The sequence below is a fragment of the Bufo bufo genome, chromosome 1 (genome assembly GCF_905171765.1).
Source record: "Bufo bufo chromosome 1, aBufBuf1.1, whole genome shotgun sequence".
Classification (NCBI taxonomy): domain Eukaryota; kingdom Metazoa; phylum Chordata; class Amphibia; order Anura; family Bufonidae; genus Bufo; species Bufo bufo.
Window position 1 is genome coordinate 824610020 of NC_053389.1, and position 144179 is coordinate 824754198.

The 144179-nt window shown below is 47.3% G+C and overlaps 2 protein-coding genes across 2 annotated transcripts; both read left to right on the forward strand.

The window, feature by feature from the left end:
* The first annotated feature begins 21584 nt into the window (after positions 1 to 21584).
* LOC120989628 (olfactory receptor 1J2-like) lies at positions 21585 to 22505 on the forward strand. Its single transcript, XM_040417852.1, has one exon. The coding sequence runs from the start codon at positions 21585 to 21587 to the stop codon at positions 22503 to 22505; it is 921 nt and encodes a 306-aa protein (XP_040273786.1).
* Positions 22506 to 66498: 43993 nt separating this feature from the next.
* LOC120989633 (olfactory receptor 1J2-like) lies at positions 66499 to 115055 on the forward strand. Its single transcript, XM_040417863.1, has 3 exons — positions 66499 to 66528; positions 68233 to 69208; positions 114793 to 115055. The coding sequence occupies exons 1-3, from the start codon at positions 66499 to 66501 to the stop codon at positions 115053 to 115055; spliced, it is 1269 nt and encodes a 422-aa protein (XP_040273797.1).
* Positions 115056 to 144179: the final 29124 nt, after the last annotated feature.

A 144179-nucleotide genomic window follows, 5' to 3' on the forward strand; every position in this document is an offset into this window, starting at 1 on the left:
CAAAAAGAAGTAAAAAATAAAAAGGAAAAAGTGAAAAATTTTAAAAAGTGACAGTGTCCCCCAAGGTCTTTTTATAACCTCTTGGGGGACATATTATGTAGCAGAAATGTATTAAGTTAAAAAAATATATTATACATAAAAGAAAAAATACCCACACTAATCAAAACGGTCACCATTACTGCCCTATTCACGTGAAACTTTTCATATTATATAGCAAAACGGCCTACACAAAATAGGGAACTAATTCTAATAATTTATTTTGGTGTCAGTTTGCATATTTAAAGAATAAGGAGCTATAGTTTGAAAAAATATATACTTTTTAAAAACATTTTGTACAGTTTCCCCCAAATAAAAATTGTTGCTAAAATTATTTTAGTAGTCCAACAAATAAGATAGTTACAACCATTTGAACCACCACGCACGCTAAATCACAAAAAAGTGTCTGGTCATTAAGGCCTTTTTGGGCCTGGTCATTCAAGAGTTAACCAATAGGCGCCTTCTCCACTAGCAAGGTAAATCGCTTACTAGTTACTGCAGGGCGCATATAACTGGATTGGCATGAGATGGTAATAACCAGTGAGCTCCGTCCTCTGCAGTGAAGGAAAACGCTGATTTATAAATAGGAGCAGGATGGAAGGAAATGTCGCCACTTTTCTGGTAAAAATGATTTTTAACAAGTTCCTGCAGCATGGCCTCGGAAAAAGAAGATTCATACTTACCTGCTCCACAATGCTCCGGTCCTCTGCCCTGCCCCCGCTGCCTCCTTCCTCCAGTTCCTGCTCTGTTTACACCTGACATAGTGGTGTATGACCATGTCCATGCACTGCCAGGTGTAAACAGCGGGGGCAGTTCGAAGGACCGGAGCGGCGAGAGCAGGTAAGTATAACTCTTCGGTTTCAAGGGCTATGCTGCAGCACGATATTTGGGACAATTACTGGGAACAAGTGTTCATAGGAGCGCTCATATCTTATATCTGGCCGGTATAATCGTGCAGCTGATCAGTCGATAAACAAGGAATTGCTCATTTGTCGGCTGATTTGCATATTTTATCAGGGTGAAAGATGTCTGATTATCTGCAGCACGACTGTGGCAGTGATCACTCCTCCCCAGTCACTTTGCACTGGCTTGTGTAATAGGCAGATGAGCGCCGATCAACATTTTTTTATTTGCAGCCCCTTGAAATAGACCGATGTGACAATGCGCCCCCAGACCAAAAAAGGTTGTGCACCCCTGCTTTAGACAATGTGTAGAGAGAGATATACATAAAATGAAAGAACATCCAAATAAAAGGAACAATCTATCTAAAAAAGAAACTGAGGCCATTAAACAACTGCTGAAAGAAAAAGAGATAATAATACATCCAGCGGACAAAGGAGGAGCTATCGTTATTCAAAATGTTACTGATTATAATAGTGAATGCATTAGACAACTATCGGATACAAGTACATATAAAAAATTGAAGAATAACCCAACAGAACAATACTACTCAGAGTTAGTACAATACTGTAAAATAGGTAAGGAAAGAGGGATTCTATCGGAAATAGAGTACAACTTTATACTAAATACGCCTAAAAGACTACCGGTACTTTACTGCCTTCCCAATATACACAAAAATAGAGACAACCCACCTGGTCGCCCTATTATTTCAGGCATAGAATCATTAACCAGTAATCTTTCACAATATATAGATACTCTTCTACAGCCAAAAGTCAAAAATATTATATCCTACATCAAAGACAATACACAAATTATTAAGATAGTAGAAAATGTAAAATTTGAATCACATTGGCATATGGGTACGTTAGACGTACAATCACTTTACACTAGTATTAATCACCAACAAGGGAGCAGTCCATAACCAACTAACCAAAGAAGCTAAACTACTGCCAGAACTAATTGAATTTATAACAGAAGGCATAAAATTTATACTTCATCACAATTACTTCTATTGGAATTCCGACTTTTACCTGCAAATCCAAGGGACCGCCATGGGCACCAGATTCGCCCCCAGTTATGCCAACCTATTCATGGCGCAGTGGGAGGAAGACAGCATAGCGCCAAAACTGGGGACGAGTCTGGTGCTCTGGCAACGCTATATCGACGACATCATTTTTATATGGCAAGACAGTATAGAAAACTTGGATACCTTTTTGAGAGAGATCAATGAAAACCCATATGGTCTAAAATTCATGCCAAATATTAGTACATCTAAAATAGAATTTCTAGATCTGCAAATATTAGTAGAAAAGGACAGACTCACATGCACCACGTTTCAGAAACCAACAGCTAGGAACAGTTTCATCCAGTATGATAAATGCCATTTACCATCATGGCTTACAAACATACCACAGGGACAGTTCCGTAGAGTCAAAAGAAACTTTACATCAGAACCCCACTTTAAAGAAGAATCTGAGAAGATGAAAAAACAATTCATCGATAAAAAATACCCCATTCAATTGATAGAGACATCATTAAATAAAGATAAGGGGATGGAAAGAAAATAATTCTTCACCAAGACAAATATGATACAAAAACAAGAAGATATACCATCCAGGATCATATTACCTTATAACCCACAATACAAAAAAAAATAAAAAAATCATAAACAATCATTGGTACCATATAAAACAAGATAAAATAATAGGGCCCATTATCACAGATACTCCACAAATCACATTTACTAAAGCTCCGAATCTAGGCCTAAAAATTGCTCCAACTACTAAACAAAATATAGGACATTCCACAACAATTCAAGAATGGGCAGACATCACAGGCTTTTTTAGATGCGGAAAATGTAAGAATTGTCAGAGAACATCATTCCCAAAGAAAACTACTTGTGTTACATCCAAAACAAATTCCCATAAACTGGAAATCAGAGAATTCCTAACATGCAGCTCTACTGAGGTCATATATGCCCTAGAATGTCCATGCCAAAAATTATACATTGGCCGCACCAAAAGAACACTACAGAAACGTGTATCTGAACACATCGCAAATATAAGAAAAGGCTACGAAAAACACACTCTATCAAACCACTTCAGAATAATCCACAACAAAGACCCCAGTGGACTAAAATATACAGCACTGGAAAAAGTGAAGAAAGACTGGAGGGGTGGAAACCATATACACAAGATATCCAGAATAGAGTCCAGGAGGATCTTTGAATTTAACTCTGTCCTGCCAAATGGACTGAATGCAGAGATGGAAATTTTCAGTTTTCTTTGACCAGGGGGCTCCCTCTCTCCGACGAGAGACCAGCTTTTTTTTTTTTCTTACTCACTCTGGTCTCTCCTTGGCAAGCGGTCGCCCCCTAAACCGCTCCATCTACTTGCAATTGACCAAAGATACAAGAAACAGTATCTAAAAATAGGGTAACTGTACAGAACTTGAACTGGGAGTTATGATAGCCACTGGGTCTTTTGTCTACGGACCAGTGCGTCACATTATGACTCCCTTATTATATTTCTACAATTCCCTTATTGCTAGGAATATGATCTAAAACCATAATAAATTCAAAGCCAGCGATACTAGGAGGACATCTTCCCATTATGCATTATGGAATTACAAAATAATATATCTACCAGTAGCAAAATATTGTAAATACAGGAAGACCCATAGAATTATAGGAGACACAAACCATCATAGCCACTTATGTTCAATCATACTCTATATATTCATTATCATTCTTATTCACTATCTATCTTTCAGAGACGAGTCTGTAGATATAATTGCAACCATTTTCCTAGGTCAGTGGTCGGCAAGCCGCGGCTCGCGAGCCACATGCGGCTCTTTACACACTTTAATGCGGCTCTTCTGCAGGGCTCCAGATGCCATTTGCGACTGGACCCGCCGCCGCAGCTCTGCTCAATACAGCGGCGGGCACAGGAGATGATCGTTCTCAGCAGCGCAGGAGGAGTCTCTCCCTCCCCCCTGTGCTGCTGCTGTCCCCGCCGCTGCCAATAAGAAGAGACGGGAGGAGGAGGGGAGGTGCTGTGGCCACTGCGCCACCAATGAAGAAAACTGACCTGTTAATACAAATACAGGAGGCGGGTGCCGGAATCAAATAGCCGGCACCCGACCTCTATGACAGGGAGCTGCGATCCGCTGCAGTTGAGTTAACCCTTCAGGTGCGGTACCTGAGGGGTTAACTGCCGCTGATCGCAGCTCCCTGTCACAAAGGTCGGGTGCCGGCTATTTGATTGGCACCCGCCTCCTGTATTTGTATAAGAAACGTTGGTGGCACAGTGCGCCCCCCCCCAGTATAATAAACGTTGGTGGCACAGTGCGCCCCCCCCCCCCAGTATAATAAGTGCGCCCCCCCCCCAGTATAATAAACGTTGGTGGCACAGTGCGCCCCCCCCAGTATAATAAGTGCGCCCCCCCCCCCCCAGTATAATAAACGTTGGTGGCACAGTGCGCCCCCCCCCCAGTATAATAAGTGCGCCCCCCCCAGTATAATAAACGTTGGTGGCACAGTGCGCCCCCCCCCCAGTATAATAAGTGCGCCCCCCCCCCCAGTATAATAAACGTTGGTGGCACAGTGCGCCCCCCCCCCCCAGTATAATAAACGTTGGTGGCACAGCGCGGTTCCCCCCCCCCCCCAGTATAATAAACGTTGGTGGCACAGTGGGAAGTGCCAATGAGGGTTAAAAATAATAAAAGAAAATTAACTCACCTCCTCCAGTTGATCAGGTAGCTGCCGGTCTCCTGTTCTTACTTCTTTCTAGTTTCTTCAGGACCTGTGGTGACGTCACTGAGCTCATCACATGGCCCATTACCATGGTGATGGATCATGTGATGAGCACAGTGATGTCACCACAGGTCCTGCGTCCTGAAGAAACTAGAAAGAAGTAAGAACAGGAGACGATCAATTGGAGGAGGTGAGTTAATAATTTTTTTATTTTTTAACCCTCATTGGCACTGCCCACTGCGCCACCAATGTTTATTATATTGAGGGGGGGCCGCACTGCGCCACCAATGTTTATTATATTGGGGTGATGGGGGGGCGCACTGCGCCACCAATGTTTATTATACTGGGGTGTTGGGGGGGCGCACTGCGCCACCAATGTTTATTATATTGGGGTGATGGGGGGGGCGCACTGCGCCACCAATGTTTATTATATTGGGGTGATGGGGGGGCGCACTGCGCCACCAATGTTTATTATATTGGGGTGATGGGGGGGCGCACTGCGCCACCAATGTTTATTATTTTGAGGGGGGGCGCACTGCGCCACCAATGTTTATTATATTGAGGGGGGGCGCACTGCGCCACCAATGTTTATTATATTGGGGGGGGGGGCGCACTGCGCCACCAATGTTTATTATATTGGGGTGATGGGGGGGCGCACTGCGCCACCAATGTTTTTTATATTGACCTTCTACTATGCATTCTGTATTCAGAATGCTATTATTTTCCCTTATAACCATGTTATAAGGGAAAATAATACAGTGAATAGACTTTCATCCTAGGAACCATGCGTGAAAATCGTACTTGCTTGCGATTTTCACACAACCCCATTAACTTCTATGGGGCCTGCGTTGCGCGAAAAACGCACAACAGAGCATGCTGCGATTTTCACGCAACGCACAAGTGATGTGTGAAAATCACCGCTCATGTGCACAGCCCCATAGAAGTGAATGGGTCCGGATTTAGTGCGGGTGCATTCCAGTATTTTGAATGCCGGATCCAGCACTAATACATTCCTATGGGGAAAAATGCCGGAGCCGGCATTCAGGCAAATCTTCATTTTTTTTCGCCGGAGATAAAACCGTAGCATGCTACGGTTTTATCTTTTGCCTGATCAGTCAAAATGACTGAACTGAAGACATCCTGATGCATCCTGAACGGATTACTCTCCATTCAGAATGCATGGGGATAACACTGATCAGTTCTTTTCCGGTATAGAGCCCCTGTGACGGAACTCAGTGCCGGAAATGAAAAACGCTAATGTGAAAGTACTTTAAAATATTAAGTTTAAATCCCCCCTTTCCCAATTTTACATATAAAATATATAAACAATAAATAAATAAACATATTACATAGCCTTTTTAGTCACCTTGTCACCCCAAAAAATAGGATAGGACTGTTCTATTATGGGCCGAATGTTTCATAAAATGCGAAATGCACGCAGCTTTTTTTTTTTTGCACGGTATTGAGTATCACAATACTTTTTTATGGTGACGAAAGTGAATCAAAATTTTGGTTTCAAAACAACCCTACGCCGATCTGATCGACGTAGCGTTGTCACGATACCAAAATTTTGATTCAGTTTCGATTTGGCGACTAAAAATTTGATTTGGCTCCTAAATTTTTCAGTTCAGGAGCCAATGGCTACTAGGAATTTTTTTTAGTCTGGAGCACTGTTCTGTGTGCCGGGCGCCCGCTCCCCTCCCTCCTCTCGGGGGCGGCAGCCTGCGGCTGTCCTGCCTACATGTGTGCCGTGCGGCGCTCAGGCCAAAGGAGGCGTCACTGACTGTATTTTCGGTTTTAAAAATGTGGCTCTCAAAATAAATTTCAATCGTGGTTTTGGCGAGATTTGGCTCAGTTGAAAAAAAAGGTTGCCCACCACTGTCCTAGGTTATATATATATATCTAGTATACACAATATGCCGAGTCCCACTCAAGTTTAAATAACCTTAATTATTATTATTTTTTATTCTATCACCTTTTAAGCCACGTACGAACTAATCATTGGAATGATTTTTGCCACATATGGACTTAATGACTGGAATTATACTTGATTTTTTTTCATGCCACATATGAATTCAATAATAGGACCACTGTGTCCTACTTCATTTGAATAATTAACCTCATTGAATAGGTTAATGGGATCATAAATGAAATAATGACTATCACCCTGGAATGACTGGAATTATCCTTGATTTCTTTATGCCACATATGAATTCAATAATGAATTCAATTATAGGACCACTGCGTCCTACATCATTTGAATAATTAACCTCATTGAATAGAGATCACAAATGAAATAATGACTATCACCCTATAAATAATACATTGGTCAGTACAATCCTCTACTTACTGATGGAGGGAGAGTCTCCCGAAACGCGTCTAAGCAGAAGCCTATAGAGGATTGTCAAGGACTAACCTAGGTGCATCATTTTTCTACATCACAATGAGTGCTCCGAAACAATTGCAAAGATCGGCATCACGTGATTATCCGCGTCATACTACAGATGCGCGAACCACGCCCCGGGCACCACGAGGAACGCTGAAGATCTTACCATCAGATTGCGTAAGACATCGCAAATTCTCCCAGGAACAGCTGACCGCCATAGGAGGACCTATTCCAACAACACCGGTGGGTGGGTAAGTGATCTCTGTAGCCGCAGACAGCGTGGGACGCCACGCTTAGGCACAGAGCACCTATCTCTTTTTTTCCCACAGCACCGTGCAGCATCACAATAATTGACTGTATTGCATCCATACATACAGCCTTAGGCCTCTTTCACACGACCGTTTTTTTTTCCGTTTTGCGGGCCGTTTTTTGCGCTCCGTATACGGTCCGTATACGGAACCTTTCATTTCAATGGTTCCGCAAAAAAAACGGAATGTACTCCGTATGCATTCCGTTTCTGTATTTCCGTTTTTCCGTTCCGTTGAAAGATAGAACATGTCCTATATTTGGCCGCAAATAACGTTCCGTGGCTCCATTAAAGTCTATGGGTCCGCAAAAAAACGGAATACATACGGAAATACATCCGTATGTCCTCCGTATCCGTTCCGTTTTTTGCGGAACCATCTATTGAAAATGTTATGCCCAGCCCAATTTTTTCTATGAAATTACTGTATACTGTATTTGCCATACGGAAAAACGGAACGGAAAAACGGAACGGAAACACAACAGAAACAAAAAACGGAACAACGGATCCGTTTAAAACGGACCGCAAAACACTGAAAAAGCCATACTGTCGTGTGAAAGAGGCCTTAGGCTAAGAAAGATCGTTCCTGAATTTATCACTGCACATTTTCACTTGTGAAGGACTATCCCACGGAGGATTAGTATTTTTATCTTATTTTTATCTTATTTTTATCATATTTATATTCATATGTGGCAATTTTATCTTATTGTATTTTATTTTTATTCCTCATTTTGATTTTTGTTTTTTGATCTTTTATTCCAAGGCTCATTTTATTGACTTATATTTTGAAATATTTATTGAATCAATTTCATTACCAGGAAATTCCACATATACCATATACTCATATTATTCCCATTAATAAATTAGCTATAATACTACCCTTATGTGAGTGTGCCTGCTTACCTTCTTACCTTCTATTTATTACTGTCCTGACCGGGTGAGTCAGACTTAGCAGTTCTGCACCTCTACCATTTGCTTGAACAGTAGAGCCGTCTATATCATTCACTTTTTACAATCCTCACCATGATGGCACAGTGAATGTTGTGGAGGCCGGAGCAAGTTGGCTGCTGGCACCAGACTTGCCCTCCAATAGATCCTCGTTAACGGAAAGTGTATTCATTCCAATAACAGGGCTGCTTAGGAGTGCTGTATTGTTATATACCATCACTACCTCCCCGAGTCGGCATTGATTGTTCTTTATTTCTAATGCACTGTAAAAAAAAAAAAACATTGACAACTAATATGTTATGTTTATTTCACTATAATAATAAAATGAAAGAAAAATATGAATAATGATAACAATAATAATATTATTATTATTATTATTATTAGTAGTAGTAGTAGTAGTAATAGTAATAGTAGTAGTATATTTATTTTTATTTTTATAATTATTGTTCTTTAATATATATATATATACAGGTGAAACTCAAAAAATTAGAATATCGTGCAAAAGTCCATTTATTTCATTAATGCTAATTAAAAGGAATTGCATTAATGCAGCTTAAAATTAGAATTTTGTGAAAAGGTTCAATATTCTAGGTTCACACTCTAGTCAGCAAATTAATCCATACCCCCTGAGCAAAGGGTACTTCAAAATTGTGACTTTGGGGTTTCATAAGCTGTAAGCCATAATCAACCAAATTATAACAAATAAAGGCTTGAAATATCTCGCTTTGCATGTAATGAGTCTCATGTGTTAGTTTCACCTTTAAAGTTGCATTACTGAAATAAATGAACTTTGCACAATATTCAAATTTTTCGCGTTTAACCTGTATATACTATTTATATATAATATTAATTATGTGAATATATTATTCATATTTATATTGATATATTATTACATTTTCAGTAAACAGTTAATCCCAATCTTTCTCTGTTTCTGACTTCTATGAATATCCTCTGTGGTTTTACTACAAACTTCTAATTAGGAGATGATTTCATCAGTTGATTAGCTGCAGCTTCCAGACGAGAGGTGTCTGGTAATTCAGCCTCAGACGTCCGGATGGAATTCTATTTTCACATTGGTAATGATGTAACGCTGTCCCTCAGTTACACTATTACATGGTATCTGACATTATCTCCATCTATTTCATTATCTGCCGTGTAATTAAAGCTTTGGGAATTTTCTAGCCTCACGTTCGTTATTTCTCTCTAACCTGTAACTTTTCATTCCCCATAAGGGAAATAAGGCGCAGAGGCTTTGTTATACGTATCCCAGAAAATGATAGAATCAATTACCCGTCCCTCAGCGGATCATTAGCTGCTGGGTCTGTTCTATTCCTGTACAGATCAAGCAGCTCAGTTCTGTATGAGACAAACTTTCTGTTATCGATGTCAGTGAATGTAAATACAGTATACAAGTGTCCAAACAGCATCTAAATGTAATAAAAATATATACTGACTGTATACAAGTGTTCAACCAGCATCTAAATGTAATAAAAATATATACTGACTGTATACAAGTGTTCAACCAGCATATAGATGTAAAAGACATTAGACAAACAATATACAAGTGTACAAATACCATGTAAATATAAAAGACACGAAGATGATGGTCTTCAGGCCGTAGCAGTGACATGATTGTGGCGGTTGCACAATGAAGGCAGCAGCAGCCGTACACAACGTAATGGTTGCCATATTGCAGCAGTGGAATGACTGCGGCGCTGGCATGGAGGCATGATGGCAGGCAGTAACAGTGGCAAGATGTGTCACCACTAGCAAGGCCAGATCTATTCATTGGCCCCAGCGGGTGGAGTGTGAATTTTTTTTCCCAATCCAGACTTGGTTCATTTAGACAAAAGCAATGGTGGAGGTCAACACGATCTCTTTGGGTGTCATCACGCCCCCTGCGGTGCTGAAAACCCTCTCCAAGATGACACTGGAGGCTGAGCAAGAGAGAAGATAGAAAGCATGCTGTGCCAGTTCAGGCCACTGTTCCAGAAATCCATGAGGTCAAGGAACAGGGTAAGAGACACAGACTGGCCACAGTTTAGGTAGGCCTGAACCTAAGCATTGAGTTGGGAGTTGTTAGCTTGCTGACTGGCCTCAGCCGAGCGCAGCACATGGTAAAACTGCTCCATCATTTTGAGGAGACAGAAATGTCTGCTGCTGCTGCAGCTTCTGCTGCTCGTGGCAGTGGATGACTCTTTGAAGGGGGATAGGGGCCTCCCTTTCAAACACACTGGCGACAGGCGACTGCTCACTGTAATCTATGGCAAGCGGCGAACACAGTGGTTCCTGGTAATGATGTAATTTTTCCTCCCTTTCTGCGAGAGGAAAACATTCTACCATTTTGCCTTGATAGCGAGGGTCTAAAGGTATGACTATCCAGTAATCATCAGACTGCTTGATATCAACGATACCCCCATCACTGCGTAAGTAAATGAGCATACAGGTCACCATTATGGCCAGCGTGCCAGAGGAGCCAAATCTTTCTCCCCCCCCTATTTAGATGATTGGGTGTGGTGGCTGTTGCTATGCTCATCGTCGTCTTCTTGCTTATCCACTTCCGACTACTCCTCCTCATTATGCAGTAGCATCTCCTTATCCTACTCATCCACATCCTTCATGACAGATTCTTTGTTTGTTCCTGAAAGCTATAGTGCGGACAACAATATACTTTAGCGGTTCTTCTTTGTCACGGAACCATGAACCAGACGTACAACAAGAGATAAGTGAAAATAAGAAGGCTTTATTGAAAATAAAGCTGTAAAGCAAAAGTCCAAACGAATGGTGAAACCGAAGCAGAGTCTTTGAGAGGCCAGGGATCAGGAACCAGAAGGGTATTCAGACGAAGCCAGGATCAGGAACCAGCAGGGTAGTCAGACGAAGCCAGGATCAGGAACCAGCAGGGTAGTCAGACGAAGCCAGGATCAGGAACCAGCAGGGTAGTCAGACGAAACCAGGATCAGGAACCAGAAGCAGCAGCAGTCTAAGAAGCATGTGAACACAGGAGGACCAAGCAAGGAACTGAAGCCACAGACCTCCTATATATATGAGCTAGGCATCCAGCTCCTCCCAGTGGGAAGGAGGAGCTGCAGGGTGGAAGGCTACAAGAAACCCAGAAACCAAGATGGCCGCCAGCACATGTCAAACGAAGGAGACAGCAAGAAGGTAAGACCATGACAGTACCTCCCCCTCAAGGGCCCCTCCTCCGCGGAGCAAAAAAACGGTTTCTGAGGGAAGCGTGCGTGGAAGGCTCGGAGCAAGGCAGGAGCATGGACATCTGCGGAGGGAACCCAGGAACGCTCCTCTGGACCATAACCACGCCAATGGACCAAAAACTGCACCCGACCGCGGACCAGGCGTGAGTCCAGGATATTGCTCACCTCATACTCCTCATGATTGCCCACTCGGACCGGACGAGGCCGAGGAACCGAGGAAGTGAAACGATTACACACCAGTGGCTTCAACAGGGAGACATGAAACACGTTAGAGATCCGCATGCCAGGAGGAAGCGCAAGGGCATAGGCTACCGGGTTTACCCTGCGAAGCACTCCGAAGAGACCAACAAAGCGAGGCGCCAGCTTGGGAGTGGGCACTCGAAGGTTGAGGTTGCGGGTGGACAACCATACACGGTCTCCGACCTGGTAGGAAGGAGCAGGCGCTCGTCTGCGATCAGCCTGGAGTCTCTGGCGCTGCGCAGAGGCCTCAAGGGACTTCTGGATCTGTACCCAAGAAGCACGTAGGACGGAAAGGTGATCCTCCACCGCCGGAATATCCTGGGGAGAGAATACCTCCGGTAACACGGCAGGTTGGAATCCATAATTGGCCATGAAGGGAGACGTCCCAGAGGAAGAGTTCACCGCCGTGTTCCTGGCAAACTCAGCCCAAGGCAGAAGGTCAACCCAATTGTCTTGGTGATCGGAGACATAGCAACGAAGAAATTGCTCCAAGGCCTGATTGGATCGTTCTGCGGCCCCATTGGACTGAGGGTGGTAGGCCGAGGAGAAGGAGAGATGAATCCCCAACTGGGAGCAAAAGGCGCGCCAGAACCTGGACACAAACTGACTCCCCCGATCCGACACAATCTCCTTGGGCAAACTGTGCAACCGGAAGACCTCCCTGGCAAAAATCGTGGCCAACTCTTGTGCAGAGGGTAACTTCTTGAGAGGAACACAGTGGCACATTTTGGAAAACCGATCCACAATCATGAGAATGACCATATGGCCTCTGGAAATCCATATGGCCACAATGAAATCCATCCCCAGGTGTGACCATGGGCGCTCCCCGGTGGCTATGGGTTGCAGAAGGCCCAACGGAAGGTGCCGAGGGGACTTACTCTGGGCACAAACGGAGCATGCCGCTACATATGCGGCGATGTCGGAACGTAGGGAAGGCCACCAGAACAGACGTGAAACAGCCCAGGACAGCTGATTCTTTCCAGGATGCCCCGCGGTCTTCGAGTTATGGTAGGTTCGCAACAACCGAGTGCGCAACTCCTCAGGCACAAAACATCTGCCGTTGGGTCTCCCAGAGGGAGCACCAGATTGAGCCGCCAAAATCTGCTCACCCAGGGGAGAGGTCAGGCTGGTGCGAATGGCGGCCAGGATCTGATTCGGAGGTATGACCGAAGTCGGAATCGACTCCTCCCTGGACAGCTCGGAGTACTGCCGTGATAGGGCATCCGCCCTGATGTTCTTGGAACCGGGTAGGTAGGAGACCACGTAATTAAAACGTGACAAGAACAGAGCCCATCTGGCCTGACGTGGTGTCAATCTCTTGGCCTCAGAAAGGTAGGTCAGATTCTTATGGTCCGTCAGGATGAGAGCCGGAACCACCGAACCCTCGAGCAAGTGCCTCCATTCTTTTAGGGCCTGCACGATGGCCAATAACTCCCTGTCACCAATCTGATAGTTGCACTCCGCGGAAGACAGTTTCCGGGAGTAAAACCCACAAGGAAGCAGAGGACCCTCTGGTGTTCTACGCTGAGACAGAAGGGCGCCTACTCCCGTCTCAGACGCGTCCACCTCGAGGACAAAGGGCAACCCAGGGTTGGGATGCGACAGAATCGGAGCCGACACAAAAGCGGACTTTAGGGCCTCAAAAGCTCGGATGGCCTCGAGCGGCCAGACCTGGGAATTACTGCCCTTCCTGGTCAGATCCGTGAGAGGCTTGGCCAGCATGGAAAAGTCCCTGATGAACTTCCGATAATAATTGGCGAAGCCCAAAAAGCACTGCAGGGAACGAAGACCACTGGGCTGGGGCCACTGTAAGACAGCCGAAACCTTCTCAGGATCCATGGAGAACCCCTCAGCGGAAATGATGTAACCTAAGAAGGTTACCTGGGATCGGTGAAATTCGCATTTCTCAAGCTTACCGAACAGCTTGTTCTCTCGTAACCGTTGCAACACTCGTCTGACATCCAGAATGTGGGCCTCCATGGATTCAGAATATACCAAGATGTCATCCAAATAGACCACCACACACTGCTGCAACAGATCACGGAAAACATCGTTGATGAATTCCTGAAAGACTGCGGGCGCATTGCACAACCCAAAGGGCATAACCAAGGATTCATAATGACCGGTCCTGGTGTTAAACACGGTCTTCCACTCATCGCCCGCCTTGATCCTTACCAGGTTATATGCCGCCTTCAGGTCGAGTTTGGTAAAGACCGTGGCCCCTTTAAGGCGATCGAACAGCTCGGAAATCAAGGGTATCGGGTAAGCGTTCTTGATCGTGATGCGATTGAGACCCCTGTAATCGATGCAAGGCCTCAACTCACCGCCCTTCTTTTTCACAAAGAAAAATCCAGCCCCTGCCGGGGACGAGGATTTGCGAATGTGTCCGCGTGAAAGCGCCTCCCTCACGTACTCCTCCATGGCCTCATTCTCCGCTACCGACAGTGGATAGACTTTGCCACGAGGAGGAACGGCACCAGGTTGTAACTCTATGGCACAATCGTATGGGCGGTGCGAAGGTAGGGCAACCGCGCGCACCTTATCGAATACATCCCGGTACTCCTCGTATTCAGGAGGCAACAGAGAGTCCGAGGAAGTACACAGCAACTTGACAGACCCATGGATGCAACTAGCCCCACACTGCGGTGACCACGAGAGGATCTCGGCCGATCTCCAATCGAAAGTCGGATTATGCTTCTGGAGCCAGGGGTACCCCAAGACCACCGAGTAGTGTGGAGACGAAATAACCTGGAGACAGACCGACTCTCTGTGAACGGCACCAATGGCTATCCCCACTGGAAGGGTCTCATGAGTCACGTGTGACGACAGAAGGGGTCTGCCGTCTATCGCCTCGAGAGCCAGTGGGGAACCTCGAGCCTGCAGAGGAATGGAATTGGCGGCAGCGAACACACTATCAATGAACAAACCACCGAGCCCCCGACCCAGGAAAGGACAACAGTGATCAGTGGTTTGTCAACACGGGAAACCGGGGACGAGGAGACTCCACCCAAGATCTGCCCCCGACAGGATCTCAGGTACGAGCGTTTCCCGGACGGTTCGGACATGTCAACCGAAAATGCCCACCGAGACCACAGTACATGCATCGACCCTCGCGTCTCCGGAGTACCCTCTCCCCCTCGGACAGGCGAGCAAACCCCAGCTGCATGGGTTCACCCCCAGACAAGTCATCCCCAGGAGGCGTGGGAGGAGAGGGAGGTACGGGTGGGACAGCAAACGTAGGCGCCAATCTGTTAGAAGACCTCCGCAGGCTCTCCTTAAAGGAAGGTCTCTCCCTGAGTCTGGTGTCAATCAAAATCAGGAAAGAAATAAGAGACTCGAGCTCCACTGGTAGGTCCTTAGCTGCAACCTCATCCTTCAAGGCATCCGAGAGACCATGAGAGAAAGCAGCGACCAGAGCCTCATTATTCCAGCCCACCTCTGCTGCCAGGGTACGAAACTCAATGGCGTATTCAGCTACGGATCGTGGACCCTGTCTGATGGACATAAGGAGCTTCGCAGCAGAGGCAGCACGAGCCGGCACATCGAATACCTTCCGAAGAGAAGCAACAAAACCGGAAAACTCGGCAACCACCGGATTGTTGTTCTCCCATAAAGGGCTGGCCCAGGCCAAGGCCTTGTCCGAGAGCAGCGAGATCAAGAAGCCCACCTTTGATCTCTCAGTAGGAAAGGCATGTGGCAGCAACTCGAAATAAATGCCCACCTGGTTAAGGAAACCTCGGCACTGAGTTGGCTCTCCCCCAAAGCGCTGTGGAAGAGGGGCAGAACCGGTCATACCCCGAAGCACCGCAGGCGCAACAACAGGTGTCGGGGTAGACTCTGGCGCAACAACCGGAGCGGCAGTAGGAGCGACAACCGACCCATCGGCAACGGGAGCGAAATGAGCCGTGCGTTCAAGCAGGGTTTGCAACGCCACAGCGAACCGACCCAACAGGTGATCCTGCTGATCAAGTCTGGCAACCAGCATGGGTAGCGAGGATGGCCCTGTACCGTCAGAACTCATGGCTTGGTCCTAATGTCACGGAACCATGAACCAGACGTACAACAAGAGATAAGTGAAAATAAGAAGGCTTTATTGAAAATAAAGCTGTAAAGCAAAAGTCCAAACGAATGGTGAAACCGAAGCAGAGTCTTTGAGAGGCCAGGGATCAGGAACCAGAAGGGTAGTCAGACGAAGCCAGGATCAGGAACCAGCAGGGTAGTCAGACGAAGCCAGGATCAGGAACCAGCAGGGTAGTCAGACGAAACCAGGATCAGGAACCAGAAGCAGCAGCAGTCTAAGAAGCATGTGAACACAGGAGGACCAAGCAAGGAACTGAAGCCACAGACCTCCTATATATATGAGCTAGGCATCCAGCTCCTCCCAGTGGGAAGGAGGAGCCGCAGGGTGGAAGGCTACAAGAAACCCAGAAACCAAGATGGCCGCCAGCACATGTCAAACGAAGGAGACAGCAAGAAGTTAGTTGTAGTGCCATGCAGGGAGTACCTTATTTCCCCCAGGTTCACGGTGGCTAGAATGTTGTGCCTGTTGTCTCTGACCACGTTGTCTAGTTGGAATCTTCAAGGTAACAGAGGGTGAGATGATTAGCTGCTTGATGTTCTTTCGCAACTGCTTGCTGGTATGGATACTCTCGCCCAGGCAAATCAGCTCCAACATGGCGGGGCAACGCTTGAATTGACACAAGATAGAAAGGAGGCATAATGCAAGCAACAGTGTGTGCTGCTGCTGTTAGACATGTGGGCGTCCTTGGAGGAGGTAGATAAGGTGTGGGATACTGGCAGACACAATATTTAGGGGGATGTCTAAAGGACCTGGCCTCATTGCCAGGATGCTGCCTTCCCGCAACAAACATTGACCCAATGGGCCATAAAAGACATGTATTGTTCCTGTCCGTAAGAGTTGCCCCAGTTAACCCAGCACAATGTTGGCTTTTTGGGAGAAATCCAGTAGTGCCGGCTAGGTATCTTCCAAGGAGTCTGAGCACACACCATCAGTTCCGTGAAGGCAACAGAGGCGACTAAATGGTACTGCAGTGCCAGCAATGTGGCTAGGTGGGAATTAGGCTTGCGTACCAGCGGATTGCTGAATGTGTAGAGCTGTTTCCTGGCCACACATTCCATTATTGATAGTTAACGATGGAGCAGAGGAGGAGAAGTCTAAGCGGTAGAAGCCGAAAGAGATGAGAACAATGTGAAATACACTGTACTGTGTGTGGATGTGACCTGGCTTACTCAAGGAGGACCGGGAGAAGGAGTGAGCTCTTGTTGTGGTGGCTGGCTGCCACCTATGCTTGCCCACGGGATCAGGGCCGTCTTTAATATTGATTGGACCCTGGGCAAGAATTTACTTGGGCCCCCTGGATCCCGCTTTCACACACCCTAGCATGCAATCACGCCCTCCACCACAACACACAGTGAATGGGTCCACATCCGAGCCGCCAAAATGGCGGCTCGGATGCGGACCCAAATAACGGCCGTGTGCATGAGGCCTAAGCACATGCAGTCTCAGGAGTGGTCCACACCACACCTCTGCCTTGCAGCCTCACAGTAGTACAGGACCAGTATCTGCACACCTTTGTATGGCATAATTGGGATGCACATCACACATGACATGACGCAGGTCTTTACCAGGCTGCAGGCCAGCAGACACATTATTATTGCCACATGTGTCACATGCCACTACTGACTGTTCAGCCGTTCAGACAGTTCACAGTTCCACTTCCTTCAGAAAAGCGAGCCTGCCGTGCACTCCAGCCACATACAGATAGAGGCAGTGGCGTTGCTATGGCTGGTGTCACCCTTTGCTCAGGGGGGCCCTCATGGTATTGGTGTGGACTGGTCATTTTTACTAAGGAGTATAGTTTAACCGTTTATGTGCAAAAGAGAAAAAAATAAGTCACTAAGTCAGCTCCAAGACTCTTGGTCTATGTGCAGATATCTGATTGGAGCTGACTTCTTATTTTCTCTTTTGCACATAAATGGTTAAACTATATTCCTTAGTAAAAATGACCAGTCCACACCACACCATGAGGGCCCCCCTGAGCAAAGATTAGTAAATGTGGCCGGTGGTGGCCCCAGGCCACAGTTCAGCAGCAGACAGAGAGAACCCAACCCCTTATGTCTCCTAGGGCCGTCTGTCTCTATAATAATCCCCCACTAATTTATGAATGGATCTGGGGTTAATTATTAATTCGGTGAACTGACCGGTCTAAATTTCTAATATAAAATAAAGTCAATATGCGTGCTTTTTGCTTTACCTACCGAGTCCTCCCCTCCTGGCGTGGCAGTGGCAGGTCTGGTCTGGCTGTGTAAGGTAAGGTGAGTGAGTCACTGGTGGTCTGGTCACGTGAGACCGTGACTCACCACCCAATCCCTTAGCTCCGGACCGGAGGCGGAGACTTAGTCCCTGCTGCTGGCTGCTCTGCCTTGGCGCCACTCAACAGGCTGCGGTGAGTCACACACACCCTTTTACCACGTGACGGCAGGGCGCCGACTTGCTTGCTAACTAAGCAGCGCAGCTGTAAGTTGTTCTGAAGACTGCTGCGCTGCTGCATAGTGAATGGGAGTCTGGACTCGGGAAACGGAGCTCCCTTGTGACCCTAGGAGCAACTGGGCACGGGGCAGATGCCCCTTTTGCCCTACGGCAAAGACGGCCCTGCCCCTTACATATGTATCCTTAGTTATTAGATCTCCCCTCAGGTATAAAAAAAAGTTTGTTTCATGTATTTTTACAAATGAAAGAATTGACTCTTAATCTGTAAATGATTTATTTTTATATTTCTCCAAAGACTGTGACACTAGAGACTTATTAGACATTAGCACATCTCCAGGTTGATAATTTTCTTGGCACCTCGCCTTCATCTTCTACATAAATATCCTTAATGCTACATGTGGTCTCAGTCACGGAAGGTGACAACGAAGCTGTTTTACAGAGATCTGAGAGCAACGAGAAAAAAATATGAATCTGGAAATGAATGCCAAGAGCACAGGAACACCTAACGTGAGTAGTTAGGAAAATTATGTGTAAGGCCTCATGCACACGACCGTATGTATTTTGCGGTCCACAAAAAAAACATCTGCAAAAAATAAGATTGACGTCCATGTGCATACCATATTTTGCGGAACGGAACAGCTGGCCCCTAATAGAACAGTACTATCCCTGTCCGTAATGCGGACAATAATAGGACATATTCAATTTTTTTGCGGAACGGAAATACGGACATACGGAAACGTAATGCACACCGAGTAACTTCCATTTTTTTGCGGACACATTGAAATTAATAATTCCCCATACGGTCCGCAAAAAAAACGGAACGGACACGGAAAGAAAATACGTTCGTGTGCATGAGTCATAACTTGTAGTATTCTACAGATTTTTTTAAAGTGTCCTAAATACTGTAAATTCAGGTCTAAATAGATAAAAGTGTTTTCTTTTCTAACATAATTAAAACTTTAAAAAATTGTTATCGTCGATATTTAATTTACAACTTGCGTTGAATGATTTTAGTAATTTTAGACAGATCTGGTATTTTATGTTACAAATAGGGATGAGTGAACTTGTGTTTTTCAAGTTCGGGCATTAGTGCAATTCGGTTATGTATTCGGTTTTACGGAATATAATCCCGGAATGCTATGACGGAATGCACCACAAAAGCCTTCAAGAGGCATACCGTTTTGCATTCCCTCATAATAGAAGTCAATGGGCAGCATAACGGATCTGTCTGGTTTCAGGACAGGAGACATAGCATTCCGTTATATACCATGATACGGAATCTATAACGGATTGCACTAATACCCGAACGCTGAACCCAAACTTGAAAAAGTTCACTCATCCACAGTTACAAAGTATACAACATAATATAAATATATTGTAAAAGCAATGCATATATACGGTATAACAAATACTGTGGATAGATAGGTTACATGGCTGCTTCCTCTTCAAGATTACACTGCGCGTTGTCTCGCTTGCAGCAGCGGAGCAGTGTCATTGCAAGTACTTAACCCATTCAAGTCAATGGAATTATACTGCGCCACCGAATCTACTGACACGATGTGTGGAGTAATCTGGAAGAAGAAGTAGCACTCGTACGAGTGCTGCCTCCTCTTCAAACAGCAAATTGGCAGAGGTTCCGGAAGTTGGACCCCATCGATCAGATATTGATGACCTTTCCTGTAAACATGTGAGGGGGTCACAGTCTGGGGCCCACAAGATGAAACCTATGATACTCCAATTGGATACATCTGTGACTACATTGAATAAGCTATAGTGATATAACATGCAGTTTGTGTGACTGGCCACTAGAGGCCCTTAGTCGGACAACCCCCTTAGAACTAATGGAGTGAGATGTTGACAATTAATATATAAAAAGAAAAGTAATCTTATAGCTTCACCTGATTGGCTTTCTTATTGAAATAGACTGTAAAAAATAGCTTCTTATTTATTTTGTGCATTTTGTTATTTTGTTGCCATGTCCTAACTTCCTGGGAAAAGCTACAGGGGCTGGAGAAAGGAAGTGGCAGGAGGACAGAGAGTCGGCAGTTGGAGAGCAACGTATTCAGACGTGTCTGCTAAATTGTTTACCTGAGGTGTCCTGTGATCAGCCAGAGATTGAAGGCTTTATCCACAGCAAGCAAGGGATGATTGGTGAATATCTGCTGCCTGCTAAAGAGGATCTGTAGTCTTCATTTATAATCAGGAGCTGAAGAGACCAGAGGCCTGCCTGCCCTGAGGCCAGCGGTGAATCATCATCAAGAAAACCAAGCTGCCATTCAAGCCTGCACTGGAGATCTCAGCCTGAAGCATTTTATACTCGGTTAGTGCGCACTTTTAATGGGACTTAAATCCTGAGCTCAGGTCCCTCCCTGCAATCAGGTTGAGGACAAGTTTTGGCACCGCTGCAGCAATTAAAGCTTTACTGCGACAGCAAGTGGATCCACATCCCAGCTCTAGAGTTACAAATAGCCACGTGGAAGTTCAAGGGGGTCTAGCTGAGGTGGGGGAGTGGGCATTACAGGCATTTGGGGGGATAGTGTGGGATTTTTCTGTATTTGGCCTCTGTGAGCCACAGTGCCCCTCAGCCGAGATCCCAGGTACACAGACCCCAAATTTAGTGTTGATTCCTAGTGGCTTCGGTTCGCTGTGTTTGGTTAGGAGATCCTGCCATATTTAGTGGCATTTAGGCAAAATATGAATATTTAAAGGTACAGTACCTAAATTAGGGAATTCCCGGCTGGGGTCCCACTGTGGACAATCTTGGGTTGCTAACAACCCAGAGAGGTTGTATCACCACTTCAGTACACCAGAGCATACCTCACTCCATGTGGTCCGGCTGGATCACGGTGTACATTATATTGTATATAGTTTTCTCTTCTAAAGTCAGTAAAATTATTTTGGTTCACACAGCTCACTGTCCGTGCATTCATTCTTGTGTGGTTCACTGTATCCCAACGGACTCCCTCGGGTCCACCTCTTACAAACACATAACAGTAAAAGAACAAATTGAGTAAGTGTGACAATCCCTGAGCACCTAGTGTCAAAGTAACCCTGACTGCATCTATACTAATACTAAGACTCATGACAGGTACATGCTATCCAGCAACTTTTTTTTTTTACAAATAACATAATTAGGGGTTCAAAAAAGTTCTGTAAGTATGGTATATCATGTAATATATACTGTACATTGTATAGCACGTGAATTTGCTCTAGATTATTATGATACATTCAATGAATCATTTTGGATTATTGAAGCTTAGGTACCATTCTTCTACACACAGGAGAACAATATGACGGTAGTCTCTGAGTTTCTTCTTTTAGGATTTCAAATCAGTCAAAGTTTAAAAATATTCTTGTTCTGTATCCTCCTGGTGGCTTACTGTGGGACAATGTGTGGGAATCTCCTGATCATCACCCTGGTGTCCACCTGCAAGAATCTCCACTCTCCAATGTACTTCTTCATCTCGCAGCTGTCCATCAGCGACATCTTGTTACCCACTGATATTGTCCCCAACTTGCTCCACATCTTACTGAATAATGGCCAGACCATTACTTTTAACAACTGCATCTTTCAGCTTTATGTCTTCTGTGCCTCAGAAACTTTAGAATGTCTTCTTCTCACTGTGATGTCTTATGACAGATATGTGGCCATCTGTAATCCCCTCCGTTATACTTCAATCATGACAAGTGCCCATTGGGTGATATTGTCCTTCTTCTCTTGGATATTTGGATGCTTTTTTATTTTGACTTACATCATAACTGTGGCAAAACTACATTTTTGTGGACCAAATATCATTGACCATTTATTCTGTGACATTGTCCCATTACTAAAACTTTCTTGTTCTGATACCTTTATTCTCCAACTAGAGATTTATTTACTAAGTATTCCAGTTGTAATAATACCAACCACAATCATTATCATTTCTTATGCTTACATTGGTTTAGAAATTTTGAGAATCCCATCCAGTGCTGGTAGACAGAAAGCCTTCTCCACCTGTAGCTCCCACCTCATTGTGGTCTCCATATTTTATGGGACTATATTCAGTGTTTATGTTGTCCCAACAAAAGGGAAAACACTAACAATAAGCAAAATCCTCTCCCTGCTGTATACTGTATTTACTCCTTTGATCAACCCCATTATATACAGCCTGAGAAATAAAGACATTAGAAAAGCCATACAAGAAATAATTAGTAAACATGAGATATGGTAAATAATCCAAAATAAGACTACTTTCACATAGTAGTTTTTGCTGTTCGGTTTTGAGATCCGACATGGGATCGCAAAACCACAGCAAAACATATCCGTTTGAATAATACAACCGGCTGCCTCCATTCAGGACAGATCCAGTTGAATTATATTGAAAATGAACATGCCAGATCCAGCACTAAAACCATTGTAAGTGGTCTAGTTTTTACATGTCCAACAGTTTTGTGTCCAGCATGGGAATGCAACAAACCGGAAAGGAATGTATTCTGGTGCACTCCGTTCCTGTTTGTTAAGTTTTGTCCCTACTGGACCAGGCCATTTTACACCTTAAGGACCAGGCCATTTTTAGAAAATCTGACATGTGTAACTTTATGTGGTAATAACTTTAAAACACTTTTACTTATCCATTCCATTCTGAGATTGTTTTTTCGTCACATATTGTACTTCATGACAGTGGTAAATTTGAGTCAAAATATATTTCATTTTTATTTATAAAAAAATACCAAATTTACAAGCAGTTTTCTAAATTTTAATTTCTCTGCTTTTAAAACAGATAGTGATACCTCCTCAAATAGTTATTACTTTACATTTACCATATGTCTGCTTCATGTTTGGATAATTCAGTAAATTACATTTTCTTTTTTTGGGATGTTAAAAGGTTTAGAAGTTCAGAAGCAAATCTTGAAATTTTTCAGAAAATTTCCCAAACCCACTTTTTAACCCTATATGGACCGGGTTCATTTTCACCTTAAGGACTAGGCAATTTTTTGCATATCTGACCAGTGTCACTATAAGTGGTGATAACTTTAAAACGCTTTGACTTATCCAGGCCATACTGAGATTGTTGATTCGGCACATATTGTACTTCATGACACTGGTAAAATGGAGTAAAAAAAATATTTTTTATTTATAAAAATAAAATTGCCAAAAATGTGCAAATTTTCAAGTTTCAATTTCTCTACTTCTATAATACATAGTAATACCTACAAAAATAGTTATTACTTTACATTCCCCATATGTCTACTTCATGTTTGGATCATTTTGGGAATTACATTTTATTTTTTGGGGATGTTACAATGCTTAGAAGTTTAGAAGCAAAATTTTCAAAAACCCAATTTTAAAGGACCAGTTCAGGTCTGAAGTCACTTTGCGTGGCTTACATAATAGAAACCACCCAAAAATGACCCCATTCTAGAAACTAAACCCCTCAAGGTATTCAAAACTGAATTTACAAACTTTGTTAACCCTTTAGGTGTTCTAAAAGAATTAATGGAAAATAGAGATACAATTTCAAATTTTCACTTTTTTGGCAGATTTTCCATTTTAATAATTTTTTTCCAGTTACAAAGCAAGAGTTAACAGCCAAACAAAACTCAACATTTATGGCTCTGATTCTGTAGTTTACAGAAACACCCATATGTGGTCGTAAACCACTGTACGGGCGCATGGCAAGAAAAGGAATGCCATATGGTATTTGGAAGGCAGATTTTGCTGTACTGTTTTTTTGACACCATGTCCCATTTGAAGCCCCCCTGATGCACCCCTAGAGTAGAAACTCCAAAAAAGTGACCCCATTTTAGAAACTACAGGATAAGGTGGCAGTTTTGTTCGTACTATTTTAGGGTACATATGACTTTTGTTTGATCTATATTAAATTTTTTGTGAGGAAAGTTAACAAAAGAAATAGTTGTTTTGGCAACGTTTTTATTTTTTGTTATTTACAACATTCATCTGAAATGGTTAGATCATGTGGTATTTTTATAGACCAGGTTGTCACGGACGCGGCGATACCTAATATGTATACTTCTTTTTTTATTTATGTAAGTTTTACACAATGATTTCATTTAAAAAAATAATAATAATCATGTTTTAATGTTTCCATAGTCTGAGAGCAATAGTTTTTTCCTTTTTTTGGCGATTATCTTGGGTAGGGTATGATTTTTGCATGATAAGATGACGGTTTGATTGGCTCTATTTTGGGGTGCGTATGACTTTTTGATCGCTTGCTATTACACTATTTGTGATGTAAGGTGACAAGAAATGGCTTTTTTTACACCATTTTTCTGTTGTTCATCTGAGGGGTTAGGTCATGTGATATTTTTATAGAGCCGGTCGATAAGGATGCGGTGATACCTAATATGTATACTTTTTATTTATTTATGTAAGTTTTACACAATAACAGCTATTTTAAAACAAAAAAAAATATGTTTTAGTGTCTCCATATTCTGAGCCATATTTTCTTTTAATTTTTGGGCGATTGTCTCAAGTAGGGGCTCATTTTTTGCGGGATGAGGTGACGGTTAGATTGGTACTATTTTGGGGGGCATACACCTTTTTTATCGCTTGGTGTTGCATTTTTAGTGATGTAAGGTGACAAAAAAAAATTTTTAAGCACAGTTTCTATTTAAGTTTTTTGACGGTGTTCACCTGAGGGGTTAGGCCATGTAATATTTTTATAGAGCCGGTCGATATGGCTACTTTTCTTTTTTTCCCTATTTTTTACAAAAAAAAATGTAACTTTATTTTGGGAAAGGATGTATTTTTTGTCCCACTGGGATTTCAACTTTTGGGGGTCTGATCCCCTTTACAATGCATTACAATACTACTGTATTGTAATGCTTTGGCTGTAAGTGTATTACACAGTGTAATACAGGGGGCTGGATCTCACAGACTGTCACAGAAGACAGCCATGATGCCTAAGGAAGGCATTGGCCTGCCTTCCCTGCCATCAGGACCCCGTCACAGCAGCGCACCTTGCACTATCCCGCACGTGCCGCTGTCAACACTGGCCGTGCAAGGGTTAATGCGCTGGCATCGGTGTTTTCACCAATGCCGGCGCATACAGCAGGGGACCAGCTATCAGTGACTGCCGGACCCCTGCCACTGATCTGGCGGGCGCAGCTCCTGCACCAGCCCGATCAGCGCGCCGTACATATCAGGGGAGGACTGACAACTCATGGGGCCCCCGGACAATAGGAGACTATGGAGCTTTTGTGTCCTCGCCCACCCTCAAGCCACACCCACACACAGCCCCACACACATATCGACGCGGGAAAGTGAAATACGCAGTGATAAATCGTTAATTTCTATATCGAAATCGATAATTTGTTTTCCCTTAGTCCTAACAGTGGCACAAATGGGGTATTCTGCCCCTGTGGACTGGTTAGGACAGGTGGAAGTTTTAATGAAATAAAAAAACTAAACGTATGCACGCCCTCCCTGCCCCCAATAAAGAGGGGCGTAACCCTCAGAACATTGTGTAATTACAAGTAGACAAAAATAACCACAATGCGATAAAAAAAAAGGGGGGGGGAATTTGTGTGCCACTGTTAGGACTAAGGGAAAACAAATTATCGTTAGAAATTAACGATTCCCTTACGTCCTAACCAGTGGCACAAATGGGGATTTAGCAAGTAGAAACCCCCATGGGAGGGTCCTCATGCCTGGCGGAAGATAACACTGTCCGGCCAAATAATGAATAACTATGTATTCTAGCATCCACTCTATAGTGTGAGATAAAAGTGGAGTGTGAACTCCAAGAAGCTGACTTACAGATCACGTCCAATGGGATCGAGCTTCTCTCTGCAAAAGAAGTGCCCACTGCTCGAGTAGAGTGGGCCCTTACAAATTCAGGGGGCTCCGAGCCCTGAGACACATAAGACTCCCGAATTGCCTCTTTAATCCAACGACTGATGGAGGGCTTAGAGGCTTTCCTCCCCTTATGGGTACCGGAAAAAATGATAAGGAGGTTTTCATCCTTCCTAAATACCTTGGAGCGTTCCCTGTAAATCCTAAGACATCTCGAAATGTCGAGGGTATGGAGCCCTCTTTCCTCAGCGGAGGGGGGTGGAGCCAAAGTTGGCAGGGAGATCACCTGGTTGATATTGTCAAAGGAAGGGACATTTGGAATGAAAGTAGGCACAAAATCTGAGAAGTACCCGATCCTGTAGGAACTTTGTATAAGGTTCAAAGGCAGAAAGAGCCTGGAGTTCCCCAACTCGCTTTGCAGAGGTAACAGCCAACAAGAAGGTGATCTTCCAGGTCAGGAACTTGAATCCCGCCTCCTCTAGGGGCTCAAAGGGGGGAGACGATAACCCCCTGAGCACGACCGATAAATCCCAAACAGGGATAGGTCTGATTACTGTAGGCTTTAATCTTGAGGCTCCCTTCAGGAATCTCTTGATAAGGAGGTCTTGAGAAACAGCTCTGTTGAGACAAGCAGAGATTGCTGAAATCTGCACTTTAAGGGTAGCTGGTGATAGCCCCCTGTCCAGACCGTCTTGAAGAAATTGGAGAATTATTGGGATGGAAGCTTCAGCGGATGTTTGCTGATGCCTTGTACACCAGGATGAAAAAATCTTCCAGATTCTGGAGTAGGCCTTATTGGTAGCTTCTGATCTGGAGTGCTCTAAGGTTCTCAAGACAGACCCTGATAGCCCTTCTCTCCTTGGAAGGGACTGGTCAACCTCCAGGCCGTCAAGTTGAACATTTGAAGATTTGAGGAGATCTGGGTGCCCCCCGACACCAGTACTCTCTCTGGGGGAAGCCTCAGAAATTGACCCCGACTCATCTGTAAAAGTTGGGTAAACCAAGCTCTTTTCGGCCAGTATTCGATAACTGACGTTTGGTCCTGCCTGATTTTCATCAAGACCCTTGGTATCAAGGAAATTGGAGGGAAGATGTAGGCCAGCCTGAACCTCCATGGGATTGACAAAGCATCTATAGCCACCGGGTTGTTCTCCCTGTAAAGGGAGCAATACCTCTCCACCTTGGTGTTGAACCTCGTTGCCATGAGATCGATCTCTGGCATGCCCCACCTGAGCGTTATCTCCTTGAAGACCTCTGGATGAAGTGACCATTCTCCGGTTGGAAGACCTCGGCTCAGGCGAATATGAACGGCTGATAAGTGGGTGAGGTTCAGATCTGCCCAATCCAATATCACCCCTATCTCTCTCAGGAGACTTTGTGATCTCGTGCCTCCCTGCTTGTTGATATACAGCACGGCGGTCATGCTGTATGACTGTACCTTCACTGCCTTCCCTTGAATGAAGGGAGCAAAATGAAAAGGAGCTAGTCTGATTGCTCTGATCTCCAGGAGATTCGATGACAATAACCTCTCCTGAGGTGTCCAAGTTCCCTGGACTGTCACGTCCTGAAGATGCGCACCCCAGCCTACTAGGGATGCGTCTGAAGTAAGTATGATCCAAGAGGGCTGGATCAGGGACTTGTCGTCCTCGAGGTGGGACCACCACCTTAGAGAGGATCGGACTTTGTAAGGCAGGGAGAGCACGGAATTGAGTCCCACTGGACTGTGATTCCACTTGGCTAGTACTTCCGACTGGAGCGGACGTAGATGCCATAATGCCCAAGGTACCGCCTGAGCGGTTGAAGACATTAGTCCCAACATCTTCATCCATGTTCGAATCGTTACCTGTTTTGGTACAGAGAGAGAACGGGCTGTCTGTTGCATGGATTGCCTTCTTTCGGGAGTGAGATGAATCGTCATCCTGATTGAATCCACCCTGAACCCCATGAACCTTACCGAGGTGGCTGGTTGAAGTTGGGATTTGTCCCAATTGACTATCCATCCCAACTGATGCAGGAATGTGACAGCCTGTTGGATGTGTTGGGACAGGATCGCTTGGGAAGGAGCTCTGAGGAGCCAGTCGTCCAGGTATGGAACTATACTCAGGCCCTGAAGCCTTAGCGCGGCCACCACAGAGACCACAACTTTGGTGAAAGTGTGTGGGGCTGAAGAAATCCCAAATGTGAGGGCCACAAACTGAAAATGTTTTAGGACCCCCCCGATGTTTACCGCGATCCTTAAGAATCTTCTGGACCCAGGATGGATGGGAATATGGAGATAAGCATCCTTGAGGTCTAAGATTGCCAAGAAATCTCCCGGCAAAAGAAGATTGGTCACCGACTAGATAGTTTCAATACGGAACTTCTTTTGTTTTATGATACGGTTGAAGAACCTCAAATCTATAATCATCCTCCAACCTCCGGTATTCTTGGGTACCAGGAAAACTGGGGAGTAGATACCTGTTCCCCTCTTTTGGAGAGGAACCTCTTCTAAGGCCCCCTTCTGGAAGTATTCTAGCACGTAGTTCTCTAGAATCTTTTGCTTGTTGCTGGGAAGAAGCCTTGTTTGGACGAACTTGTCCGGAGGCGGACTGCTCAAGTCCACAAGGTAGCCCTGAGAAATTATACGCAGGACCCAACTGTCCTGGATATGATCCTGCCAATAAAGTAGAAAGTGCTGTAGGCGACCGCCTACGGGAATGTGGGGAGAAGGGAGCCTGGGATTTCCAGTCAGACCGGCTAAATACCGGCAAACCCCTTGCCCCGACCACGAAAGGACTGCTGGGGAAGGGACTTGCCCTTCTTGTCCGACAGCCCTTCCATTATTTGGTCAAGCTCTGCACCAAAGAGTTTGCCGGGTTCATATGCCATGGCACAAAGATTGTGCTTCGAGGTCGTATCGGCCTTCCAAGGTTTTAACCAAAGCGGACGCCTGCCCGCGGTTGAGAGAGCCATGGACTTAGATGCCAGCTTCAACTGTTGTGGAGCTGCGTCACACAGGAAGTCTATAGCAAGGTTGGCCATCTTACATGAGGCCAGAGTGTCGTCCCTAGAGACCCCCTGGTCTAGGTCAGACTGAATCTGGGTGAATCTTGTCTTCAGAAAATTCGCCACTTCAGACGAAGAAATCGCAACCGAGGCGGAGGCCGAGGCTGAGGAATAAGCGCGCCTAAGGGCGCAATCCGCCTTCCGATCTATTGGGTCTTACAAACTTGACCCGTCGTCTGATGGGATTAGGGTCCTTCTCGATAGTTTTGCAATCGCCATGTCCACTTTGGGGACAGGCCCCCAGGAAGATACTTGATCTTCTTTGACCGGAAATACTGCCTTGAATCTTTTGGTCAACACTGGACCCTTCTCCGGCTTTCTCCATTCCGTCTTCATCAGAGATAGGAGAGAACTATCTGCTTTAAAGGCCCTAGGCCCCTTAGAGGCAGAAGATGAGGCTTCCCCCGGATCAACGTCCTGGTCCCCCGACCGGATGGATCTTATTAGCCGCTGGGCTTTCTCCAGCGGAAAAAAATATGAAAACCCGTCCTCCTCATCCGAGGAGGAAGAGGCTGAACCATCTCTCGCCTCCTGAAACCCCGATACCTCCATCGCCCGATGGGGGGAGGAGGGACGACGGCGTTTAGAAACCAGGGTATTCTTCAACTCTTGTATGGAAGCGTTCACCTGGTTCATATTAGTCTCCATATAGCCCTTTACCCAATCGACAACGTCGTGGACCGATGGCTCCAGCTGGGGGAGTGTCTTGGCCCTACAGGATGGGCACCGGGAAAAGTCGTAGGAGTCCTCCAACACGATCTGGCAGTCATGGCACTGCAGGTGGCGTCTCTTGCCAGAGGACTTCCTGCTGGGCTCTCGCTCACCGTCCCCGGTAGAAGACATGGCTGAAAAATAGAGATATGAATAAAGCATAAATTCAAGAAAAAAAGACCTTTAACCGCAAGCTTCAGGATCTTTACCCAGAAGATCCTAGCAAGATCTATTATAAAGAAAAAAGTTTTTTCAGCAATACAGAGGTTTACAAGCAAACAGCTCTAGCACCAACACACACGGACTCAAGGTTAACAGAAAACTGCGCTCCAGGAGACTGAACCTGGAGCCTCACCACGTTTAAATAGGGTGTTTGGGCGCCAAAACAAAAAGCCCCGCCCACAAAAGGGGCGGGGTAAACCTCTCAAAGCCTACTCCTTAGATCTATGTAAAAAACCCCATCCTCTGGAACCCAGAGAGGGACCCCTGAATCATATAAAGGCACCCAACAGCCCTAAACAGAGAAATACTCCCTGGCCGACGCTGCTGCGATCGCCCGGAGATGGTGGCGCGCGGCAGAACATGCGGGACGCCGCTACCGCCGCTTCGGTCCACCACACACGGACTCAATGGAATGAGGTAAGACCGAACTCCAGAGGGCTAAGGAGTCTTAGACCTCAAGCGGCATAGGAGGAGCAAAAAAACCGCTCCCAAAGGGAAAAAATAAAAAACACTCTCTCCACCGAAAGGGATGGAGGAGTGGACCACCCGTCCTGTCTTGTCCGCAGGACAGAAAAAAACACGATGTTCTGAGGGTTACGCCCCTCTTTATTGGGGGCAGGGAGGGCGTGCATATGTTTAGTTTTTTTATTTCATTAAAACTTCCACCTGTCCTAACCAGTCCACAGGGGCAGAATACCCCATTTGTGCCACTGGTTAGGACGTAAGGGAATAGCTCTTTAGCACGGCTGCAGCGGGCCCCATCCCGGCCGGGCCCTCAGACCACGTCCGAAGTTCCCGACCGTTCATTCCGCCCCTGTTACATATACGGCGCTGGTCCTTAAGTCACGTCCAGTTGCGCCGTACATGTATGGAGCATGTCCTTATGGGGTTAATGTACAGAAGGCCATTTATATACATTTTTATCATTGTGCATAAGCCCACTCAGCACATCAAGGTGGCTTCTTTCAAGAGAGACCTACTCTAATTTGGCGCAGCACCATGTGGCAACCACTGCCGTCAAAACAAAGCACCCACATGGGGTGAGACCCAGCAGCCCAACGCCACCTCTGCTGTCAGACTGAGCCTCCTTGGTAATGGGCCTCACCAACCCACAGACACAGCATTAAAGCCTTAACAGCAACCATGCAGTACTGCACCATGTGAACAGGTATCTAGGACTCACCTGTCCATGGGGTCTCAGAACTTAAACTGAGACCAAGTAGCCTTCAACCTATATGCAGTCTCCTGCTAACTAAAACACCTGGTCCGAATAGGAGTGCTGATACCAAAAAGGTAGGCAAGGCACTAATAAAATTACTAGTATACAATGCCTTAGTCCACTTAATGTAGCAACTAGTGATGAGCGAGCATGCTCGGCCAAATATCTGTTCGGCTCGAGCATTGCTATGCTCGGCACATGGCGGTACTCGCGCAATGCTCGAGTCTCCTTCCCGCACGTTTCACAGGTTTTAAGCAGCCAATAAAGGTGCAGGTAAGTACTGCCCTCACTGTAATGCCAGTAGCCATGCTGGTTGCTGGCATTACAGTGATTGTCTGTCCTGAACGCGTCATCGGGTGCTATATGGCACCTGATGATGCATGCTCGGCACAAATATAGACAGGGAGAGCAGAGCGTAGGAAGGGAAAGACAGAGTAGGGAGCGAATTTCACAGTTTTTATTCGGAGAAAGCTTTTCCAAGACCCAAAAGTCCTATTAAGGACTACTGTGTGAGTTTGACAGCAGCAAGATATTTTTCTTTTATACCTATTAGTGACATATACTGTACATCATCCGCAGACTGTGTCTTTAATAATCTGGGCCACATCTAGTGTCCATAGTGTGTGGCTTTGTGAAATAAATACTCAACTACATCTGCAAGCAGTGTCTGTATTACAAATTCCAATAATCTGGGCCTAATATAGTGTCCATAATCTGTGGTGTTCTGTGACATATACTGTCCTGCATCCGTAAACTGTGTCTTTAGCAGACAGTAAAACAATCTGCGCCACATCTAGTGACAAAACCATTAATATGAAGAAGGTAACAGTAGCGTAGCGTGGGGGAGGCCGGGGGGGGCTGTTGCCCCGGGTGCCACACTGCAGGGGGGCGCTGTCCGCTGGGCTGGCACAAGTTTAATAGCCAACGCTGCGTTGTTGTTTTTTCTCACACAGCGCCCGGCTGCAGAGCAGAGTGAGGAGGCGAGGCGGGGCGCGCACCGCAGTTCCTGATAGGCTCTGCCCACCTTCCAGGCGGGAAAGACAGTGCAGAGCCAGGAGCCAGAGCAAGAAGAAGCAGAAGATGGCTGCCGCACTGTCGCTGAATCAGTAGTAGACTGTAGTCCAGCCTAGAGACTCAAGCGACCCTGAGACAGAGGGAGTGACAGTCAGTGTCACTGTCACAGAGTCCAAATGTCCCACCCTGAGTGTGTAATTTGGTCAGTAGTGACTAGTGTACTGTGTTGGCATGGGCTGAGGGCAGGCAGGCATTAGGGGTAATATATGATAATATGAGTGAAGTGCCACTGTGCCAGTCAGTGCCATGAGAGCCAGGCCAAGGCTGCCAAAAGATGGCACCATGCCACTGCAGTCGGAGTGCTGGTGAAGGATGACCAGGGACACTGAGACAGTATGCCTGTCTGGGATGCCATCTACCCATCTCTGCTGTCCATATACCAGGCCTACCCTGGTATATGGACAGCAGAGATGGGCAGATGGCATCCTCTGGGCAGTATTGTCTCTCTGATCATCCTTCACTAGCTCCCTGACTGCCACGGTCCTGCTTGGCTAGGCTCTCATGGCACTTCACTGCCTGGTGCTCGACTATCAGCACTGAGTGACTCAGTCACACTGCTACACTGACTGTCACTCAGCGCTGATAGCCGAGCACCAGGCAGTGAAGTTCCATGAGATCCAGGCCAAGCAGGACCGTGGCAGTCAGGGAGCTAGTGAAGGATGATCAGAGAGACAGTACTGCTCAGAGGATGCCATCTGCCCATCTCTGCTGTCCATATACCAGGCCAGGCCTACCAGCATTACCCCTTGATATACCACCTCCCCGACTGATCACCCCACCAAACACTAGGGAGACAAGTGACTCAGACTGTTAGGTGTGGGGTGACCAGGCAGTATATGAAGGGATAATACTGGTAGGCATAGTATATGGACAGCAGAGATGGGCAGATGGTTGTATCTTACATGGGACTATATGCTGGAGGAGCTGAAGGGAGAGTGATGTATTTTACATGGGACTGTATGCTGGAGGGGCTGAAGGCAGGGCAGTGATGTATCTTACATGGGACTGTATGCTGGAGGAGCGGAAGGCAGGGGGAGTGATGTATTTTACATGGACTGTTTGCAAGAAGGACTGAAGGCAGGGGGAGTGATGTATCTTACACGGAAACTGTATGCTGGAGGAGCTGAAGGGGGCCATAATTATTACTATAATACTACAGAGAGGGTCATTATATATTATAATTATACAGAGAGCATTATACTTATGGGAACTATGGGGCAAGGGGAGGTCTGTTATCTGAGGATGATAGTAAAGTGAGGAATCTAAAACATTTTCTGCGAAACTTTGCAGAGCCGAGATGCGGCTGAAAGAAGGTGTCATGACGGTCCTATCTCCGAATGAAGACGTTGAGGAAAGTCTATATCACAGGAGATGTCACTGGATGTAACAGGTATGGTGCTGTATTCCCTGTATATTTCATAGCAATGTATGTTATGTCTATCCAAATATCTGTTTCACGGTAGGGTAGGGGGTATATAGAATTTGACCCACACTGCCTCAGCCCGGCCCCAGACTTCAGGTCACACTGTGTGTGTTCTGAGTTCTGGGGCCTCACACCCATCTACTACATTATCTGTACTCAAAGAGTTATCACTGTGTTTTCTGTGGTGTTACATAGGACTGCAGGTGACATCTACTACATTACTTGTAAAAAAAATGGGTGTGGTCACAGGTTGGGGGGGCACAATACTTGGCTTGCCCCGGGTGCTGGCTACCCACGCTACGCCACTGGAAGGCAAGCACTAAGGGACGGGAAAGTGGGCGTGATGCTGATGGCCCTGGCTGCAATGAAACTGCCAGTGCACCAGAAAAAAAAAACATCCACCGTACCCAGCTTCATGTCCAACTTAGCTAGGCGGTGCTGGACAACACTGTCCAAGTCAGACAAGTGTGAACAGTTGATCGGTAGGATTGCTGAAGATAATGCTTCCAGTCGGTTAAGCACCACCCTCTCTTCCACCAAGTCCAGTCTCTGTAGCCAAGAGTCTGGTCAACCGAATCCTCACTCTGATCATACTTCTTCCCACCATGGAGAGGCTTGCCAAACGAGTGATCCCAGACTCAGATATTCCAAGAAGCTCTTTCCAGCGCCACTATTACATTTGGTCCTCGCGCCCAGCACTCTTGAAGAGAAACCTGAGATAATGTACCTTAATTCCCAACCTATTGAGCCTTCACAGTTAGTGTTGATCGCGAATATTCTAAGTGCAAATTTTCGTATCGCGAATATTGCCACTTCGAGAATTCGCAAATATATAGAATATAGTGCTATTTCTTCGTAATGGCGAATATTCTAGATTTTTTTTCATCAGTACCCATGATCCCTCACTGTTTCTTGCTTGTGGGCCAATGAAAAGGCTACAATATCTTTGACTTAGGAGTAGCGTTGATCGCAAATTTTCGTATCGTGAATTTTATCGCAAATTTTCCGATTGCCGATTTTCGCAATCAAGAAAATAATGACTGGAGATCACAAATTCGCAAATATATGATGAATATTCACGAAATATTGCGAATTCAAATATTGCCCCTGGTGCTCATCACTGTTCACATTTTCAAGAAGATGACGATGGTGAACGGCAATCATTCGTTCACGAGGTGGATGATGATGAGACATAGTTGACAATCACTGAGGTTGTGGTTAGGTCAAGTCAGGAGGATGAGCAGAGTAAGGAAGTGGAAGAGATGGTGGTGGACGATGAGGTCTTTGACCAAACATGGGAAGGTGAAAAGCCGAGCGAGGACAGCAGTACAGACCCGGAGGGATCTACAGCACCGCAACAGGCTGAAACAGGCAGTGGGGTTGCAAAAGGGAGAATTCGGCCCACATCAAACAGGCCCGCAACCGTTCCACCAAGCACCCCCATGCATAAATCTACCTTGCCAAGGGGTAGGTGTTCCGCAGTATGGCGCTTTTTTGAGGAAAGTACAGACGACAAAATAGTGGTAGTTTGCCACCTACGCCGTACCAAAATGAGCTGGGGCGTGAACACTAGCAACCTTACCACCACTAGCAAGATCCACCACATGGTATCCAAGCACCCTAATAAGTGGGCCGAACGCCTGGGTCCAAAATCTGGGTCTGCAGCTCCCACCACTTCCTCCTCTTTCCCTGTGCTACTGTCACGGGTGAAGTTTGCAGATAGCTGGAACTTATGAATAAACGAGTGACTGGCTTGATCCCAAACTAAGGAGCTTATAGGTGAGCCCTATAAAACCCTAAGAGCTCTCCCTGACTGCTATGCACATGCAAGGGTCTCGATGGAAGACGATTGCATGCCCACGTACCTAAGTCTGTGTGACACCTGAAAACCCTATAATAGTGAGGGGACACGACCACCGGCTCCCTGCACTTAATACGGACGGAGTCAGGGTCACCTAGAATCAAGCCAGCAAGGACACACAATAAAGTAAAGGACTTATCTGAGCAAACAGCAGAAGCATCCTCCAGCAGTGAACACTTCATCCAGGAAGTAGTATAAACCGCAAAGTGAGGCAGTATGGGAGGGAATATAAAGGAAGACGATAAGTCTAAATAAGTGACACCTCGCAGAAGGAAAGGAGATGAGAAAGTGAAACCAAAACAAAGAACATCATACAAGAGGTAGAGAAGAACGTCTGCCCAACCTTCTCACAGAAATGGCGGTGACAGCTACGCACTGCTGGCCAATCCCCTGTCGAAGGCGCAGGCTCAAATGCCCCTCGTCCTGCACCTGGACCTTCGCATGAACCATCAGCAACAACATCCACTTCCCTGTCCCAGCGCAGCATTCAAATGTCCATAACACAGTCATTTGAATGCAAGTGCAAATACCAAACCACCCACCCACAAGCCATAGCACTAAATGCGCAATTTTCGAAATTACTGGCCCCTGAAATGTTGCCATTAAGGCTTGTGGACACTGAGGCCTTCCGCAGCCTGATGTCGGTGGCTGTCCCTCAGTGTGCAGTCCCGAGCAGCCACCGTGTCCGCCTTACACCAGCATGTATACAAGAACATTACCCATGCAATGACCAACGCAGTTACTGGGAAGGTCCACTTCACCACAGACACATGGACAAGTGCTGGTGGCCAGAGACGCTATATTTCCCTGACCGCACACTGGGTGAATGTTGTGGAGGCCAGGAGTGAGTCGTACCCTGGGATGGCACACGTTCTGCCCACACCCAGGATTGTGGGCCCTAGTCCATCAGGGTCTCCGCCAGCAGCTATGTTACTGGCCACAACCCCCATTTCTCCTCATTTTCCACGTCCACCTCCATCAGTCGCTAGCTGGAAGCAGTGTAGCATTGCTGTGGGTAAGAGTCAGCAGGCCATGCTGAAGTTGATCTGTTTAGGGGGACAAACAGCACACCGCCGCAGAGCTGTGGCAGGGTATAAGGGACCAGACCGAGCTGTGGCTCTTGCCACTCAACCTACAACCAAGCATGGTTGTGTCTGACAATGGCCGTAACTTGGTGGCGGCTTTGGAGCTCGGCAACCTGACACACATCCCATGCCTAGCCCACGTCTTAAACTTAGTGGTTCAGCAGTTTATCAAAACCTACCCCAATTTTCCAGAGCTACTAGTAAAGGTGCGCCGCATGTGTGCATATTTCCGCAAGTCATCAACAGCTTTAGCCGGTCTGTCAACGCTGCAGCAGCGCTTGAAATTGCCAGATCACCAGCTCTTGTGCGACGTGAGTATGCACTGGAATTCTTTGTTCTACATGTTGGCCAAACTTTGTGAGCAGCAGAGGGCAGTTGTGGAATACCAGCTTCAACATGGTCGTCGCCTTTCGAGTCAACTGCCACTATTCACAAGCGAGAAATGGGCATTAATGGCAGACCTCTGTGAGGTTTTAAAACACTGTTGAATCCACACAGATGGTTAGTGGCGATAATGCTATTATCAGCGTAACCATCCCACTGCTGTGTCTACTCAAATGATCGCTGCTCACAATTAAGGACGACGCTCTGAATTTGGCAGACGAGGAAATGGGGGAGGATATTACACAGGGTGATAGCCAGACCACCCACAGTTCGTCTTCTCAGCTCGAATTGGACCATGAAGAGGAGGAGGAGCTGGAGACTACAGAGGGTAGTACCCATGGAACTTTAATTCCATCTGTTCATCATGGATTGGCAGAAGAGGAGGAGGAGGATGAGGAGATGGAGAGTGACCCTGATGTCGACATTGACGTCTTGCCTGTTGGTACTCTGGCCCACATGGCTGACTTCATGTTAGGCTGCCTTTCCCACGACCCTTGCGTTAAATGCATTTTAGATAACATGGATTACTGGGTGTTCACCCTTCTTGACCCCCGCTACAAAGAGAACTTCTCATCTCTCATTCCTGTGGTGGAGAGGACGAGTAGAACGGTGCAATACCAGAAGGTACTTGTTGAGAGATTGCTCCAAAATTTTCCATCTGACAACGCGGCCGGCAGAGTTCGTACTTCCTTAGGCAACCGAGGAAGGGAGACAAGGGGAACACACAGCAGTTCCAACAAAGGCAGGGCAACACTCTCCAAGGCATGGGACACTTTCATGACACACCGCCAGCAACCTCACAATGAAGTGCAGCCTAGTGGTACAAGGAGGGAAAAGTTTTGGAAGATGGTGAAGGAGTACATAGCAGACCGTGTCAGCGTCCTCAATGATCCCTCAGTGCCTTAAATATACTGGATGTCCAAGCTGGACACATGGCACGAACTTGCGCTCTACGACTTGGAGGTGTTGGCCTGCCCTGCCACCAGCGTTTTGTCTGAGTGTGTATTTAGTGCTGCTGGTGGCATTATAACAGGTAAGCGTATCCGCATGTCCACTGTCAATGCTGATAGGTTGCCTCAGATAAAAATGAGCGAGGCCTGGATTGCCCCTGACTTCTCAACTCCACCAGAGGAGAGCGGAGCTGATGATGAACCTAAAGGCAATTTAAATCTATCATTTATAATGTACTCAATCTACTGTAGTGTATTCCCATGCACCTTTTCCACCACAAAAAAAGAGTGTATATGGTTGAATCTTGTTTTCTCCTCCTCCTCCTCATCCAGATTGTATATATTCCTCACACTCAATTTTTTTTAATAGGGTCAGCTCAACTGCAGGCCCTCAACTCAATTTTTTTTATAGGGTCAGTTGAACTTCATGCACTCACATATATTGTTTTAGAGCGTCATTTGAACAACATTCACTCGCATATAATGTTTTAGAGCTCCAGCTGTACAGCATGCACTCGTATATAATGTTTTAGAGCATCAGCTGAACAACATGCACTTGAAAATAATGTTTTAGAGCGTTAGCTGAGCAGCATGCACTCGCATATAATGTTTTAGAGCAGTGATGCCCAACCTACGGCCCGCGGGCCACATCCGGCCTGCGAGGCTGAGTCATGTGGCCCGCACAGTGACGGAGCTTGCGCATTGTGGAAGATGAAGGGACACGATCACCTACGTCTGCCTGTACCCAGACGCACAGCAGTGAGGGTTTACTGCCTTCAGTGGGAAGAAATCTGGCAGACTCAGGCCACGACTCACGCTCCCAACCCCCTCCCCACGGGGAACACTGCACACGCGGGAGCCATCAGATCCTGACCGCGCTTTGTGTGAGGAAGCGACCCCAGCGCAGTACAGAGTAAGTGAAAAAAAGCCTCGGCCAGCAGAGCGCATCCACTGTGTGTGCGAGTGGGACGAGGCTCCATTGGCCACACAGCCCTACACTGGAGCAGGCCTGGCTTCCGCTAACGGCACGATAGCCTCCGTCCCATATCCGCACTGCACCTTGCCATGTACATACAGGTTTTTGGGAGGGTTACACTCTGATCTGCCCCAAAATAACCTCCATATATCCCAGTGACTGGCTTGTAACCCTGATGACACCCATAAGGGGATAGCAGGTCCTCTCCTTACAGGCTGGATATCAGGACCCAAATCTGTGCCCCTTGTGAAACCTGTCACTGATCTGCAGCTGGAGAAAATAGTGTGCAGCAGGCAGATGAGTTGCCCACAGCATAAACTAAGGCTGGGCAGCACACAATGTCCTATCTATACCCCATGGTTTCATGCCAAATTAGGTCCAATTAGAGTGGTGTTCATTAGTCTTGGTTAGAATTGTGACACTGGTAGCGGTGGTCTGCGCTGTGGCTGGCAGTAGAAAGAGTGGCCCCTTCACAGTAGTAAGGCTCACATGTGCCCCCTTCACAGTAGTAAGGCTCACATGTGCCCCCTTCATAGTAGTAATGCTCACATGTGCCCCCTTCACAGTAATAATGCTCACATGTGCCCTCTTCACAGTAGTAAGGCTCACATGTGCCCCCTTCACAGTAGTAATGCTCACATGTGCCCCTTCACAGTAGTAAGGATCACATGTGCCCCCTTCACAGTAGTAATGCTCACATGTGCCCCCTTCACAGTAATAATGCTCACATGTGCCCCCTTCACAGTAGTAAGGCTCACATGTGCCCCTTCACAGTAGTAAGGCTCACATGTGCCCCCTTCACAGAAGTAATGCTCACATGTGCCCCTTCACAGTAGTAATGCTCACATGTGCCCCTTTACAGTAGTAATGCTCATATGTGCCCCTTCACAGTACTAAGGCTCTCTTGTGCCCCTTCACAGTAGTAAGGCTCACATGTGCCCCCTTCACAGAAGTAATGCTCACATGTGCCCCTTCACAGTAGTAATGCTCACATGTGCCCCTTTACAGTAGTAATGCTCACATGTGCCCCTTCATAGTAGTAAGGCTCACATGTGCCCCTTCACAGTAGTAATGCTCACATGTGCCCCTTCACAGTAGTAAGGCTCACATGTGCCCCCTTCACAGAAGTAATGCTCACATGTGCCCATTCACAGTAGTAATGCTCACATGTGCCCCTTCACAGTAATCATGCTCACAAGTGCCCCCTTCACAGTAATAATGCTCACATGTGCCCCTTCACAGTAGTAAGGCCCACATGTGCCCCCTTCACAGTAGTAAGCCCACATGTGCCCCCTTCACAGTAGTAAGGCTCACATGTGCCCCCTTCACAGTAGTAATGCTCACATGTGCCCCCTTCACAGTAATAATGCTCACATGTGCCCCCTTCACAGTAGTAAGGCTCACATGTGCCCCCTTCACAGTAGTAATGCTCACATGTGCCCCTTCACAGTAGTAAGGCTCACATGTGCCCCTTTCACAGTAGTAATGCTCACATGTGCCACTTCACAGAAGTAATGCTCACATGTGCCCCTTCACAGTAGTAATGCTCACATGTGCCCCTTCACAGTAATCATGCTCACAAGTGCTCCCTTCACAGTAATAATGCTCACATGTGCCCCCTTCACAGTAGTAAGGCTCACATGTGCCCCCTTCACAGTAATAAGGCTCACATGTGCCCCCGTTCACAGTAGTAATGCTCACATGTGCCCCTTCACAGTAGTAAGGCTCACATGTGCCCCTTTCACAGTAGTAATGCTCACATGTGCCCCTTCACAGTAGTAATGCTCACATGTGCCCCTTCACAGTAATCATGCTCACAAGTGCCCCCTTCACAGTAATAATGCTCACATGTGCCTCCTTCACAGTAGTAATGCTCACATGTGCCCCCTTCACAGTAGTAAGGCTTACATGTGCCCCCGTTCACAGAAGAAAGGCCCACATGTGCCCCCTTCACAGTAGAAAAGCTCACATGTGCCCCCTTCACAATAGAAAGGCTCACATGTGCCCCCTTCACAGTAGTAAGGCTCACATGTGCCCCCTTCACAGAAGTAATGCTCACATGTGCCCCTTCACAGTAGTAATGCTCACATGTGCCCCTTTACAGTAGTAAGGCTCACATGTGCCCCTTCACAGTAGTAAGGTTCACATGTGCCCCCTTCACAGTAGTAAGGCTCATATGTGCCCCCTTCACAATAATAAGGCTCACATGTGCCCCCTTCACAGTAGAAAGGCTCACATGTGCCCCCTTCAAAGTAGTATGGCTCAAATGTGCCCCCTTCAAAGTAGTAAGGCTCACATGTGCCCCCTTCACAGTAGTAAGGCTCACATGTGCCCCCTTCACAGTAGTAAGGCTCACATGTGCCGCCCTTCACAGTAGAAAGGCTCACATGTGCTCCCTTCACAGTAGAAAGGCTCACATGTGCCCCCTTCACAGTAATAAGGCTCACATGTGCCCCCTTCACAGTAGTAAGGCTCATATGTGCCCCCTTCACAATAATAAGGCTCATATGTGCCCCCTTCACAGTAGTAAGGCTCACATGTGCCCCCATCACAGTAGTACGGCTCAAATGTGCCCGTTCACAGTAGTAAGGCTCACATGTCCCCCCTTCACAGTAGTAAGGCTCACATGTGCCCCCTTCACAGTAGTAAGGCTCACATGTGCCCCCTTCACAGTAGCAAGGCTCACATGTGCCCCCTTCACAGTAGTAAGGCTCACATGTGCCCCCTTTCACAGTAGTAAGGCTCACACGTACCCCCTTCACAGTAGTAATGCTCACATGTGCCCCCTTCACAGTAGTAAGGCTCACATGTGCCCCTTCACAGTAGTAAGGCTCACATGTGCCCCCTTCACAGTAGTAAGGCTCCCATGTGCCCCCTTCACAGTAGTAAGGCTCACACGTGCCCCCTTCACAGTAGTAAGGCTCACATGTGCCCCCTTCACAGTAGTAAGGCTCACATGTGCCCCCTTCACAGTAGTAAGGCTCACATGTGCCCCCTTCACAGTAGTTAGGCTCACATGTGCCCCCTTCACAGTAGTAAGGCTCACATGTGCCCCCTTCACAGTAGTAAGGCTCACATGTGCCCCCTTCACAGTAGCAAGGCTCACATGTGCCCCCTTCACAGTAGTAAGGCTCACATGTGCCCCCTTTCACAGTAGTAAGGCTCACACGTACCCCCTTCACAGTAGTAATGCTCACATGTGCCCCCTTCACAGTAGTAAGGCTCACATGTGCCCCTTCACAGTAGTAAGGCTCACATGTGCCCCCTTCACAGTAGTAAGGCTCCCATGTGCCCCCTTCACAGTAGTAAGGCTCACACGTGCCCCCTTCACAGTAGTAAGGCTCACATGTGCCCCCTTCACAGTAGTAAGGCTCACATGTGCCCCCTTCACAGTAGTAAGGCTCACATGTGCCCCCTTCACAGTAGTTAGGCTCACATGTGCCCCCTTCACAGTAGTAAGGCTCACATGTGCCCCCTTCACAGTAGTAAGGCTCACATGTGCCCCCTTCACAGTAGTAAGGCTCACATGTGTCCCCTTCACAGTAATAATGCTCACATGTGCCCCCTTCACAGTAGTAATGCTCACATGTGCCCCCTTCACAGTAGTAAGGCTCACACGTGCCCCCTTCACAGTAGTAAGGCTCACATGTGCCAGCTTCACAGTAGTAATGCTCACATGTGCCCCCTTCACAATAATAAGGCTCACATGTGCCCCCTTCACAGTAGTAGGGCTCACATGTGCCCCCTTCACAGTAGTAAGGCTCAAATGTGCCCCCCTTCACAGTCATTCGGCCTGTGCAGTGACCAGAGGCAGAGCTTGCACTCAGATGAAGAAGGGACACGCCTGGGCCGCTGCAGTGTCGCAGTACAGTTTTTCATCTGCACACTCAGCCAGGCATTAGAGAACGTCAGAGAAGGTGAGGACAAGTCAGAAGCGAGCAGGAGTTCTATGGAGGATGTGACTGGTGAGGTGTGGTAGTGGTGGGAAGTGTCTTTTACTAAGTCTGGTGCCCGTGTGGGCTGTCTGGGTTGCTCCTCAGGAAGTGCTCCTCGCTAGCTTAGTAATATTAATGAGGGAGAGAGAACTCATAATGCTGCACCAAAAGGCATTTGTGGAGAGTTTCCTGCATTTCACTCCTTAGTCTTGCTATGTGAAGATATGTGCCCCCTTCACAGTAATCATGCTCACAAGTGCCCCCTTCACAGTAGTAATACTCACAAGTGCCCCCTTCATGGTAAAAATGCCCAGATGCGCCCCCTATACAGTCAAAATGCCCAGATGAGCCCCCTTTACAGTCAAAATGCCCAGATGCGCCCCCTTCACAGAAAAAAATGCCCAGATATTTGCCCCTTCTCAGTAGTAATGCTCACACGTGCCCTCTCACAATGTTTGCATTTCTTTCTGGCAAAGCTACCTGGTTCCGGCCCGCAAACTTTATACCATGTCTAGTGCGGCCCTCAGATGGAAAATGGTTGGGCACCACTGTTTTAGAGCATCAGCTCACCTGCAGGCACAAGCATATAATGTTTTTCAGGGTTAGCTCAACTGCAGGCCCTCGCATATAATGTTTTTCAGGGTTAGCTCAACTGCAGGCCCTCGCATATAATGTTTTACAGAGTGAGCTCACCTGCAGGCCCTCGCACATAATGTTTTTCAGGGTCAGCTCACCTTCTGATGACGACAGCGAAGTCTTGCCTGTTGGTACTTTGGCACACTTGGTTGACTTCATGTTAGGCTGCCTTTCCCATGACCCGCGCGTTATACGCATTTTAGACAGCATGGATTACTGGTTGTTCACCCTTCTCGACCCCTGCTACAAAGAGAAATTCTCATCTCTCATTCCTATGGTGGAGAGGACAAGCAAAACGGTGCTATACCAGAAGGTCCTTGTTGATAAATGGCTCCAAAGTTGATAGGGCAGACATCCAAATGGATTGTCGCCGTCACGGGGACGTGCGATTGCCTAGAAGTTATCTAGAGTCAAAAAACCGGCAGCAGGCCCCTTACCTACAAGTCCAGTCTCAGTAGCCAAGAGTCTGGTCAACACAATCCTCACCATGATGGCACACTGAGTGAATGTTGTGGAGGCCAGAGCAAGTTGGCTGCTGGCACCAGACTTGCCCTCCAATAGATCCTCGTTAACGGAAAGTGTATTCATTCCAATAACAGGGCCGCTTAGGAGTGCTGTATTGTTATATACCGTCACTACCTCCCCGAGTCGGCAGTGGGTAATTGCCGCGCACCTGCTGCCTTCCTTGGATTCTCGTGCTTTAATAACTTGACCCACCCTGCTTTACTTTCTGTCATTTTTGGTGTTAAAATGGCCTCCATTATATCCAAGGAATGCATGTCCAAGGAATGTACCTGCATTCCTTGGATATAATGGAGGCCATTTTGGCACCAAAAATGACAGAAAGTAAAGCAGGCCCAGCATTTATGTGGAACCTACACTCGCTGAATTGTATGGTAGCCGTCATGGCACATACCAGGTAGAATTTAGTGTTAGGAACCCGTCTTACAGAGATCGCCTTGACGTGCGGCAGACGGGCTCAAATAATTTTGTACAAAATGATTTGCCAAGCATCTCTAACTTATTAGTATAGCACTTGCAATTATTATGCAATTTTGCACTTTATTTGGTTTTCAGAGAGCTGTTGCATTGCATGTTTTGTTTTACAGTGTTGTTTTCAGCCATAGCAACGTGCCTCTGCGCTTTGGGATGTGCTGACTGACCCCCTTTTTATTTGCAATATATATAATCACAATCTTTCTCTGTTTCTGACTTCTATGAATATCCTTTGTGGTTTTACTACAAACTTCTAATAAGGAAATTATTTCATCAGTTCATTAGCTACAGCTTCCAGACGGATGGAATTCTATTTTTACATTGGTAATGATGTAACGCTGTCCCTCTGTTACACTATTACATTGTATCTGACATTATTTCCATCAATTTCATTATCTGCTGTGTAATTGAAGCTTTGGGAATTTTCCAGCTTCACGTTCGTTATTTCCCTCTAACCTAGGCATCCTCAAACTGCGGCCCTCCAGCTGTTGCAAAACTATAACTCCCAGCATGCCCGAACAGCCTACAGGTATCAGCCTACAGCAGGGCATTGTGGGAGTTGTAGTTTTACAACAGCTGGAGGGCCGCAGCTTGAGGATGCCTGCTCTAACCTGTAACTTTTCATTCCCCATAAGGGAAATAAGGCGCGGAGGCTTTATTATACGTATCATAGAAAATGTTAGAATCAATTACCCGTCCCTCAGCTGATCATTAGCTGCTGGGTCTGTTCTATTCCTGTACAGATGAAACAGCTCAGTTCTGTATGACAAAAACTTTCTGTTATCGATGTCAGTGAATGCAAATACAGTATACAAGTGTCCAAACAGCATCTAAATGTAATAAAAAATATATACTGACTGTATACAAGTGTTCAACCAGCATCTAAATGCAATAAAAATGTATACTGACTGTATACAAGTGTTCAACCAGCATATAGATGTAAAAGACATTAGACAAACAATATACAAGTGTACAAATACCATGTAAATATAAAAGACACGAAGATGATGGTTATCAGGCCGTAGCAGTGACATGATAGTGGCGGTTGCATAATGAAGGCAGCAGCAGCCGTACACAACGTAATGGTTGCCATATTGCAGCAGTGGAATGACTGCGGCGCTGGCATGGAGGCATGATGGCAAGCAGTAACAGTGGCAAGATGTGTCACCACTAGCAAGGCCAGATCTATTCATTGGCCCCAGCGGGTGGAGTGTGAAATTTTTTCCCAATCCAGACTTGGTTCATTTAGACAAAAGCAATGGTAGAGGTCAACACGATCTCTTTGGGTGTCATCACGCCCTCTGCGGTGCTGAAAACCCTCTCCAAGATGACACTGGAGGCTGAGCAAGAGAGAAGATAGAAAGCATGCTGTGCCAGTTCAGGCCACTGTTCCAGAAATCCATGAGGTCAAGGAACAGGGTAAGAGACACAGACTGGCCACAGTTTAGGTAGGCCTGAACCTGAGCATTGATGTGGGAGTTGTTAGCTTGCTGACTGGCCTCAGCCGAGCGCAGCACATGGTAAAACTGCTCCATCATTTTGAGGAGACAGAAATGTCTGCTGCTGCTGCTCGTGGCAGTGGATGACTCTTTGAAGGGGGAGAGGGGCCTCCCTTTCAAACACACTGGCGACAGGCTACTGCTCACTGTAATCTATGGCAAGCGGCGTACACAGTGGTTCCTGGTAATGATGTAATTTTTCCTCCCTTTCTGCGAGAGGAAAACATTCTACCATTTTGCCTTGATAGCGAGGGTCTAAAAGTATGACTATCCAGTAATCATCAGACTGCTTGATATCAACGATACCCCCATCACTGCGTAAGTAAATGAGCATACAGGTCACCATTATGGCCAGCGTGCCAGAGGAGCCAAATCTCTCTCCCCCCCCCTATTTAGATGATTGGGTGTGGTGGCTGTTGCTATGCTCATCGTCGTCTTCTTGCTTATCCACTTCCGACTACTCCTCCTCATTATGCAGTAGCATCTCCTTATCCTACTCATCCACATCCTTCATGACAGATTCTTTGTTTGTTCCTGAAAGCTATAGTGCGGACAGCAAGATACGTTAGCGGTTCTTCTTTCACTGTCATTCCCACTGCATAAGCGTCAGCGTCTGTTCTAATGTATATATGAGAGGAATCACATAGTTTATGCCGCACTTATCCCTGCTAACAAACTTTGTGGCCTTTTCGAAGGGCTTCAGCACCCTACCGACATTTCTGATGAGCTGCCACTTCCTGACCTCGAAACAACACATTCTCCCTACTGCTGAGGCTATCTGGTATATGACAAAATCATTCACAACATTCTGCTGCTTGTAAAGATGCTCGAGCATGTGCATTGTTAAATACCAGCAAGTTGGCATGTCTCTGTCACCGCCAGTTCTGTGAGAAGGTCTGACAGACGTCCTTCTCTACCTCTTGCATGATGTTCTTTGTTTTGGTTTCACTTTCTCATCTCATTTCCTTCTCCCAGGTGTCACCTATTTAGACTAATCCTCTTTCCTTTATATTCCCTCCGATACTGCCCCACTTTGCGGTTTATACTACTTCCTAGATTGAAGTGTTCACTGCTGGAGGCTTCTGCTGCTGCTTGTTCAGCTAAGTCCTTTCATGTATTGTGTTTCCTTGCTGGCTTGATTCTAGGTGACCCTGACTCCCTCCGTATGAAGTGCAGGGAGCTGGTGGTCGTGTCCCCTCACTATTATAGGGTTTTCAGGTGTCACACAGTCTTAGGTACGTGGGCATGCAATCTTCTACCTTTGAGACCCTTGTATGTGCTTAGCAGTCAGGGTGAGCTCTTAGGGTTTTATAGGGGTCACCTATATGCTCCATAGTTTGGGATCAAGCCAGTCGGACGTTTATTCATAAGTTCCAGCTATCTGCAAAATCATCCGTGACAGTCTCGCTTGCCTGGACAGTCTCCATGACTTTGCCAGGACCTTGCACAAGCCAGTGTACTTAATTAAAAAATGTTGCACCACTTAGTTGTAGTGCCATGCAGGGAGTACCTTATTTCCCCCAGGTTCACGGTGGCCAGAATGTTGTGCCTGTTGTCTCTGACCACGTTGTCTAGTTGGAATCTTCATGGTAACAGAGGGTGAGATGATTAGCTGCTTGATGTTCTTTCGCAACTGCTTGCTGGTGTGGATACTCTCGCCCAGGCAAATCAGCTCCAACATGGCGGGGCAACGCTTGAATTGACACAAGATAGAAAGGAGGCATAATGCAAGCAACAGTGTGTGCTGCTGCTGTTAGACATGTGGGCATCCTTGGAGGAGGTAGATAAGGTGTGGGATACTGGCAGACACAATATTTAGGGGGATGTCTAAAGGACCTGGCCTCATTGCCAGGATGCTGCCTTGCCGCTGCCGCAAAAAACATTGACCCAATGGGCCATGAAAGACATGTATTGTTCCTGTCCGTAAGAGTTCCCCCAGTTAACCCAGCACAGCGAGAATTGCAAAGAGCGGACAATGTTGGCTTTTTGGGAGAAATACAGTAGTGCCGGCTAGGTATCTTCCAGGGAGTCTGAGCACACACCATCAGTTCCCTGAAGGCAACAGAGGCAACTAAATGGTACTGCAGTGCCAGCAATGTGGCTAGGTGGGAATTAGGCTTGCGTACCAGTGGATTGCTGGATGTGTAGAGCTGTTTCCTGGCCACACATTCCATTATTGATAGTTAACGAAGGAGCAGAGGAGGAGGAGTCTAAGCGGTAGAAGCCGAAAGAGATGAGAACAATGTGAAATACACTGTACTGTGTGTGGATGTGACCTGGCTTACTCAAGGAGGACCGGGAGAAGGAGTGAGCTCCTGTTGTGGTGGCTGGCTGCCACCTATGCTTGCCCACGGGATCAGGGCCGTCTTTAATATTGATTGTACCCTGGGCAAGAATTTACTTGGGCCCCCTGGATCCCGCTTTCACACACCCTAGCATGCAATCACGCCCTCCACCACAACACACAGTGAATGGGTCCACATCCGAGCCGCCAAAATAGCGGCTCGGATGCGGACCCAAACAACGGCCATGTGCATGAGACCTAAGCACATGCAGTCTCAGGAGTGGTCCACACCACACCCCTGCCTTGCAGCCTCACAGTAGTACAGGACCAGTATCTGCACACCTTTGTATGGCATAATTGGGATGCACATCACACATGACATGACACAGGTCTTTACCAGGCTGCAGGCCAGCAGACACATTATTATTGCCACATGTGTCACATGCCACTACTGACTGTTCAGCCGTTCAGACAGTTCACAGTTCCACTTCCTTCAGAAAAGCGAGCCTGCCGCGCACTCCAGCGACTTACAGATAGAGGCAGTGGCGTTGCTATGGCTGGTGTCACCCTTTGCTCAGGGGGGCCCTCATGGTGTGGTGTGGACCGGTCATTTTTACTAAAGAGTATAGTTTAACCGTTTATGTGCAAAAGAAAAAAAAAAAGAAGACACTAAGTCAGCTCCAAGACTCTTGGTCTATGTGCAGATATCTGATTGGAGCTGACTTCTTATTTTCTCTTTTGCACATAAATGGTTAAACTATATTCCTTAGTAAAAATGACCAGTCCACACCACACCATGAGGGCCCCCCTGAGCAAAGATTAGTAAATGTGGCCGGTGGTGTGGCCGGAAAAACTATTCCCAAGTTTGCCATTCTCAAAATTAGTAGTTTCTGCTATATCAGGCCTACTTTAAATCTATCCCAAAAAGGATATCCTAGATTGAAGGTGCTGATAGTGTCATTCTGAAAAACTTAACACACACGCTACAGTGCAGATACAAGTCTAATTCTGTGATTAAAGGTATATCTGTCACACAGCGCGTAAAAAAATAGGCCTGACATTTATATTCAACCAAATCTGTACTGTTTTAGCTGGTCAAATTATTTGTAGTGACCGTAAAAGCACAGTTTTTGTTCTGGGTTGAAAAACTATTCCCAAATTTGCCATTCTCAAAATTAGTAGTTTCTGCTATATCAGGCCTACTTTAAATCTATCCCAAAAAGGATATCTTAGATTCAAGGTGCTGATAGTGTCATTCTGAAAAACTTAACACACACGTTACAGTGCAGATACAAGTCTAATTCTGTGATTAAAGGTATATCTGTCACACAGCGCGTAAAAAATAGGCCTGACATTTATATTCAACCAAATCTGTCATTACTTGTGTGCCTGTATTAGTGTAATACGGTACCTAAATAGATAGCCAGACAGTGTTAGGTGTCTGTAAAAAAAAGGCCTGAATTTTAATTTAATACATTGGCCCGAATAATATTTTTCTTATTGTGGTGAACGGTAACAATGAGGAAAACAACTAGTAAGGGACGTGGACGTGGACATGGTCGTGGTGGTGTTAGTGGACCCTCTGGTGCTGGGAGAGGACGTGGCCGTTCTGCCACAGCCACACGTCCTAGTGTACCAACTACCTCAGGTCCCAGTAGCCGCCAGAATATACAGGGATATTTGGTGGGGCCCAATGCCGTTCTAAGGATGGTAAGGCCTCAGCAGGTACAGGCATTAGTCAATTGGGTGGCTGACAGTGCATCCAGCACGTTCACATTATCTCCCACCCAGTCTTCTGCAGAAAGCGCACAGATGGCGCATGAAAACCAAGCCCATCAGTCTGTCACATCACCCCCATGCATATCAGGGAAACTGTCTGAGCCTCAAGTTATGCAGCAGTCTCTTATGCTGTTTGAAGACTCTGCTGCCAGGGTTTCCCAAGGGCATCCACCTAGCCCTTCCCCAGGGGTGGAAGAGATAGAATGCACTAACGCACAGCCACTTATGTTTCCTGATGATGAGGACATGGGAATACCACCTCAGCATGTCTCTGATGATGACGAAACACAGGTGCCAACTGCTGCGTCTTTCTGCAGTGTGCAGACTGAACAGGAGGTCAGGGATCAAGACTGAGTGGAAGACGATGCAGGGGATGATGAGGTCATAGACCCCACATGGAATGAAGGTCGTGCCACTGACTTTCACAGTTCGGAGGAAGAGGCAGTGGTGAGACCGAGCCAACAGCGTAGCAAAAGACAAAGAGGGAGCAGTGGGCAAAAGCAGAACACCCGCCTCCAAGAGACTCCGCCTGCTACTGACCGCCGCCATCTGGGACCGAGCACCCCAAAGGCAGCTTCAAGGAATTCCCTGGCATGGCACTTCTTTAAACAATGTGCTGACGACAAGACCCGAGTGGTTTGCACGCTGTGCCATCAGAGCCTGAAGCGAGGCATTAACGTTCTGAACCTTAGCACAACCTGCATGACCAGGCACCTGCATGCAAAGCATGAACTGCAGTGGAGTAAACACCTTAAAAACAAAGAAGTCACTCAGGCTCCCCCTGCTACCTCTTCTGCTGCTGCCGCCTCGGCCTCTTCTGCTGCTGCCGCCGCCTCGGCCTCTTCCTCCGCCTCTGGAGGAACGTTGGCACCTGCCGCCCAGCAAACATGGGATGTACCACCAACACCACCACCTGCGTCACCAAGCATCTCAGCCATGTCACACGGCAGCGTTCAGCTCTCCATCTCACAAACATTTGAGAGAAAGCGTAAATTCCCACCTAGCCACCCTCGATCCCTGGCCCTGAATGCCAGCATTTCTAAACTACTGGCCTATGAAATGCTGTCATTTAGGCTGGTGGACACAGAAAGCTTCAAACAGCTCATGTCGCTTGCTGTCCCACAGTATGTTGTTCCCAGCCGGCACTACTTCTCCAAGAGAGCCGTGCCTTCCCTGCACAACCAAGTGTCCGATAAAATCAAGTGTGCACTGCGCAACGCCATTGTCACGACCGCTACCCCAGCAGCAGTCGTGTCGCACCAGACGGAGGGGAAGGGGGACCCTTATCTACGGATGGGAATAGTATGGCCACCCCTGATTAACCCTAAGCTGGCACCTGTCTGCCCTGATACCCTAGACGGGGTGTGAACCCGTGCGGCGAGCAGGATGCCTAAACCCTCCGTCACCCTAACAAAAGCCTAGAGTAGGGAAAGGCCGATCGGAGCACTAGTCACCATCACTCATGTCTAGGAGAACAGCAGGGGAAGAGAGCAACAAACAAACTATATAAGAGATAGACTTATCCAGTCACGAGCAGAGAAGGCGATCCCAATCACGACAGTCCACGCCGGACAAGAGCTCCACAGCCACACCATCAAACGATCTCCTTCCAAGGTCAGAGTAGCACTGGAAGTAAGGACTATATCTAGCAATGACTGCAAGTGAAAGTGAAACTAATATAGTAGCTGGGAGTGGCAGACAGGACTCACCTGAGAAGGATGCCTACAAACTCCCAGTCAGGACAAAAAGGTTCACAAGGCAAAACCCAGATGACATACCCTGAACCACGGAGCAAACTCACAAGCTATCGCGAGTAGCAAGTCGCTGCGACCTTCTCCTCCCAGACCTGTCTGGATCAGTCACAGTCGTGACAGTACCCCCCTATCTACGAGGGGCCCCTGGACCCTCAAGACCAGGCCTCTCTGGATGGGAGCTATGAAAAGCCCGAATGAGTCTGTCCACTTTTATCACTGATGCTGGAACCCACATTCTCTCTTCGGAACCATAACCTTTCCAGTGCACCAGGTACTGAAGAGAGCGGCGAACATATCGTGAATCAACAATCTTTTCTACCTGAAACTCAAGACTGCCATCAACAACCACCGGTGGAGGCGGTAGTGGCAATGGTTCAGGAGGTTCTACATATCTCTTAAGCAGAGATCTGTGGAAGACATTATGGATCCTTAGAGTCTGAGGTAGCTCCAGACGAAAAGCCACCGGGTTAATGATCTTAATTACCCTATAAGGACCAAAAAATCTCGGACCTAATTTCCACGAGGGAACCTTCAACTTGATATTTCTGGTAGACAACAACACCAAGTCATTCACCCCAAGGTCCGGACCTTCAGAGCGCTTCCTATCAGCCGCACGTTTGTATCTACCACCAATTCTCTTCAAACTTTCTTGCACACTCTGCCACACTGAAGAAAGTGAAGACGCAAATCGTTCCTCCTCGGGAATCCCAGATGGCCCCCCCTCACTAAACGTACAAAACTGAGGATGGAAACCATACGCACCAAAAAATGGTGACTTATCGGTGGATTCTTGACGACGATTATTAATGGCAAACTCGGCTAACGGTAAATAAGATGACCATTCCTCCTGATTTTCGGAAACAAAGCATCTCAAATATGTCTCTAGGTTTTGATTGGTACGTTCAGTCTGACCGTTGGACTGTGGATGGAAAGATGAAGAAAACGACAGATGAACCCCTAAACGAGAACAAAAAGCTTTCCAAAATTTAGAAACAAATTGGGTACCACGATCCGAAAAAATATCGGAAGGGACCCCGTGAAGCTTCACGATGTGGTCAATAAAAACCTGAGCCAGTGTGTTAGCATTAGGCAATGCGGCAAGAGCAATAAAGTGCACCATTTTACTGAATCTGTCAACAACTACCAGAATAACAGTCTTCCCCGCTGATACTGGTAGATCCGTAATGAAATCCATTGACAGGTGCGTCCAAGGCCTGTTGGGGATGGCCAGAGGTAAAAGACGCCCTGCCGGACGAGTATGATCTACCTTAGAACGAGCACAGGTAGCACATGCAGACACAAAATTCAACACCTCCTGGCGCCATTTAGGCCACCAGAACCGACGAGACACTAACTCAGAGGTTGCCCTACTACCTGGGTGTCCTGCCAGTGTGGAGTTATGGTGTTCTTTTAGTATGTCCAGTCGTAAATTTTCTGGCACAAACAGTTTACCCGAGATGCAGGAGGCCGGGGCGTCCCCCTGAGCTTCCAACACCCTCCCCTCCAAACCTGAGTGTAATGCAGAGACCACCACCCCCTTTTGCAAAATGGGCTCTGGTACCTCAACATCACCCCCTCCAGGAAAACTTCGAGACAATGCATCCGCCTTAGTATTTTTTGCCCCCGGGCGATAGGTTATTACAAAATTAAACCTAGTAAAAAATAACGACCACCGAGCCTGTCTAGGGGTGAGACGTTTAGCAGACTCCAGATATAATAAGTTTTTGTGATCAGTAATCACCGTGACGGGATGAACCGCCCCCTCCAAAAAAGGATGCCACTCCTCAAAAGCCAACTTAATAGCCAAAAGTTCCCTGTTGCCAATATCATAGTTCCTTTCAGCAGTAGACAATTTCTTCGAAAAGAAAGCACACGGACGCCATTCACCAGGGGACGGGCCCTGAGATAGTACCGCTCCCACCACCACCTCTGATGCGTCAACCTCTACAATAAAAGGAAGCGAGACATCTGGCTGTACGAGAATAGGGGCCGAGGTGAATCTCTCCTTCAGAGATGCAAAGGCAGTTTTGGCTGCATGTGACCATTTGGAAAAATCGGATCCCTTTCGGGTCATGTCCGTGAGTGGTTTGACCACCAAGGAATAGTTTTTTATAAACTTTCTATAAAAATTGGCAAACCCCAGGAAACGTTGCAATGCCTTCAGGTTCTCAGGCAGATCCCAGTCTATAATCGCTCGGACTTTCTCTGGATCCATGCGGAAACCTGAATCTGACAACACATACCCTAGAAATGGCAGTTCTTTTACGGCGAACACACATTTTTCTAACTTAGCAAACAATTTGTTGGCCCTTAATATCTGCAGCACTTGTCTCACATGGATCTTATGTGTATCCAGATCCGGGGAATAGACCAGGATGTCATCAAGATATATCACAACAAATCTCCCGATAAGGTGACTAAAAATATCGTTGACAAAATGTTGGAATACCGCAGGCGCATATCACGGTCGGCGTGGCTATCACATACGTGACACAGAGGGAGGGAACAAGGAAGGCCCTGCCCAAGTGAGAGGGAAGATGGTGACCCCTGACTCACCTAGCGGCTGGCACCTGGCTGCCCTGACGTCCCTAGACGGGTTCCTCACCCGTACGCCGATCACGTGCCTAAAACCCTGGCTTTCCCTGAGCTGAGCCCTAGATAGTGAACAGGGCGGTGGGAACACTAGTCCTGCACCACTAGCTCTAAAGGAAAACACCAAGGGAAGGACAGACAATACAAACTCAACATATAATCCCAGGTGGGCGACAACAGGAGACAACAAGAAGCCCAACAGGGATCCGGAGGGAAGCACTCTGGAACGACAACCAGGATTCACAACTCCAGTGGGTCAGTATAGATGTCCAGGCAGGAAGCTCTATAACTGGCAACTAGAGAAGAGTGAGGGGAGAATATAAGGAGGTTGGGAGTGGTCAGACAAGAAACAGCTGAGGAGGAGAAGCTACGGATCCCTGATTGAGACAAAAAGGATAGCAAGGCAAACACAGAAAACAATCACAAAGAAACAACGTGATCTTTAGATATAGAGCGCGCAGCCACCCGCTGCGACCTCCTGAACCCGGGTATAACGGAGTCAGACGTGGCTCTTGATACCCTCGTGACAGTACCCCCCCTTTCACGAGGGGCCTCCGGACACTCAGGACCGGGTCTCTCCGGATGAGAGGCATGGAAAGCCTGAATTAACTTGTTGGCGTTTACCTCTGACGCTGGAACCCACATTCTTTCCTCGGGACCGTAACCCCTCCAATGCACCAGATACTGAAGAGAGCGGCGGACCCGACAAGAATCAACAATTCTGGCTATCTGAAACTCCAGATTACCATCCACAATAACAGGAGGAGGTGGCAGCGGTGATGGTTCTAGAGGTGGAACATACTTCTTAAGTAATGATTTATGGAAGACGTTATGGATCTTAAAAGTCTGAGGTAGCTCCAGGCGAAAAGCCACAGGGTTAATGACGGCTACTATTTTATAAGGACCAATGAACCTAGGACCCAGTTTCCAAGAGGGAACCTTCAACTTAATATTCCTAGTAGACAACCACACATAGTCATTCACTCCTAGGTCCGGACCTGGCGACCGTTTCTTATCGGCCATGCATTTATATTTACCACTCATCTTTTTCAAGTTAACTTGCACCTTCTGCCATACCGAAGAAAGAGATGAAGAAAACCTTTCCTCTTCGGGAACCCCAGAAGACCCCCCCTCTTTGAAAGTACAAAATTGGGGGTGAAAACCGTATGCACCAAGGAATGGTGACTTGCCAGTGGACTCCTGATAATGATTATTTATGGCAAACTCAGCTAACGGTAAATATGATGACCACAACTCTTGGTTTTCAGACACAAAACACCTTAAATATGTTTCTAGGTTTTGGTTGGTAAGCTCAGTCTGTCCATTCGACTGAGGATGGAAAGCTGAGGAAAAGGACAAGTGTACCCCCAAACGGGAACAAAAAGCTTTCCAAAACTTAGAAATAAACTGGGTTCCCCGATCCGAAACCACATCGGAAGGGACCCCGTGAAGCTTCACGATTTCACTGATAAACACCTGAGCAAGAGTTTTAGCATTAGGAAGTGCGGGTAGCGCAATAAAGTGTACCATTTTGCTAAACATGTCTACTACTACCAAAATAACTGTTTTACCCGCAGACAACGGTAAGTCAGTGATGAAATCCATAGACAGATGTGTCCATGGCCTATTGGGGATAAAAAGAGGCAATAAAGACCCTGCTGGACGTGTATGAGAGACTTTCGCGCGTGCACAAGTAGAGCAAGTAGACACGAAATCTATTACATCCTGACGCAACCTTGGCCACCAAAAACGACGAGATAATAGCTCCAAGGTTGCTTTACTACAAGGGTGCCCAGCAAGTGCCGAATTATGATGTTCTTTTAATAATTCAAGACGCAGGTTTAACGGTACAAACAATTTCTCTGAGGGGCAGGAGGCCGGGGCATCCCCCTGGGCCTCTAACACCTTTCCCTCTAGAACAGAGTGTACAGCAGAGAAAACCACTCCTCTTTGTAAAATAGGTACCGGATCACTAGCATTACCCCCTCCAGGAAAACTACGAGATAACGCGTCTGCCTTGGTATTTTTTGCCCCAGGACGATAGGTGATTACAAAGTTAAATCTGGTAAAGAATAGCGACCACCTAGCTTGTCTAGGGGTGAGACGCTTAGCCGATTCTAGGTACAGAAGGTTTTTGTGATCCGTAATCACCGTGACAGGGTGGATTGCTCCCTCTAAGAAGTGACGCCACTCTTCAAGCGCCAGCTTAATCGCCAACAGTTCCCTATTTCCAACATCATAGTTCTTCTCTGCAGAAGATAATTTTTTGGAAAAGAAAGCGCAAGGGCGCCATTTGCCAGGAGACGGACCCTGAGATAATACAGCCCCCACTCCCACCTCTGACGCATCTACCTCAACAATAAAAGGCTGGGAGACATCAGGTTGAATTAGAACAGGTGCCGAGGTAAACCTCTCCTTTAGAGAGGAAAATGCATTTTTAGCGGCGTCAGACCATTTAGAAAAATCAGTCCCCTTCCTAGTCATGTCGGTAAGGGGTTTAACGATCACTGAATAATTTTTAATGAACTTTCTATAGAAATTTGCGAAACCCAAAAACCGTTGTAGGGCTTTAAGGTTCTCAGGAAGATCCCAATCTAAAATTGCCTGGACCTTCCCAGGATCCATACGGAAACCTGAAGCAGATAATAGATATCCCAGGAACTGTATTTCCTGAACGGCGAAGACACATTTTTCAATTTTCGCATATAATTTATTCGTCCGTAGAACCTGCAGTACTTGCCTGACATGCACCTCATGTGATTCCAGATCAGCCGAATAAATTAAGATATCATCTAGGTATATGACTACAAACCTGCCGATGAGATGACTAAAAATATAATTCACGAAATGTTGGAAGACAGCGGGGGCATTGGTCAGACCGAAAGGCATAACTAGATTTTCATAATGCCCCTCAGGGGTGTTAAAAGCTGTCTTCCACTCATCCCCTTCCCTGATACGAATCAGATTGTAGGCCCCCCTAAGATCAAGTTTGGAGAACCACCTAGCACCCGCAATCTGATTAAAAAGGTCAGGAATGAGAGGAAGAGGGTATGGGTCTCGGATGGTTATCTGGTTTAGCTCACGGAAATCTAGGCAAGGACGCAGGCCCCCATCTTTCTTTTTAACAAAGAAAAACCCTGCAGCCACGGGTGAAGAAGAGGGTCTGATGTGTCCCTTAGCCAGACTTTCGGAGATATAATCTTTCATGGCTTGTCTCTCGGGACCCGAAAGATTATACAACCTGGACTTGGGTAATTTTGCACCGGGAATCAGGTTAACCGGGCAATCATATGGACGATGAGGTGGTAGCTTCTGACAACCCTTTTCAGAAAAAACGTCCTCAAAGTCCGAAATAAATGTAGGTAGGGAAGCTATGGAGGCGATTAAGCAATTGTTATTTAAGCAATTCTCTCTGCAATGCTGACTCCACTCCAATATCTCCCTGGCCTGCCAATCCACCACTGGATTGTGTGCTACCAACCAGGGAAGACCCAATACCACAGGAGAGGGAAGTCCCTCCAGAACGTAACATGAAAGACACTCATTATGGTGGTCCCCTACCCGAAGGTGTAAATTATGAACAATGTGGGTGAGGTTTCTCTGAGACAGAGGAGCCGAGTCTATAGCGAATACGGGAATAGGTCTCTGCAGCGTACAGAGAGACAAACCCATAGTGCGGGCAAAATGGGCATCTATCAAATTTACCCCTGCTCCACTGTCTAGAAAAAAAGAAATAGACTCCGTCTTAACACCAAAAACAATAACCGCTGGTAACACAAATTGAGATGTTCGTATGGAGGAAACGTATACCCCCCGGCTGACATCCTCCGCACAGCCTGGGGTTAGTAGTTTTCCGACGGTCTTTTGTTTTTGAGAACGGAGGGACAGACATTAATGAAATGACCCTTCCCCCCACAGAAAAAACAAGCCCCCCCCCTACGGCGAACCTCAGGAGGACGGACCTGACGAGAAGTTCCGCCTAGCTGCATAGGCTCATCTAAGTCAGTACAGACTAATTGTTGCTTGGGAGAGGTAACCAATTGCTCAGGAATTTTCGATCTCTCCCTAAGACGCCTATCTATTCTGATAGAGAGGGACATAACAGCATCAAGGGAAAGGGGGGTCTCATACAGCGCCAGTGCTTCCTTAACCCTTTCAGATAACCCAGAGCAGAACTGACTCCTGAGAGCCGGGTCATTCCACTGAGTATCCGTAGCCCACCTACGGAACTCTGAGCAATATTCCTCTGCTGGCCGATCTCCCTGTAGGAGTCTCCGTAACTTCGACTCAGCCAGGGCGACTCGGTCAGGGTCATCATATATGAGCCCCAAAGCCCCAAAAAATCCCTCCACTGACCGGAGAGCCTGTGAACCAGGGGGTAATGAGAACACCCAGGATTGTGGGTCCCCCTGAAGCAGGGAAATGACAATCCCTACCCGCTGTTCTTCATTACCTGAGGACTAAGGGCGCAACTTAAAGTATAATTTGCAGGCCTCACGGAACGTCGCAAATTTGTCCCTTCCCCCAGAAAATCTGTCAGGAAGAACAACCTTGGGTTCTGTAACAACCTGGTTACCCATAGCAACCGCTGGGGGTGCGGTCTGCTGTATTTGCTGCTGTCGTTGGAGGACAGACGCCTTCAATCCTGCCACCTCCAAAGACAGACCTTGAAGCTGTTTTGCCAAGGCAGCAATAGGATCCATATTGGATTCTAAGTAGAGAAAAAAAAAACAACAAAAAGAAAATTTTTTATTTATTTTTATTTTTTTTTCTCCTCAAAAAGTAACGGCCAGTTATAATATCACGGTCGGCGTGGCTATCACATACGTGACACAGAGGGAGGGAACAAGGAAGGCCCTGCCCAAGTGAGAGGGAAGATGGTGACCCCTGACTCACCTAGCGGCTGGCACCTGGCTGCCCTGACGTCCCTAGACGGGTTCCTCACCCGTACGCCGATCACGTGCCTAAAACCCTGGCTTTCCCTGAGCTGAGCCCTAGATAGTGAACAGGGCGGTGGGAACACTAGTCCTGCACCACTAGCTCTAAAGGAAAACACCAAGGGAAGGACAGACAATACAAACTCAACATATAATCCCAGGTGGGCGACAACGGGAGACAACAAGAAGCCCAACAGGGATCCGGAGGGAAGCACTCTGGAACGACAACCAGGATTCACAACTCCAGTGGGTCAGTATAGATGTCCAGGCAGGAAGCTCTATAACTGGCAACTAGAGAAGAGTGAGGGGAGAATATAAGGAGGTTGGGAGTGGTCAGACAAGAAACAGCTGAGGAGGAGAAGCTACGGATCCCTGATTGAGACAAAAAGGATAGCAAGGCAAACACAGAAAACAATCACAAAGAAACAACGTGATCTTTAGATATAGAGCGCGCAGCCACCCGCTGCGACCTCCTGACCCTGTGTATAACGGAGTCAGACGTGGCTCTTGATACCCTCGTGACAGCGCATTAGTAAGACCAAATGGCATGACCAGATTTTCATAATGCCCTTCCGGAGTATTAAAAGCCGTCTTCCACTCATACCCCTCTTTGATGCAAACCAGGTTATAGGCTCCTCTGAGATCCATTTTGGAGAACCATTTAGCACCAGCAACCTGATTAAAGAGGTCGGGAATGAGAGGAAGAGGATAGGGATCTCGGATAGTTATCCGGTTTAATTCCCGGAAATCCAGGCAAGGACGTAGGCCCCCATCTTTCTTTTTAACGAAAAAGAACCCTGCAGCCACAGGTGAAGAAGAGGGTCTGATGTGTCCCTTAGCCAAACTCTCCGAAATATAATCTTTCATAGCCTTCCTCTCCGGGCCGGAAAGATTGTATAACCGGGTTTTAGGTAGTTTGGCCCCAGGTAGTAGATTAATCGGGCAATCATATGGACGATGAGGTGGTAACCCCTGACAACCCTTCTCAGAGAACACATCCATAAAATCTGACAGAAAGGCAGGTAAAGATGTTACAGAGAGTGTAGAGCACCTACTACTCAAGCAGTTGTCCTTACAATGTTTACTCCACTCCACAATCTCCCCGGCCTGCCAATCCACCACTGGATTGTGAGTCACCAGCCAGGGAAGCCCCAATACCATAGGAGCCGGAAGACCGTCCAGGACATAACACGAGATATGCTCTTTATGGAGGTCCCCTACCTGCAGATGGATATTATGAATGATCTGAGTTAACTATTTCTGAGTAAGAGGGGAGGAGTCGATGGCAAACACAGGAATAGTTCTGCGTACCGGTTCTGGAGTAAAACCCAGAGCCTGAGCAAACCGTGAATCCACCAAGTTGACCCCCGCCCCACTGTCCAAAAAGACGGAACAGATCTCAGTCTTATTGCCCGCCTCAACGGTAGCGGACAACAAAAACTGAGACATGCGTATGGAGGAAACGAATACGCCCAGACTGTTATCCTCCGCACAATCTGGGGACTCTAGTTTTCCCGGCGGCTCCTTTGTTTGTGGTCTCTTGGGTTCTGAGGGACAAACCTTTACAAAATGACCCCTCCCCCCACAACGAAAACAAACCTCTGACCTACAGCGGAACTTAGGAGGATTCACCCGTCTAGTGGCGCCCCCTATTTGCATTGGTTCGACTGGATCATAACAAACCGATCCCTGCCCTATAGAGGCCTCCGTAAAATTTAATAGTCTCTCCCTGAGTCGTCTGTCGATTCTTATGGACAGAGACATAGCAGCCTCCAGAGACCCAGGGACCTCGTATACCGCCAGCGCGTCTTTTAATTTTCCAGACAACCCCTGGTAGAACTGACTCCTAAGGGCCGAGTCGTTCCATAACGTATCAGTAGCCCACCTACGGAATTCGGAACAATATAGTTCAGCAGACCGGTTCTCTTGCCGAAGTCTACGTAGCTTAGACTCAGCCAGTGAGACCCTGTCCGGGTCATCATATACGAGACCCAGGGCTTCAAAAAACTCCTCCACTGATCGTAAGGCCAGAGAGTCTGATGGTAGGGAGAAAGCCCAAGCCTGCGGATCTCCTTGCAGGAGAGAAATTACAATACCCACCCGTTGTTCCTCACCGCCGGAGGATCTAGGGCGTAACCTGAAGAACAATTTGCAAGCTTCTCTGAAGGTTACAAATTGGTCTCCCCCTCCTGAGAACCTATCAGGTAAAGCCACTTTTGGCTCAGGAGTACCTTGGTTTCCCGTAGCAACGGTGGAACCCAAGGATGGCTGCTGCTGCTGCAGCACTGTTGCTTTTAATCCTGCCACTTCAAGGGATAATCCCTGTAATTGTTTCGCCAAAACCGTAACCGGATCCATAGTGGAACAGAAAAATACAAAGCAAAACAGCAAGCAAAAAAAAAAAAAAATTCACTTTTTTTTTTTTTTTTTTTTTTTTTTAAAAGGCCAGATATACTGTCACGACCGCTACCCCAGCAGCAGTCGTGTCGCACCAGACGGAGGGGAAGGGGGACCCTTATCTACGGATGGGAATAGTATGGCCACCCCTGATTAACCCTAAGCTGGCACCTGTCTGCCCTGATACCCTAGACGGGGTGTGAACCCGTGCGGCGAGCAGGATGCCTAAACCCTCCGTCACCCTAACAAAAGCCTAGAGTGGGGAAAGGCCGATGGGAGCACTAGTCACCATCACTCATGTCTAGGAGAACAGCAGGGGAAGAGAGCAACAAACAAACTATATAAGAGATAGACTTATCCAGTCACGAGCAGAGAAGGCGATCCCAATCACGACAGTCCACGCCGGACAAGAGCTCCACAGCAACACCATCAAACGATCTCCTTCCAAGGTCAGAGTAGCACTGGAAGTAAGGACTATATCTGGCAATGACTGCAAGTGAAAGTGAAACTAATATGGTAGCTGGGAGTGGCAGACAGGACTCATCTGAGAAGGATGCCTACAAACTCCCAGTCAGGACAAAAAGGTTCACAAGGCAAAACCCAGATGACATACCCTGAACCACGGAGCAAACTCACAAGCTATCGCGAGTAGCAAGTCGCTGCGACCTTCTCCTCCCAGACCTGTCTGGATCAGTCACAGTCATGACAGCCATCTGTGGCAGGGTCCACCTAACCACAGATACGTGGACCAGTAAGCACGGCCAGGGACGCTATATCTCCCTAACTGCACACTGGGTAAATGTAGTGGCGGCTGGGCCCCAGGCGGAGAGCTGTTTGGCGCATGTCCTTCCGCCGCCAAGGATCGCAGGGCAACATTCTTTGCCTCCTGTCTCCTCCTCCTCCTACTCAGCTTCCTCCTCCTCTTCTTCCACCTGCTCATCCAGTCAGCCACACACCTTCACCACCAACTTCAGCACAGCCCGGGGTAAACGTCAGCAGGCCGTTCTGAAACTCATATGTTTGGGGGACAGGGCCCACACCGCACAGGAGTTGTGGCGGGGTATAGAACAACAGACCGACGAGTGGTTGCTGCCGGTGAGCCTCAAGCCCGGCCTGGTGGTGTGCGATAATCGGCGAAATCTCGTTGCAGCTCTGGGACTAGCCGGTTTGACGCACATCCCTTGCCTTGCGCATGTGCTGAATTTGGTGGTGCAGAAGTTAATTCGCAACTACCCCGACATGTCAGAGCTGCTGCATAAAGTGCGGGCCGTCTGTTTGCACTTCCGGCGTTCACACCCTGCTGCTGCACGCCTGTCTGCGCTACAGCGTAACTTTGGCCTTCCCGCTCACCGCCTCATATGCGATGTGCCCACCAGGTGGAACTCCACCTTGCACATGCTGGACAGACTGTGCGAGCAGCAGCAGGCCATAGTGGAGTTTCAGCTGCAGCACGCACGGGTCAGTCGCACTGCGGAACAGCACCACTTCACCACCAATGACTGGGCCTCCATGCGAGACCTGTGTGCCCTGTTGCGCTGTTTCGAGTACTCCACCAACATGGCCAGTGGCGATGACGCCGTTATCAGCGTTACAATACCACTTCTATGTCTCCTTGAGAAAACACTTAGGGCGATGATGGAAGAGGAGGTGGCCCAGGAGGAAGAGGAGGAAGAGGGGTCATTTTTAGCACTTTCAGGCCAGTCTCTTCGAAGTGACTCAGAGGGAGGTTTTCTGCAACAGCAGAGGCCAGGTACAAATGTGGCCAGACAGGGCCCACTACTGGAGGACGAGGAGGACGAGGATGAGGAGGAAGTGGAGGAGGATGAGGATGAAGTATGTTCACAGCGGGGTGGCACCCAAAGCAGCTCGGGCCCATCACTGGTGCGTGGCTGGGGGGAAACACAGGACGATGACGATACGCCTCCCACAGAGGACAGCTTGTCCTTACCTCTGGGCAGCCTGGCACACATGAGCGACTACATGCTGCAGTGCCTGCGCAACGACAGCAGAGTTGCCCAAATTTTAACGTGTGCGGACTACTGGGTTGCCACCCTGCTGGATCCCCGGTACAAAGACAATGTGCCCACCTTACTTCCTACACTGGAGCGTGATAGGAAGATGCGCGAGTACAAGCGCACGTTGGTAGACGCGCTACTGAGAGCATTCCCAAATGTCACAGGGGAACCAGTGGAAGCCCAAGGCGAAGGCAGAGGAGGAGCAAGAGGTCGCCAACGCAGCTGTGTCACGGCCAGCTCCTCTGAGGGCAGGGTTAGCATGGCAGAGATGTGGAAAACTTTTGTCACCACGCCACAGCTAACTGCACCACCGCCTGATACGGAACGTGTTAGCAGGAGGCAACATTTCACTAACATGGTGGAACAGTACCTGTGCACACCCCTCCACGTACTGACTGATGGTTCGGCCCCATTCAACTTCTGGGTCTCCAAATTGTCCACGTGGCCAGAGCTAGCCTTTTATGCCTTGGAGGTGCTGGCCTGCCCGGCGGCCAGCGTTTTGTCTGAACGTGTATTCAGCACGGCAGGGGGCGTCATTACAGACAAGCGCAGCCGCCTGTCTACAGCCAATGTGGACAAGCTGACGTTCATAAAAATGAACCAGGCATGGATCCCACAGGACCTGTCCATCCCTTGTGCAGATTAGACATTAACTACCTCCCCTTAACAATATATTATTGTACTCCAGGGCACTTCCTCATTCAATCCTATTTTTATTTTCATTTTACCATTATATTGCGGGGCAACCCAAAGTTGAATGAACCTCTCCTCTGTCTGGGTGCCGGGGCCTAAAATGTGTGACAGTGGCCTGTTCCAGTGGTGGGTGACGTGAAGCCTTATTCTCTGCTATGACATGAAGACTGATTCTCTGCTGACATGAAGCCTGAATCTCTGTTATGGGACCTCTCTCCTCTGCCTGGGTGCCTGGGCCTAAATATGTGACAGTGGCCTGTTCCAGTGGTGGGTGACGTGAAGCCTGATTCTCTGCTATGACATGAAGACTGATTCTGTGCTGACATGAAGCCAGATTCTCTGTTACGGGACCTCTCTCCTCTGTCTGGGTGCCTGGGCCTAAATATGTGACGGTGGCCTGTTCCAGTGGTGGGTGACGTGAAGCCTGATTCTCTGCTATGACATGAAGACTGATTCTCTGCTGACATGAAGCCTGAATCTCTGTTATGGGACCTCTCTCCTCTGCCTGGGTGCCTGGGCCTAAATATGTGACAGTGGCCTGTTCCAGTGGTGGGTGACGTGAAGCCTGATTCTCTGCTATGACATGCAGACTGATTCTCTGCTGACATGAAGCCAGATTCTCTGTTACGGGACCTCTCTCCTCTGCCTGGGTGCCGGGGCATAAATATTTGACAATGGACTGTTACAGTGGTGGGTGACGTGAAGCCAGATTCTCTGCTATGGCATGAAGACTGATTCTCTGCTGACGTGAAGCCAGATTCTCTGCTATGGGACCTCTCTCCAATTGATATTGGTTTATTTTTATATATTTTATTTTTATTTTAATTCATTTCCCTATCCACATTTGTTTGCAGGGGATTTACCTACATGTTGCTGCCTTTTGCAGCCCTCTAGCTCTTTCCTGGGCTGTTTTACAGCCTTTTTAGTGCCGAAAAGTTTGGGTCCCCATTGACTTCAATGGGGTTCGGGTTCGGGACGAAGTTCGGGTCGGGTTCGGATCCCGAACCCGAACATTTCCGGGAAGTTCGGCCGAACTTCTCGAACCCGAACATCCAGGTGTTCGCTCAACTCTAAACCCAACCCCTTATGTCTCCTAGGGCCGTCTGTCTCTATAATAATCCCCCACTAATTTATGAATGGATCTGGGGTTAATTATTAATTCGGTGACCTGACCGGTCTAAATTTCTAATATAAAATAAAGTCAATATGCGTGCTTTTTGCTTTACCTACCGAGTCCTCCCCTCCTGGCGCGGCAGTGGCAGGTCTGGTCTGGCTGTGTAAGGTAAGGTGAGTGAATCACTGGTGGTCTGGTCACGTGAGACCGTGACTCACCACCCAATCCCTTTATCTCCGGACCGGAGGCGGAGACTTAGTCCCTTTTGCTGGCTGCTCCGCCATGGCGCCACTCACGAGGCTGCGGTGAGTCACACACCCCCTTTTACCACGTGACGGCAGGGCGCCGACTTGCTTGCTAACTAAGCAGCGCAGTTGTAAGTTGTTCTGAAGACTTCTGCGCTGCTGCATAGTTAATGGGAGTTGGGACTCGGGAAACGAAGCTCCCTTGGGCCCCCAGGAGCAACTGGGCCCGGGGCAGATGCCCCTTTTGCCCTGCGGCAAAGACGGCCCTGCCCCTTATATATGTATTCTTAGTTATTAGATCTCCCCTCAGGTATAAAAAAAGAAGTTTGTTTCATATATTTTTACAAATGAAAGAATTGACTCTTAATCTGTAAATGATTTATTTTTATATTTCTCCAAAGACTGTGACACTAGAGACTTATTAGACATTAGCACATCTCCAGGTTGATCATTTTCTTGGCACCTCGCCTTCATCTTCTACATAAATATCCTTAATGCTACATGTGGTCTCAGTCACGGAAGCTGACAACGAAGCTGTCTTACAGAGATCTGACAGCAACGAGAAAAAAATATGAATCTGGAAATGAATGCCAAGAGCACAGGAACACCTAATGTGAGTAGTTAGGAAAATTATTGTGTAAGGCCTCATGCACACGACCGTATGTATTTTGCGGTCCGCAAAAAAAACATCTGCCAAAAATAAGATTGACGTCCATGTGCATACCATATTTTGCGGAATGGAACAGCTGGCCCCTGATATAACAGTACTATCCTTGTCCATAATGCGGACAATAATAGGACATGTTCTATTTTTTTGCGGAATGGAAATACGGAAACGTAATGCACACTGAGTAACTTCCATTTTTTTGCGGACACATTGAAATGAATAATTCCCCATACGGTCAGCAAAACAAACGGAACGGAGACTGAAAGAAAATACGTTCGTGTGCATGAGTCATAACTTGTAGTATTCTACAGATTTTTTTAAAGTGTCCTAAATACTGTAAATTCAGGTCTAAATAGATAAAAGTGTTTTCTTTTCTAACATAATTAAAACTTTAAAAAATTGTTATCGTCGATATTTAATTTACAACTTGTGTTGAATGATTTTAGTAATTTTAGACAGATCTGGTATTTTATGTTACAAATAGGGATGAGTGAACTTGTGTTTTTCAAATTCGGGAATTAGTGCAATTCCGTAATGTATTCGGTTTTACGGAATATAATCCCGGAATGCTATGACGGAATGCACCACAAAAGCCTTCAAGAGGCATATCGTTTTGCATTCCCTCATAATAGAAGTCAATGGGCAGCATAGCCGATCTGTCTGGTTTCAGGACAGGAGACATAGCATTCCGTTATATACCATGATACGAAATCTATAACGGAATTGCACTAATACCCGAACGCAGAACCCAAACTTGAAAAAACGTATTTACATTTAGTCATTGACTACTGATTGCCTCATCTTGCCATGTGTTTTTCTTACTAATAAAACTTAACTTTTAATAATTGATTTAATTTATTATTCCTATCTAACCACAATTTTTTTTAAATTATATTTTAGGAAGATGAGGCAATCAGTAGTCAATGACTAAATGTAAATAAGCATATTAAAGCCTCTACATGTGTAGGGAACATATTTAAATTAGTTTCAAACTTGAAAAAGTTCCCTCATCCACAGTTAGAAAGTATAAAACATAATATAAATATATTGTAAAAGCAATGCATATACGGTGTAACAAATACTGTGGCTAGATAGGTTAGATGGCTGCTTCCTCTTCAAGATTACACTGCGCGTTGTCTCGCTTGCAGCAGCGGAGCAGTGTCATTGCAAGTACTTAACCCATTCAAGTGAATGGAATTACACTGCGCCACCGAGTCTTCTGACACGATGTGTGGAGTAATCTGGAAGAAGAAGTAGCACTCGTACGAGTGCTGCCTCCTCTTCAAACAGCAGATTGGCAGAGGTTCCGGGAGTTGGACCCCATCGATCAGATATTGATGACCTTTCCTGTAAACACATAACAGTAAAAGAACAAATTGAGTAAGTGTGACAATCCCTGAGCACCTAGTGTCAAAGTAACCCTGGCTGCATCTATATGTCTAATACTAAGACTCATGACAGGTACATGCTATCCAGCAACTTTTTTTTTTGACAAATAACACAATTAGGGGTTAAAAAAAAGTTCTGTAAGTATGGTATATCATGTAATATGTACATTGTTTAGCACGTGAATTTTCTCTAGATTATTATGATAAATTCAATGAATCGTTTTGGATTATTGAAGCTTAGGTACCATTCTTCTACACACAGGAGAACAATATGACGGTAGTCTCTGAGTTTCTTCTTATAGGATTTCAAATCAGTCAAAGTTTAAAAATATCCCTGTTCTGTCTCCTCCTCGTGGCTTACTGTGGGACAATGTGTGGGAATCTCCTGATCATCACCCTGGTGTCCACCTGCAAGAATCTCCACTCTCCAATGTACTTCTTCATCTTGCAGCTGTCCATCAGCGACATCTTGTTACCCACTGATATTGTCCCCAACTTGCTCCACATCTTACTGAATAATGGCCAGACCATTACTTTTAACAACTGCATCTTTCAGCTTTATGTCTTCTGTGCCTCAGAAACTTTAGAATGTCTTCTTCTCACGGTGATGTCTTATGACAGATATGTGGCCATCTGTAATCCCCTCCGTTACACCTCTATCATGACAAGTGCCCATTGTGTGATATTGTCCTTCTTCTCTTGGATATTTGGATGCTTTTTTATTTTGACTTACATCATAACTGTGGCAAAACTACATTTTTGTGGACCAAATATCATTGACCATTTATTCTGTGACATTGTCCCATTACTAAAACTTTCTTGTTCTGATACCTTTATTATCCAACTACAGATGTATTTACTAAGTATTCCAGTTGTAATAATACCAACCACAATCATTATCATTTCTTATGCTTACATTGGTTTAGAAATTTTGAGAATCCCATCCAGTACTGGTAGACAGAAAGCCTTCTCCACCTGTAGCTCCCACCTCATTGTGGTCTCCATATTTTATGGGACTATATTCAGTGTTTATGTTGTCCCAACAAAAGGGAAAACACTAACAATAAGCAAAATCCTCTCTCTGTTGTATACTGTATTTACTCCTTTGATCAACCCCATTATATACAGCCTGAGAAATAAAGACATTAGAAAAGCCATACAAGAAATAATTAATAAACATGAGATATGGTTAATGATCCAAAATAAGACTACTTTCACATATGAGTTTTTACTGTTCGGTTTTGAGATCCGACATGGGATCGCAAAACCACAGCAAAACATATCCGTTTGAATAATACAACCGGCTGCCTCCATTCAGGACAGATCCAGTTGTATTATATCGAAAATTAACATGCGAGATCCAGCACTAAAACCATTGTAAGTGGTCTAGTTTTTACATGTCCAACAGTTTTGTGTCCAGCATGGGAATGCAACAAACCGGAACGGAATGTATTCTGGTGCACTGCGTTCCTGTTTGTTAAGTTTTGTCCCCATTGACAATGAATGAAGACAAAACTGAAGTGTTTTTCTCCGGTTTTGAGATCCTCTGCTAGCAATAGAGTATGGAACTTCATGGTCTGGTAAACATTGGCATCACGGGGCCAGGCCATTTTACACTTTAAGGACCAGGCCATTTTTAGAAAATCTGACATGTGTAACTTTATGTGGTAATAACTTTGAACCACTTTTACTTATCCATTCCATTCGGAGATTGTTTTCTCGTCACATATTGTACTCCATGACAGTGGTAAATTTGAGTCAAAATATTTCATTTTTATTTATCAAAAAAAGACCAAATTTACCAATAATTTAAAAAGATTAGCAATTTTCTCAATTTCAATTTCTCTGATTTTTAAAACAGATAGTGATACCTCCTCAAATAGTTATTACTTCACATTTCCCATATGTCTACTTCATGTTTGGAAAATTTAGTAAATTACTTTTTTTTTTTTTTGGGATGTTAAAAGGTTTAGAAGTTCAGAAGCAAATCTTGAAATTTTTCAGAAAATTTCCCAAACTTACTTTTTAACCACTTATGGACCGCGTTCATTTTCACCCTAAGGACCAGGCAATTTTTTGCAAATCTGACCAGTGTCACTATAAGTGGTGATAACTTTAAAACGCTTTGACTTATCCAGGCCATTCTGAGATTGTTTTTTCAGCACATATTGTACTTCATAACACTGGTAAAATGGAGTAAAAAAAATGCATTTTTATTTATATAAAAAAAAAAAATTTGCCAAAAATTTGGAAAAATAAGCACATTTTCAAGTTTTAATTTCTCTACTTCTATAATACATAGTAATACCTACAAAAATAGTTATTACTTTACATTCCCCATATGTCTACTTCATGTTTGGATCATTTTGGGATTTACATTTAATTTTTGGGGGATGTTACAATGCTTAGAAGTTTAGAAGCAAACCTTGAAATTTTTCAGAGATTTTCAAAAACCCAATTTTCAAGGACCAGTTCAGGTCTGAAGTCACTTTGCGAGGCTTACATAATAGAAACCACCCAAAAATGACCCCATTCTTGAAACTACACCCCTCAAGGTATTCAAAACTGAATTTACAAACTTTGTTAACCCTTTAGGTGTTCCACAAGAATTAATGGAAAATAGAGATACAATTTCAAAATTTCACTTTTTTGGCAGATTTTTCATTTTAATATTTTTTTTCCAGTTACAAAGTAAGAGTTATTTTTACTTGAAACTTTTAATTTCTTTTGAAGGAAAACTTTATTTTTTAAACTTTCTTTTTCACTTTATTTTTTGTCCCACTTTGGGACTTGAACTTTTGGGGGTCTAATCCTTTACAATACATTCAAATACTTCTGTATTGGAATGCATTGGCTGTATGAGTAATACAGTGTGTATTACTCATACAGCTTCCTGCCTGTGAGATCCAGGGGGCTGGATCTCACATGCTCGTCACCGGATGACACCTAATATGTCTCCTTTTTTTTTTTTTACATTTAACACAATAAAAGCATTTTTGAAACAAAATAAATCATGTTTTAGTCTGGGAGCCATAGTTTTTCTTTTTTTGGGCGATTGTCTTAGTTTGGGGCTCATTTTTTGCGGGATGAGGTGACGGTTAGATTGGTACTATTTTTGGGGTCATACGCCTTTTTGATCGCTTGGTGTTGCACTTTTAGTGATGTAAGGTGACTAAAAATGTTTTTTTAAGCACAGTTTCTATTTAATTTTTTTTATCTTAGGTAGGGTCTCATTTTTTGCGGGATGAGATGACGGTTTGATTGGCACTATTTTGGGGTGCATATGATTTTTTGATCGCTTGCTATTACACGTTTTGTGATGTAAGGTGACAAAAATTGTTTATTTAGCACAGTTTTTATTTTTTATTTTTTACGGTGTTCATCTGAGGGGTTAGGTCATGTGATATGTTTATAGAGCCGGTCGATAAGGATGCGGCGATACCAAATATGTATACTTTTTATTTTATTTATGTATGCTTTTTTAAAACAAAAAAAAAATTATGTTTTAGTGTCTTCATATTCTGAGCCATAGTTTTTTTTATTTTTTGGGAGATTATCTCAGGTAGGTGCTTATTTTTTGTGGGATAAGGTGATGGTTAGATTGGTAATATTTTATCGCTTGGTGTTGCACTTTGTGATTTAAGGTGACTAAAAATGTTTTTTTAAGCACAGTTTCTATTTAATTTTTTTGACGGTGTTCATCTGAGGGGTTAGGCCATGTAATATTTTTATAGAGCCGGTCGATATGGACGTGGTGATACCTAATATGTCTACTTTTCTTTTTTTCCCTATTTTTTACAATTTTATTTTTTACTTTATTTTGGAAAAGGATGTTTTTTTTGTAAAACTTTTTTTTTTAACTACTTTTTTCACTTTATTTTTTGTCCCACTCTGGGATTTCAACTTTTGGGGATCTGATCCCCTTTACAATGCATGACAATACTTCTGTATTGTAATGCTTTGGCTGTAAGTGTATTAACAAGTGTAATACAGGGGCCTGGATCTCACAGACTGTCACAGAAGGCAGCCATGATGCCTAAGGAAGGCATCGGCCTGCCTTCCCTGCCATCAGGACCCCTTCACAGCAGCGCACTTGGCACTATCCCGCACGTGCCGCGGTCAACACTGGCCGTGCAAGGGTTAATGCGCTGGCATTGGTGTTTTCACCGATGCCGGCGCATACAGCAGGGGTCCAGCTATCAGTGACTGCCGGACCCCTGCCACTGATCTGGCGGGCGCAGCTCCTGCACCAGCCTGATCAGCGCGTCGTACATATCAGGGGAGGACTGACAACTCATGGGGCCCCCGGACAATAGGAGACTATGGAGCCCCTGTGTCCTCGCCCACCCTCAAGCCACACCACACCACACAGCCCCACCCACATATCGCACAGTGCCAGCTCCAGGCTCATGTGGGCCCTTGGGCGATAAAGTCTGGGCCCCCCCCCCAGTGCTAACAGATAATATAGTAGATGTCCCCTGCAGTCCTATGTAACAACGCAGATAACACAGTGATGGCTATCTGAGTACAGAAAATGTAGTAGTGTTACCTGCAGTCCTATGTAAAACTACAGATAACACTAGTGCTGATAATGTGGTAGTGTTACCTACGTCCTTAGTGTGCCTACCTGTGTCTCTCCCACAGACTCCATGCTGGCGGCACTGCCTCCTCTTCCTTCTTCTTCTTGCCCCGCACAGAATGTCCTGATGCAGCTGTGTCAAGACATAGGAACACTGTGGGCATGGTGATGGTGACACACAGGGGGGAGACACACAGGGAGACACACACACACACACACAGGGACACACACACACACAGGGACAACCACACACAGGGACAGACACACACAGGGACAGACACACACAGGGACAGACACACACAGGGACAGACACACACAGGGACAGACACACACAGGGACAGACACACACACACAGGGACAGACACACACACACACACAGGGACAGACACACACACAGGGACAGACACACACACAGGGACAGACACACACACACACACACACACACAGGGACAGACACACACAGGGAGGGACAGACACACACACAGAGACACACACACACAGGGACAGACACACACACACACAGGGAGAGACACACACAGGGAGGGACAGAAACACACACACAGGGACGGAGAGAGACACACACACAGGGTGACACACAGGAGAGACACACACACAGAGGGACAGACACACACAGAGAGGGACAGACACACACACAGGGACAGACACACACACAGGGACAGACACACACACAGGGACAGACACACACACAGGGACAGACACACACAGAGACACACAGGGACAGACACACACACAGGGACAGACACACACACACACACACAGGGACAGACACACACACACACACACACAGGGACAGACACACACACACACACAGGGACAGACACACACACACAGGGACAGACACACACACACACAGGGACAGACACACACACACACAGGGACAGACACACACAGGGAGGGACAGACACACACACAGGGACACACACACACAGGGACAGACACACACAGGGAGGGACAGAAACACACACACACGGAGAGACACAAACACACAGGGTGACACACAGGAGAGACACACACAGAGAGGGACAGACACACACAGAGAGGGACAGACACACACAGAGAGGGACAGACACACACACAGGGACAGACACACACACACACACACACAGGCACACACAGAGACACACACACAGGGACAGACACACACACAGGGACAGACACACACACAGGGACAGACACACACACACACACATAGGGACAGATACACACGAACAGACACACACACACACACACACAGGGACAGACTCTCACAGAGTACGGCCCCGACAGCTCCCAGAACCCAGAACCCAGAAATCACAGAGAACATCTGGCTGAATGAAAGAACCGAGCAGCTTCAGGTGGATCTCACCCTGGAAAAGCTTATAGATGGAAACAGTCAGCAGGTTGCATGCAGGGCTCTCTGTGTGCTGACACATTGTAACGCAGCTGCTGTAATGGAGTCAGCAAGCTACAGAAGGGCTGGGACCACCACTAGTATGAGTTAAGGGGCAGGAGGACACACACAGGAGCAGGACCAGCCTCATGGTCATGTGGCCGCTTATATAAGTCCATTACACAGAATAGAAATAATACTCCCAGGAGGTCTGTGCTCAGAGAACCCCCTTTAACCGCCTCCTGGTGTTAATAAGGAATAGGAGGTAATTCAAAAGCAGAGAGCTGGCAGTGAAGGGGTTAATGACAGAAAATAGCGGAGACTACACACATACCTCCCCCTGCATTTCTGTACACGACATGTATGGGAGAGGCAGACTGGAGTTTTTAGAAAGAGGCCCCGCCCATTAGACTACCAGTCTCCACCTCCTTGGGTGACATCTCACCTACCAGAAGCGACTCTATTCTCGTCACTATCCAACCAGTACAGCAGCACATGATCATGTGATCCGCTTGACCTCGCCCATACAGCACACGTCATCACAGGTCCTTTACCTCCTCCAGTTGCACAGCCTGTGAGCCTGACTCCTCCCACACAGGATCACAGGGTCGTGACATTATCACAGGTTCTTTACCTCCTCCCGCTGAACAGCCTGGAGACTGACTCCTCCCACACAGGATCACATGGTCGTGACATCATGAAAGGTCTTTTAGCCTCCTCCAATTAGAAAAAGCCTCTAATGTATGGGCTCCTGGGAGTTATAGGTCACGTGGCGCGGGAACGTGAAATACTCGGTCAAAAATAGCTCTTTAGCACAGCTGCGGCGGGCCCCCATCCCAGCCGGGCCCTCAGACCACACCGAAGTGCCTGACCGGTCAGTCCACCCCTGTTACATATACGGTGCTGGTCCTTAAGTCACGTCCAGTTGCGCCGTACATGTATGGAGCGTGTCCTTATGGGGTTAATGTACAGAAGGCCATTTATATACTTTTTTATCATTGTGCATAAGCCCACTCAGCACATCAAGGTGGCTTCTTTCAAGAGGGACCTACTCTAATTTGGCGCAGCACCATGTGGCCACCACTGCCGTCAAAACACAGCACCCACATGCGGTGAGACCCAGCAGCCCAACACCACCTCTGCTGTCAGACTGAGCCTCCTTGGTAATGGGCCTCACCCACCCACAGACACAGCATTAAAGCCTTAACAGCAACCATGCAGTACTGCACCATGTGAACAGGTATCTAGGACTCACCTGTCCATGGGGTCTCAGAACTTAAACTGAGACCAAGTAGCCTTCAACCTATATGCAGTCTCCTGCTAACTAAAACACCTGGTCCGAATAGAAGGAGTGCGGATACCAAAAAGGTAGTCAAGGCACTGATAAAATTACTAGTCTACAATGCCTTAGTCCACTTAATGTAGCAACTAGTGATGAGCGAGCATGCTCAGCCAAATATCTGTTCGGCTCGAGCATTGCTTTGCTCGGCACATGGCGGTACTCGCGCAATGCTCGAGTCTCCACCCCGCACATTTCGCAGGTTTTAAGCAGCCAATAAAGGTGCAGGTAAGTACTGCCCTCACTGTAATGCCAGTAGCCATGTTGGTTACTGACATTACAGTGATTGGCTGGCCGGAACGCGTCATCGGGTGCTATATAGCACCTGATGATGCAAGTTCAGCTCAAACGTAGACAGGGAGAGCAGAGCGTAGGAAGGGAAAGACAGAGTAGGGAGCGAATTTCACAGTTTTTATTCGGAGAAAGCTTTTCCAAGACCCAAAAGTCCTTTTAAGGACTACTGTGTGTGAGTTTTAGAGCAGCAATCTATTTACCTGCAGTCTCAGGTTGTCGGGGGGTAATAATTCAATTAAGAATTATTAATTATGGTCATAAAAATAATTAACCATAAATTTTTTTTTTTCATTAAATTTGTCAAAAATTCTTAAAATCATGACCTGGTGAATTGTAGACAACCTGATTGATACAATTCACATCTGAGTCCGACTGTTTCCTCAGATAAATAAGTTCTTTTTGACGTGAGATGACGTTAATGATAAAATGTAGTTCTGCATTATACAACAATACACAGGTATTATAAAAATATGCAGATTTATTGGTTACAAGATTATAAACATATATAAGTAAATAAACACAATGATACATGCAAATGAATATATATTGTTAATATAAAGCATTACAAGCTTAACAATACATGTGAGTGGAAATAACCTGTCACATTATAACTAGGGATGAGCGAACCCGAACTGTATAGTTCGGGTTCGTACCGAATTTTGGGGTGTCCGTGACACGGGCCCGAACCCGAACATTTTCGTAAAAGTCTGGGTTCGGGTTCGGTGTTCGGCGCTTTCTTGGCGCTTTTTGAAAGGCTGCAAAGCAGCCAATCGACAAGCGTCATACTACTTGCCCCAAGAGGCCATCACAGCCTTGCCTACTATTGGCATGGCTGTGATTGGCCAGTGCAGCATGTGACCCAGCCTCTATATAAGCTTGGGTCACGTAGCGCTGCACGTCACTCTGCTGATACAAGTGTAGGGAGAGGTTGCAGCTGCGACGTTAGGGAGAGATTAGGCAGATTAACTCCTCCAAAAGACTTCATTCAGTGATCGATCTACAGCTGTGGATCATTGAAGTGCTGATATTGAATTGCTCACTGTTTTTAGGCTGCCCACAGCGTTTTCTTATGTCACTTTTTTCTTGGGTGATCGGCGGCCATTTTGTGTCTTGTGGTCCATCAATAGTGTGGTTATTTTTTTGCTATATCCTACATCAGGGGCTTGGCTGTGCTTGCTATTTTATTGAGGGGTAAAATACAATTGCCAAAATAGCAGTACCCTAAATCTGGTGTTTCAGCTGTGGCTAGCCAATTGTAATACTGTCTGCTGTCTGCCGAAGCACAGTTTTTGTTCTGGGTTGAATACAATTCCCAACTTAGCAATTCCCTAAATATTTTTTTTCTGCTGTATCAGTTTAAAGGGACACTGACAGGCCAAATCAGCATATATAGTTATATATATGACATTACAGGTCTTATACAGTCTATTAAAAGCATCTAAGTATCCCCCCTGTCCACCTTACAAATACCGAAATATAAAGTTTTATAACCTGCCTGTCTCGTCAACAATCTGCCCAAGGGGCGGCGTTTCATCTCAAAATGCGCCCGTTCTGAAGCCCCGCCCAGCTCATCAATATTCACTTCGCTGGGCGGCGGTTACAACTCTCCACAGTCACGATCCTGCGCATGGGTGTGTACGCAGGCGCGATGTAACCACGGCGGGGCACAGGCGCAGAAGATTTGACATGAACGATGCCAGGAGGATTCAATTGCCCATGTGCAGGATCGTGACTGGGGAGAGTTGTAGCCGCCGCCCAGCGAAGTGAATATTGATGAGCTGGGCGGGGCTTCAGAACGGCAGTTGGGAGCGGCTGGCTGGGCGCATTTTGAGATGAAACGCCGCCCCTTGGGCAGATTGGTGACGAGACAGGCAGGTTATAAAACTTTATATTTCGGTATTTATAAGGTGGACAGGGGGGATACTTAGATGCTTTAAATAGACTGTATAAGACCTGTAATGTCATATATATAACTATATATGCTGATTTGGCCTGTCAGTGTCCCTTTAACCACCTCCGGACCGCCTAACGCAGGATCGCGTTCCAGAGGTGGCAGCGCTGCGCAGAGTCACGCATATATAAGCATCATCTCGCGAGACGCGAGATTTCCTGTGAACGCGCGCACACAGGCGCGCGCATTCACAGGATCGGAAGGTAAGCGAGTGGATCTCCAGCCTGCCAGCGGCGATCGTTCGCTGGCAGGCTGGAGATGTGATTTTTTTAACCCCTAACGGGTATATTAGATGCTGTTTTGATAACAGCGTCTAATATACCTGCTGCCTGGTCCTCTGGTGGTCCATTTTGCTTGGATCGACCACCAGAGGACACAGGTAGCTCAGCAATATGTAGCACCAAACACCACTACACTACACCCCCCCGTCACTTATTAACCCCTTATTCACCCCTGATCACCCCTGATCACCCCATATAGACTCCCTGATCACCCCCCTGTCATTGATCACCCCCCTGTCATTGATCACCCCCTTGTAAAGCTCCATTCAGACGTCCGTATGATTTTTACGGATCCACTGATAGATGGATCGGATTCGCAAAACACATACAGACGTCTGAATGGAGCCTTACAGGGGGGTTATCACCCCATATAGACTCCCTGGTCACCCCCCTGTCATTGATCACCCCCCTGTCATTGATCACCCCCTTGTAAAGCTCCATTCAGACGTCCGTATGATTTTTACGGATCCACTGATAGATGGATCGGATCCGCAAAACACATACAGACGTCTGAATGGAGCCTTACAGGGGGGTGATCACCCCATATAGACTCCCTGATCACCCCCTGTCATTGATCATCCCCCTGTAAGGCTCCATTCAGATGTCCGCATGTTTTTTACGGATCCACGGATACATGGATCGGATCTGCAAAACACATACGGACATCTGAATGGAGCCTTACAGGGGGGTGATCAATGACAGGGGGGTGATCACCCCATATAGACTCCCTGATCACCCCCCTGTCATTGATCACCCCCCTGTAAGGCTCCATTCAGATGTCCGCATGTTTTTTACGGATCCACGGATACATGGATCGGATCCGCAAAACACATACGGACATCTGAATGGAGCCTTATTGGGGGTGATCAATGACAGGGGGGTGATCACCCCATATAGACTCCCTGATCACCCCCCTGTCATTGATCACCCCCCTGTCATTGATCACCCCCCTGTCATTGATCACCCCTCTGTAAGGCTCCATTCAGACATTTTTTTGGCCCAAGTTAGCGGAATTATTTTTTTTTTTCTTACAAAGTCTCATATTCCACTAACTTGTGTCAAAAAATAAAATCTCACATGAACTCCCCATCCCCCTCACGGAATCCAAATGCGTAAAAATTTTTTGACATTTATATTCCAGACTTCTTCTCACGCTTTAGGGCCCCTAGAATGCCAGGGCAGTATAAATACCCCACATGTGACCCCATTTCGGAAAGAAAACACCCCCAGGTATTCCGTGAGGGGCATATTGAGTCCATGAAAGATTGAAATTTTTGTCCCAAGTTAGCAGAAAGGGAGACTTTGTGAGAAAAAAAAATAAAAAATCAATTTCCGCTAACTTGTGCCAAAAAAAAGAATAATTCTATGAACTCGCCATGCCCCTCGCCATGCCCCTCTTCTTTCCAAAATGGGGTCACATGTGGGGTATTTATACTGCCCTGGCATTTTAGGGGCCCTAAAGCGTGAGAAGAAATCTGGGATCCAAATGTCTAAAAATGCCCTCATAAAAGGAATGTGGGCCCCTTTGCGCATCTAGGCTGCAAAAAAGTGTCACACATCTGGTATCGCCGTACTCAGGAGAAGTTGGGCAATGTGTTTTGGGGTGTCATTTTACATATACCCATGCTGGGTGAGATAAATATCTTGGTCAAATTCCAACTTTGTATAAAAAATGGGAAAAGTTGTCTTTTGCCGAGATATTTCTCTCACCCAGCATGAGTATATGTAAAAAGACACCCCAAAACACATTGCCCAACTTCTCTTGAATACGGCGATAACACATGTGTGACACTTTTTTGCAGCCTAGGTGGGCAAAGGGGCCCACATTCCAAAGAGCACCTTTAGGATTTCACAGGTCATTTACCTACTTACCACACATTAGGGCCCCTAGAATGCCAGGGCAGTATAACTACCCCACAAGTGACCCCATTTTGGAAAGAAGACACCCCAAGGTATTCCATGAGGGGCATGGCTAGTTTCTAGAATTTTTTATTTTTTGTCACAAGTTAGCGGAAAATGATGATTTTTTTTTCTTTTTTTTTTTTCTTACAAAGTCTCATATTCCATTAACTTGTGACAAAAAATAAAAACTTCCATGAACTCACTATGCCCATCACGAAATACCTGGGGGTGTCTTCTTTCCAAAATGGGGTCACTTGTGGGGTAGTTATACTGCCCTGGGATTCTAGGGGCCCAAATGTGTGGTAAGTAGTTTGAAATCAAAATCTGTAAAAAATGGCAGGTGAAATCCGAAAGGTGCTCTTTGGAATGTGGGCCCCTTTGCCCACCTAGGCTGCAAAAAAGTGTCACACATGTGGTATCGCCGTACTCGGGAGAAGTTGGGCAATGTGTTTTGGGGTGTCATTTTACATATACCCATGCTGGGTGAGAGAAATATTTTGGCAAAAGACAACTTTTCCCATTTTTTTGTACAAAGTTGGCATTTGACCAAGATATTTATTTCACCCAGCATGGGTATATGTAAAATGACACCCCAAAACACATTGCCCAACTTCTCCTGAGTACGGAGATACCACATGTGTGACACTTTTTTGCAGCCTAGGTGGGCAAAGGGGCCCACATTCCAAAGAGCACCTTTCGGATTTCACCGGCCATTTTTTACAGATTTTGATTTCAAACTACTTACCACACATTTGGGCCCCTAGAATGCCAGGGCAGTATAACTACCCCACAAGTGACCTTATTTTGGAAAGAAGACACCCCAAGGTATTCGCTGATGGGCATAGTGAGTTCATAGAAGTTTTTATTTTTTGTCACAAGTTAGTGGAATATGAGACTTTGTAAGAAAAAAAAAAAATCATCATTTTCCGCTAACTTGTGACAAAAAATAAAAAGTTCTATGAACTCACTATGCCCATCAGCGAATACCTTAGGGTGTCTACTTTCCGAAATGGGGTCATTTGTGGGGTGTTTGTACTGTCTGGGCATTGTAGAACCTCAGGAAACATGACAGGTGCTCAGAAAGTCAGAGCTGCTTCAAAAAGCGGAAATTCACATTTTTGTACCATAGTTTGTAAACGCTATAACTTTTACCCAAACCATTTTTTTTTTTACCCAAACATTTTTTTTTATCAAAGACATGTAGAACAATAAATTTAGAGAAAAATTTATATATGGATGTCGTTTTTTTTGCAAAATTTTACAACTGAAAGTGAAAAATGTCATTTTTTTGCAAAAAAAATCGTTAAATTTCGATTAATAACAAAAAAAGAAAAAAATGTCAGCAGCAATGAAATACCACCAAATGGAAGCTCTATTAGTGAGAAGAAAAGGAGGTAAAATTCATTTGGGTTGTAAGTTGCATGACCGAGCAATAAACGGTGAAAGTAGGGTAGGTCAGAAGTGTAAAAAGTGGCCTGGTCATTAAGGGTGTTTAAGCACTGGGGGCGGAGGTGGTTAAATCGATCCATAAAAGGGTATATTAGATTTAAGGTGCGGATAGTGTCATCCTCAATAACTTCACACGCTACCGTGCATTTCCAAGTTTAATTCTGTCCGTAAACGTATACCTGTCACCCAGCGCCTAAATACTAGGCCTACAATTGAAATTCAGCTAAATCTGTCGTTACTGCTGTGCCTGTATTAGTGTAATACGGTACCTACGTAGATAGCCAGATAGTGTTAGGTGCCTGATAAAAAAGGCCTGAATTTGAATTCAATACATTGGGCCAAATAATTTTTTTCTTATTGTGGTGAACGGTAACAATGAGGAAAACATCTAGTAAGGGACGCGGACATGGTCGTGGTGGTGTTAGTGGACCCTCTGGTGCTGGGAGAGGACGTGGCCGTTCTGCCACAGCCACACGTCCTAGTGAACCAACTACCTCAGGTCCAAGTAGCCACCAGAATTTACAGCGATATTTGGTGGGGCCCAATGCCGTTCTAAGGATGGTAAGGCCTGAGCAGGTACAGGCATTAGTCAATTGGGTGGCCGACAGTGGATCCAGCACGTTCACATTATCTCCCACCCAGTCTTCTGCAGAAAGCGCACAGAAGGCGCCTGAAAACCAAGCCCATCAGTCTGTCACATCACCCCTATGCATATCAGGGAAACTGTCTGAGCCTCAAGTTATGCAGTAGTCTCTTATGCTGTTTGAAGTCTCTGCTGGCAGGGTTTCCCAAGGGCATCCACCTAGCCCATTCCCAGGGGTGGAAGAGATAGAATGCACTAACGCACAACTACTTATGTTTTCTGATAAGGACATGGGAATACCACCTCAGCACGTCTCTGATGATGACGAAACACAGGTGCCAACTGCTGCGTCTTTCTGCAGTGTGCAGACTGAACAAGAGGTCAGGGAGGAAGACTGGGTGGAAGACGATGCAGGGGACGATGAGGTCCTAGACCCCACATGGAATGAAGGTCGTGCCACTGACTTTCAGAATTCGGAGGAAGAGGCAGTGGTGAGACCGAGCCAACAGCATAGCAAAAGAGCGAGCAGTGGGCAAAAGCAGAACACCCGCCGCCAAGAGAGTCCGTTTGCTACTGGCCACCGCCATCTGGGACCGAGCACTCCAAAGGCAGCTTCAAGGAGTTCCCTGGCGTGGCAGTTCTTCAAACAATGTGCTGACGACAAGACCCGAGTGGTTTGCACGCTGTGCCATCAGAGCCTGAAGCGAGGCATTAACGTTCTGAACCTTAGCAACCTGCATGACCAGGCACCTGCATGCAAAGCATGAACTGCAGTGGAGTAAACACCTTAAAAACAAGGAACTCACTCAGGCTCCCCCTGCTACCTCTTCTGCTGCTGCCGCCGCCTCGGCCTCTTCCTCCGCCTCTGGAGGAACGTTGGCACCTGCCGCCCAGCAAACAGAGGATGTACCACCAACACTACCACCTCCGTCACCAAGCATCTCAACCATGTCACACGGCAGCGTTCAGCTCTCCATCTCACAAACATTTGAGAGAAAGCGTAAATTCCCACCTAGCCACCCTCGATCCCTGGCCCTGAATGCCAGCATTTCTAAACTACTGGCCTATGAAATGCTGTCATTTAGGCTGGTGGACACAGACAGCTTCAAACAGCTCATGTCGCTTGCTGTCCCACAGTATGTTGTTCCCAGCCGGCACTACTTCTCTAAGAGAGCCGTGCCTTCCCTGCACAACCAAGTATCTGATAAAATGAAGTGTGTACTGCGCAACGCCATCTTTGGCAAGGTCCACCTAACCACAGATACGTGGACCAGTAAGCACGGCCAGGGACGCTATATCTCCCTAACTGCACACTGGGTAAATGTAGTGGCGGCTGGGCCCCAGGCGAAGAGCTGTTTGGCGCACGTCCTTCTGCCGCCAAGGATCGCAGGGCAACATTCTTTGCCTCCTGTTGCCTCCTCCTCCTACTCGGCTTCCTCCTTCTCTTCTTCCACCTGCTCATCCAGTCAGCCACACACCTTCAACACCAACTTCAGCACAGTCCGGGGTAAACGTCAGCAGGCCATTCTGAAACTCATATGCTTGGGGGACAGGCCCCACACCGCACAGGAGTTGTGGGGGGGTATAGAACAACAGACCAACGAGTGGTTGCTGCCGGTGAGCCTCAAGCCCGGCCTGGTGGTGAGCCTCAAGCCCTAGCCGGTTTGACGCACATTCCTTGCCTGGCGCATGTGCTGAATTTGGTGGTGCAGAAGTTCATTCACAACTACCCCGACATGTCAGAGCTGCTGCATAAAGTGCGGGACGTCTGTGCGCGCTTCCGGCGTTCACATCTTGCCGCTGCTCGCCTGTCTGCGCTTCAGCGTAACTTCGGCCTTCCCGCTCACCGCCTCATATGCGACGTGTCCACCAGGTGGAACTCCACCTTGCACATGCTGGACAGACTGTGCGAGCAGCAGCAGGCCATAGTGGAGTTTCAGCTGCAGCACGCACGGGTCAGTCGCACTGTGGAACAGCACCACTTCACCACCAATGACTGGGCCTCCATGCGAGACCTGTGTGCCCTGTTGCGCTGTTTCGAGTACTCCACCAACATGGCCAGTGGCGATGACGCCGTTATCAGCGTTACAATACCACTTCTATGTCTCCTTGAGAAAACACTTAGGGCGATGATGGAAGAGGAGGTGGCCCAGGAGGAGGAGGAGGAGGAAGAGGGGTCATTTTTAGCACTTTCAGGCCAGTCTCTTAGTGACTCAGAGGGAGGTTTTTTGCAACAGCAGAGGCCAGGTACAAATGTGGCCAGACAGGGCCCACTACTGGAGGACGAGGAGGACGAGAATGAGGAGGAGGTGGAGGAGGATGAGGATGAAGCATGTTCACAGCGGGGTGGCACCCAACGCAGCTCGGGCCCATCACTGGTGCGTGGCTGGGGGGAAACGCAGGATGATGACGATACGCCTCCCACAGAGGGCAGCTTGTCCTTACCTCTGGGCAGCCTGGCACACATGAGCGACTACATGCTGCAGTGCCTGCGCAACGACAGCAGAGTTGCCCACATTTTAATGTGTGCGGACTACAGTGTTACCACCCTGCTGGATCACCGGTACAAAGACAATGTGCCCACCTTACTTCCTGCACTGGAGCGTGATAGGAAGATGCGCGAGTACAAGCGCACGTTGGTAGACGCGCTACTGAGAGCATTCCCAAATGTCACAGGGGAACAAGTGGAAGCCCAAGGCGAAGGCAGAGGAGGAGCAAGAGGTCGCCAACGCAGCTGTGTCACGGCCAGCTCCTCTGAGGGCAGGGTTAGCATGGCAGAGATGTGGAAAACTTTTGTCACCACGCCAGAGCTAACTGCACCACCACCTGATACGGAACGTGTTAGCAGGAGGCAACATTTCACTAACATGGTGGAACAGTACCTGTGCACACCCCTCCACGTACTGACTGATAGTTCGGCCCCATTCAACTTCTGGGTCTCCAAATTGTCCACGTGGCCAGAGCTAGCCTTTTATGCCTTGGAGGTGCTGGCCTGCCCGGCGGCCAGCGTTTTGTCTGAACGTGTATTCAGCACGGCAGGGGGCGTCATTACAGACAAACGCAGCCGCCTGTCTACAGCCAATGTGGACAAGCTGACGTTCATAAAAATTAACCAAGCATGGATCCCACAGGACCTGTCCATTCCTTGTGCAGATTAGACATTAACTACCTCCCCTTAACCATATATTATTGTACTCCAGGGCACTTCCTCATTCAATCCTATTTTTATTTTCATTTTACAATTATATTGCGGGGCAACCCAAAGTTGAATGAACCTCTCCTCTGTCTGGGTGCCGGGGCCTAAAAATATCTGACAATGGCCTGTTCCAGTGGTGGGTGACGTGAAGCCGGATTCTCTGCTATGACATGAAGACTGATTCTCTGCTATGACATGAAGCCTGAATCTTTGCTATGGGACCTCTCTCCTCTGTCTAGCTGCCAGGGCCTAAATATCTGACAATGGACTGTTCCAGTGGTGGGTGAAGTGAAGCCTGATTCTCTGCTATGACATGAAGACTGATTCTCTGCTGATATGAAGCCTGAATCTCTGCTATGGGACCTCTCTCCTCTGTCTGGGTGCCTGGGCCAAAATATCTGACAATGGACTGTTCCAGTTTTAGGTGACGTGAAGCATGATTCTCTGCTATGACATGAAGCCTGAATCTCTGCTATGGGACCTACCTACGGAGCACAGGGAGATGAGCGCTTCCATTGTGGAAGCGCTCATCTCCAGTCATCTGTATCGCCGTCCTCAGGACAGCGATACAGTCTCAGATGCCTGTGCTGCGGCAGGGGAGGGAGAGGCGTGTCCCTTTCCCTTCCTCTGATAGGCTGCAGGCACTAGGCCGGCAGCCTATCAGAGGCCGGCGCAGGCGGCGCGATGACGCCATCGCGCCGCCTGAGCCATTCAGTGCAGGACACAGGCCAGAAGAGGCCTGCATCGCATCGCTGACATGGAGGTAAGTATGTTTTTTTGTTTTTTTTTAATATATACAATACTGTTATTACTGTCGGGGGGGGGGGGGGGGCTGTTATTACTGTCGGGGGGGCTGTTATTACTGGCACAGGGGGGCTGTTATTACTGGCACAGGGGGGCTGTTATTACTGGCACAGGGGGGCTGTTATTTCTGGCACAGGGGGGCTGTTATTACTGGCACAGGGGGGCTGTTATTACTGGCACAGGGGGGCTGTTATTACTGGCACAGGGGGGCTGTTATTACTGGCACAGGGGGGCTGTTATTACTGGCACAGGGGGGCTGTTATTACTGGCACAGGGGGGCTGTTTTTACTGGCACATGGGGGCTGTTTTTACTGGCACAGGGGGGCTGTTTTTACTGGCACAGGGGGGCTGTTTTTACTGGCACAGGGGGGCTGTTTTTACTGGCACAGGGGGGCTGTTATTACTGGCACAGGGGGGCTGTTATTACTGGCACAGGGGGGCTGTTATTACTGGCACAGGGGGGCTGTTATTACTGGCACAGGGGGGGCTGTTATTACTGGCACGGGGGGGCTGTTATTACTGGCACGGGGGGGCTGTTATTACTGGCACGGGGGGGGCTGTTATTACTGGCACGGGGGGGGGGCTGTTATTAATACTGTCACATGGGGGGCTGTTATTAATACTGTCACATGGGGGCTGTTATTAATACTGTCACATGGGGGGCTGTTATTAATACTGGCACATAATTGGGGGCACTATCGGGGCATCTACTGAGGCCACAAAGAAGGGGTATTTTATATGGGCGCTCTGTACAGTACAATTTTATACTGGGACACATTATGGTGGGTACTATGGGGAAGGGGGGAGAGGAGTACTATGGGATCATCTACGGGGGGCACTAAGATGATGTATTTTATACTTGCAAATTATGGGGGACACTGAGGGCATCTACTGGGGCACTATATAGGGGCATTTTATACTGGTACATTATGGGGGACACTAGGAGGAAGGAGGGTGTGGAGCACTATGGGGGCATTTACTGGGGGCACTATATAGGGGTATTTTATACTGGGACATTATGGGGGCACTATGGGGACATTAGCTCAACTGGGGGCATTACAAGGGGGTATTTTTTGCACTGTCACATTATAAGGAGAATTATTTCTACTGGGGGGGGGCTTTATTACTCCCCCATGGAATGACCTCCTAGTAGCAGCACCATCCTCTCCCTGCTCTGCTATCCCTCTGCCCCTTCTCCAAATCCTTATTATGAAATCCTTCTCATTAGGATAAAACACAACATCAGCTCCGCCGAGCCCCCGGCCAAAGTGTTGAAGTGGCGTCCGAGATCCCCAAGGGCCAAGACAAGTAACTGTAAGTTTTCATGTGAAATATGTTTGTTATACACATATAGCATACACTGTGTAGTCTGTTCTATAAGCACCATTGTTTTGTGGCGGCGGACAGAAAAAAATCTGAAAGTGCCCCTCCCGACACCAGGCTCTGGATCCGCCACTTCCTCTTTCTGGGTGTCGGGGCCTAAATATCTGACAATGGACTGTTCCAGTGGTGGGTGGCGTGAAGCCTGATTCTCTGTTACGGGACCTCTCTCCTCTGTCTGGGTGCCGGGGCCTAAATATGTGACAGTGGCCTGTTCCAGTGGTGGGTGACGTGAAGCCTGATTCTCTGCTATGACATGAAGACTGATTCTCTGCTGACATGAAGCCTGAATCTCTGTTATGGGACCTCTCTCCAATTGATATTGGTTAATTTTTATTTATTTTATTTTTAGCCCTCTAGCCCTTTCCTGGGCTGTTTTACAGCCTTTTTAGTGCCGAAAAGTTCGGGTCCCCATTGACTTCAATGGGGTTCGGGTTCGGGACGAAGTTCGGGTCGGGTTCAGATCCCGAACCCGAACATTTCCGGGAAGTTCGGCCGAACTTCTCGAACCCGAACATCCAGGTGTTCGCTCAACTCTAATTATAACCAAGCTATTATCAGGTTAGGATATCAAATAGGAACATAAGTTATATACATTACTTCTGTTCAGAGAAAACCTCATGATATCAGGATGGGCATGTCTAATCCTAGACATCATTATAGAATGCTAAATACATTCTGCCCCCCCTCCCCCCTAACCAACTACACATCATATGACTTCAAGATGGGCAAATCCATTCAAGGATATAACTTACAAGAGATAACTGTATCCTTCCGCCTCATCCTGGACTATTTTCACACATATAACTTTGGTAAGACTATTAAGACAAATAACAGGGATCTAGGATCTTAAATGGGAAGGACTTGAAACAAGTCTTTCCTGTGGAAATCCATCACTTAGCTTGGCTAAGAATGTTCTATCAATATATATATATATATATATATATATATATATATATATATATATATATATGCAATCATTTAATGCTTTGCTAGATTATGAGTCTAGATTCTTCTGCAGGTAGAATGAAGCCTCACAATATCCTAATACTACATCTCAATATGGAGATGATCAATTAATTTAATTATTTATTCGCCAATCTAGATGGTATAATTTCACCCACACTATCAAATTAGTCTTAATAAAATGAAATATCATTTTCTGTGTCTCTTACCAAGTCCTAGTAGGAATCTCACTTCTGCTCCTAGGAAAGCTAAGTGGTCCATCATAGCGCATCTCACCATGGCTTTCATCTTGATAGACCCCTCTAGAGCTCAACTTCTCTTCTCTTTTTCCTTTTATCTCTCCTTTTTTCCACCTTCTCCTACCTCCTGTGTATGGCTTATGATCACAAACTTATCAGTTAGACACACCTTCCTAGTTTGGAACTTTCCAATCATTGTCGGATGGGCGTGACCATTGATAAAAAATGTGACATCATAACCTTACCCAGAATGCACTTTTGCTACTGTTGTATTGTCACCTACTCATACCTAGGTGGCACTGCTATGTAAGCTATTTGCATCATAGTATAAAGGGTTAACTTATGTAAGTCTGAATATACATCCGACCTTAAAAGCTTTAATTCAAAGCCATAGGGATTAATTCTGACACTTGTAGCAATTAGAGACAGACCTCTAGGCGTCTCTCTGAATGTTTCTCACACTGTTGATTTATTGAAATAAATAACTTGAATGGCCTTGTTTTCTCACAGAGATATCAGTACCTCCTGTCATACCAAAGATGTGATTAATGGTTACAAAATACACATCTTTACAGACACTCTTTTAGAGACAGATATTCTCCTAATGAGAAATATATACAATATACTGGATACATGTTGTCTTCGTAACATATAACAATCTAATATAAACAAATATATATATATATATGTCCTACTGATTGTCTTATGCTAAGGACTAACTAAGGTTCATTAAATGAATACATACATATTATATATTTTGCTTCATTAATAAATGCCTAATTGTATAGGTAATTATCACCAGCTGCATAGAGCTTATCTTTATCTCCCGTCATAAATTTAAAAGTAGACAAGGAGGCCTCTTCTCAGACTGGTACATTCATGATAAGAATAACGCTAAAGAGTATAAACCTTTGTGTGACCTTAATTTGGCCTACTCAAGACATACAAAATTGTAAATATAGTCGATCATGGCTCTTAAAGGTAATGAACATCCATCTTGACTAGAATGAATTGGATATGAATGTATTTACCTATGAAAAGGCACAACAAGGTACATCCGTGCTGAGGAAGGGACAGATAGTGCAGGGAGAGAAATTTGCTGTTTTTACTACCAAAAGCTTTTCAAAGACCCCAAAGTCCTATTAAGGACTACTGTGTGTGTTTGACAGCAGCAAGATATTTTTATTTTATACCTATTAGTGACATATACTGTACATCATCCGCAGACTGTGTCTTTAATAATCTTTGCCACATCTAGTGTCCATAGTGTGTGGCTTTGTGTAAAAAATACTGAACTACATCTGCAAGCAGTGTCTGTATTACAAAATCCAATAATCTGGACCTAATATAGTGTCCATAATCTGTGGTGTTCTGTGACATATACTGTCCTGCATCCGCAAACTGTGTCTTTAGCGAACAGTAAAACAATCTGCGCCAAATCTAGTAACAAAACCATTAATATGAAGAAGGCTACAGTAGCATAGCGTGGGGAGGCCGGGGGGGGGGGGGCGTTGCCCCGGGTGCCACACTGCAGGGGGGCGCTGTCCGCTGGGCTGCGCGCGGCAGTTCCTGATAGGCTCCGCCCACCTTCCAGACGGGAAAGACAGTGCGGAGCCAGGAGCCGGAGCAAGAAGAAGCAGAAGATGGCTGCCACACTGTCGCTGAATCAGTAGTAGACTGTAGTCCAGCCTAGAGACTTAAGCGACCCTGAGACAGAGGGAGTGACAGTCAGTGTCACTGTCCCAGAGTCCCAAAGTCCCACCCTGAGTGTGTAATTTGGTCAGTAGTGACTAGTGTACTGTGTTGGCATGGGCTGAGGGCAGGCAGGCGTTAGGGGTAATATATGATAATATGAGTGAAGTGCCACTGTGCCAGTCAGTGCCATGAGAGCCAGGCGAATGCTGCCAAGCAGATGGAACCATGGCACTGCAGTCAGAGTGCTGGTGAAGGATGACCAGGGACACTGAGACAGTATGCCTGTCTGGGATGCCATCTGCCCATCTCTGCTGTCCATATACCAGGCCTACCCTGGTATATGGACAGCAGAGATGGGCAGATGGCATCCTCTGGGCAGTATTGTCTCTCTGATCATCCTTCACTAGCTCCCTGACTGCCATGGTCCTGCTTGGCCTGGTTCTCATGGCACTTCACTGCCTGGTGCTCGACTATCAGCACTAAGTGACTCAGTCACACTGCTACACTGACTGTCACTCAGCACTGATAGCCGAGCACCAGACAGTGAAGTTCCATGAGAGCCAGGCCGAGCAGGACTGTGGCAGTCAGGGAGCTAGTGAAGGATGACCAGGGACACTGAGACAGTATGCCTGTCTGGGATGCCATCTGCCCATCTCTGCTGTCCATATACCAGGCCAGGCCTACCAGCATTACCCCTTGATATACCACCTGCCCGACTGGTCACCCCACCTAACACTCAGGGAGACAAGTGACTCAGACTGTTAGGTGTGGGGTGACCAGGTGGTATATGAAGGGATAATACTGGTAGGCCTAGTATATGGACAGCAGAGCTGGGGAGATGGTTGTATCTTACATGGGAATATATGCTGGAGGAGCTGAAGGGAGAGTGATGTATTTTACATGGGGCTGTATGCTGGAGGGGCTGAAGGCAGGGCAGTGATGTATCTTACATGGGACTGTATGATGGAGGAGCGGAAGGCAGGGGGAGTGATGTATTTTACATGGGACTGTTTGCAAGAAGGACTGAAGGCAGGTGGAGTGATGTATCTTACACGGGACTGTATGCTGGAGGAGCTGAAGGGGGCCATAATTATTACTATAATACTACAGAGGGGGTCATTATATATTATAATTATACAGAGAGCATTATACTTATGGGCACTATGGGGGAAGGGGAGGTCTGTTATATGAGGATGATAGTAAAGTGAGGAATGTAAAACATTTTCTGCGAAACTTTGCAGAGACGAGATGCGGCTGAAAGAAGGTGTCATGACGGTCCTATCTCCGAATGAAGACGTTGAGGAAAGTCTATATCACAGGAGATGTCACTGGATATAACAGGTATGGTACTGTATTCCCCTGTATATTTCATAGCAATGTAGGTTATGTCTATCCAAATATCTGTTTCACGGTAGGGTAGGGGGTATATAGAATTTGACCCACACTGCCTCAGCCCGGCCCCAGACTTCAGGTCACACTGTGTGTGTTCTGAATACTGGGGCCTCACACCCATCTACTACATTATCTGTACTCAAAGAGTTATCACTGTGTTATCTGTGGTGTTACATAGGACTGCAGCTGACATCTACTACATTATTTGTAAAAAAAATGGGCGTGGTCACAGGTTGGGGGGGCGCAATAGTTGGCTTGCCCCGGGTGCTGGCTACCCACGCTACGCCACTGGAAGGCAAGCACTAAGGGACGGGGAAGTGGGCGTGATGCTGATGGCCCTGGCCGCAATGAAACTGTGCCTGCTGCCAGTGCACCAGAAAAAAAAAAAAACATCCACCGTACCCAGCTTCATGTCCAACTTAGCTAGGCGGTGCAGGACAACACTGTCCAAGTCGGACCAGTGTGAACAGTTGATCGTTATGATTGCTGAAGATAATGCTTCCAGTCAGTTAAGCAACACCCTCTCTTCCACCAAGTCCAGTCTCTGTAGCCAAGAGTCTGGTCAACCGAATCCTCACTCTAATCATCCTTCTTCCCACCATGGAGAGGCTTGCCAAACGAGTGATCCCAGACTCAGATATTCCAAGAAGCTTTTTCCAGCGCCACTATTATATTTGGTCCTCGCGCCCAGCACTCTTGAAGAGGAACCTGAGATAATGTGCCCTAATTCCCAACCTATTGAGCCTTCACAGTTAGTGTTGATCGCGATTATTCTAATCACAAATTTTTATCGCGAATATTGGCACTTCGAGAATTTGCGAATATACAGAATATGGTGCTATTTCTTCGTAATCGCAAATATTCTAGATTTTTTTTCATCAGTACCCATGATCCCTCACTGCTTCTTGCTTGTGGGCCAATGAAAAGGCTGCAATATCTTTGACTTTAGGAGTAGTGTAGATCGCAAATTTTCGTTTTATCGCAAATTTTCCAAATGGCGATTTTTCGCAATCAAGAAAATATTGACTGGAGATCACAAATTTGCAAATATATGATAAATATTCGCGAAATATTGCGAATTCGAATATTGCCCCTGGCGCTCATCACTGTTCACATTTTCAAGAAGATGACGATGGTGAACGGCAATCATTCGTTCACGAGGTGGATGATGATGAGACATAGTTGACAATCAAAGAGGTTGTGGTTAGGTCAAGTCAGGAGGATGAGCAGAGTAAGGAAGTGGAAGAGATGGTGGTGGACGATGAGGTCATTGACCCAACATGGGAAGGTGAATAGCCGAGCGAGGACAGCAGTACAGAGGCGGAGGGATCCGCAGCACCGCAACAGGCTGAAAGAGGCAGTGGGGCTGCAAAAGGGAGAATTCGGCCCACACCAAACAGGCCCGCAACCGTTTCACCAAGCACCCCCATGCATAAATCTACCTTGCCAAGGGGTAGGTGTTCCGCAGTATGGCGCTTTTTTGAGGAAAGTACATACGACAAAAGAGTGGTAGTTTGCAACCTACGCCGTACCAAAATGAGCTAGGGCGTAAACACTAGCAACCTTACCACCACTAGCAACATCCGCCACATGGTATCCAAGCACCCTAATAAGTGGGCCGAACGTCTGGGTCCAAAATCTGGGTCTGCAGCACCCACCACTTCCTCCTCTTTCCCTGTGCTACTATCAGGGTGGTTTGAAGATAGCTGGAACTTATGAATAAATGAGCGACTGGCTTGATCCCAAACTAAGGAGCTTATAGGTGAGCCCTATAAAACCCTAAGAGCTCTCTCTGACTGCTATGCACATGCAAGGGTCTCGATGGTAGACGATTGCATGCCCACGTACCTAAGTCTGTGTGACACCTGAAAACCCTATAATAGTGAGGGGACACGACCACCGGCTCCCTGCACTTAATACGGACGGAGTCAGGGTCACCTAGAATCAAGCCAGCAAGGAAACACAATAAAGTAAAGTACTTATCTGAGCAAACAGCAGAATCAGCCTCCAGCAGTGAACACTTCATCCAGGAAGTTATATAAACGGCAAAGTGAGGCAGTATGGGAGGGAATATAAAAGAAGACGATTAGTCTAAATAAGTGACACCTGGCAGAAGGAAAGGAGATGACAAAGTGAAACCAAAACAAAGAACATCATACAAGAGGTAGAGAAGAACGTCTGCCAGACCTTCTCACAGAACTGGCAGTGACAGCTACGCACTGCTGGCCAATCCCCTGTCGAAGAAGCAGGCCCAAATGCCCCTCGTCCTGCACCTGGACCTTCGCATGAACCATCAGCAACAACATCCACTTCCCTGTCCCAGCGCAGCGTCCAAATGTCCATAACACAGTCACTTGAACGCAAGTGCAAATACCAACCCACCCACCCACAGGCCATAGCACTAAATGCGCAACTTTCAAAATTACTGGCCCTTGAAATGTTGCCATTTAGGCTTGTAGACACTGAGGCCTTCCGCAGCCTGATGTCGGTGGCCGTCCCCCGCCTTACACCAGCATGTATACAAGAACATTACCCGTGCCCTGACCAACGCAGTTACTGGGAAGGTCCACTTCGCCACAGACACATGGACAAGTGCTGGTGGCCAGAGACACTACATTTCCCTGACCGCACACTGGGTGAATGTTGTGGAGGCCAGGAGTGAGTCGTACCCTGGGATGGCACAGGTTCTACCCACACCCAGGATTGTGGGCCCTAGTCCATCAGGGTCTCCGCCAGCAGCTATGTTACTGGCCCCAACCCCCACTTCTCCTCCTACTCCACGTCCACCTCCATCAGCAGTCAGCCATAAGTCGCTAGCTGGAAGCAGTGTAGCACTGCTGTGGGTATGTGTCAACAGGTCGTGCTGAAGTTGATCTGTTTAGGGGACAAACAGCACACCACCGCAGAGCTGTGGCAGGGTATAAGGGACCAGACCGAGCTGTGGCTCTTGCCACTCAACCTACAACCAAGCATGGTTGTGTCTGACAATGGCTGTAAATTGGTGGCGGCTTTGGAGCTCGGCAACCTGACACACATCCCATGCCTAGCCCACGTCTTAAACTTAGTGGTTCAGCAGTTTATCAAAACCTACCCCAATTTTCCAGAGCTACTAGTAAAGGGGCTCCGCATGTGTGCATATTTCCACAAGTCATCAACAGCTTCAGCCGGTCTGTCAACGCTGCAGCAGCGCTTGAAATTGCCAGATCACCAGCTCTTGTGCGACGTGAGCACGCACTGGAATTCTTTGTTCTACATGTTGGCCAAACTTTGTGAGCAGTAGAGGGCAGTTGTGGAATACCAGCTTCAACATGGTCGTCGCCTTTCGAGTCAACTGCCACTATTCACAAGTAGAGATGGCCCAAATAGTTCGCCGGCGAATAGTTCGCCGGCGAACATAGCTTGTTCGCGTTCGCCGCGGCGGGCGAACATATGCGATATTCGGTCCGCCCCCTATATATTATCATTGAGTAAACTTTGACTCTTTACCTCACAGTCAGCAGACACATTCCAGCCAATCAGCAGCAGCCCCTCTGTAACGGGGTTCCGAAGGTGCACTCGGTCCCCCATTACCCGCAGACCTGTTGCTTAGCTTTGGAAATGAGGATCTGTGTTTGACCTCATTCCCAGGGCGGCTTTACTGCTGGGTGGCTCCCTGCTCCTAAGTCTGCCTTGAGCGCCGAGCTGATCACTCGGTGCTCAACTGGTTGGTCTGTCGGTCATGTGATGCTGGCCACGTCACATGACCCTCACTCCCCACTATAAATACAGGCAGCCTGCTAGCCACAGGTTGCCTGTTAATTTCTAGGTTCCTGGCTATTTGTTGGACTACTGAATACTCACTTGATTCCGTTCCCTGACGATCCTTTGCCTGCTCCTCCTGTTGTTACGGAGTAGTGTCAATCGAGGCTCACCTAAGTCTGAGGACACCCGAGCTGGAAGTATGGAGTCCAGTGGCAGAGGCCCACAGAAGCAGGAGGCAGGTAGCGTGGTCGATCAGTCCGGGTCGGCAGCAGAGATGGCAGCGAGATAACAGCAGGAGTAGACGGAGGCATGGTCGGTGGTAAGCAGTGAGTCAATGCAGGTGGCAATTCAGCGGGGTCAAAACGGTCCGGGTTTGGCAACGATGGTAAATCAGCAATAGCGGTGGAGGAGCAGAGAGGAAGCTTGCTACAGGCTTGGAGGCACAATAACCAGCAAAGGGCTGGGTTCAAGGGCTGGGTTTTTATAGGGAAGTAGCAGGTGCAAGAGATTGGAATAATCAGCAGGTCAAGGCAAGGACAAGAGATGTATAGAAGTTAGCTAGATAACAGTCCAAGGAGAGACGGTAGCCTAGTGGGTAGAGCTACCGCCTGGGACATGACTGGCCACAGGTTCGAGTCCTGACAGTACTCCCCCCCTTCCAAGGTGACCTCCGGGCACCGCAGGGGAAGGCTTATCTGGGTGACTCAGATGGAACTCCCTGACAAGTCTGGGGGCAAGAATGTTCTCCTCCGGTTCCCAGGAGTTGTCTTCTGGAGGATAACCTTTCCAGGAAATCAAGTATTGGATTTTGCCCCGGTGGAGTCTGGAGTCAAGGATCTTTGAGACAATGTACTCCTCTTCGCCTTGGGTCTTTCTTGTACCTGGATGGCCAGCCAACTTGGTATCGTGGTTATATTTTAGTACATCGAGCCGTGCCATTTCTGGTACGTACAGTTGTCGACCCAGGTATACCCAGAAGCCACCCTTGAGGGTGAGGTTGACGTCTTCTGCTGGATGGGTGAGGAAGGGGTCCTTTTCATAAGCCTTCTTGATTGACCCCAGGAGTTCCTTTGGGTAAGTAGCTCCTAAGACCTTTTTCTCGGGTAGAATGCTGGCTTGGCCCTTGTTGTCCTGTGAAGGTTCAGAGAACATCCTGGAAAGGGCATCAGCTTTGCCATTCTTCGATCCAGAGCGATATGTGATAATGAAATTGAATCGAGAAAAAAAAAACTCCATCTGGCTTGTCTGGCGGAAAGCCTCTTGGCAGAACGGATGAATTCGAGGTTTCGGTGGTCAGTGAACACAGTTATGGGATTGATGGCCCCCTCCAATAGATGTCTCCACTCCGAGAAGGCATCTTTGATTGCCAGTAACTGCTTATTCCCGATGTCATAGTTCCTCTCTGCGGGGGACATATGGCGAGAGAAGAAGGCGCAAGGGTGTAAAAGCATCTTTTCTCCCGTACGTTGTGATAGGACAGCGCCTACTGCGGTGTTGGAAGCGTCCACTTCGATCGTGAATGGCAATTCGGGATTAGGATGGATCAGAATTGGAGCAGACGTGAAGAGGGATTTAAGCTTGATGAAGGCTTCCTGTGCTTCGGGTGTCCAGGAAAAGGGCACAGTCTTTTTGGTTAACTGGGTAATTGGAGTAATGATTTTTGAGAAGTTACGAATAAATTTTCGGTAAAAGTTGGCGAAGCCGACAAACCTCTGTATTTCTTTTTTGTTCTTAGGGGGAGGCCAATCTATTACAGCCTGAATTTTCCGAGGATCCATACTCAGCCCTTCCGGGGAGATGATGTAACCGAGAAACTGGGTGGTGGTCTGTTCGAACTCGCAATTCTCGAGCTTGATGTAAAGGGACTGCTCGCGAAGTCTTTGCAACACCCTGCGGACATGTTCGCGATGTTGATCGAGGTTTTCAGAGAAAATTAAAATATCGTCCAGGTATACCACTACGAACAGATCCAACATGTCCCTAAGGACGTCATTAATGAAATGTTGGAAAGTGGCTGGGGCATTGCAAAGTCCGAAGGGCATAACTAAATATTCAAAATGTCCATATCGTGAGCGAAAGGCGGTCTTCCATTCATCCCCGGGGCGAATGCGAACCAGATTATAGGCCCCTCGAAGATCGGAGTCTGTCGAGAAGTTCCGAAATCAGGGGCAGAGGGTAACGGTTTTTTACCGTAACATCATTCAGCTTGCGGTAGTCAATGCAAGGGCGTAGAGAGTAGAGTTGAGCGAACACCTGGATGTTCGGGTTCGAGAAGTTCGGCCGAACTTCCCGGAAAGGTTCGGGTTCGGGATCCGAACCCGACCCGAACTTCGTCCCGTACCCGAACCCCATTGAAGTCAATGGGGACCCGAACTAAAACAGCCCAGGAAAGGGCTAGAGGGCTGCAAAAGGCAGCAAAATGTAGTTAAATCCCCTGCAAACAAATGTGGATAGGGAAATGAATTAAAATATAAATTAAATAAATAAAAATTAACCAATATCAATTGGAGAGAGGACCCATAGCAGAGAATCTGGCTTCATGTCAGCAGAGAATCAGTCTTCATGTCATAGCAGAGAATCAGGCGTCACGTCACCCACCACTGGAACAGTCCATTGTCACATATTTAGGCCCAGGCACCCAGGCAGAGGAGAGAGGTCCAATAACAGAGATTCAGGCTTCATGTCAGCAGAGAATCAGTCTTCATGTCATAGCAGAGAATCAGGCTTCACGTCACCCACCACTGGAACAGTCCATTGTCACATATTTAGGCCCAGGCACCCAGGCAGAGGAGAGAGGTCCCGTAACAGAGAATGTGGCTTCATGTCAGCAGAGAATCAGTCTTCATGTCATAGCAGAGAATCAGTCTTCATGTCATAGCAGAGAATCAGGCGTCACGTCACCCACCACTGGAACAGTCCATTGTCACATATTTAGGCCCAGGCACCCAGGCAGAGGAGAGAGGTCCCATAGCAGAGAATCTGGCTTCATGTCATAGCAGAGAATCAGGCTTCACGTCACCCACCACTGGAACAGTCCATTGTCACATATTTAGGCCCAGGCACCCAGGCAGAGGAGAGAGGTCCCATGACAGAGATTCAGGCTTCATGTCAACAGAAAATCAGTCTTTATGTCATAGCAGAGAATCAGGCTTCATGTCACCCACCACTGGAACAGTCCACTGTTCACATATTTATGCCCAGGCACCCAGGCAGAGGAGAGAGGTCCCATAACAGAGATTCAGGCTTCATGTCAGCAGAGAATCTGTATTCATGTCATAGCAGAGAATCAGGCTTCACATCACCCACCACTGGAACAGTCCATTGTCACATATTTAGGCCCAGGCACCCAGGCAGTGCAGAGAGGTCCTATAACAGAGATTCAGGCTTCATGTCAGCAGAGAATCAGTCTTCATGTCATAGCAGAGAATCAGGCTTCACGTCACCCACCATTGGAACAGTCCATGGTCACATATTTAGGCCCAGGCACCCAGGCAGAGGAGAGATGTCCCGTAACAGAGAATGTGGCTTCATGTCAGCAGAGAATCAGTCTTCATGTCATAGCAGAGAATCAGGCTTCACGTCACCCACCACTGGAACAGGCCACTGTCAGATATTTTTAGGCCCCGGCACCCAGACAGAGGAGAGGTTCATTAAACTTTGGGTTGCCCCGCAATATAATGGTAAAATGAAAATAAAAATAGGATTGAATGAGGAAGTGCCCTGGAGTACAATAATATATTGTAAAGGGGAGGTAGTTAATGTCTAATCTGCACAAGGGATGGACAGGTCCTGTGGGATCCATGCCTGGTTCATTTTTATGAACGTCAGCTTGTCCACATTGGCTGTAGACAGGCGCTGCATTTTTCTGTAATGACGCCCCCTGTCGTGCTGAATACACGTTCAGACAAAACGCTGGCCGCCGGGCAGGTCAGCACCTCCAAGGCATAAAAGGCTAGCTCTGGCCACGTGGACAATTTGGAGACCCAGAAGTTGAATGGGGCCGAACCATCAGTCAGTACGTGGAGGGGTGTGCACAGGTACTGTTCCACCATGTTATTGAAATGTTGCCTCTTGCTAACACGTTCCGTATCAGGTGGTGGTGCAGTTAGCTGTGGCGTGGTGACAAAAGTTTTCCACATCTCTGCCATGCTAACCCTGCCCTCAGAGGAGCTGGCCGTGACACAGCTGCGTTGGCGACCTCTTGCTCCTCCTCTGCCTTCGCCTTGGGCTTCCACTTGTTCCCTTGTGACATTTGGGAATTCTCTCAGTAGCGCGTCTACCAACGTGCGCTTCTACTCGCGCATCTTACTATCACGCTCCAGTGCATGAAGTAAGGTGGGCACATTGTCTTTGTACCGTGGATCCAGCAGGGTGGCAACCCAGTAGTCCGCACACGTTAAAATGTGGGCAACTCTGCGGTCGTTGCGCAGGCACTGCAGCATGTAGTCGCTCATGTGTGCCAGGCTGCCCAGAGGTAAGGACAAGCTGTCCTCTGTGGGAGGCGTATCGTCATCATCCTGCGTTTCCCCCCAGCCACGCACCAGTGATGGGCCCGAGCTGCGTTGGGTGCCAGCCCGCTGTGAACCTGCTTCATCCTCATCCTCCTCCACCTCCTCCTCATCCTCGTCCTCCTCGTCCTCCAGTAGTGGGCCCTGTCTGGCCACATTTGTACCTGGCCTCTGCTGTTGGAAAAAAACTCCCTCTGAGTCACTTCGAAGAGACTGGCCTGAAAGTGCTAAAAATGACCCCTCTTCCTCCTCCTCCTCCTGGGGCACCTCCTCTTCCATCATCGCCCTAAGTGTTTTCTCAAGGAGACATAGAAGTGGTATTGTAACGCTGATAACGGCGTCATCGCCACTGGCCATGTTGGTGGAGTACTCGAAACAGCACAACAGGGCACACAGGTCTCGCATGGAGGCCCAGTCATTGGTGGTGAAGTGGTGCTGTTCCGCAGTGCGACTGAACCGTGCGTGCTGCAGCTGAAACTCCACTATGGCCTGCTGCTGCTCGCACAGTCTGTCCAGCATGTGCAAGGTGGAGTTCCACCTGGTGGGCACGTCGCATATGAGGCGGTGAGCGGGAAGGCCGAAGTTACGCTGTAGAGCAGACAGGCGAGCAGCGGCAGGATGTGAACGCCGGAAGCGCGAACAGACGGCCCGCACTTTATGCAGCAGCTCTGACATGTCGGGGTAGTTGTGAATGAACTTCTGCACCACCAAATTCAGCACATGCGCCAGGCAAGGGATGTGCATCAAACCGGCTAGTCCCAGAGCGGCAACAAGATTTCGCCCATTATCGCACACCACCAGGCCGGGCTTGAGGCTCACCGGCAGCAACCACTCGTCGGTCTGTTGTTCTATACCCCGCCACAACTCCTGTGCGGTGTGGGGCCTGTCCCCCAAACATATGAGTTTCAGAATGGCCTGCTGACGTTTACCCCGGGCTGTACTGAAGTTGGTGGTGAAGGTGTGTGGCTGACTGGATGAGCAGGTGGAAGAAGACGAGGAGGAAGCTGAGTAGGAGGAGGAGGAGACAGGAGGCAAAGAATGTTGCCCTGCGATCCTTGGCGGCGGATGGACGTGCGCCAAACAGCTCTCCGCCTGGGGCCCAGCCGCCACTACATTTACCCAGTGTGCAGTTAGGGAGATATAGCGTCCCTGGCCGTGCTTACTGGTCCACGTATCTGTGGTTAGGTGGACCTTGCCACAGATGGCGTTGCGCAGTGCACATTTGATTTTATCGGATACTTGGTTGTGCAGGGAAGGCACGGCTCTCTTAGAGAAGTAGTGCCGGCTGGGAACAACATACTGTGGGACAGCAAGCGACATGAGCTGTTTGAAGCTGTCTGTGTCCACCAGCCTAAATGACAGCATTTCATAGGCCAGTAGTTTAGAAATGCTGGCATTCAGGGCCAGGGATCGAGGGTGGCTAGGTGGGAATTTACGCTTTCTCTCAAATGTTTGTGAGATGGAGAGCTGAACGCTGCCGTGTGACATGGTTGAGATGCTTGGTGACGCAGGTGGTGGTGTTGGTGGTACATCCCATGTTTGCTGGGCGGCAGGTGCCAACGTTCCTCCAGAGGCGGAGGAAGAGGCAGAGGAGGCGGCAGCAGCAGAAGAGGCCGAAGCGGCAGCAGCAGAAGAGGTAGCAGGGGGAGCCTGAGTGACTTCCTTGTTTTTAAGGTGTTTACTCCACTGCAGTTCATGCTTTGCATGCAGGTGCCTGGTCATGCAGGTTGTGCTAAGGTTCAGAACGTTAATGCCTCGCTTCAGACTCTGATGGCACAGCGTGCAAACCACTCGGGTCTTGTCATCAGCACATTGTTTGAAGAAGTGCCATGCCAGGGAACTCCTTGAAGCTGCCTTTGGGGTGCTCGGTCCCAGATGGCGGCGGTCAGTAGCAGGCGGAGTCTCTTGGCGGCGGGTGTTCTGCTTTTGCCCATTGCTCCCTCTTTGTCTTTTGCTACGCTGTTGGCTCGGTCTCACCACTGCCTCTTCCTCTGAACTGTGAAAGTCAGTGGCACGACCTTCATTCCATGTGGGGTCTAGGACCTCATCGTCCCCTGAATCGTCTTCCACCCAGTCTTGATCCCTGACCCCCTGTTCAGTATGCACACTGCAGAAAGACGCAGCAGTTGGCACCTGTGTTTCGTCATCATCAGAGACGTGCTGAGGTGGTATTCCCATGTCCTCATCATCAGGAAACATAAGTGGTTGTGCGTTAGTACATTCTCTCTCTTCCACCCCTGGGGAAGGGCTAGGTGGATGCCCTTGGGAAACCCTGGCAGCAGAGTCTTCAAACAGCATAAGAGACTGCTGCATAACTTGAGGCTCAGACAGTTTCCCTGATATGCATGGGGGTGATGTGACAGACTGATGGGCTTGGTTTTCATGCGCCATCTGTGCGCTTTTGCAGAAGACTGGGTGGGAGATAATGTGAACGTGCTGGATGCACTGTCGGCCACCCAATTGACTAATGCCTGTACCTGCTCAGGCCTTACCATCCTTAGAACGGCATTGGGCCCCACCAAATATGGCTGTAAATTCTGGCGGCTACTGGGACCTGAGGTAGTTGGTACACTAGGACGTGTGGCTGTGGCAGAACGGCCACGTCCTCTCCCAGGGTCCACTAACACCACCACGACCATGTCCGCGTCCCTTACTAGATGTTTTCCTCATTATTACCGTTCACCACAATAAGAAAAATATTATTCGGGCCAATGTATTGAATTCAAATTCAGGCCTTTTTTTACAGACACCTAACACTATCTGGATATCTATTTAGGTACCGTATTACACTAATACAGGCACACCAGTAATGACCGATTTAGCTGAATATAAATTTGAGGCCTATTATTTAGGCGCTGGGTGACAGGTATACGTTTAATCACAGAATTAGACTTGGATCTGCACTGTAGCGTGTGTGTGAAGTTCTTGAGAATTACCCTATCAGCACCTTGAATCTAATATACCCTTTTAGGGATAGATTCAAAGTAGGCCTGATACAGCAGAAACCACTAATTTTGAGAATTGCAAAATTGGGAATTGTATTTCAACCCAGAACAAAAACTGTGCTTTGACGGACACTAAATAACTTGACCAGCTAAAACAGTAATGACAGATTTGGATGAATATAAATGTGAGGCCTATTTTTTAGGCGCTGGGTGACAGGTATACGTTTAATCGCAGAATTAGACTTGGATCTGCACTGTAGCGTGTGTGTGAAGTTCTTGAGAATTACCCTATCAGCACCTTAAATCTAGTATACCCTTTTAGGGATAGATTTAAAGTAGGCCTGATACAGCAGAAACCTGAGAATTGCAAAATTGGGAATTGTATTTCAACCCAGAACAAAAACTGTGCTTTGACGGACACTAAATAACTTGACCAGCTAAAGCAGTAATGACAGATTTGGATGAATATAAATGTGAGGCCTATTTTTTAGGCGCTGGGTGACAGGCTCAACTTGCCCCTGATGTAGTATATGACCAAAAAATAACCACACTATTGATGGTTAAATGCACTTGATGACAGCTTGACCCTGATGTAGGATATAGCCAAAAAAAAAAACACACTATTGATGGTTAAATGCACTTGGGTGACAGGCTCAGCTTGCCCCTGATGTAGTATATGGCCAAAAAATAACCACACTATTGATGGTTAAATGCACTTGATGACAGCTTGACCCTGATGTAGGATATAGCAAAAAATAAACACACTATTGATGGTTAAATGCACTTGGGTGACAGGCTCAGCTTGCCCATGATGTAGTATATGGCCAAAAAATAACCACACTATTGATGGTTAAATGCACTTGATGACAGCTTGACCCTGATGTAGGATATAGCAAAAAATAACCACACTATTGATGGTTAAATGTACTTGGTGGCAGCTTGTGCTGGCGCACCACAACCCACAAAATGGCCGCCGATCACCCCAGAAAAAAGTGACTGAAAAACGCTCTGGGCAGCCTAAAAACAGTGAGCAATTAAATAGCAGCAGTTCAATGATCCACAGCTATAGATCGATCACGGAATGAAGTCTTTTGGAGGAGTTAATCTGCCTAATCTCATCCTAACGTCGCAGCTGCAACCTCTCCCTACACTTGTATCAGCAGAGTGACGTGCAGCGCTACGTGACCCAAGCTTATATAGAGGCTGGGTCACATGCTGCACTGGCCAATCACAGCCATGCCAATAGTAGGCATGGCTGTGATGGCCTCTTGGGGCAAGTAGTATGACGCTTGTTGATTGGCTGCTTTGCAGCCTTTTAAAAAGCGCCAAGAAAGCGCCGAACACCGAACCCGAACCCGGACTTTTACGAAAATCTTCGGGTTCGGGTCCGTGTCACGTACACCTTAAAATTCGGTACCAACCCGAATTATACAGTTCGGGTTCGCTCATTCCTAGTAGAGAGGAGTCTTTTTTTTCCACAAAGAAGAAGGGTGCTCCCGCGGGGGAGGTGGAGGGTCGAATCAAGCCCTTCTTTAGGTCCTCATTAGGGATGAGCGAATTTTGGGGTGTCCGTGACACGGACCCGAACCCGAACATTTTCGTAAAAGTCCGTGTTCGGGTTCGGTGTTCGGCGCTTTCTTGGCGCTTTTTGAAAGGCTGCAAAGCAGCCAATCAACAAGCGTCATACTACTTGCCCCAAGAGGCCGTCACAGCCATGCCTACTATTGGCATGGCTGTGATTGGCCAGTGCAGCATGTGACCCAGCCTCTATTTAAGCTTGGGTCACGTAGCGCTGCACGTCACTCTGCTATGATCAGTGTAGGGAGAGGTTGCAGCTGCGACGTTAGGGCGAGATTAGGCAGATTAACTCCTCCAAAAGACTTCATTCTGTGATCGATCTGCAGCTGTGGATCATTGAAGTGCTATTATTGACTTGCTCACTTTTTTGAGGCTGCCCAGAGCGTTTTTAGATCACTTTTTTTCTGGGGTGATCGGCGGCCATTTTGTGACTTGTGGTGCGCCAGAACAAGCTATCACCAAGTGTATTTAACCATCGATAGTGTGGTTATTTTGTGCTATATCCTACATCAGCTGCAGGCTGAGCCTGTGTCACCGAAGTGCATTTAACCATCAACAGTCTGGTTATTTTTTGGCCATATACTACATCAGCTGCAGGCTGAGCCTGTGTCACCCAAGTGCATTTAACCATCAACAGTCTGATTATTTTTTGGCCATATACTACATCTGGTGCAGGCTGACCCTGTGTCACCCAAGTGCATTTAACCATCGACAGTCTGATTATTTTTTGGCCATATACTTACATCTGGTGCAGGCTGAGCCTGTGTCACCCAATTTTTTGGCCATATATTACATCAGGGGCAAGTTGAGCCTGTCACCCAGCGCCTAAAAAATAGACCTGACATTTCTATTCAACCAAATCTGTACTGTTTTAGCTGGTCAAGTTATTTGTAGTGATCGTAAAAGCACACTTTTTGTTCTGGGTTGAAAAACTATTCCCAAATTTGCCATTCTCAAAATAACTAGTTTCTGGTATTTGAGGCCTACTTGAAATCTATCCCAAAAAGAATATCTTACATTGAAGGTACTGATAGTGTCATTCAGAAAAACCTAAGACACACGCTAGCGTGCTGATAGAAGTCTGATTCTGTGATTAAATCTATACCTGTCACACAGCGCAAAAAAAAAACAGGCCTCACATCTCTATTTAACCAAATCTGTACTGTTTTAGCTGGTCAAGTTATTTGTAGTGACCGTAAAAGCACACTTTTTGTTCTGGGTTGAAAATCCATTCCCAAATTTGGCATTTTCAAAATAACTAGTTTCTGGTATTTGAGGCCTACTTGAAATCTATCCCAAAAAGAATATCTTACATTGAAGGTATTGATAGTGTCATTCAGAAAAACCTAAGACACACGCTAGCGTGCTGATAGAAGTCTGATTCTGTGATTAAACCTATACCTGTCACACAGCGCAAAAAAAAACAGGCCTCACATCTCTATTTAACCAAATCTGTACTGTTTTAGCTAGTCAAGTTATTTGTAGTGACCGTAAAAGCACACTTTTTGTTCTGGGTTGAAAAACCATTCCCAAATTTGCCATTCTCAAAATAACTAGTTTCTGGTATTTGAGGCCTACTTGAAATCTATCCCAAAAATAATATCTTACATTGAAGGTACTGATAGTGTTATTCAGAAAAACCTAAGACACACGCTAGCGTGCTGATAGAAGTCTGATTCTGTGATTAAACCTATACCTGTCACACAGCGCAAAAAAAAAACAGGCCTCACATCTCTATTTAACCAAATCTGTACTGTTTTAGCTGGTCAAGTTATTTGTAGTGACCGTAAAAGCACACTTTTTGTTCTGGGTTGAAAAACCATTCCCAAATTTGCCATTCTCAAAATAACTAGTTTCTGGTATTTGAGGCCTACTTGAAATCTATCCCAAAAAGAATATCTTACATTGAAGGTACTGATAGTGTCATTCAGAAAAAACTAAGACACACGCTAGCGTGCAGATAGAAGTCTGATTCTGAGATTAAACCTTAACCTGTCACACAGTGCAAAAAAAAAACTGGTCTCCCATTTCTATTCAAGCAAATCTGTACTGTTTTATCTGGTCAAGTTATTTGTAGCGACCGTAAAAGCACACTTTTTGTTCTGGGTTGAAAATCCATTCCCAAATTTGCCATTCTCAAAATAACTAGTTTCTGGTAAATGAGGCCTACTTGAAATCTATCCCAAAAAGGATATCTTACATTGAAGGTACTGATAGTGTCATTCAGAAAAACCTAAGACACACGCTAGCGTGCAGATAGAAGTCTGATTTTGAGATTAAACCTTAACCTGTCACACAGTGCAAAAAAAACAGGTCTCACATTTCTATTCAAGCAAATCTGTACTGTTTTAGTTGGTCAAGTTATTTGTAGCGACCGTAAAAGCCCTTTTTTTTTTCTGGGTTGAAAAACTATTCCCAAATTTGACATTCTCAAAATAACTAGTTTCTGGTATTTGAGGCCTACTTGAAATCTATCCCAAAAAGGATATCTTACATTGAAGGTACTGATAGTGTCATTCAGAAAAACCTAAGACACACGCTACCGTGCTGATAGAAGTCTGATTCTGTGATTAAACCTTAACCTGTCACACAGTGCAAAAAAAAAACAGGTCTCACATTTCTATTCAACTAAATCTGTACTGTTTTAGTTGGTCAAGTTATTTGTAGCGACCGTAAAAGCCCTTTTTTTTTTCTGGGTTGAAAAACTATTCCCAAATTTGCCATTCTCAAAATTGTGGTGAACGGGAACAATGAGGAAAACATCTAATAAGGGACGCAGACGCGGACGTGGACATGGTCGTGGTGGTGTTAGTGGACCCTCTGGTGCTGGGAGAGGACGTGGCCGTTCTGCCACAGCCACACGTCCTAGTGTACCAACTACCTCAGGTCCCAGTTGCCGCCAGAATTTACAGGGATATTTGGTGGGGCCTAATGCCATTCTAAGGATGGTAAGGCCTGAGCAGGTACAGGCATTAGTCAATTGGGTGGCTGACAGTGCATGCATATCAGGGAAACTGTCTGAGCCTCAAGTTATGCAGCAGTCTCTTATGCTGTTTGATGACTCTGCTGGCAGGGTTTCCCAAGTGCATCCACCTAGCCCTTCCCCAGGGGTGAAAGAGATAGAATGCACTAACGCACAACCACTTATGTTTCCTGATGATGAGGACATGGGAATACCACCTCAGCACGTCTCTGATGATGACGAAACACAGGTGCCAACTGCTGCGTCTTTCTGCAGTGTGCAGACTGAACAGGAGGTCAGGGGTCAAGACTGGGTGGAAGACGATGCAGGGGACGATGAGGTCCTAGACCCCACATGGAATGAAGGTCGTGCCACTGACTTTCAGAGTTCGGAGGAAGAGGCAGTGGTGAGACCGAGCCAACAGCGTAGTAAAAGAGCGAGCAGTGGGCAAAATCACAACACCCGCCGCCAAGAGACTCCGCCTGCTCCTGACCGCCGTCATCTGGGACCGAGCACCCCAAAGGCAGCTTCAAGGAGTTCCCTGGCATGGCACTTCTTCAAACAATGTGCTGACGACAAGACCCGAGTGGTTTGCACGCTGTGCCATCAGAGCCTGAAGCGAGGCATTAACGTTCTGAACCTTAGCACAACCTGCATGACCAGGCACCTGCATGCAAAGCATGAACTGCAGTGGAGTAAACACCTTAAAAACAAGGAACTCACTCAGGCTCCCCCTGCTACCTCTTCTGCTGCTGCCGCCTCGGCCTCTTCTGCTGCTGCCGCCGCCTCGGCCTCTTCCTCCACCTCTGGAGGAACGTTGGCACCTGCCGCCCAGCAAACAGAGGATGTACCACCAACACCACTACCTGCGTCACCAAGCATCTCAACCATGTCACGCGGCAGCGTTCAGCTCTCCATCTCACAAACATTTGAGAGAAAGCGTAAATTCCCACCTAGCCACCCTCGATCCCTGGCCCTGAATGCCAGCATTTCTAAACTACTGGCCTATGAAATGCTGTCATTTAGGCTGGTGGACACACACAGCTTCAAACAGCTCATGTCACTTGCTGTCCCACAGTATGTTGTTCCCAGCCGCCACTACTTCTCCAAGAGAGCCGTGCCTTCCCTGCACAAACAAGTGTCCGATAAAATCAAGTGTGCACTGCGCAACGCCATCTGTGGCAAGGTCCACCTAACCACAGATACGTGGACCAGTAAGCACGGCCAGGGACGCTATATCTCCCTAACTGCACACTGGGTAAATGTAGTGGCGGCTGGGCCCCAGGCGGAGAGCTGTTTGGCGCACGTCCTTCTGCCGCCAAGGATCGCAGGGCAACATTCTTTGCCTCCTGTCTCCTCCTCCTCCTACTCAGCTTCCTCCTCCTCTTCTTCCACCTGCTCATCCAGTCAGCCACACACCTTCACCACCAACTTCAGCACAGCCCGGGGTAAACGTCAGCAGGCCATTCTGAACCTCATATGTTTGGGGGACAGGCCCCACACCGCACAGGAGTTGTGGCGGGGTATAGAACAACAGACCAACGAGTGGTTGCTGCCGGTGAGCCTCAAGCCCGGCCTGGTGGTGTGCGATAATGGGCGAAATCTCGTTGCAGCTCTGGGACTAGCCGGTTTGATGCACATCCCTTGCCTGGTGCATGTGCTGAATTTGGTGGTGCAGAAGTTCATTCGCAACTACCCCGACATGTCAGAGCTGCTGCATAAAGTGCGGGCCGTCTGTTCGCGCTTCCGGCGTTCACACCCTGCCGCTGCTCGCCTGTCTGCGCTACAGCGTAACTTTGGCCTTCCCGCTCACCGCCTCATATGCGACGTACCCACCAGGTGGAACTCCACCTTGCATATGCTGGACAGACTGTGCGAGCAGCAGCAAGCCATAGTGGAGTTTCAGCTGCAGCACGCACGGGTCAGTCGCACTGTGGATCAGACACACTTCACCACCAATGACTGGGCCTCCATGCGAGACCTGTGTGCCCTGTTGCGCTGTTTCGAGTACTCCACCAACATGGCCAGTGGCCATGACGCCGTTATCAGCGTTACAATACCACTTCTATGTCTCCTTGAGAAAACACTTAGGGTGATGATGGAAGAGGAGGTGGCCCAGGAGGAAGAGGAGGAAGAAGGGTCATTTTTAGCACTTTCAGGCCAGTCTCTTCGAAGTGACTCAGAGGGAGGTTTTTTCCAACACCAGAGGCCAGGTACAAATGTGGCCAGACAGGGCCCACTACTGGAGGACGAGGAGGACGAGGATGAGGAGGAGGTGGAGGAGGATGAGGATGAAGCATGTTCACAGCGGGGTGGCACCCAAAGCAGCTCGGGCCCATCACTGGTGCGTGGCTGGGGGGAAACACAGGACGATGACGATACGCCTCCCACAGAGGACAGCTTGTCCTTACCTCTGGGCAGCCTGGCACACATGAGCGACTACATGCTGCAGTGCCTGCGCAACGACAGCAGAGTTACCCACATTTTAACGTGTGCGGACTACTGGGTTGCCACCCTGCTGGATCCCCGGTACAAAGACAATGTGCCCACCTTACTTCCTACACTGGAGCGTGATAGGAAGATGCGCGAGTACAAGCGCACGTTGGTAGACGCGCTACTGAGAGCATTCCCAAATGTCACAGGGGAACCAGTGGAAGCCCAAGGCGAAGGCAGAGGAGGAGCAAGAGGTCGCCAACGCAGCTGTGTCACGGCCAGCTCCTCTGAGGGCAGGGTTAGCATGGCAGAGATGTGGAAAAGTTTTGTCACCACGCCACAGCTAACTGCACCACCACCTAATACGGAACGTGTTAGCAGGAGGCAACATTTCACTAACATGGTGGAACAGTACCTGTGCACACCCCTCCACGTACTGACTGATGGTTCGGCCCCATTCAACTTTTTGGTCTCCAAATTGTCCACGTGGCCAGAGCTAGCCTTTTATGCCTTGGAGGTGCTGGCCTGCCCGGCGGCCAGCGTTTTGTCTGAACGTGTATTCAGCACGGCAGGGGGCGTCATTACAGACAAACGCAGCCGCCTGTCTACAGCCAATGTGGACAAGCTGACGTTCATAAAAATGAACCAGGCATGGATCATACAGGACCTGTCCATTCTTTGTGCAGATTAGATATTAACTACCTCCCCTTAACAATATATTATTCTACTCCAGGGCACTTCGTCATTCAATACTATTTTTAATTTCATTTTACCATTATATTGCGGGGCAACCCAAAGTTAAATGAACCTCTCCTCTGTCTGGGTGCCGGGGCCTAAATGTGTGACAGTGGCCTGTTCCAGTGGTGGGTGACGTGAAGCCTGATTCTCTGCTATGACATGAAGACTTATTCTGTGCTGACATAAAGCCAGATTCTCTGTTACGCGACCTCTCTCCTCTGCCTGGGTGCCTGGGCCTAAATATGTGACAGTGGCCTATTCCAGTGGTGGGTGACGTGAAGCCTGATTCTCTGCTATGACATGAAGACAGATTCTGCGCTGACATAAGGCCAGATTCTCTGTTACGGGACCGCTCTCCTCTGTCTGGGTGCCTGGGCCTAAATATGTGACAGTGGCCTGTTCCAGTGGTGAGTGACGTGAAGCCTGATTCTCTGCTATGACATGAAGACAGATTCTGCGCTGACATAAGGCCAGATTCTCTGTTACGGGACCGCTCTCCTCTGTCTGGGTGCCTGGGCCTAAATATGTGACAGTGGCCTGTTCCAGTGGTGGGTGACGTGATGCCTGATTCTCTGCTATGACATGAAGACAGATTCTGCGCTGACATAAGGCCAGATTCTCTGTTACGGGACCGCTCTCCTCTGTCTGGGTGCCTGGGCCTAAATATGTGACAGTGGCCTGTTCCAGTGGTGGGTGACGTGAAGCCTGATTCTCTGCTATGACATGAAGACAGATTCTGCGCTGACATAAGGCCAGATTCTCTGTTACGGGACCGCTCTCCTCTGTCTGGGTGCCGGGGCCTAAATGTGTGACAGTGGCCTGTTCCAGTGGTGGGTGACGTGAAGCCTGATTCTCTGCTATGACATGAAGACAGATTCTGTGCTGACATCAGGCCAGATTCTCTGTTACGGGACCTCTCTCCTCTGCCTGGGTGCCTGGGCCTAAATGTGTGACAGTGGCCTGTTCCAGTGGTGGGTGACGTGAAGCCTGATTCTCTGCTATAACATGAAGACAGATTCTGTGCTGACATAAGGCCAGATTCTCTGTTACGCGACCTCTCTCCTCTGCCTGGGTGCCTGGGCCTAAATGTGTGACAGTGGCCTGTTCCAGTGGTGGGTGACGTGAAGCTTGATTCCCTGCTATGACATGAAGACAGATTCTGCGCTGACATAAGGCCAGATTCTCTGTTACGGGACCGCTCTCCTCTGTCTGGGTGCCGGGGCCTAAATGTGTGACAGTGGCCTGTTCCAGTGGTGGGTGACGTGAAGCCTGATTCTCTGCTATGACATGAAGACAGATTCTGTGCTGACATCAGGCCAGATTCTCTGTTACGGGACCTCTCTCCTCTGCCTGGGCCTAAATGTGTGACAGTGGCCTGTTCCAGTGGTAGGTGACGTGAAGCCTGATTCTCTGCTATGACATGAAGACAGATTCTGTGCTGACATAAGGCCAGATTCTCTGTTACGTGACCTCTCTCCTCTGCCTGGGTGCCTGGGCCTAAATGTGTGACAGTGGCCTGTTCCAGTGGTGGGTGACGTGAAGCTTGATTCTCTGCTATGACATGAAGACAGATTCTGTGCTGACATCAGGCCAGATTCTCTGTTACGGGACCTCTCTCCTCTGCCTGGGTGCCTGGGCCTAAATGTGTGACAGTGGCCTGTTCCAGTGGTGGGTGACGTAAAGCCTGATTCTCTGCTATGACATGAAGACAGATTCTGTGCTGACATAAGGCCAGATTCTCTGTTACGCGACCTTTCTCCTCTGCCTGGGTGCCTGGGCCTAAATATGTGACAGTGGCCTGTTCCAGTGGTGGGTGACGTGAAGCCTGATTCTCTGCTATGACATGAAGACAGATTCTGTGCTGACATAAGGCCAGATTCTCTGTTACGGGACCTCTCTCCTCTGCCTGGGTGCCTGGGCCTAAATGTGTGACAGTGGCCTGTTCCAGTGGTGGGTGACGTGAAGCTTGATTCTCTGCTATGACATGAAGACAGATTCTGTGCTGACATAAGGCCAGATTCTCTGTTACGGGACCGCTCTCCTCTGTCTGGGTGCCGGGGCCTAAATGTGTGACAGTGGCCTGTTCCAGTGGTGGGTGACGTGAAGCCTGATTCTCTGCTATGACATGAAGACAGATTCTGTGCTGACATCAGGCCATATTCTCTGTTACGGGACCTCTCTCCTCTGCCTGGGTGCCTGGGCCTAAATGTGTGACAGTGGCCTGTTCCAGTGGTGGGTGACGTGAAGCCTGATTCTCTGCTATGACATGAAGACAGATTCTGTGCTGACATAAGGCTAGATTCTCTGTTACGCGACCTCTCTCCTCTGCCTTGGTGCCTGGGCCTAAATATGTGACAGTGGCCTGTTCCAGTGGTGGGTGACGTGAAGCCTGATTCTCTGCTATGACATGAAGACAGATTCTGCGCTGACATAAGGCCAGATTCTCTGTTACGCGACCTCTCTCCTCTGCCTGGGTGCCTGGGCCTAAATGTGTGACAGTGGCCTGTTCCAGTGGTGGGTGACGTGAAGCCTGATTCTCTGCTATGACATGAAGACAGATTCTGTGCTGACATAAGGCCAGATTCTCTGTTACGCGACCTCTCTCCTCTGCCTGGGTGCCTGGGCCTAAATGTGTGACAGTGGCCTGTTCCAGTGGTGGGTGACGTGAAGCTTGATTCTCTGCTATGACATGAAGACAGATTCTGTGCTGACATAAGGCCAGATTCTCTGTTACGGGACCGCTCTCCTCTGTCTGGGTGCCGGGGCCTAAATGTGTGACAGTGGCCTGTTCCAGTGGTGGGTGACGTGAAGCCTGATTCTCTGCTATGACTTGAAGACAGATTCTGTGCTGACATCAGGCCAGATTCTCTGTTACGGGACCTCTCTCCTCTGCCTGGGTGCCTGGGCCTAAATGTGTGACAGTGGCCTGTTCCAGTGGTGGGTGACGTGAAGCCTGATTCTCTGCTATGACATGAAGACAGATTCTGTGCTGACATAAGGCTAGATTCTCTGTTACGCGACCTCTCTCCTCTGCCTGGGTGCCTGGGCCTAAATATGTGACAGTGGCCTGTTCCAGTGGTGGGTGACGTGAAGCCTGATTCTCTGCTATGACATGAAGACAGATTCTGTGCTGACATAAGGCCAGATTCTCTGTTACGCGACCTCTCTCCTCTGTCTGGGTGCCCGGGCCTAAATGTGTGACAGTGGCCTGTTCCAGTGGTGGGTGACGTGAAGCCTGATTCTCTGCTATGACATGAAGACAGATTCTGTGCTGACATAAAGCCAGATTCTCTGCTATGGGATGAAGAGACTGATTCTGTGCTGACATGAAGCCAGATTCTTTGCTATGGCATGAAGAGACTGATTCTCTGCTGACGTGAAGCCAGATTCTCTGCTATGGGACCTCTGTCCAATTGATATTGGGTCATTTTTATTTTTTTAATATTTATTTTAATTCATTTCCCTATCCACATTTGTTTGCAGGGGATTTACCTACATGTTGCTGCCTTTTGCAGCCCTCTAGCTCTTTCCTGGGCTGTTTTACAGCCTTTTTAGTGCCCAAAAGTTTGGTTCCCCATTGAGTTCAATGGGGTTAGGGTTTGGGACGAAGTTCGGGTCGGGTTCGGATCCTGAACCCGAACATTTCCGGAAAGTTCGGCCGAACTTCTCGAACCCGAACATCCAGGTGTTCGCTCAACTCTAGTCCTCATCCAACTAGTCCTTCAGGGCCTTGAGTTCAGGCTCCGAGAGGGAGTAGATGCTGCCGAAGGGTATTTCAGCCCCAGGTAATAATTCAATTGGGCAGTCGTATGGTCGATGCGGGGGCAGCTTGTCTGCGTTTTTTTTTTTTTCGCAGACATCCCGAAACTTGCTATATTGTGGAGGCAACAGCTCCTTGACAGTTGGTTCCGAGATGATAGATACTTTGGGTGTTGGGGAAGCAGGTTCATGCAGACAGTTCGAAGAGCAGAACTCGGATGTGAACCGTAGACAGCGGGTTTCCCAGTCCACCGTAGGGTTGTGAGTGGCTAACCACGGGATGCCCAAGATCACTGGAAACTTGGGGGAGGCAATCAAAGAGAAGTGGATCATCTCGTGGTGGTCGGTTTTAATGTGGAGCTGTAAATCTGTGGTCTGATGTGTAACGGGTCCCGAGGAGAGTGGGGACCCATCCACCGTTTCCAGATCGATGGGGGCTGTCTTGGTTACAAGCGGAATGTTGTTCTCGTGATCAAAAGTATGATCCATAAAATTGTCGCCAGCCCCGGAGTCGAGCATTGCAAAACAGAGAAGTTGTCGATCCCCGATGGTAATGACAATTGGAACGGTGAAGTGGGACCCGGTGGCTGCTAACTCAGTTGTCTCTGCCGTCACCGGTGGGATTGCGGCCTGCCGCTGCTCTCGCAGTTTAGTGACGGCAATGGTTCTGCGGGATTTGTTGGGGCATTTGATGGCAATGTGCCCTGGCTCCCCACAGTAGAGGCAGAGGCCTTCGGCCAGTCGTCGTTCTTTTTCTGCTACGGACAGAGTCTTGCGCACTGCGTCAACCAGCATCGGCTCGATGGGAGGTTGGGACACCTGCTGGGTAGTAGACTAAGTGGGTCTGTCGCCTTGGAACCAGAGCCTTTCTTTCCTTCTCTCGGTGAGCCTCTGATCAATACGGACACACACCTGAATGAAGTCGTCCAAATCATCTGGGGCTTCAAGTCTGGCAAGTTCATCTTTGATCGCCTCCGATAGACCTCGCCGAAATTGGCTCCTTTGAGCAGCTGGGTTCCAGTTGGTGTCTGAGACCCAACGGCGGAACTCGGCGGCGTACTCGGCGACAGAGCGTCTTCCCTGTCGAAGACTGTGTAGTCTTGCCTCAGCTGTCGCACAGCGATTGGGGTCATCAAAGACCTGGCTCATAGCTGTGATGAAAACATCCAGATCGTGCAGCAGACGGCTATCGATTTCCACGTATGGAGACGCCCATGCCAGGGCCTCGTCCTGTCAGGAGGTTAACAATGAACAATACTTTCTTCTCGTCAGTGGAAAAGGAGGCCGGATGCATCCGGAAGTAGATACGGCACTGATTGAGAAAGCCCTGGTACTGGCGACGATCTCCATTGAATTTCGAGGGTAGTGGCATGCGGGTGTCTGCAGCCGCGCCGCGTATGTCCAGGAGTTGCCATTGGAGCTCAATGATCTCCCCCTGTTGACTCTGTACCAGGGCTTGGATTTGCGAAAATTTCTCCTGGTAGGTGGTGCCGAACTCTTGCAGCTTAGACACCTGCTTGCGCAGGGTGGCCACTGCGGACTCCATTATTTTTTTAGGCTGGTTATTCTGTTACGGAATAGTGTCAATCGAGGCTCACCTAAGTCTGAGGACACCCGAGCTGGAAGTATGGAGTCCAGTGGCAGAGGCCCACAGAAGCAGGAGGCAGGTAGCGTGGTTGATCAGTCCGGGTCGGCAGCAGAGATGGCAGCGAGATAACAGCAGGAGTAGACGGAGGCGTGGTCGGTGGTAAGCAGTGAGTCAATGCAGGCGGCAATTCAGCGGGGTCAAAACGGTCCGGGTTGGCAACGATGGTAAATCAGCAATAGCGGTGGAGGAGCAGAGAGGAAGCTTGCTACAGGCTTGGAGGCGCAATAACCGGGCTGGGTTCAAGGGCTGGGTTTTTATAGGGAAGTAGCAGGTGCAAGAGATTGGAATAATCAGCAGGTCAAGGCAAGGACAAGAGAGGTAGTTAGAAGTTAGCTAGAGAACAGTCCAAGGAGAGACGGTAGCCTAGTGGGTAGAGCTACCGCCTGGGACATGACTGGCCACAGGTTCAAGTCCTGACACCTGGTATTGTACTTCTCTACTCTCCTGGTATTTGACCCTGGCTTCTCCTGACCATTCTTTGCTTAACCCTTTGTACTGCGTAGCTCTCTTGTTTCTGACCGGGTCTGTTCATGTTCCGTATTTTGTCTTGTCTGTCTTCCCTGCACGTATCCTAAGTTAGGGACTGTCGTCCAGTTGTCCCCTGTCATCAGGACTCGTGAGGCAAGTAGGCAGGGCCAGGGGTGAGGGTGGAGCGCAGTGGTCACTATCCTTCCCCCTGTGTGTGTGTGGACGTGACCGTTACACCCTCCCTCCCAGACCCTCCCACCTCCTGGACAGCATCCATTTTAGATTCATTCGGAATCTGCATTCTCAGTGAGAGGAGGGACAGTGCTGCTGCTGCTGATTCAATAGGGAAAGTGTTAGCTAGGGCATTGTTCTGTGTCCACAGACTCATCTGCTGTAAGAACAGCGTCCTGACAGCACCCCAAAAAGCACTTTGCATTGCTGGTACATCAGTCTGCTTTTTTTTTTATATATATATACATACAGTTGCAAGAAAAAGTATGTGAAGCCTTTAGAATAATATGGATTTCTGCACAAATTGGTCATAAAATGTGATCTGATCTTCATCTAAGTCACAACAATAGACAATCACAGTCTGATTAAACTAATAACACACAAAGAATTAAATGTTACCATGTTTTTATTGAACACACCATGTAAACATTCACAGTGCAGGTGGAAAAAGTATGTGAACCCTTGGATTTAATAACTGGTTGAACCTCCTTTGGCAGCAATAACTTCAACCAAACGTTTCCTGTAGTTGCAGATCAGACATGCACAACGGTCAGGAGTAATTCTTGACCATTCCTGTTTACAGAACTGTTTCAGTTCAGCAATATTCTTGGGATGTCTGGTGTGAATCGCTTTCTTGAGGTCATGCCACAGCATCTCAATCGAGTTGAGGTCAGGACTCTGACTGGGCCACTTCAGAAGGCGTATTTTCTTCTGTTCAAGCCATTCTGTTGTTGATTTACTTCTATGCTTTGGGTCGTTGTCCTGTTGCAGCACCCGTCTTCTGTTGAGCTTCAGCTGGTGGACAGATGGCCTTAAGTTCTCCTGCAAAATGTCTTGATAAACTTGGGAATTCATTTTTCCTTCGATGATAGCAATCCGCCCACGCCCTGACGCAGCAAAGCTGCCCCAAACCATGATGCCCCCACCACCATACCTCACAGTTGGGATGAGGTTTTGATGTTCGTGTGCTGTGCCTCTTTTTCTCCACACATAGTGTTGTGTGTTTCTTCCAAACAACTCAACTTTGGTTTCATCTGTCCACAGAATATTTTGCCAGTACTGCTGTGGAACATCCAGATGCTCTTGTGCAAACTGTAAACGTGCAGCAATGTTTTTTTTGGACAGCAGTGGCTTCCTCTGTGGTATCCTCCCATGAAATCCATTCTTGTTTAGTGTTTTACGTATCATAGATTCGCTAACAGGGATGTTAGCATATGGCAGAGACTTTTGTAAGTCTTTAACTGACACTCTAGGATTCTTCTTCACCTCATTGAGCAGTCTACGCTGTGCTCTTGCAGTCATCTTTACAGGACGGCCACTCCTAGGGAGAGTAGCAGCAGTGCTGAACTTTCTCCATTTATAGACAATTTGTCCTACCGTGGACTGATGAACAGCAAGGCTTTTGGAGATACTTTTATAACCATTTCCAGCTTTATGCAAGTCAACAATTCTTAATCGTAGGTCTTCTGAGAGCTCTTTTGTGCGAGGCATCATTCACATCAGGCAATGCTTCTTGTGAAAAGCAAACCCAGAACTGGTGTGTGTTTTTTATAGGGCAGGGCAGCTGTAACCAACACCTCCAATCTCATCTCATTGATTGGACTCCAGTTGGCTGACACCTCACTCCAATTAGCTCTTGGAGATGTCATTAGTCTAGGGGTTCACATACTTTTTCCACCTGCACTGTGAATGTGTGGAGAAAAAGAGGCACAGCACACCAACATCAAAACCTCATCCCAACTGTGAGGTATGGTGGTGGGGGCATCATGGTTTGGGGCAGCTTTGCTGCGTCAGGGCGTGGGCGGATTGCTATCATCGAAGGAAAAATGAATTCCCAAGTTTATCAAGACATTTTGCAGGAGAACTTAAGGCCATCTGTCCACCAGCTGAAGCTCAACAGAAGACGGGTGCTGCAACAGGACAACGACCCAAAGCATAGAAGTAAATCAACAACAGAATGGCTTAAACAGAAGAAAATACGCCTTCTGAAGTGGCCCAGTCAGAGTCCTGACCTCAACCCGATTGAGATGCTGTGGCATGACCTCAAGAAAGCGATTCACACCAGACATCCCAAGAATATTGCTGAACTGAAACAGTTCTGTAAACAGGAATGGTCAAGAATTACTCCTGACCGTTGTGCACGTCTGATCTGCAACTACAGGAAACGTTTGGTTGAAGTTATTGCTGCCAAAGGAGGTTCAACCAGTTATTAAATCCAAGGGTTCACATACTTTTTCCACCTGCACTGTGAATGTTTACATGGTGTGTTCAATAAAAACATGGTAACATTTATTTATTTGTGTGTTATTAGTTTAATCAGACTGTGATTGTCTATTGTTGTGACTTAGATGAAGATCAGATCACATTTTAAGACCAATTTGTGCAGAAATCCATATCATTCCAAGGGGTTCACATACTTTTTATTGCAACTGTATATTGCAGTTGCCTGCCCGTGTGTGAGAGGAGGGACAGTGCTGCTGCTGCTGATTCAATAGGGAAAGCGTTAGCTAGGGCAGTGTTCTGTGTCCACAGACTCATCTGCTGTAAGGACAGTGTCCTGACAGCACCCCAAAAAGCCCTTTTCAGGGCTGGTACATCAGTCTGCTTTTTTATTTTATTATATATATATATATATATATATATATATATTGCAGTTGCCTGCCCGTGTGTGAGAGGCTGCAGGCTCAGTCACAGACAGTACTGTGTGCACACCATTCATACAGGGTGTGACAGAAAATACCTCGCAGATAAAAAAAATTATATTTAATATTTTTCTGTGATCTAATCACAGTTGCAAGCCCATGTGTGTCAGGCCCACACAGAGTGTATTGTGGCCACTGGCTAGTGGCTAGGCCTCCTCTTATACCGTTACAGGGTGTCATTCACTCACAAATACCCAGCAGATAAAAAAAAATTCTATTTAATATTTTTCTGTGATCTAATCCCATTTGCAAGCCCGTGTGTGTCAGGCCCACACAGACTGTATTGTGGCCACTGGCTAGTGGCTAGACCTCCACTTATACTGTTACAGGGTGTCACTCACTCCTTCAATGACATCAACGGGACATGGCTAGCTTGGTATCCAACCTTGTACAAATGGGGAGTTTGCGGTTGGGCAAATGGACTGTCTGCGGTTGTTTGCGGTGCATTAAAAGGGGAGTTTGGTCTGTCAATGTCTGTGAAGCGGGCGTAACCCTTACACTACCTGATCGATACAACATCATACCTGATCGTATACACACACTAAAAGTTTTAAACCACGTTGTTCAAAAAAAAATTGGATTGTTAGGTGATTTATGCCCTTTATGGATTAAAATCCAACTCTGCGTCAACTACATAATTTTCCATGGGAGTTTTGCCATGGATCCCCCACCGGCATGCCACAGTCCAGGTGTTAGTCCCCTTGAAACAACTTTTCCATCACTACTGTGGCTAGAAAGAGTCCCTGTGGGTTTTAAAATTTGCCTGCCTATTGAAGTCTATGGCGGTTCGCCCGTTCGCGAACATTTGCAGAAATTCACGTTCGGCGTTCGCGAACGCAAAATTTTATGTTCGCGACATCACTATTCACAAGCGAGAAGTGGGCATTGATGTCAGACCTCTGTGAGGTTTTAAAACAGTGTTGAATCTACACAGATGGTTAGTGGTGATAATGCTATTATCAGCATAACAATCCCACTGCTGTGTCTACTCAAATGATCGCTGATCACAATTAAGGACGACGCTCTGAATGTGGCAGACGAGGAAATGGGGAGGATATTACACAGGGTGATAGCCAGACCACCCATAGTTCGTCTTCTCAGCTCGAATTGGACCATGAAGAGGAGGAGGAGCTGGAGACAGTTGCCTCTGCTACAGAGGGTAGTACCCATGGAACTTTAATTCCATCTGTTCAGCATGGATTGGCAGAAGAGGAGGAGGAGGATGAGGAGATTGAGAGTCATCCTGATGTCGACATCGACGTCTTGCCTGTTGGTACTCTGGCACACATGGCTGACTTCATGTTAGGCTGCCTTTTTCCACGACCCTCGCGTTATATGCATTTTAGATAACACGGATTACTGGGTGTTCACCCTTCTCGACCCCCGCTACAAATAGAACTTCTCATCTCTCATTCCTGTGGTGGAGAGGATGAGTAGAATGGTGCAATATCAGAAGGTACTTGTTGAGAGATTGCTCCAAAATTTTCCATCTGACAACGCGGCCGGCAGAGTGTGCACTTCCTTAGGCAACCGAGGAAGGGAGACAAGGGGAACACACAGCAGTTCCAACAAAGGCAGGGCAACACTCTCCAAGGCATGGGACACTTTCATGACACCCCGCCAGCAACCTCACAATGAAGTGTAGCCTAGTGGTACAAGGAGGGAAAAGTTTTGGAAGATGGTGAAGGAGTACATAGCAGACCGTGTCAACGTCCTCAGTGATCCCTCAGTGCCTTAAAACTACTGGATGTCCAAGCTGAACACATGGCACGAACATGCGCTCTACGCCTTGGAGATGCTGGCCTGCACTGCCACCAGCGCTTTGTCTGAGCGTGTATTTAGTGCTGCTGGTGGCATAATAACAGATAAGCGTATCCGCTTGTCCACTGGCAATGCTGATAGGTTGCCTCAGATAAAAATGAGCGAGGCCTGGATTGCCCCTGACTTCTCAACTCCACCAGAGGAGAGCTGAGCTGATGATGAACCTAAAGGCAATTTAAATCTATTATTTATAATGTACTCAATCTACTGTAGTGTATTCCCATGCACCTTTTCCACCACAAAAAGAGTGTATATGGTTGAATCTTGTTTTCTCCTCCTCCTCCTCCTCATCCAGATTGTATATATTCCTCACACTAAATTTTTTTTAATAGGGTCAGCTCAACTGCAGGCCCTCAACTGAATTTTTTTTATAGGGTCAGCTCAACTGCAGGCCCTCAACTCAAATTTTTTTATAGGGTCAGTTGAACTTCATGCACTCGCATATATTGTTTTAGAGCGCCATTTGAACAGCATGCACTCGCATATAATGTTTTAGAGCTTCAGCTGTACAGCATGCACTCGTATATAATGTTTTAGAGCGTCATTTAAACAGCATACACTCGCATATAATGTTTTAGAGCATCAGCTGAACAGCATGCACTCGCGTATAATGTTTTAGAGCAGTGATGCCCAACCTACGGCCCGCGGGCCACATCCGGCCTGCGAGGCTGAGTCATGTGGCCCGCACAGTATTGTGGAAGATGAAGGGACACGATCACCTACGTCTGCCTGTACCCAGACGCACAGCAGTGAGGGTTTACTGCCTTCAGTGGGAAGAAATCTGGCAGACTCAGGCCACGACTCACGCTCCCAACCCCCTCCCCACGGGGAACACGGCACACGCGGGAGCCATCAGATCCTGACCGCGCTTTGTGTGAGGAAGCGACCCCAGCGCAGTACAGAGTAAGTGAAAAAAAGCCTCTGCCAGCAGAGCGCATCCACTGTGTGTGCGAGTGGGACGAGGTTCCATTGGCCACACAGCCCTACACTGGAGCAGGCCTGGCTTCCGCTAAAGGCACGATAGCCTCCGTCCCATATCCGCACTGCACCTTGCCATGTACATACAGGTTTCTGGGAGGGTTACACTCTGATCTGCCCCAAAATAACCTCCATATATCCCAGTGACTGGCTTGTAACCATGATGACACCCATAAGGGGATAGCAGGTCCTCTCCTTACAGGCTGGATATCAGGACCCAAATCTGTGCCCCTTGTGAAACCTGTCACTGATCTGCAGCTGGAGAAAATAGTGTGCAGCAGGCAGATGAGTTGCCCACAGCATAAACTAAGGCTGGGCAGCGCACAATGTCCTATCTATACCCCATGGTTTCATGCCAAATTAGGTCCAATTAGAGTGGTGTTCATTAGTCTTGGTTAGAATTGTGACACTGGTAGCGGTGGTCTGCGCTGTGGCTGGCAGTAGAAAGAGTGCCCCCTTCACAGTAGTAAGGCTCACATGTGCCCCCTTCACAGTAGTAAGGCTCACATGTGCCCCCTTCACAGTAATAAGGCTCACATGTGCCCCCTTCACAGTAGTAAGGCTCACATGTGCCCCCTTCACAGTAATAATGCTCACATGTGCCCCCTTCACAGTAATAATGCTCACATGTGCCCCCTTCACAGTAATAATGCTCACATGTGCCCCCTTCACAGTAATAATGCTCACATGTGCCCCCTTCACAGTAGTAATGCTCACATGTGCCCCTTCACAGTAGTAAGGCTCACATGTGCCCCCTTCACAGTAGTAAGGCTCACATGTGCCCCCTTCACAGTAGTAAGGCTCACATGTGCCCCCTTCACAGTAGTAAGGCTCACATGTGCCCCCTTCACAGTAGTAAGGCTCACATGTGCCCCCTTCACAGTAGTAAGGCTCACATGTGCCCCCTTCACAGTCATTCGGCCTGTGCAGTGACCAGAGGCAGAGCTTGCACTCAGTTGAAGAAGGGACACGCCTGGGCCGCTGCAGTGTCGCAGTACAGTTTTTCATCTGCACACTCAGCCAGGCATTAGAGAACGTCAGAAAAGGTGAGGACAAGTCAGAAGCGAGCTTGAATTCTATGGAGGATGTGACTGGTGAGGTGTGGTAGTGGTGGGAAGTGTCTTTTACTAAGTCTGGTGCCCGTGTGGGCTGTCTGTGTTGCTCCTCAGGAAGTGCTCCTCGCTAGCTTAGTAATATTAATGAGGGAGAGAGAACTCATAATGCTGCACCAAAAGGCATTTGTGGAGAGTTTCCTGCATTTCACTCCTTAGTCTTGCTATGTGAAGATATGTGCCCCCTTCACAGTAATCATGCTCACAAGTGCCCCCTTCACAGTAGTAATACTCACAAGTGCCCCCTTCACAGTCAAAATGCCCAGATGAGCCCCCTTTACAGTCAAAATGCCCAGATGCGCCCTCTTCACAGAAAAAAATGCCCAGATATTTGCCCCTTCTCAGTAGTAATGCTCACACGTGCCCTCTCACAATGTTTGCATTTCTTTCTGGCAAAGCTACCTGGTTCCGGCCCGCAAACTTTATACCATGTCTAGTGCGGCCCTCAGATGGAAAATGGTTGGGCACCACTGTTTTAGAGCATCAGCTCACCTGCAGGCACAAGCATATAATGTTTTTCAGGGTTAGCTCAACTGCAGGCCCTCGCATATAATGTTTTACAGAGTGAGCTCACCTGCAGGCCCTCGCATATAATGTTTTACAGGGTCAGCTCACCTTCTGATGACGACAGCGAAGTCTTGCCTGTTGGTACTCTGGCACACTTGGCTGACTTCATGTTAGGCTGCCTTTCCCATGACCCGCGCGTTATACGCATTTTAGACAGCATGGATTACTGGTTGTTCACCCTCCTCGACCCCTGCTACAAAGAGAAATTCTCATCTCTCATTCCTATGGTGGAGAGGACAAGCAAAACGGTGCTATACCAGAAGGTCCTTGTTGATAAATGGCTCCAAAGTTGATAGGGCAGACATTCAAATGGATTGTCGCCGTCACGGGGACGTGCGATTGCCTAGAAGTTATCTAGAGTCAAAAAACCGGCAGCAGGCCCCTTACCTACAAGTCCAGTCTCAGTAGCCAAGAGTCTGGTCAACACAATCCTCACCATGATGGCACACTGAGTGAATGTTGTGGAGGCTGGGAGCAAGTTGGCTGCTGGCACCAGACTTGCCCTCCAATAGATCCTCGTTAACGGAAAGTGTATTCATTCCAATAACAGGGCCGCTTAGGAGTGCTGTATTGTTATATACCGTCACTACCGTCGGCAGTGGGTAATTGCCACGCACCTACTGCCTTCCTTGGATTCTCGTGCTTTAATAACTTGACCCACCCTGCTTTACTTTCTGTCATTTTTGGTGTTAAAATGGCCTCCATTATATCCAAGGAATGCATGTCCAAGGAATGTACCTGCATTCCTTGGATATAACGGAGGCCATTTTGGCACAAAAAATGACAGAAAGTAAAGCAGGCCCAGCATTTATGTGGAACCTACACTCGCTGAATTGTATGGTAGCCGTCATGGCACATACCAGGTAGAATTTAGTGTTAGGAACCCGTCTTACAGAGATCACCTTGACGTGCGGCAGACGGGCTCAAATAATTTTGTACAAAATGATTTGCCAAGCATCTCTAACTTATTAGTATAGCACTTGCAATTATTATGCAATTTTGCACTTTATTTGGTTTGCAGAAAGCTGTTGCATTGCATGTTTTGTTTTACAGTGTTGTTTTCAGCCATAGCAACGTGCCTCTGCGCTTTGGGATGTGCTGACTGACCCCCTTTTTATTTGCAATATATATATATTTATATATACTATTTATATATAATATTTATTATGTGAATATATTATTCAAATTTATATTGATATATTATTACATTTTCAGTGAACGGTTAATCCCAATCTTTCTCTTTTTCTGACTTCTATGAATATCCTCTGTGGTTTTACTACAAACTTCTAATAAGGAAATGATTTCATCAGTTGATTAGCTGCAGCTTCCAGACGAGAGGTGTCTGGTAATTCAGCCTCAGACGTCCGGATGGAATTCTATTTTTACATTGGTAATGATGTAACGCTGTCCCTCTGTTACACTATTACATGGTATCTGACATTATTTCCATCAATTTCATTATCTGCCGTGTAATTGAAGCTTTGGGAATTTTCCAGCCTCACGTTCGTTATTTCCCTCTAACCTGTAACTTTTCATTCCCCATAAGGGAAATAAGGCGCGGAGGCTTTATTATACGTATCATAGAAAATTATAGAATCAATTACCCGTCCCTCAGCTGATCATTAGCTGCTGTGTCTGTTCTATTCCTGTACAGATGAAACAGCTCAGTTCTGTATGACAAAAACTTTCTGTTATCAATGTCCTTTATGTCAGTGAATGCAAATACAGTATACAAGTGTCCAAACAGCATCTAAATGTAATAAAAATATATACTGACAGTATACAAGTGTTCAACCAGCATATAGATGTAATAAAAATATATACTGACAGTATACAAGTGTCCAAACAGCATCTAAATGTAATAAAAATATATACTGACTGTATACAAGTGTCCAACCAGCATATAGATGTAAAAGACATTAGACAAACAATATACAAGTGTACAAATACCATGTAAATATAAAAGACACGAAGATGATGGTCTTCAGGCCGTAGCAGTGACATGATAGTGGCGGTTGCATAATGAAGGCAGCAGCAGCCGTACACAACGGAATGGTTGCCATATTGCAGCAGTGGAATGACTGCGGCGCTGGCATGGAGGCATGATGGCAGGCAGTAACAGTGGCAAGATGTGTCACCACTAGCAAGGCCAGATCTATTCATTGGCCCCAGCGGGTGGAGTGTGAAAAATTTTCCCAATCCAGACTTGGTTCATTTAGCCAAAAGCAATGGTGGAGGTCAACTCGATCTCTTTGGGTGTCATCACGCCCCCTGCGGTGCTGAAAACCCTCTCCAAGATGACACTGGAGGCTGAGCAAGAGAGAAGATAGAAAGCATGCTGTGCCAGTTCAGGCCACTGTTCCAGAAATCCATGAGGTCAAGGAACAGGGTAAGAGACACAGACTGGCCACAGTTTAGGTAGGCCTGAGGTGGGAGTTGTTAGCTTGCTGACTGGCCTCAGCCGAGCGCAGCACATGGTAAAACTGCTCCATCATTTTGAGGAGACAGAAATGTCGGCTGCTGCTGCTGCTCGTGGCAGTGGATGACTCTTTGTCAGGTGTCACACAGTCTTAGGTACGTGGGCATGCAATTGTCTACCTTTGAGACCCTTGTATGTGCTTAGCAGTCAGGGTGAGCTCTTAGGGTTTTATAGGGGTCACCTATATGCTCCATAGTTTGGGATCAAGCCAGTCGGACGTTTATCCATAACTTCCAGCTATCTGCAACATCATCCGTGACAGTCTCGCTTGCCTGGACAGTCTCCATGACTTTGCCAGGACCTTGCACAAGCCAGTGTACTTAATTAAAAAATGTTGCACCATTTAGTTATAGTGCCATGCAGGGAGTACCTTATTTCCCCCAGGTTCACGGTGGCCAGAATGTTGTGCCTGTTTTCTCTGACCACGTTGTCTAGTTGGAATCTTCAAGGTAACAGAGGGTGAGATGATTAGCTGCTTGATGTTCTTTCGCAACTGCTTGCTGGTGTGGATACTCTCGCCCAGGCAAATTAGCTCCAACATGGCGGGGCAACGCTTGAATTGACGCGTGATAGAAAGGAGGCATAATGCAAGCAACAGTGTGTGCTGCTGCTGTTATAGACATGTGGGCATCCATGGAGGAGGTGGATAAGGTGTGGGATACTAGCAGACACAATTGTGGGGGGATGTCTAAAGGACCTGGCCTCATTGCCAGGATGCTGCCTTGCCGCTGCCGCAAAAAACATTGACCCAATGGGCCATGAAAGACATGTATTGTTCCTGTCCGTAAGAGTTGCCCCAGTTAACCCAGCACAGCGAGAATTGCAGAGAGCGGACAATGTTGGCTTTTTGGGAGAAATACAGTATTATATAGCACTATATTCTCAATCTTCGTTATATTCTAGCAATACAACCATTAGGAACCTAGCTCTAAGTTGAATTCGCAATGCGATTACAACTTAGTCAAATTTGTGACACTGCAGCTTCAGAATGAATCTAAGATGGATGCTGTCCTTGCTTTTTGATAGGAGGTGGGAGGGTCTGGGAGGGAGGGTCTGCTGCTGATTGGCTGGAATGTGTCTGCTGACTGTGAGGTACAGGGTCAAAGTTTGCTCAATGATGATGTATAGGGGGCGGACCGAACATCACATATGTTCGCCCGCCGCGGCGAACGCGAACAAGCTATGTTCGCCGGGAACTGTTCGCCGGCGAATAGTTCGGGACATCTCTACTCTTTATTGCTGCTGCCATCACCCTTCTTCTCTGATGTTGCCTCCTTCTTAGCATTTAGCTCCCAGGTCCTGTCCAGCACACAATTGTCATAGGAGTCTTCACCTTTCCTGCTGCTTCTATCAGACTGTGGGATATTATGGTAGGTTCTTTGGTCCCCCTCCATTGCTCTACATTTGCCCCGACTGCCCCTGTCACTGCCCCCATTTCAAATAACGCGGCTCCAGGTGGGGTCTGCAGCTTCCCCCTCAGGACAGTACAAACGCTGACTGCTCTCAAACAAGTCGTCAACAGAGAGAATACCTTGATTATATGCCATAGGTCATGGTGGGGTTTTCTTGCCATTTCTTAGGAAAAAGGAAGCTGCAACCATTAGAAAGGAGTAGTGAAGACCCAGAGGACTCCACTGAATGTCTTTGCAAGGAGGAGGAAGAAGGAATGCTGTGACCCTGGCTCCACGGCATGGTGTCAGACTCCTAAGCTACCTCTTTTTCATTCTGCTGTGACTGAGAGGAGGAAAGAGCCATTCAATCCACAATCTTATCCTCTTTCTCCTCAATGTTAATGGTGCGCATTTCCAAAGCCAGCAGCGACAACTGCGGACTACTACTACTACAATTTCTACAACAACTTCTACTAAAACCTTCCCCCCAAAAAAATTATTGGAACTGTTTGGAGACAGAAATAAACGGAAATGGATTTAGGTCTAATTTCATTATTACTCACAGATAATTTTGTGTGCTACTCTGTGTATTGGTGTAGTAATCACTATATGCTCGTTTGAATATACTCCCTCCCAAAAAACACTGTGTGGAGATTGAAATTCAGGAAAACTGATTTTGTCCAAAATTCATTTTCAATGACAGATAATTTTGTGCACTAACCAGTGTATTGGTGTAGTGATTACTTATATGTTGGTTTAATTCAATTACACCCCCCAAGAAAAAAATGTATTCAAACTTTGTACAGATTGAATAAACGGAAATGGATGATTGAGGCCTGATGCTTAATTTCATGTTATCCCTCACAGGTAAATTGTTCCGTTACCTTGTGTATTGGTTGATCACATTTATGCTGCCTTAATTAAATTGAACAAGTCCCCCAAAAAGTAAAATTACTAATGTGCGGAGATGGAATCAACCAAAACGTTTGATTGAAACCTGATGCTTAATTTTACGTTATCCCTCATGGGTAAATGCTTGCATTACCCTGTGTATTGGTGTACTGATTACCTAAACGCTGCTTTAATTAAATTGAACAAGTCTCAACAAAAAAATTCCAACCGTGTAGACCTTTGCTAATTTTTCCCAATAACTTTTTCAAAAATTGAACTGAATCTTGAGTGGTTTGCCTATCTGTAATCTCTGTTATCATACTGACCAGCAGAATAAAGGTAATGTGGTCATGTTTTCCACTTGGTATACAACACATTAATAAAAAGCAGTGACAGACATGCTGCCTTTTTTAATCCTTGTTCCCAAAAAGTGAAATAAAATGTAATCGAAAAATTATATTAACCCCAAAATAGAACCATCAATGATGATAGTTTTGTGAACTCATGCTGCAAAAAAAAAAAAAAACTCACACCCATAGAGAGAAATATAAGCAAATGTATGGTTCTCAGAGAATGGTTATACTGGTACCTCAGAGGCTGTTCAAAAGCAACATGGTGCCCATAAACTAAGCCATCAAAATTTGCATAGCAACACCCTGCCTCAAACCCAAACAGCACTTTACATCCACATTTATGGCATTTCAGTACCCAATAGACCCTGCCTAACTATTTAAGTAATGTGGTGTTGCACAAAGTGGGCAGAACATACTGGGCACTTAAATGTCATATCTGTGGAAAACTTGTAATTTTCATTTTGCATGGTCCACACTAGAGATGAGTGAATCGAAGTTGATGAAGTGGAATTCGATCCACATTTCATGAAAAATTCGATTTGCACCGAATCCGAATTTTCTGACGCTTCGTAGCAACAAATTTTTTGGTGTGTATAACTGGAATAAAATAATAAAATAAATGGGAGCTGGTGTTGCGAGCAGTCAAGCTCCTGGCTCAGAGACCATTGAGGAGGACATCAGTGACGTGCAGACAGTACTCGATGATCATGTAGCCGCAATTGGGAGCCGGGTGACGAAGGGGCTTCATCATCATTGGGAGAAGAGGGTGGCAGCTTGCGCGTGAGGCAGTGGCGGAGCCAGCAAGTTGGTATCGTGGCCGTGAGTCAGCAGTAGAGTTGAGCGAACCCGAACTGTAAAGTTCGGGTTCGTACCAAACTTTAGGTTTTTCGGCACCCGGACCCGAACCCGAACATTTATGTAAAAGTTTAGGTTCGGTGTTCGGCGCTTCCTTGGCGCTTTTTGAAAGGCTGCACAGCAGCCAATCAACAGGCGTCATACTACTTGCCCCAAAAAGCCATCACAGCCATGCCTACTATTGGCATGGCTGTGATTGGCCAACTGCAGCATGTGACCCAGCCTTTATTTAAGCTGGAGTCACGTAGCGCCGCCCGTCACTCTGCTCGGATTAGTGTAGGGAGAGGCTGCAGCTGCTGTGAGGGAGAGATCAGGGAGAAATCTTATCAAGAACTGGTTTATGTACTCAGCGAGCTACAGAAAAAGTGTTTTGTGGGTGCAGTGCACAATTTTTTTAAGCCTGCCCTGAGCCAACTACTGCTGAAAACAAACTTTTTTTACTTCAGTTTGTCAATATCAATACATGATCGGCAGCCATTTTATGCAACGATAGTGCACCAGCACAGGCTATCTGCAAGTCCAGAAATACAGCTTTGGCATACTGGGGTGAAAAAAGCCTCTGATATACTGCACATCTGGGATTAGACAAGCATAAGTGACTGTCACATTTAGGACAGAAATACAGCTTTTTGGTTAGGGTGAAAAAACTCTCTAATGTACTGCACATCTGGGATTACACGTGCATAAGTGACTCTCACATTTAGGACAGAAATACAGCTTTTTGATTAGGGTGAAAAAACCCTCAAAAAAACTGGACATCTGGGATTAGGCAAGCATAAGTGACTGTCACATTTAGGCCAGAAATACAGCTTTTTGATTAGGGTGGAAAAACCCCTCTAATATACTGCACATCTGGGATTAGACAAGCAAAAGTGACTGTCACATTTAGGCCAGAAATACGGCTTTTTAGTTACTGGGGTAAAAAAAACCTCTAATATACTGCACATCTGGGATTAGACAAACATAAGTGACTGTCACATTTAGGACAGAAATACAGCTTTTTGATTAGGGTGAAAAAACCCTCTAAAAAAACTGGACATCTGGGATTAGACAAGCATAAGTGACTGTCACATTTAGGCCAGAAATGCAGCTTTTTGGTTAGGGTGAAAAACCCCTCTAATATACTGCACATCTGGGATTAGACAAGCAAAAGTGACTGTCACATTTAGGCCAGAAATACTGCTTTTTGGTTACTGGGGTAAAAAAACCCTCTAATATACTGCACATCTGGAATTAGACAAGCAAAAGTGACTGTCACATTTAGGCCAGAAATACGGCTTTTTAGTTACTGGGGTGAAAAAACCCTCTAATATACTGCACATCTGGGATTAGACAAGCATAAGTGACTGTCACATTTAGGCCAGAAATACGGCTTTTGGTTACTGGGGTGAAAAAAGCCTCTGTTATACTGCATATCTGGGATAAGACATGCATAAGTGAGTGTCACATTTAGGCCACAAATACCGCTGTCATATAGAGTAAAAATAAAAAAAATAGAGTGCAAAATCCTACATCAGGGTTTATATTGACTTAACCACTTTTTACTTTGCTTTGTGAACGCTAACTATGAGGCAAACATCTAATAAGGGACTGTCACGAGGGTATCAAGAGCCACGTCTGACTCCGTTATACCCGGGGTCAGGAGGTCGCAGCGGGTGGCTGCGCGCTCTATATCACAAAGAAACGTTGTTTCTTTGTGATTGTTTTCTGTGTTTGCCTTGCTATCCTTTTTGTCTCAATCAGGGATCCGTAGCTTCTCCTCCTCAGCTGTTTCTTGTCTGACCACTCCCAACCTCCTTATATTCTCCCCTCACTCTTCTCTAGTTGCCAGTTATAGAGCTTCCTGCCTGGACATCTATACTGACCCACTGGAGTGGTGAATCCTGTTTGTCGTTCCAGAGTGCTTCCCTCCGGATCCCTGTTGGGCTTCTTGTTGTCTCCCGTTGTCGCCCACCTGGGATTATATGTTGAGTTTGTATTGTCTGTCCTTCCCTTGGTGTTTTCCTTTAGAGCTAGTGGTGCAGGACTAGTGTTCCCACCGCCCTGTTCACTATCTAGGGCTCAGCTTAGGGAAAGCCATGGCTTTAGGCATGTGATCGGCGTACGGGTGAGGAACCCGTCTAGGGACGTCAGGGCAGCCAGGTGCCAGCCGCTAGGTGAGTCAGGGGTCACCATCTTCCCTCTCACTTGGGCAGGGCCTGCCTTGTTCCCTCCCTCTGTGTCACGTATGTGATAGCCACGCCGACCGTGATATTATAACTGGCCATTACTTTTTGAGAAAAAAAAAAAAAAAAAATTATTATTTTTTTTTTTTTTTTTTCTCTACTTAGAATCCAATATGGATCCTATTGCTGCCTTGGCAAAACAGCTTCAAGGTCTGTCTTTGGAGGTGGCAGGATTGAAGGCGTCTGTCCTCCAACGACAGCAGCAAATACAGCAGACCGCACCCCCAGAGGTTGCTATGGGTAACCAGGTTGTTACAGAACCCAAGGTTGTTCTTCCTGACAGATTTTCTGGGGGAAGGGACAAATTTGCGACGTTCCGTGAGGCCTGCAAATTATACTTTAAGTTGCGCCCTTACTCCTCAGGTAATGAAGAACAGCGGGTTGGGGTTGTCATTTCCCTGCTTCAGGGGGACCCACAATCCTGGGCGTTCTCATTACCCCCTGGTTCCCAGGCTCTCCAGTCAGTGGAGGGATTTTTTGGGGCTTTGGGGCTCATATATGATGACCCTGACCGAGTCGCCCTGGCTGAGTCGAAGTTACGGAGACTCCTACAGGGAGATCGGTCAGCAGAGGAATATTGCTCGGAGTTCCGTAGGTGGGCTACGGATACTCAGTGGAACGATCCGGCTCTCAGGAGTCAGTTCTGCTCTGGGTTATCTGAAAGGGTTAAGGATGCACTGGCGCTGTATGAGACCCCCCTTTCCCTTGATGCTGTTATGTCCCTCTCTATCAGAATAGATAGGCGTCTTAGGGAGAGATCGAAAATTCCTGAGCAATTGGTTACCTCTCCCAAGCAACAATTAGTCTGTACTGACTTAGATGAGCCTATGCAGCTAGGCGGAACTTCTCGTCAGGTCCGTCCTCCTGAGGTTCGCCGTAGGGGGGGGGCTTGTTTTTTCTGTGGGGGGAAGGGTCATTTCATTAATATCTGTCCCTCCGTTCTCAAAAACAAAAGACCGTCGGAAAACTACTAACCCCAGGCTGTGCGGAGGATGTCAGCCGGGGGGTATACGTTTCCTCCATACGAACATCTCAATTTGTGTTACCAGCGGTTATTGTTTTTGGTGTTAAGACGGAGTCTATTTCTTTTTTTCTAGACAGTGGAGCAGGGGTAAATTTGATAGATGCCCATTTTGCCCGCACTATGGGTTTGTCTCTCTGTACGCTGCAGAGACCTATTCCCGTATTCGCTATAGACTCGGCTCCTCTGTCTCAGAGAAACCTCACCCACATTGTTCATAATTTACACCTTCGGGTAGGGGACCACCATAATGAGTGTCTTTCATGTTACGTTCTGGAGGGACTTCCCTCTCCTATGGTATTGGGTCTTCCCTGGTTGGTAGCGCACAATCCAGTGGTGGATTGGCAGGCCAGGGAGATATTGGAGTGGAGTGAGCATTGCAGAGAGAATTGCTTAAATAACAATTGCTTAATCGCCTCCATAGCTTCCCTACCTACATTTATTTCGGACTTTGAGGACGTTTTTTCTGAAAAGGGTTGTCAGAAGCTACCACCTCATCGTCCATATGATTGCCCGGTTAACCTGATTCCCGGTGCAAAATTACCCAAGTCCAGGTTGTATAATCTTTCGGGTCCCGAGAGACAAGCCATGAAAGATTATATCTCCGAAAGTCTGGCTAAGGGACACATCAGACCCTCTTCTTCACCCGTGGCTACAGGGTTTTTCTTTGTTAAAAAGAAAGATGGGGGCCTGCGTCCTTGCCTAGATTTCCGTGAGCTAAACCAGATAACCATCCGAGACCCATACCCTCTTCCTCTCATTCCTGACCTTTTTAATCAGATTGCGGGTGCTAGGTGGTTCTCCAAACTTGATCTTAGGGGGGCCTACAATCTGATTCGTATCAGGGAAGGGGATGAGTGGAAGACAGCTTTTAACACCCCTGAGGGGCATTATGAAAATCTAGTTATGCCTTTCGGTCTGACCAATGCCCCCGCTGTCTTCCAACATTTCGTGAATGATATTTTTAGTCATCTCATCGGCAGGTTTGTAGTCATATACCTAGATGATATCTTAATTTATTCGGCTGATCTGAAATCACATGAGGTGCATGTCAGGCAAGTACTGCAGGTTCTACGGACGAATAAATTATATGCGAAAATTGAAAAATGTGTCTTCGCCGTTCAGGAAATACAGTTCCTGGGATATCTATTATCTGCTTCAGGTTTCCGTATGGATCCTGGGAAGGTCCAGGCAATTTTAGATTGGGATCTTCCTGAGAACCTTAAAGCCCTACAACGGTTTTTGGGTTTCGCAAATTTCTATAGAAAGTTCATTAAAAATTATTCAGTGATCGTTAAACCCCTTACCGACATGACTAGGAAGGGGACTGATTTTTCTAAATGGTCTGACGCCGCTAAAAATGCATTTTCCTCTCTAAAGGAGAGGTTTACCTCGGCACCTGTTCTAATTCAACCTGATATCTCCCAGCCTTTTATTGTTGAGGTAGATGCGTCAGAGGTGGGAGTGGGGGCTGTATTATCTCAGGGTCCGTCTCCTGGCAAATGGCGCCCTTGCGCTTTCTTTTCCAAAAAATTATCTTCTGCAGAGAAGAACTATGATGTTGGAAATAGGGAACTGTTGGCGATTAAGCTGGCGCTTGAAGAGTGGCGTCACTTCTTAGAGGGAGCAATCCACCCTGTCACAGTGATTACGGATCACAAAAACCTTCTGTACCTAGAATCGGCTAAGCGTCTCACCCCTAGACAAGCTAGGTGGTCGCTATTCTTTACCAGATTTAACTTTGTAATCACCTATCGTCCTGGGGCAAAAAATACCAAGGCAGACGCGTTATCTCGTAGTTTTCCTGGAAGGGGTAATGCTAGTGATCCGGTACCTATTTTACAAAGAGGAGTGGTTGTCTCTGCTGTACACTCTGTTCTAGAGGGAAAGGTGTTAGAGGCCCAGGGGGACGCCCCGGCCTCTTGCCCCTCAGAGAAATTGTTTGTACCGTTAAACCTGCGTCATGAATTATTAAAAGAACATCATAATTCGGCACTTGCTGGGCACCCGGGTAGTAAAGCAACCTTGGAGCTATTATCTCGTCGTTTTTGGTGGCCAAGGTTGCGTCAGGATGTAATAGATTTCGTGTCTACTTGCTCTACTTGTGCACGCGCGAAAGTCTCTCATACACATCCAGCAGGGTCTTTATTGCCTCTTTTTATCCCCAATAGGCCATGGACACATCTGTCTATGGATTTCATCACTGACTTACCGTTGTCTGCGGGTAAAACAGTTATTTTGGTAGTAGTAGACAGGTTTAGCAAAATGGTACACTTTATTGCGCTACCCGCACTTCCTAATGCTAAAACTCTTGCTCAGGTGTTTATCAGTGAAATCGTGAAGCTTCACGGGGTCCCTTCCGATGTGGTTTCGGATCGGGGAACCCAGTTTATTTCTAAGTTTTGGAAAGCTTTTTGTTCCCGTTTGGGGGTACACTGTCCTTTTCCTCAGCTTTCCATCCTCAGTCGAATGGACAGACTGAGCGTACCAACCAAAACCTAGAAACATATTTAAGGTGTTTTGTGTCTGAAAATCAAGAGTTGTGGTCATCATATTTACCGTTAGCTGAGTTTGCCATAAATAATCATTATCAGGAGTCCACTGGCAAGTCACCATTCCTTGGTGCATACGGTTTTCACCCCCAATTTTGTACTTTCAAAGAGGGGGGGTCTTCTGGGGTTCCCGAAGAGGAAAGGTTTTCTTCATCTCTTTCTTCGGTATGGCAGAAGGTGCAAGTTAACTTGAAAAAGATGAGTGGTAAATATAAATGCATGGCCGATAATAAACGGTCGCCAGGTCCCGACCTAGGAGTGAATGACTATGTGTGGTTGTCTACTAGGAATATTAAGTTGAAGGTTCCCTCTTGGAAACTGGGTCCTAGGTTCATTGGTCCTTATAAAATAGTAGCCGTCATTAACCCTGTGGCTTTTCGCCTGGAGCTACCTCAGACTTTTAAGATCCATAACGTCTTCCATAAATCATTACTTAAGAAGTATGTTCCACCTCTAGAACCATCACCGCCGCCACCTCCTCCTGTTATTGTGGATGGTAATCTGGAGTTTCAGATAGCCAGAATTGTTGATTCTCGTCGGGTCCGCCGCTCTCTTCAGTATCTGGTGCATTGGAGGGGTTATGGTCCCGAGTAAAGAATGTGGGTTCCAGCGTCAGAGGTAAACGCCAACAAGTTAATTCAGGCTTTCCATGCCTCTCATCCGGAGAGACCCGGTCCTGAGTGTCCGGAGGCCCCTCGTGAAAGGGGGGGTACTGTCACGAGGGTATCAAGAGCCACGTCTGACTCCGTTATACCCGGGGTCAGGAGGTCGCAGCGGGTGGCTGCGCGCTCTATATCACAAAGAAACGTTGTTTATTTGTGATTGTTTTCTGTGTTTGCCTTGCTATCCTTTTTGTCTCAATCAGGGATCCATAGCTTCTCCTCCTCAGCTGTTTCTTGTCTGACCACTCCCAACCTCCTTATATTCTCCCCTCACTCTTCTCTAGTTGCCAGTTATAGAGCTTCCTGCCTGGACATCTATACTGACCCACTGGAGTGGTGAATCCTGGTTGTCGTTCCAGAGTGCTTCCCTCCGGATCCCTGTTGGGCTTCTTGTTGTCTCCCGTTGTCGCCCACCTGGGATTATATGTTGAGTTTGTATTGTCTGTCCTTCCCTTGGTGTTTTCCTTTAGAGCTAGTGGTGCAGGACTAGTGTTCCCACCGCCCTGTTCACTATCTAGGGCTCAGCTTAGGGAAAGCCAGGGCTTTAGGCACGTGATCGGCGTATGGGTGAGGAACCCGTCTAGGGACGTCAGGGCAGCCAGGTGCCAGCCGCTAGGTGAGTCAGGGGTCACCATCTTCCCTCTCACTTGGGCAGGGCCTGCCTTGTTCCCTCCCTCTGTGTCACGTATGTGATAGCCACGCCGACCGTGATAGGGACGCGGTCATGGTCGTGGTGTTGGTGGAGCCTCTGGTGCAGGGAGAGGACGTGGCCGTTCTGCCACAGCTACACGTCCTACTGAACATACTACCTCAGGTCCCAGTAGCCGCCAGAATCTACAGCGATATTTGGTCGGGCCAAATGCCGTTCTAAGGATGGTAAGGCCTGAGCAAGTACAGGCGCTAGTCAATTGGGTGGCCGACAGTGAATCCAGCACGTTCACATTATCTCCCACCCAGTCTTCTGCAGAAAGCGCACAGGTGGCGCCTGAAACCCATGCCCATCAGTCTGTCACATCACCCCCGTGCATATCGGGAAACCTGTCTGAGCCTTAAGTCATGCAACAGTCTCTTATGCTGTTTGAAGACTCTGCTAGCAGGGTTTCCAAAAGGGCATCCACCTAGCCTTTCCCCAGGGCTGGAAGACATAGAATGCACTGACGCACAACCACTTATGTTTCCTGATGAGGACATGGGAATACCACCTCAGCACGTCTCTGATGATGACGAAACACAGGTGCCAACTGCTGCGTCTTTCTGCAGTGTGCAGACCGAAAAGGAGGTCAGGAAGGAAGACTGGGTGGAAGACGATGCAGGGGACGATGAGGTCCTAGACCCCACATGGAATGAAGGTCGTGCCACTGAATTTCAGAGTTCGGAGGAAGAGGCAGTGGGGAGACCGAGCCAACAGCGTAGCAAAAGCGGGAGCAGGGTGCAAAGGCAGAGCAGCCGTCGCCAAAACAGTTTGCCTGATACTGGCCACCGTCAACAGGGACTGAGCACACCAAAGGCAGCTTCAAGGAGTTTCCTGGCATGGCACTTCTTCACACAATGTGCTGAGGACAAGACTCGAGTGGTTTGCACGCTGTGCCATCAGAGCCTGAAGCGAGGCATTAACGTTCTGAACCTTAGCACAACCTGCATGACCAGGCATCTACATGCGAGACACGGGCTGCAGTGGAGTAAGCACCTTCAAAACCAAGAAAGGGCTCAGGCCCCTCCTACTCCCTCTTCTGCTGCTGCCTCTGCCTCTTCCTCCGCCTCTGGAGGAACGTTGGCACCTGCCGCCCAGCAAACAGAGGATGTGCCGCCAACAACACCCCCTCCGTCAGCAAGCATCTCCACCACGTCACACGGAAGCGTTCAGCTCTCCATCTCACAAACATTTGAGAGAAAGCATAAATTCCGACCTAGCTACCCTCGATCCCTGGCCCTGAATGCCAGCATTTCTAAACTGCTGGCCTTAGAAATGCTGTCATTCAGGCTGGTGGAGACGGACAGCTTTAAACAGCTCATGTCGCTTGCTGTCTCACAGTACGTCGTTCCCAGCCGCCACTACTTCTCCAGGAGAGCCGTGCCCTCCCTGCACAACCAAGTATCGGATAAAATCAAGTGTGCACTGCGCAACGCCATCTGTGGCAAGGTCCACCTAACCACAGATACGTGGATCAGTAAGCATTGCCAGGGACGCTATATCTCCCTAACTGCACACTGGGTAAATGTAGTGGCGGCTGGGCCCCAGGCGGAGAGCTGTTTGGCGCACGTCCTTCCGCCGCCAAGGATCGCAGGGAATCATTCTTTGCCTCCTGTTGCCTCCTCTTCCTACTCGGCTTCCTCCTCCTCTTCTACCACCTCCTCATCCGGTCAGCGACAGACCTTCACCACCAACTTCAGCACAGCCAGGGGTAAACGTCAGCAGGCCATTCTGAAACTGATGTGTTTGGGGGACAGGCCCCACACCGCGCAGGAGTTGTGGCGGGGTATAGAACAACAGACCGACGAGTGGTTGCTGCCAGTGGGCCTCAAGCCCAGCCTAGTGGTGTGCGATAATGGGCAAAATCTCGTTGCAGCTCTGGCCTGGCGCATGTGCTGAATTTGGTGGTGCAGAAATTCATTCACAACTACCCCGACATGTCAGAGCTGCTGCATAAAGTGCGGGCCGTCTGTGCGCGCTTCCGGCGTTCTCATCCTGCCGCCGCTTGTCGGTCTGCTCTACAGCGTAACTTCAGCCTTCCCGCTCACCGCCTCATATGCGATGTGCCCACCAGGTGGAACTCCACCTTGCACATGCTGGACAGACTGTGCGAGCAGCAGCAGGCCATAATGGAGTTTCAGCTGCAGCACGCACGGTGAGTCGCACTGCGGAACAGCACCACTTCACCACCAATGACTGGGCCTCCATGCGAGACCTATGTGCCCTGTTGCGCTGTTTCGAGTACTCCACCAACATGGCCAGTGGCGATGACGCCGTTATCAGCGTTACAATACCACTTCTATGTCTCCTTGAGAAAACACTTAGGGCGATGATGGAAGAGGATGTGGCCCAGGACGAGGAGGAGGAAAAGGAGTCATGTCTAACACTTTCAGGCCAGTCTTTTAGAAGTGATTCAGAAAGAGGATTTTTGCTACAGCAGAGGCCAGGTACAAATTTGGCCAGCCAGGGCCCACTACTGGAGGAGGAGGAGGAGGAGGATGAGGAGGAGGATGGGGATGAAGCATGTTCACAGCGGGGTGGTATCCAACGTAGCTCGGGCCCATCACTGGTGCGTGGCTGGGGGGATACGGAGGACGCAGACGATACGCCTCCCACAGAGGACAGCTTGTCCTTACCTCTGGGCAGCCTGGCACACATGAGCGACTACATGCTGCAGTGCCTGCGCAACGACTGCAGAGTTGCCCACATTTTAACGTGTGCTGACTACTGGGTGGCCACACTGCTGGATCCCCGTTACAAAGACAATGTGCCGTCCTTAATTCCCTCACTGGAGCGTGATCGGAAAATGCGCGACTACAGGCGCACGCTGGTAGACACGCTCCTGAGAGCATTCCTGACTGACGCCGGTGGAAAAGTGGAAGCACAAGGCAAAGGCAGGGGAGGAGTAGGAGGTCGCCAACGCAGCTGTGTCAGCGCCAGCACCTCAGAAGGCAAGGTTATCATGGCCAACATGTGGAAAAGCTTTGTCACCTCGCCGCAACAACCGGCTCCAACTGCTGATATGGAGCGTGTTAGCAGGAGGCAGCATTTGAACAACATGGTGGAACAGTACCTGTGCACACGCCTACACGTACTGACTGATGGTTCTGCCCCATTCAACTTCTGGGTCTCCAAATTGCCCACATGGCCAGAGCTTGCCCTGTATGCCTTGGAGGTGCTGGCCTGCCCTGCAGCCAGTGTACTCTCTGAACGTGTATTTAGCACGGCAGGAGGCGTCATTACAGACAGACGCAGCCGCCTGTCCACAGCCAACGTGGACAAGCTCACGTTCATTAAAATGAACCAGGCTTGGATCCCACAAGACTTGTCTGTACCTTGTGCAGAATAGACATTTCTACCACCATCAAACATACATTCTTGTACTCAAGTCAAGTGCAATGATTCTTTGTTTTATTTTTTTTTATTTGTCCCAATATTTTGGGGGCTACCCACCCCAATAAAAAAAAAAAAAAAAAACATTGTTGGCTACCTCCTCCATTGCTGCCTCCACCTACAACACCACATTCACCGCCTCCTCAACCTCTGACTCCATATCCACTTTCTTCTCTGAGTTGCAGGTTAATAATTTGTAATTTTTAGTTATTTTATTTCATTTTAAGTCATTTCCCTATCCACATTTGTTTGCAGAGCAGTTGCCATGCTCTTAAGCACATTTTTCCTGCCTTTTACATCCCTCTAGCGTTTTCAAGGACTATTTTAGAGCCATTTTAATGCAAAAAAGTGCCAATTTTAGTGTCCTAAGTTGAAAAAATTCTTATTTTCAATTGTTGGGTGACATTTTACCATTTTTGGCATATACAAACTCCTGCTGTGCCTGGGTGACAGGGGCCTAAATCTCTCAAAATCCTCTGTTGTATTGCTGGTGACATGAACCCCCTTTTGCCGTGAATGAACCCCTGCTGTGCCTGGGTGACAGGGGCCTAAATTTCTCAAAATCCTCTGTTGTATTGCTGGGTGACATGAACCCCCTTTTGCTGTGAATGAACCCCTGCTGTGCTTGGGTGACAGGGGCCTCATCCAACGGTGCTGAAGCTGAACGTGCTCCTGTCCAAGTTGCTGGTGCTGCAGTCCCACCCTTTCCAAGTGGTGGACTATGCATTTTTCAGAGAACTGATGGCTTGTGCCGAGCCAAGGTGGAGAGTCCCAAGCCGTCATTTCTTTGCCAAAAAGGCACTACCAGCCCTGCACACCTATGTAGAACAGAAGGTGGGCCAATCCTTGAGCCTGTCGGTGTCTGCCAAAGTGTATGGCAGCGCCGACGTGTGGAGCTGTAGCTACGGTCAAGGACAATATATGTCCTTTATGACCCACTGGCTGAATGTGGTTCCTGCCCAGCCAAACCAGCAACTTGGCCAGGTGATGCTGTTTCGGCCTCCACGTTCTCATGCCATTGGTCTTGTGACAATGTCCGCCTCTGACTTCTCATCCTCCACCGTGTCCTCAGCCTCCACTGCAGGGACAATTCACAGTGCCCCTTCAGCATACCTCATGTGCAGGGCACGGCGATGCAACGCTGTTCTGCACCTAGTTTTCCTGGGCAACCACACAGGGGAGGAACTGCTGCACTTCATTCTGCAAGAATTTGAATCCTGGCTTTCTCCGCGACAACTCAAAATCGTAACCATGGTGACCGACAACAGGAAGAACATGGTGTCAGTGCTGCATCAAGGAAGGATAAGTCATGCGCCCTGAATGGCACACGTGATCAATCTGGTTGTCAAGCATTTCCTCAGGTCTTCCACCCATCTGCAAGACATCCTAAAAATGGACAGGAAACTTTGCATGCACTTTAGCCACTCGTACACCGTAAAGCACACCCTCCTTGAGCTGAAGTGGCAGAACGGCACCCCCCAACATATTCTGATATGTGAAGGTTCCACCCGTTGGAATCCCACCCTCCAAATGTTGGACCAACTATACGAACAGAGAAAGGCAATAGATGATTTATTGATGATCCAAGCGGACAGGAGTACCCCCGTGTGTAACTTCGATGTCAGCCAGTGGCAGCTCATGCATGACACCTGCCGTTTACTCAGGCCCTTTGAGGATGCCACGTTATTTGTCAGTCGCCAGGACTACGGGATGAACAACATCATTCTACTGCTTCATATCCTGGAACAGATGCTGGTAAATCTGCCTGGTCAGGGGACTGTAGATGTGGCGCCTACATCTCACGGCTACAGGAGCCCTGTGGGGGCTGAACTGGAGAAGGAGGAGGACATTGGAGCACAAGTGCAGCGAACACCAATTCCAAGGGCCTCTTTTGTAATGGTGGTGATGCCCAGGTGTAGGAATGGCCAAGTGGAATAGGGTGGCCTAAAATGTCCCTTTATGTTGTATAAGTATCACGGTGCTCCAACTTGGACACGGCTGGACCCCAGGCGTTGGTCCGAAGAAAGCAGAAAATAGGGGGGAATAGTTGAGGAATTTGAAGAAATTATTGAGTCCAGACCTTGTGGTGAAGTTGAATAGCAGCTTTACTTTATAAACTTTCATCAGACACAAACTTCCAGCTTTGACTTGGTCCCATCAGGCTTTAGCATTAAACTGTGGCAGGCAAACTTGTCTTAGCTACATCTGTTACTCTCTGGTTCTGCTGTACTGACAGGCTGACTGTATGACTTTGCTTCTTCTTTATGCTGCACAACGTTTGGTAGTCTGACTCTAAGTTTGGCCAGGGAACTTTCCTCCTGGCTCCTGAGGCTTTGGCCTCCATGTCCAACAGAGCTTAAGGTGCTGTAGCTGACTTGGCTTGGCTTGGCTTGGTTTGGGCACATCCAGCAGAGACGTGCCCAGTACACCCTTCTTCCCCTAGCAGGGGGGTAAGCTAGACTAACTAGAACTGGTCCCCACCCTTCCTGAAGGAAGTGGGACTAGCCCACTTCTCCACGGAGAGGGAGGCTAGAATGAAATGGAAAGCTCCATTCTACCTAACTGTAGCTCTGCCGTGTTTGCTGCAATCTGCTGGTGAACCAGGCACATTACACGTTAACATAACAGTAGCAAACATTAGAAATGCACAGTGTATTGGACCTGAAATAAATGCATTGATGACATGATATTAGACCATTTAAGACAGTAGCAGGGTGAAGAAGCGGTAATGCCACTCTGGGTCTTTACACAAGCAATTTGTAGCGAAGTGGGTGGTTTTTCTACACAGGTGACAGGAGAGGATGAGCAGGAGCAACCGGAGGAGCAATAGGGAGATGAGGAAGACGAGGCAGATGACCCAGGCACACCTTGGCAGTATGCAGTGAAGATTGAGGCAGGGAGTCCCTCCGAGTAACTTGCTCAAATGGACCTCTGCATGCTTACTTGCTTGGGTAGTGACAGCTGAATTGTCACCATTTGGCAGAGGGATGACTTCTGGCTCTCCACCTTGTTGGACCCTTGCTACTGGTCCAAAATGGGGGCCTTTTTTACACCCGCTAAGAGGCAGAACAAACTTAACTACTATAGAGACATCCTATGTAGTCAGTTGGCCGCTGCCTATCTGCTCCATCGTCCATCCTTTCACAGGTCTGAGTGGGGGGGGGGGGTTACTCTACGCTCTTGTTCCACTGCCATGGCTGCTGTGGCGGGGTGGGGGTAGGAGCAGTACCAGCTCCATCACCAGCAACTTGAGTCTAAAGTCGATGATGAGCAGCTTTCTTCACACACCTAGTGAAGAAATTACTCACCAGCAGCAGCAGCTAGACCTGGAGCAGAACCTGAACTAGCAGGTGGTGACATACTTGGACAGTATCCTGCCACCCCACATTTAAGATCCACTGGACTACTGGGCAGCCAAACTGGATTTGTGGCCGCAACTGGCCAAGTTTGCCCTGGAAAAGCTGTCCTGCCCAGCCAGTAGTGTGGCATCAGAGTGGGTGTTTTGTGCGGCGGAGGCCATAGTTACCCCAAGAATAACTCGCCTGTCCACCCAAAATGTGGAGAGACTGACCTTTGTCAAGATGAATCAGGCATTGATCAGCCAGGATTTCCACCCACCAATGCCTGATGCATCAGATTAGATCATCCATGCTGCCTCACCCAAACCTTGACAAAAGAGACCTGTTTCTTCTGGCTACCTGCCTCAGCTACTATTCTGATGCTGCCACCCGCCTGATGCCACACATTTGATGCCAAGTGCTCCTTCTTACACCCACCATCGTCAGCGGGTACTGTTATTGCCACCCACCTCCCCATTCTGTCACTGGTTTACTCTGTGGTATCCTGATGCTGCTGCCACCTCACCACTCAGGTCTACTCATGTTGCTGTTGCCATCTCCACACTATGTCATTGTGCCACTCTGTGGTCTCCTTATGCTGCTGCCAACTCCACACTGTCATTGTGCCACTCTGTGGACTCCTGATGCTGCCGCCACCTCCAGACTCTGTAATTGGGCTACTCTGTGGTCTCCTCATGCTGCTGCCAACTCACAACTTTAATAATTT

Bases quoted from the DNA above. Each gene is read 5' to 3' on its own strand.
- LOC120989628 (XM_040417852.1), top strand. From the start codon at position 21,585: ATGACGGTAGTCTCTGAGTTTCTTCTTTTAGGATTTCAAATCAGTCAA.
- LOC120989633 (XM_040417863.1), top strand. From the start codon at position 66,499: ATGAATGCCAAGAGCACAGGAACACCTAAT. The intron at 66,529-68,232 runs GTGAGTAGTTAG...TTCTACACACAG, and splicing joins AGAGCACAGGAACACCTAAT to GAGAACAATATGACGGTAGT. The intron at 69,209-114,792 runs GTTTTGAGATCC...GGCTCCCCACAG, and splicing joins ATATGAGTTTTTACTGTTCG to TAGAGGCAGAGGCCTTCGGC.